At 35.1% G+C, this 144,179-nt stretch overlaps 8 protein-coding genes across 8 annotated transcripts in view; 1 reads left to right on the forward strand and 7 right to left on the reverse strand.

Moving 5' to 3' along the window:
* The window catches only part of LOC117321744 (zinc transporter 2-like), a 34,739-nt gene extending 29,664 nt beyond the window's left edge, over window positions 1-5,075 (reverse strand). The window contains exon 1 of the mRNA XM_033876260.1: window positions 4,137-5,075. Coding sequence (XP_033732151.1) covers window positions 4,137-4,965 — 829 coding nt within the window. The 5' untranslated portion in view covers window positions 4,966-5,075. The remainder of the gene's footprint in view (window positions 1-4,136) is intronic.
* Window positions 5,076-6,730: 1,655 nt separating this feature from the next.
* LOC117321746 (rho-related protein racA-like) lies at window positions 6,731-14,743 on the reverse strand. The gene is made up of 11 exons (XM_033876262.1): window positions 14,405-14,743; window positions 13,484-13,674; window positions 12,904-13,075; window positions 12,199-12,332; window positions 11,804-11,901; window positions 10,538-10,727; window positions 10,246-10,444; window positions 9,555-9,794; window positions 8,828-8,931; window positions 8,443-8,673; window positions 6,731-8,058 (listed from the first exon to the last, which is right to left on the reverse strand). The coding sequence occupies exons 2-11, from the start codon at window positions 13,667-13,669 to the stop codon at window positions 7,834-7,836; spliced, it is 1,779 nt and encodes a 592-aa protein (XP_033732153.1). The 5' UTR covers window positions 13,670-13,674; window positions 14,405-14,743; the 3' UTR covers window positions 6,731-7,833.
* A 1,791-nt stretch (window positions 14,744-16,534) lies between these two features.
* LOC117321747 (rho-related protein racA-like) lies at window positions 16,535-23,891 on the reverse strand. The gene is made up of 11 exons (XM_033876263.1): window positions 23,422-23,891; window positions 22,715-22,905; window positions 22,257-22,425; window positions 21,830-21,963; window positions 20,874-20,982; window positions 20,608-20,786; window positions 20,160-20,358; window positions 19,027-19,266; window positions 18,472-18,575; window positions 18,093-18,332; window positions 16,535-17,861 (listed from the first exon to the last, which is right to left on the reverse strand). The coding sequence occupies exons 2-11, from the start codon at window positions 22,898-22,900 to the stop codon at window positions 17,646-17,648; spliced, it is 1,776 nt and encodes a 591-aa protein (XP_033732154.1). The 5' UTR covers window positions 22,901-22,905; window positions 23,422-23,891; the 3' UTR covers window positions 16,535-17,645.
* A 373-nt stretch (window positions 23,892-24,264) lies between these two features.
* On the reverse strand, window positions 24,265-29,527 carry LOC117321749 (rho-related protein racA-like). Its single transcript, XM_033876264.1, has 11 exons — window positions 29,433-29,527; window positions 28,382-28,569; window positions 27,965-28,136; window positions 27,505-27,638; window positions 26,809-26,920; window positions 26,479-26,657; window positions 26,086-26,254; window positions 25,586-25,825; window positions 25,173-25,276; window positions 24,793-25,032; window positions 24,265-24,551 (listed from the first exon to the last, which is right to left on the reverse strand). The coding sequence occupies exons 2-11, from the start codon at window positions 28,562-28,564 to the stop codon at window positions 24,333-24,335; spliced, it is 1,752 nt and encodes a 583-aa protein (XP_033732155.1). The 5' UTR covers window positions 28,565-28,569; window positions 29,433-29,527; the 3' UTR covers window positions 24,265-24,332.
* A 2,788-nt stretch (window positions 29,528-32,315) lies between these two features.
* On the reverse strand, window positions 32,316-39,454 carry LOC117321745 (rho-related protein racA-like). Its single transcript, XM_033876261.1, has 11 exons — window positions 39,328-39,454; window positions 37,934-38,121; window positions 37,156-37,324; window positions 36,706-36,839; window positions 36,247-36,352; window positions 35,766-35,956; window positions 34,951-35,158; window positions 34,270-34,509; window positions 33,819-33,922; window positions 33,398-33,637; window positions 32,316-33,272 (listed from the first exon to the last, which is right to left on the reverse strand). Exons 2-11 carry the CDS (start codon window positions 38,114-38,116, stop codon window positions 33,060-33,062), a joined length of 1,788 nt encoding a protein of 595 aa, XP_033732152.1. The 5' UTR covers window positions 38,117-38,121; window positions 39,328-39,454; the 3' UTR covers window positions 32,316-33,059.
* Window positions 39,455-45,280: 5,826 nt separating this feature from the next.
* Window positions 45,281-57,344, reverse strand: LOC117321750 (3-hydroxyisobutyrate dehydrogenase, mitochondrial-like). The gene is made up of 9 exons (XM_033876265.1): window positions 57,208-57,344; window positions 55,950-55,966; window positions 55,089-55,218; window positions 53,877-53,994; window positions 51,802-51,923; window positions 48,059-48,192; window positions 47,506-47,582; window positions 46,546-46,702; window positions 45,281-45,474 (listed from the first exon to the last, which is right to left on the reverse strand). Exons 1-9 carry the CDS (start codon window positions 57,299-57,301, stop codon window positions 45,316-45,318), a joined length of 1,008 nt encoding a protein of 335 aa, XP_033732156.1. The 5' UTR covers window positions 57,302-57,344; the 3' UTR covers window positions 45,281-45,315.
* A 20,025-nt stretch (window positions 57,345-77,369) lies between these two features.
* LOC117321751 (homeobox protein Hox-A1-like) lies at window positions 77,370-108,484 on the reverse strand. Its single transcript, XM_033876266.1, has 2 exons — window positions 107,823-108,484; window positions 77,370-79,489 (listed from the first exon to the last, which is right to left on the reverse strand). Exons 1-2 carry the CDS (start codon window positions 108,388-108,390, stop codon window positions 79,143-79,145), a joined length of 915 nt encoding a protein of 304 aa, XP_033732157.1. The 5' UTR covers window positions 108,391-108,484; the 3' UTR covers window positions 77,370-79,142.
* A 29,527-nt stretch (window positions 108,485-138,011) lies between these two features.
* On the forward strand, window positions 138,012-140,245 carry LOC117342376. Its single transcript, XM_033904528.1, has 2 exons — window positions 138,012-138,068; window positions 139,166-140,245. Exons 1-2 carry the CDS (start codon window positions 138,012-138,014, stop codon window positions 140,243-140,245), a joined length of 1,137 nt encoding a protein of 378 aa, XP_033760419.1.
* Window positions 140,246-144,179: the final 3,934 nt, after the last annotated feature.

A 144,179-nucleotide genomic window follows, 5' to 3' on the forward strand; every position in this document is an offset into this window, starting at 1 on the left:
TAAATCAAACAAACACCTGTTAAATATCTCCATATTTCTGTTCAAAGATCAGGATATTCTTAGGACTTTCAATCTAAAAGAGACCAGTTGTCTAATCACAGAAAACGTGTGCTATTTTCAAGGGGATCCTCCCAACCTGGTTTTTGTATACAATCTTATCTCTGACATTTTACTGCCAGTAATATCTATCGTTTCCACTGTATGAACTATATGAATTTGTGCCAAGTAACTGAGTACAAGTTTCATTATTTTGGAATGGTACAAAATAATCAGTGATGCAAAGGAATATAAATATAAATATAACTGTATATATACCTACATGTATATGATGTACACATGTATGTACAGGACCTAGAAAGTCAGCAGCCAGTTATCATTAATATACCAACTTTGAACATTTTTCTATTATTATTTATGCACTTATGAACTTATTCTTCTGACTTTTGAAATTTATTCAAGAAATACCATTTTTTTCCAAAAGCCACAAATTGATTTGTTTATTTACAACGTTACACGTGCACATACAGGTTCAAATTTGCTATCAGACAATTTTAACCTACAATATTTTAGCCAGGCATGGTCATTGTCCTCTGACATCATTAATATTGTACTCATGTAAACATCACCATTAGCTACCGATCAATTAAAATTTCCAAAAGTCTGTAATCAGATAGACCCGAAATCCTTTTAACTCATCAAATGGGTATAGAACAAGTACACACGCTCTGCTTTGGCCTGAAGCTAAATAATGTACATGTATATATTGGTATCAATTTTATCCTACCATCAATATGAACAATCCATTTTAACTTCAATTGTGTGGGATAAAAATTAACCTCAAGGTAATATTTATCATAACATCACAATATCAACAATAAATTCAAAGATTCCATTTTCAGCATTACATGCAAGTCTTTGATTTCATATATCTGTCATTGAGATGAAATTGAAATACTTATATCATAAAAAATGATATCTACAATTTATGTATATCAAACAATCTGACACAAACCTATATTTAGATAATTTTATGGTTTACATATGCATAATGTCTTGGACTAATATTATAAATACAATTGGTGTAATACTAATGTTTGCCCTCAGAAAAAGCTCTGCCAATATTGAACCTTGTGTCAGAAGACAACATAACAATGTTGAAATTCAGAATTAGCCTTTGAAATTAGGTCAAAGGTCACAAACAAGGTCTGCAGGTTTGCAAAATAGAAAGATCTGGAACACACGTCAAATATGAAAATTGTATCCTCAGTGGTATTGACACAACGTAACACTGTTTTAGAAAAACTTTACCTTGATGTTAAGATATAGCTAAGCAACAAGGACGATGACGCCAAGGGGTAAAGCAATTGGCCCCCCTGGCCCTTGTTGTGTGGAAGTTGTTTAAAAGATTTTTACACATTTATGATCACGTAACATTAAAAAAAAATGTTAAAATGTAGATAGCCTGGTAACGAGTCCTACCATAAATTAAACAGTAAGAATGCTGAAAAATGTTATTATCTCGTCCTCAAATTACCCACTTATTCTATATCTGTCCTGCTGTCAAAGTTTACAATTACATCAGGGAGGTAAATATATGTTACTTTGTACTGATCAAATGCAGTAATTTTGGTTAATTTTTTCAGACAAGTTCATGCCAGAACACCATTTCAACAAAATGTTGTTAACTCCCAATTGTACTTAAAAGAGGGACTTCAATTCCCACAAGAAAGGCATGAGTCCCAAGATTGATTCAAATATCTGAGTGGTATAATTACCTTGGTAGGTACGTAGTGATATTGATGATGGCCTTAAGCATTTCTTTCCTTAAAAAGTTCCATAAAAAGTACATGCATGCAGTAATTTATAACTGCACACAGAAATTGTATAGCTATATATTTTTTTTTTTTTTTTTTTTTTTAATTTTTGAAGATTTTTCAGTAGTACATAATACATTTACAATTCAATTTATCCATACATCATTCATACAATACAATCCTTAAATTCCATTCTTCATAATGAGTTAAAATTCAACAGTATATTGAAGATGATTTAAAAAAAAATTGTATGTACTAAGAAAGAAAAAAAGAAAGTCAATGACGTGGAGAAAGAATTGTTGAATAATTTATAAGAGGGAGAAGGGGTATAGCTATATAGGAAACTTCCGAAAGCAGGATACTATATGCAGTAGATCTGTTTACAAAATCTGACTTTTGATTACAGTAATTACTTGTCATCACTTCACTATCTGGTTTTTGTGCCTCGACTAAAATTCATTATAATGAAAATGAAGGAGCTTCTTGGATCTTTTAATCAAAAAATTGAAATTGATCTAAAAATCAATAAGCTGATGTTTCCTGTACATGTATTTATAGCAGCAGGCCAACAGAAGGCTAAATTTTTTGAAGACAGAACCTGGGTAATATAATAGTCAATCGCACATACTCAGAGGTATATTCTTGAATAGCTCATCCAATCAGTGAGTCATACATGCATGTATCCATTCTGCATGTCAATGCAGATGAAAACAGCATTTATTTGTGAAAAATCATGATCATGTAAAATCTTCCTCCATTTTCCTAGAAATAGCTCCTTCACAATGTTTGAACACATTTCTATTGAAGTTTAGTGTATTTATTAATGATTTTATTTCATCTGTTACACTCATTTTCATTGGTTGGAAAATAAAGGTTATTTCTTCATAGCCCGAAAAAATTTACGTCATTTTTAATGACGTAATACACGTAGAACTACTTTTGACGTCGTCTGCTTGCGACTATCACTGTGTCGTTCAACGTCGGATATTTTCGGATTGATTATCGAACAGAATATCTATTATAAAGTCATCAGAGATACGAAAGCTCTATCAGAAGTTACAGTCAAAAATGTTCTGCAAACCAAAAACGTGTAATCAGCAACACTTTCGCTTCAATAATCAATCAAAACTGCAACCATAATCTAAATGGCGTAGGCCCACTTGTGGCCGCGGAAAATACAACTTGCCTCTGATACCGTCCAACTCATACGCCTCCTCTATAAGCAATGTTCTGTCATCGGGGATGTTTTCCAACTCATCTTTCAATAACTGAGTGTTTAAATTTCCTCACAAGGCTCTTAAATATAAACAAACATTCTAGTGTTTCTGATTTGTTAGCCTACAGCACCGTGAGTGACCGTTGACTGCGTCCTCAGACTAGTGCGAACTGGATCAAACCGGTTCGGCATGATCGTTTTCGCCGGAAATTTTAAAAGCGGCACAGTCATTGGCCTCAATGAACCGCAGCTGGTGTAATATCGATGCGTCGCACATCAATCTATTAATTTGTTAAAATAAATTGAATAAATGATGGTTTATGTCTAATAAGCATTGCTTTTAGTTATAACAATAAAATTATAAGCATTATTCTCAATATATTTTTGGTTTATGAAGTCATAGACAAAAAAACGGATGGGCATTCTTTTTCATAGACGCTTCGCATCTATGAAGAATGCCCATCCGTTTTTTTGTCTATGACTTCATAAACCAAAAATATATTGAGAATAATGCTTAACAATTACATTGTCAATATAAAGATGCTTTAAAATCGGATTTAAAGTATCTACATGTATATGATTTACACATTAGTTAAAGCTAGCTGACGTACAGTACAAGTTAAAAGCCTTCCCAATGATCACGAGATTTAAAAAAAATATGCTAAGCTTTAATACTCAGAAATTGTATCTGAGATACTCCCTATAATGACATTAGGATTGTAATAGGAAGAGAGTTAAGTGTGCCTCCACTGGGAATTAATCGAACCAGCGACCCTCGGCTTGTTATCAGTTATCAACAGATACCCATATATATTAACTTTTAAGAAATCAAATTGACATGTTTCCTCCATAATCCTGAGCCATTTTCAGTGTGATTAAAAAAATATAACTATTTACTATTTTTTAATACCAGAAGATTACCTTAGTTATAGTTATCTCCTATTCTCTTATAACTGACTTTACATTTTCACATCCGACTTGGGAAGTAATTCCTCGGCAAGCTTGTGTATTGTGCAACATCTGAACACCATAAAATGGGTTTAAAATGTTAAGAAAATTAAAACATATTCCTAAAAATGATGGATTATATCCATACAATTACCTACCTATTGCTTCCCCGATCATAAACATCGCACACAGAATACAAACAATGATCAGTTGGTTCCTGGCAAGTTTATCATACTCTGGTTTGACCAGGGTATGGCAGTGCCATTCAGATTGTTCTGAATCAGATCTTGTTCCATTTGTAGCACAGGACAGTCCGAAATCTGCCTCCAGATCATCATCACTGCTAAAGGATCGCAATGTTCTGGTGTGTCTTCCATGTGTTCTGGACTGTGACTCATCAGATCTTTCAGTAACACGCGAACAGCATCTATTGTCTACACGTGTATTGTCATTAACTGATGTCAGGTGTCCATTTGGTACATTATTTGGGGTATCGAGTGCACCCTTGAAATTTGTCTGTATCTTTTTACTTGGTGTCATGTCGTTTTCTGATGTCATGTTTATATCCAGATCTTGTATATTTATATCGCTCGAATCAAACTCCTCTAAAATAGCTAGCAGTGATCCCTCAGACATTGATCTGTGGTCCCCGTGGGTGAATTCCTGAACAGAATCCTCGTGAGGGAATTGGTGAATTGAGTTCGTGTGTACTCTATTGTCAATACCCGACACGTTGTTATCATTTTGTGTATAGCTGTCAACCCCGAAATGAAAGTTGTGATTATCACGGTCTATCAAAGTTGTGTCATAGCGATCTCCTTTTCCCTCGTAAGAATCCGCACTGATACCAGAGTCAATCTGGTCACTGGTTGTGGCACTTACGAATGGGCCGATTTCCAACTCGAGCTTGTTTACATCGCCTTGTCGTCCAAGAGCACTATTCTTGGAGTGAACACTCGTCTTGTGTGCTACGCTGGTGTCAGGCATAAGACTATGTTCATTATGCAGACCAATGGTATATCGCTCGCTCGTGCTTCCAGCTGTAAGGCTATTAATATCCGACACATCCCACCCACTGCTTTCATCGACGAGCACATTGGCTGCCATTTTACTTTATGGTGTAACGTCACGTGATCAGTCATGTGATAACGCAGGGGATTCTCCCGTCTGCTAGCATTGATTTTTAGATTACACCGTACATGTTTAAGTGTATATATGTAGTTAAATATGTTAACAATCTGGTATTGTCTTAATATTGTATACACTAGTTATAAGTAAAACATTCTTTTATATGAATTAAGTCACAATTTAATATTTAGATATTTTCCGATAATATTGCCGTGCTAAGGGAGACAACTCTTATGACAATGGATACAGATCTTTTTAAAAATGCGTCATTAGTGTCATTGTATTTCAACTTAGTCGACCTGTACGCGATAAAATTTCAATAGTTTCAGAAAACATCACTGAGTCATCCGCAGCACATTAAAAGAAATAAATTACAATCTTCAAATTCCTAACGAATTATCAAGAGAAAATTGATACTTCGCCATGATATAAATAGTTTTCAAGTTGTTCCATAAGCGTAATGTCACACAGGGCTAGAGGGGATATATATGTGATCATATGCATTTGAAATTGCTAAACAACGCCATTTGAAAAACTTAATCGTATATTGACCTGAGCAGATGTGGGCTTGAATGAAACAATGCTTAATGAATGGGTAGTCAATACAAAGAAGAAGCGATAGAACACTACAAGCAAAGGATTTGTGCTATGCTACGTTATAGAAAAAAATTCAGGGCTGCGGATTTTGACGTTGCCAGTTACAGGCATGCAAGATATATATTGGACCCTACGTTTACTGGGGCAGACCATCTGGAACCCAAGTTGACGGTTTTTTTGAAATCTAGTCAATTACGAACCACTAATGTAACGAAAGAAAAACGTTATGGCCTTAAAAAGTTATGTGCGGACAAATCTATTACAATTTTAACAGTAGACATAGGAAGCGCCTTATATTCCGAATGCCCTATAGTCCGAAGGTCCATTAATTAGCCCCAAGGCCCAATAGTGCGAAGGCCCGATAGTCCGAAAATAGGTAATATTGTAACGTAGATAAATGGTTATATACGCGTTTGAAGGGTGACCCATTGAGTATAACATGTATCACGAGTATGCCAAATGAATATTGATATCAAGCAATATAACCACATTTTCTAATATCGCTCAGATTGGAAGTATCCAATCTCTATCCAATGCATTTGACATTGAATCTGTAATAAACTTATTAGTCTACTGATTTTCAAAAATAAGATTTACAAAAAATAGTATCAACATTACTTCTTCCGGACTTTCGGCCTTCGGACTATTGGATCGTCCGCTGGATTATCGGACCTTCGGACTATTGGACCATCCGCTAGGCTCATGAGCGCAGCCTAGTGAAGAGAAATGGTACTTAGGCAGGTAATCCAGTCTGTTGGACCTTCGGACTAAAGGACATTCGGAATAAGGTTGTCGCTGGAAAGGCAACGGTCGTCATGGACACCACCGGTTACGCAGGAAATCAGATCACCATGTCAAACAGACGAACGATCTGATACAGCCATTGACATTTGTCAACTATAGGAACAGATAGTGATATGTATCACATCGGTAGTTTAATATGGGTTTCGTAAATCACGATGACAACCAATTAGCCTTCTGAAAAGCAGAATTGTTTAAATTGGAACTCCCACAATAACTTGAATAGTTTTTGTTTTAAATTGTTGTTTTTTATTTTCATTTTCATGTATGATATATTTACATAATCAAATTATTACCTAATCTCTTTTTTGCCTCACCCTCACGATAAAACTCACCCTCGCAAAAACCCTCAATAATCTCATTTTCAGACACCATTGGATCTTAAGGACATACAACTTGGCATTCTCTTCATCATTATCATGAAACACCACCTATGTAAATATCGTACTTCCTCTTAGCATACAAATCATCAATCAGCGTCCACATCATCGTCCTCCACATCATCGTCCTCCACATCATCATCATCATCATCATCATCATCATCACCACATCATCGTCCTCCACATCATCATCATCATCATCATCATCATCATCATCATCATCATCATCATCATCATCATCATCGTCCTCCACATCTTCATTATAATTATCTTAATACAGAATAGTGAATATTAAATTGCATAAACAAGTCACTCCTCCTCCTCCTCCTCCTCCTCCTCCTCCTCATCATCATCATACGAAATAATTAATATAAAACTGCATATAAGCAAGTCATCATCATGCAAAGGAATATAGGTCAGTGCACGTTATAATGAATTGTTTGTTTACATTGATTGCATTCACTAGTAACATGCTTGACAATCATTATCATCAACATCAATAACATCCTCCTACATCACCATGCCATTGTCTTATAAGCATGATATACATCACCACTTAACATTACATACTCGCTCTATGTATATGATGTAATCATCCACACTATTTGCAACCCTCTACACTTCACATACTTTTGTATCATCATCCACGACTTTTCCATGCCTTTGAACTCTATAGCAACCAAACACCATGCGCATCTGCTTTACGGAACGGTATCAAAACATTAAAATAAATACAAAATGTAATTAGTAAATAAATAAAAAAAAAAGTATATGATAATATATAATATGTATAAATATTGTATACCGGTAATGACTTATAAAATCATATTTATAATCAATTATTTATGATGTATATTGCACTTTTTTGAGTAGTTTTAATCCCAGACCCATGAATTCGTTTCGTATTGATAGGCGACACCTTATCTATACGCAATAATTATCTACATGTTTACAGTATTGCACATTTCGATGAACAGTTGTCTCCCTTTGTTTTCCATTTCTTCCTGTAGGCTTCCACCTTACGAAGGTACGATACTGGAGGCCACTGGTTGTCCTCAATGTATGTTTTGTTTTCTTCTTTTAATGACGAGAATTCCTTCCGGTTTTTGAACGCTGGATAATTTGTGGAGATGAAATGGAGGCACCAACTGGATAATTGTTCTGCATTGTAATTCTGTAAAAATATACAAAAGTTTTAATTTTAATTTCATTGTTGTAGATTCGTAACGATTTAAAAAAAAATGGTTTAAAGATTGATATTTTATCTTAATGATGCATGATACGCAAAATGGCTTCATACATTACATGCAGTTCAATCTACCCTAATATTGATTTAACAATCTTGAGGCTACGTCATTGCTCGGCATCATCAGCTATAATTACGTGATGTCAAACCTACTGTTCTCGTTATGAAATCCCAACAGTAAGTATTCACCTCATCAATCAGGAATGATATAACGAAAAGTGATGACATCATATTTCCCCAGTAACACCAATACGTTTGTTATAAACAAAATACCTCTCCAATTTGTGTATTACATGCTACTTTTGTGATTACCTGTGATGTTTGTAAAAGTCCAATGACGTCGATATCTGCCTTCTCTATAGTCTGTATAACACTCTTGTTGATTTCTTTGGTGACATATAATTCACATAGATTCACGAGACGTTTTTGTCCGTATTTATCCGCGAGAGCAATTAGTTCCATCCTATCGATATCTTCAACAGGTGCGTGATCACTGTACAGGTATTCCAGAAGAGCGATGAAACCATCAGCCGGAATTTCCAGCTGTTTCAAAAAGAGAATAAAATATACTCAATTTTAAAAAAACATAATGATAAATTGTAATCTATTGATATCTACTTAGTTATTACAAGCACCTAAAATGCGACTTCTCTTAATTACAATCTATTTGAAATACGGAGTTAGATATCAAGCTTACCTCAAGTATGGCTAAATGACTTTCTTTAAAGTGACTTTCAATCGTGTCCGCCAACAATTTACATCTAGCAGCTATGACAGTCTTGTGAGCGTATATTTTTCTTCCTGAAATGGATGGATTTTCTTGCATATACTTCGGCATTTCAATATAATATTAACACCATTGCCTACATTGTTATGCAACAATCCAGTCTAGTAAAGCAAAGAAAGATAGCAACAGATGAAAACATTCTTATGATCTCATAGACTTCTATACAATCCATCATACTCTGATGTCTTTGATAACAAGAAGAAATATATTGTGTGCAAGGAAATCTGGTATAACGTAAATTCACTGTTGAGTTCAGTTGGGTAGTATATGTACGTTGCTGGAAATAAGATAACTTTGAAGACCGTACCCTTTCTAGAGTTTGAATCAATATTTGAATATCAACAGAGGCGACAAATACAGAAAAAATCTTATTTTAGCCATCACTTATCTCTTGTTATTTAAGAGCTTGGAAACGATATTATTGCAGTTATCACGCTAAGCTATATGTATCAGTACAAAAAAATGAAAAATAGTCTAAGATTTTATTTCCAGTTAAGTAATGCTATTACATTGTACATTGTATAAGGTATGACCTTTGGTAGACGATATGTGGCTGACCTTGTATTATGTTGTTGTACTCGTTCTGACCTTATGGCCATTTACTGTTATATACGGCTCTAATAGTGTTAAACCTCACCTCTAACTTTTAATATGACGTCTGCAGTTTCTGGTTTATTGAAATACAGAGATGTCATCGTCCTTATTGTTTCGTCAATCAAGGAGGTACCTACACTTGGATTCAGGAATTCCTGATTGGTAAGGCAGTTTTGGCAAATCTCTGCTAGTCTTGGTAAATTGAATGTGTCAGAAAGTTCCATGACGTCAACGATGTCGTCAATTTCGACCTGGTCTTCGTCGTTGGTCAGGTTAGGAACACCTAGAAATATGATATTTCAAAGGGTCTAGACACACCCCTGGATCACTTATTATCAACCTTGTCAATAATAAGTGATATAGGGGTTGAACACTGAGGCTAATATTTCATTCCCGAACTTGTAAAGACCCTGTGTGATACTTGTGTAGATGGGTTCTAACACTGTTTATTGATGAAAATGTTTTCTACATCTAACGTGAACCTAAATTTTGCCAAAAGTTGATCCCAGAAAATCACTGTTTGTCTGACTGGGATAAAGATATTCTATGTTAAGATCCTGGTTATGTTGATATTTATCAAAATGAAAATGAAATAATACATCAAAGCGTACATTTCATAATGAACGCATCAGCTAGGAGTTTGGTTTGATTGATCATTTAAGAAGAGTTGATATTGTACCGAGATTAATACGAAGATTAAAAAGTACATGGAAACCCCTAGAGTCAGTACGTACCAGAATAAAGGAACTCCAGAACTCTGACAAACGCTTTTGGTTTGATATCATGACTGAGTTCCACCACGGTATGACAGTGACCTTGACCCACGACATCCTCTGCGTTTCTGTCCTGGTCATATACCGCCACAATCCCTTGTACTCTCTCTTGGTTCAGTTCAAACACAGTGAAGTTACCTGTGGACTTCGATGTCTTCGCCTGAAGAATAAAGAAACACGAGTAAAGCTCGAAAGAACTTCAACACAAACTTTCGCACATGTGATTGTACCTCGACTTAAATAATCAGGTTACCTCATTTGAAGACATCATTCCAAACACTCGTCTAAAGTATGTGGAGGCTGAGCATAGGACTATTTTATGCGAGTCCAGTTTGTGTTGTCCACCCAGGACAAACGTGACATCTGCATTGACAGGATTTTCATGCATCGCTATCCAATCTTCTGCAAACCTTGATGTTTCAACTTCAATTCTTGGTGCCTTGCCTGCAAATTGATAAGAGGAAGACTAAAATGTGTTTTATGACGTGTATATTGCAAATAGGGTAAAAAGGAGACAAACAAAGGTATAAATAAAATATATCTTCTCATTCAAATTCCATAACCTATAATAAACGTGTTTGTTTGCATACCACGTAATTATTAACGTATGATATAGCCTCTTTTAACAAAGATCTTTAACATTGTCATACAACTTGTATGTTTTTAACATTGTCAAACAACTTGTATGTTTTTCACATTGTCAGACAATTTGTATGTCTTTAACATTGTTAAACAACTTTTATGTTTTTCACATTGTCAGACAATTTGTATGTCTTTAACATTGTCAAACAACTTGTATGTTTTTAACATTGTCAGACAATTTGTATGTCTTTAACACTGTCAGGGAAGTTGTATGTCTTTAGCATTGCCGACAACTTGTAATACAAACTAAATTTACCATTAGAATCACATGCGTTATGATTTGCGTAGGATAATTTAATAATGCCGGCAACGTAAATGTGGGACTTGTTAAGAAACGAAAACTATCCGGTTAATGATATTTAATTATTTAGGATGAAATTAAAGGGAAGTACAATGTAGTTGCTTACAGACATGTTAATGACCTCATATACCCACAACCAAATTTCATTCCTCTCTCAGTTCGAACATGACAATGGCTCAGACATAAGTTTACTTACTTGATTTGTCAAAACGCATGTCCCTAGATATTTATTTTTGTCTTTTGAATAGAAAGTTAATAAATGCATATCCGGAAATAAATAAATAGAAATAAATCAAAAAGGAGGCAAATAATTCTATATGAAGTGAAATACTACAATTTCCTCACATTTTTTCATGAAGTTAAGATAACTTTCTGACGCGTGGCCAAACGAAAACAAGGTTTTGCATGAATTTCTGTGGGCATGCATTCAACAAATGGCTGATCATAAGAATAATTTAGCAAAGAAATTAGGAAAAATACCATAACTTTGTATTGTTTACTATGTGTGCCTGACATTCGTCCTATCTTCCAAGTTCAAGCTATATCGAAATGACTATGGATACCTATGTAACTCACCCTGCAGGAGGCATGACAGGAGGAGAGAGTGCTCTTTTACCACAGGAGAACCAAGGTTGTATCACAGTCATTTTTGTATCGCGTAACGCTACCATGATCTAAAACACATTATGGCGATGTATTCATTACAAAACGAAAATCGGCATCGCATCATAATGTCAAAATGTCAATTTTCACATAATTTACACATCTCGTTCATGAGAAATTATTATCAATCTAAATCAAAGGAGACCCTAACCACATACGATTGTATCCAGTTGGTGATACATATTCATCAACATGTATCACCAAGAAATACGTATTATTAGAATATATGCAAGTGTGATCGGTTTATAAACAGGTAATTCATTCATTAACACAATCCTCAAAATATTTATTTGCAGAGTAAAGCTTACCGCTGTATTGAAACTATCTTGTACACCTTCTCGTGTTCGCGCACTGGTTTCAACATAACCCAATTCCAAATCTCTGGCAACCTTTGACCCTTCTGCAGACGTCACAAGTTCAGATGAACTTTTCTCTCGCAAATCTATATAACGGGGAAAAACACTTTCGCAGGATTCAAACATTTAGATAAGATTAACACAGAAAAGAAGAAGAGCTGATTACAGTGTAATGCTACGGTTTCCTTTTCGTAATTAACTGTATATACAAGGAAATTAAATCAACTATTGTCAATTTCATTTTTAAGATTTAATTTTCTCAAAAACAAATGAATGATAAATGCATACATGTAAATAAAAAGATATACCTGGTATCTGATCGATATTATTCATACATATACCAAAAACCGAAACGTTTCCTATAAAGCCTATGCTTAATGATGGCGAGAGATGTTGAAAACTACATAGGTTTTTTAGTGTATTGAGAAAATGAAAACACATGTCATGGCAATTAAATATTCGATAAGTTTGCTTGGATATAAGTTTGAAACTTCATTCTATTGCAATGATGTATGATAAAATATTAAAATGTTCTGTATTTTATCATGTGTATACAATCACTCAAACTTGAAATTACAATATCCATTTTAAGATTTTCTTCAAATGAACATTTCCTGAGAATTATCTACGTAAGCTGAAACTTCGGAAGAAACTTACCTATTTTACAAGCAACGAGTACTATTGGTGTATTAGGACAATGGTGCCGAAGTTCTGGAACCCATTTCATTTTGACATTCGTCAGAGATTCTGGTTTGTCTATTGAAAAACATATTAGGAAGACATCTGTCATGAAATAAGATAACGGCCGTAGACGGTCAAGATCCTCCATCTGAAAAAAACACCAAAATAAACAAAAGCAACAACAACAACAAAAACAAACAAAAAACAAAATTCACATTGTCATCAAATAAGAGGGACAGCGAGGACGTATACATCAAATAAAACATTTATATACTTATATTTTCTAAAAGCTATTTAATCAATTAATAATTTATTAATAGCAAAAATGGCTGAATTATTGTGTGTTAATTCAAACAGAATTGATTTCTTTTCCGATGACTGTAATGGTATCAAGAATCGTGTAAAATGACCTCTTTCCGCACATTTAGGTTTTCAATCTAACAACGATATGGACCATATCCTGGTTGCGATCTTTCTATTGTAGTCCTAAGGAATGTTTACATCACTTTGAAACATAAAATATGACGTAGATAAATGACTTAACAAGAAAACCTACTACTCCATGTGTATCCCACAGACCCACACTGACAGGTATTCCGTTTACTATATCATCGGCTACGTAGTTTTCAAACACTGTTGGTATGTATTCTTCTGGGAAAGCGTTCTTTGCATAGGCGATGAATAAGCACGTCTTTCCCGTGGAGTTATCGCCCACTGTTACGAGCTTTATCTGCTGTGCCATTGTACCTAATAGTAATGTAAACGAAATTTCATTACTTGTCATCGGATGTCAGACGTTGCTAAATTATATATGATGAAGTTATGTTATGCTATTCTTATTGTATGATTTGTTCTACATAGTCTATGTTCGATATAATTTATTGTATCTATGTTATTTATGCTTTATCTTCCAATATTCATATTGCATACATTATTCTTTATAGTTTAGCAACGTTTAACAACCATAGTTAACAAATAATCATCATATATATCAACAGCAGCTGTGTTAGGCGACAAAGAGGAATTAGGACTCATTATTGTTATAAATAATATTCCAGATATTTAAATTAAGGTTGTAAAATGATTCAAATGGGAATATTAAGTGATTAATTAACATTCGTTTTCATATATATCTGATTCCAAGAACAATAAGAATACATTTTTTCCCGATAGGATAAAACACAGGCTTTTGCATGTACATGCAATTACGTCATTTACTGTTTTAACATTGTAGTAATAATTAAATTAAGGTTGCAAAAAGATTCAAATGGGAATACTAAGTGATTAATTAACATTAGTTTTCATATATATATGATTCCAAGAACAATAAGAATGCATTTTTTCCTGATAGGATAAAACACAGCCTTTTGCATGTACATGGAATTACGTCATTTACTGTTTTAACATTGTAGTAATAACACTATACATTAATTATTGTGAATGTAGAAAAAAGAACAACATTAATCATATAACTTACCTTAACGATTATCTAAGACATGGAATTTCCGGTTGTTCGCCCAAAGAATACAACGATTCTCCCTGAACTTCGCAGTTTTATCTAATGCTGTTATTGAGTCTATAAATAGCTCAGCTTGCTTTTTCTATATTTGTTAGCCAATCAGATTGCCGTACACATAGCACTGACGTAAGCCTTGATATGTAACACTGGATATAATTTTTACCACTATATGCTTTTCTGAGGTGTTGTAAGCCAGTGGTAAATTATGATTAAGCTCAAAGCGTCTCCCACACTGACGAGCCCATCAAGCTAGATGATTAAGTGCTTCAGTACAACTGTGCTGAGAAAGATTTGATAATAAACCCCTTTATAATTGGTATAATCAGAAACTATAGTTTTTAGAGAGCTTATCTGAAATAGTTTTTGTGAAACAGTTACAATAATATCATTGTATTAGTGTTTTTCTATGTCGTGCCAGACTTGTTTCTGTTCAAATGATCAGAATAGTGTTGCATTGAAAATTTTCATGATAAAAACGGCTAGTGATATCCGGGTAAAACCATATAAACTGTCTCATTGGTGCCTTTTCACACTTTATTTTACGAAAAAGAAGCCTGGCACGACAGAGATAAACACTAATACAATGGTATAATTGCAACTGTTTCACAAATTACATTTTAGCTAAGTTCTCTGAATTCTTTAGTTTTCATTACACACAAAAATACGTGTAAGTTAACCAGACATATGTAAGCGTGTGGCTAACAAGTGTAGACTTATTCCAGGTGTGTCTTGGCACAGACGACCCGGTTACCTGTGCACGTGCGTTGCCATTCAGACCATACGTTCGTCGGCTAGTAAACTTTTCTCAAATTTTCATATTAAAGTTTTTTTTATGCCAATTACTGATTAACACCAGTCATTTATTGATATCAACTAGCTGGCATAAACATAATAGTTATATACTCTTTTAGGAATCCGTTATTATATTTGATGATATTAAATATTTATGCTGGCGTAATATGGGGAGTACAAGAGTCATGATCCACCTTAAGGGGATAAATAACTAAAAGTAGAAAGGACTTTTGATGGATTTGTTGATAAGTAGCCGTTTTCAGTGATGATATGGGTCACTCGAAGGGGCCCTTTAAATGTTACGCCAGATCAAATTATTACATCAAACTCAAAATGTTGAAAGTAGGCTTATAATTTATTATGTAGGCTTATGATTTATTATGTAGGCTTATAATTTATTATGTAGGCTTATTATTTTTTATGTAGGCTTATGATTTATTATTTAAACAGATTTACATTTCAATGGGATATAAATACTGACTAAGTGTATACGGGAGCATATTTCGTGGAACCTTCGACTAGGGCGCGTACAAATATACCGTAGATGAAACCATGTAGAAGGATGGAATTTATGATCGACAACATCTTTGTTGAGTTTTGTGACTAGATCTTCCAACAGATTATAGCATACCCATGGGAACTTTTGACAAACTGTGCCCCTCTGTTGGCTGACTTTGTTTTGTTTTCATACAAAGCATATGAAATTGAAGTGCTTTTCAGAACACGTTACATAGATAACAGGCGTCTGCTTTTGGTTAGTATTTATAGAGAAGAAATACCCTTCTCCTATTATATGAACATATGGCCGATATAGTAGGGGTCAGGGCTATAATAATTTATACTAACCAGCAGAAGACGGCTGTGCAGAGTCCGTGTAAAGTCATTCAATTTCACTTATAGGTATATTGACAATGTGTTTATTGACCATTTCGATCGGATATGCTTCACTGAATATCCTCCGCTTACACTCATCTTTACTTACGATGTACGCAAACGGGACACTTTTTATTGTACTACGGTAAGCTGTATATCAAGCGTACTCATTTCAATTTCCTTGTAATACTCCCACCAATTTCTATATAACAACAACCATGCATTTCCTACCTACGGTATATACATGTCCCAATTGATTCGATATTCAAGGGCTTGATCCCTTTTTCACGATTTCCGTGACAGAAAGAAATGTCAAAATCTGAATGTCACCATTTTCAATATTGGATGTGAAAACCACGTTAAGAACATGTGTGCATTATGAACCGGGTCCCTATTCAAATGAATTAAAATGCGACGAGCAGGTTAAGAACGAATCGAGTACAGTTTATTCATACATTTCAAAAACAATACATTTTAAAGTCGCGGCAAAATTCCGATGATGTCTTGAATGTCATCTTTAAATGAAAAGCTAAATATAGTAAAAAGCACCACATAACATGACATCACAGGAGGATTTTATAGAACGTTATCGATCGTTATATTTAAGGAAGTTTAACAAGAAAGAACTATGAGACGGCTATTCACAGGATGCAGCCTCTATACAAGATCCACAGGACCACAACAACCTAACACAAGTATAACGAAAATGCCTGAAAATACATATGTAAAACACAAAATAATGGCGGATGGTGGCCATCTTGAGTATCAGCATACATTCAGAATAAAGATCCATACTGAACATGCAATAGGTCTTATCAGAAAACTAATTTCAATATGGTTGATAGCGGCCACATTTAAAAATCTAACCAGGAGTTAATCTGATGGACAGACGGACTACAGATGAAAAAGGAATTTTTTTGCACAAAATCTGATGATGGTGGGTTAAAACTACAAAACAAACTTCAGGAAATCGTTTACAAATAAAAGTCGAAGTTTGGCTTTATAGTAAGGGAGATAAATATGACATTCTATTATTAATTATAAACCCTCTTATCTATACAGATGAATATTGTTTTTCGAAGAAAACCAGATAGAAAGAAAGTCATGTGAGATATACCGTGTACATGCTTCTATGTAACGCAAATATAGGAAGCAATTTGTAGAAACAGCATTTCGACTAAACTGTAATAGGAATGTATATAAGATCAGATACAAAGGAAAAATTATAATTTAAAGCATTTCATAAATTTTGGATGTTGTTAACCAAACCAAGTTATAGTCAATAATAATCTAGCGTGATATGTATTTATGTTGTTTATGATGACAAGAAGATAAGACATATTCCGTTAAGACTGATTACTAATTAAAGACTGAATAATCAAATGGATAGCATCATTATCACCTTAGTATCGATACGCCAACTCGTATTTCATATGTACAGTAGTGTGAAGGAATCTTGTAATTACAGAACAGTAGGCTCTCGTAAATGAAGTAAACGTAAATAACTGTCTTCAAAGCCAGGTACCAATTATGGTTATAAGATGGCACATTTAGAATAACAGTCGCTCTTGAAATCCCTCTCGTACTCCTCTACCTCACGGAGGTACGATAATGGAGGCCACTGGTTCTCCTCAATGTATGTTTTGTTTTCTTCTTTTAATGACGATAATTCCTTTCGATTTTTGAATGATGTGTAATTTGCGGAAATGAAGTGAAGGCACCAACTGGACAATTGTTCTGCATTGTAATTCTGAAAAAAATATACACAGAAAAATTACAGTTTCAGCAAAATTTCGTCATTCAAAGGTTTAAGAAGCTTCAGAAAATATTTCCAGATGAATATTTCATCATATTAGCTTAATCTATGGTAATGTTATATTTTAAACACATCTCTAAGCAGAAATAATTTGTCATAGGAAAGAATGGTGTGGTAAGCACAGATATTGACGGGCCTTCATTTATAATTATGCTTATAATTTACCTGTGACGTGTGCAAAAGCCCTAGGACATCCATATCTGCCTTTTCTTGACTATTTTTCACGCGCTTGTTCATTTCGTTAGTAACAAACACTTCACACAGACTCAGGAGACGCTTTAGTCCATACTTATCCGCGACAACAAGAAGTTCCATTACATTAACCTCTTCAATTTGTGCATAGTCTGTGTACAAGTATTCCAACAGAGTCATGAAGCACTCCGCCGAGGTATCCGGGATATTAACCTTAAATAAAATAAATCAGAAGACATATGTATACCAGTGGACCCCGGTGACATTAGTACATCAGTTGATAAAAGACGATTCAGATTTTCAAAAAATATTTCAGATTCTTAAAATTGTGACTTCAAGATGTCAAACCTACCTCGGATACAGTCGATCGTCCTTCTGCGAACTGACCTCCAAACATGGCCGCCATAATTTCACACCTTGCACTAAGGACACTTTTATGAGCGTATGCAGGTCCTCCTGAAACGGATTAGTTCAATTATACATTTACCTTTTTAAAGCACAATAATGATGCCACAAGTATTTTTTCGCGGAAGGAAACCATTACAAGAGAGGTCCTAAGTTTACATGACTTTTTAAAAGTCTACCCATCCTAAATATGTCCCAAGACCCCAGCCGTGTAAACAAGAAAATAATTTTGACAAAAAATGGTATCAACTCATCAACAATACACGGACAAGAACATTTGCAACAATTAATTGTTGTATGATAGGGGTCAAATTGATAAACCTTCTTTCACCAACAAGACGTTAACGATACTGCACTCTAAACGTGTGGTAGAGTGTTGGTTGTTAGCTTACTGTTGACGTCGTATGATCTCATACAAACAAAGTAGTGAGTACCTATGCCACTAAAAGATAGTTACATATTGAAGATACGATACATTGTTCTTTGTGTACTCTAAGATTACCTTCTACAATGAAGGCGACGTCAGCTGTCTCTGGTTTGTTGAAATAGAGTTCCTTCATCTTCCGTCCTGTCTCCTCTATCAAGTAGGTGCCTATACTAGGATTTAGTATTTCCTGTTCGTTGAGACAATTTTGACAAATCTCTGCGAGTCTCGGCAGTTGGAATAATTCAGATAACCTGACGACGTCAGCAATGTCATGTGGGTCAATCTGATTATGATCGTTGGTAAGGTTAGCCATACCTAATGAAACATGGCATGTACGTGTATACTTAATCTAGCAATATTAACAATGTGTTTTTAGTTAAAATCATTAATCAAGGATACACAGAGTTAACCGACTACATTAGAATCACATTGAATATTTACAGATCATATCTTATATTTACATTTACTTGTACTTAGAATTCAGTTACCACCTAATGAATCACGGCATTTATTTCTGATACAAATAAGCAACAACAATAAACCGAACACAGAGAAAATAAATCAACCAGTCATGTTAACAGTCGGCTACAAACCATTAACCAATAACCGTCTATGGTAGTGGATATATGTATACAGAAATAAATGTATTTGTACCTTAACTTATTTTAGTGGGTATGATGTGTGTGAGAGGAATATATCATAAGTTACTTCCCCTATCCATTTATCATGATTTTTTTCCATTTATAATACAAAATGTCTAAAATGGTTTCTCATTGTTCATTCAATAACAACTTTTATATAGGCTTTACCTGTCATTTAATCCAATTGACTGATAACAACTTTGTCATCAATCTACGAGATATGAACAATGGCAAAGAGGATGGACATACTAGTATAGGAAAAAACTGCTATACACACAATTATCTCCCAATGCTAGAGATAAATAAGATAACTAATCCATTGTCAAAGACGTTATTTTTTGTAATCATTTTGGCAACCATGTAGGATTAATGGGTTACATAACAAATCTTATATATCTGCATGTATATATAATATCAAAGCGTTTATTCCTTATTAATACGAGCGTTTTACAATTTTATTATATTTTGAGTATGCACTGGACACTTCTAGTTCTATCCTTTTTGACATGTTATATTATTATAATTTACATGTCTCTAGTTTTGTAATATTTAACCGCATATATTTACCCGAGTAAAGAAATTCCAGGACTTTAACAAATGCGTTCGGTTTGACATCAGACCTAAGCTCCACTACTGTATGACGGTGACCTTGACCGACGACAGCGTCTTTATCCATGTCCTTTTCCTTTATCGCTTTAACCCCCTCGACGTGTTCGGAATTCAGATCATGCGTGGTACAGTTACTCATAGACTCTGTCATCTTCATCTAGGGAATTGAGACAGGCATGTTGTGATTACTGAAGGTGTGCTTAATACAGAATACCAGATGTATTTATCAATTGATATATAATACCAGATATACTTATTAATTAATAAAGAATACCAGATACGTATACCTATTTATTAATATAGAATACCAGATGCATTTATCAATAAAGATAAAATACCAGATATATATTTATTAAGTCAGATATATGCATGAGTGTGGAAATATTCATGCTACGTTATTACGTACTGTTTTTTCAAACATTCGTCTAAAGTAAGTGGAGGCTGAGCATAGAACGAGTTTATGTGCGTCCAGGTTTTGTTGTCCATCCAGTACAAATGTAACATCCGCATGGACAGGATTTTCCAACATCGTCATCCAATCTTTCGCATATCTTGATGGCTCAACTTTTATCAGTGGTGCCTTATCTGTCAATAAAAATACCAATAGTATTAGTAGTTTTATAAGTGATGCATACTTACGAAGACGCATTGAGTCTATTCAATACAACTTACCAACTGGAGGCACCAAAGGTGCTATCGGAATTAGTTTTTTCCTACAACAGCAAAACATATGATGAACTGTGCGTGTTTTTGGTGGTTCGGAATTCAGTGCCTCGCGTACCTAAAATTGAAAAAAACAGATATGCGACATTTTCTTTTATATACCTATATGTGTGATGAAACCATCAGTTTAGATTATTGTCTTTATTACAGGATTTGTTATCATTATTTGATACAAATTAAAAATATATTATAGGAAATGTCATATGATTTATGTTTCTTGTTGTATCATGTAATCATATTATTTGATATATATATATATATTATATATATATACCACACCAATATAGCCTACTCAAAATGGTTCACAAATAATCATATGTAGACATCGTGCCAATAGCAACCAGCCAATGTCTTCTTAGACTGCCTGGAGAGCATAGGCTGGAGCCGATATTTTGCACTAACGGTTTTGTACACGACATTTCTAGATTTGTCCTACCTTGTACTCATTTACACCTGAATCGACTAAAACACAACGGAGTAAAGTATCCCTTCAAGGACACAGCAAACTATCCGTGCCATCCTTCAGTCACATAGTCCCGCGTCTTACGCTTAATCACTTTGTTTCTGTTCATTAGCTATATCAATGTATATTTATTTAAAGATATGATTTAGCGTTATTGTAATATTTCATTATGATGCTGTAATCGTTATACCTTTCGGATATGTCGTGACGCGATTCTGTCATTATGCCATTCACAAACGTCATGATATGAATGCAATGTTTGGCTATATGATTGCAGAACGTATATATATGGGATATGCATAGAACAATTGTTTTGCAATCCGAAATTCTACTGCCATTTAACAGAAGGAAAGTGCTTAAAGTCGCAAAAGTTATGCCACAGTAGCAATATCATGCCAGAAAAATGACCATCAATGATATCTACAGAAAGAACAATACTTACCGCAGTGTCGACAACATCACGTAAACCCTGTTGTGTTATTGCACTGGTTTCTATGTACGGTATTCTCAAGTCATTGGCCAACCTTAACCCTTCTTCATAAGTCACCACATCAGACACACTTTTGTATCGTAAATCTACAAAACTGATACCAATTACTCTGACAGTCTATGGCGATCTCTCAGGATGAATTAGGTCGATTGATCGGTTAAAAAAATAAAACTATTAATGCTAGTTATTATGTATGGTTATTATTATTTAATTCAATGAAATACCAATTTTTACGATTAGAATATTGCGTCTTTGAATGCTTTCCTTTTAATATTAGATATGTACTTATCGAAGTACCAACATTTCACACATTTTGAAACTGAAAGAGGGTACGTAATGTGCTAGATATTTGAAATGAAAAGACAATAGATTGATTTACCTATTTGACAGGCAACGAGTACGAATGGTGTAAAGGTACAAATACGTCTAAGAAATTCAATCCATTTTCCTCTCACATTTGCAAAAGATTCCCTGTTTTCCACAGAAAAACAAATAAGGACTACGTCCGCGTCGCATAATGACCTTAAATGGTATCTGTAATCTTCCCCCTGAAAAGATGACAAGTCAGATATGGAGGACTGCTGAAATAAACTAGTTGCCCTTCGTATAGGGTCGTATGAAGGGGACCCTAGAAAGCCAAACTATGTTACCAATACTATGTAATGGGCGTCACTTAACACTAGTGATAGATAAAAATAAATGTGATGTTTTTGCATTTTGATGTTTTCTATTTGGCTTTATCCCTAATTTATACACTATGTGCATGTGTTTTGTTCCATTGTCCGCTGGACGTAAGATTATCACAAAATGACAAAAACTAAAAAAAACTTTTCTTACGTCAAATCCATGCGTGTCATTCAATTCCACATCGATCCATATTCCACCCACCAAAACAGCTGTGACATAGGTATCAAATAGTGCTGGTATGTTTTCCTCAGGTAATATGTTACTTGTGTAGGAAATGAAAAGACATGTCTTCCCTACCACCTGATCGCCCACCGCCACCAGCTTTATTTTCGTCATTTCCCCTATAACATTCACGGACAACGAATATATTACACGAATTTATTATCATATACTATTTTGACATAAGGATACTTTATTTCGTCCTATCATTTTCAGTAAAAGTAAGCATAATTGTGAGATATGACTACTGTCCTAACACGCTGCCTGGATAGTGACTTAATGACCGATGGTGACCTAGTCTCGGTGAATGTATAGAGCACGTTAATAAGGACCTCCTTTTGAGAGGATGCACTGAATTTTCATTGGGTGGAAAGATGATCAACCTATAATAATTCAGATGAGGGCTATAAATTCATACATTCATATAGTATTTGTTGTCCTCGAGTATATACAAAATCACACAGCATCTCTCTTCTGACAGACCATGTGTTCATACGGGCACCTTGAGAAAATCAACATAGAGCAAATAGGCTTGTGCAAGACTTTGACTAACTTTCCGGTGTTGGAGCACACATGCAATCATTATTCATGAACGGATCAGTGTAGATATAGATTGGATGTAATATCCACAATCTTACCTTCTTTACGGTTTCTTCGCTATGTAAGTCCGCATCTCGTCAGTTGGGTGTGTATGTAAACAGCGATACTTCTTGTACGATCCAACTGTTACATTAATCTAAAAATAGCTTACGCATATTTTCCCATTTTTGACGACCAATCAAATCGCTGTAGTGATAGGGCACATGGGTTGTTGTGTTTCGTTACCGCGTCATTAGATTAATATAAGATGAGGAAGCATTGTGAAGGAAGATAAAATAACGTTTTCATCTTGAATTATATTTCCTTTCATCTTTTGTGTCTTATATGTTTTGCGTCCATACGCACTCCTGGTAAACTTTCATGCCGAGAAGGTTAGGTGCATTATTTCAGATTCCTAAACGCATGCATTAACTTAAACTGAACGTATATATTGTTGGATCTGTTGAGCTATCCTATAATATACGGCCGATTTCCATTAAATGTATAAAAAAAACAGGACGTAAGTTGTACTAGTTTATAAATTTTCATTATCTTATTTTTGACAACGGTTTACTCCATATTTAATCGAATTTCTCGTTATATCATAACGTTAACTAGTGAATGATTATGATACAATTTGTTAAAGGGATATAGTTCGATATATCAGCGTCAATATACAAAGAGCAGTCGTAGCTTAAGTTTCGTGGAAGTCTGAAAGGCTGTTTTAATAATAAAGCTTTACCTTTAAAGTATGTTACAGATTGCTCAGTTTTACAACACCGACAATTCTTAAGTGTTTCTTTTTCTCTTTTCTCTTCATTAATCCACAAAAAGACCTACAAATACGATACAATACAACACAGTTTTATCCTTGCATTCACATATAACAACTATAACGACAATTCAAGTAAAAGTAAATGAGTATATTCAGTTCTTTAATTCTCACATCGGACAAAAGCATAATATTAGCCTATAAGATGGCACATTTAGATAAACATGTATCTTCTATTAAGTTCCTCTCGTACGCCTCCACGTCACGGAGGTACGAAACTGGAGGCCACTGATTCTCATCAATGAATGTTTTGTTTCCTCCTGTTAAAGACGAGAATTCTACCCGTTTTTTGAATGATGTGTAGTTTGTAGAGATATAATGAAGACACCAGCTGGATAGTTGTTCTGCATTGTAATTCTGTAAAAATACATAGAAAAAACATCAGCAATATTCCACATTCAAATTTTAAGCCTAAGAAAATATTTTCAGATTCGTGTATTTCATCATGTTGAGAAAGACATATTTCAATTGACCTGCATGCGACATGTAATTATGACGTACGCTACAATTATAACGCGTATGCAAGAGGGACTTCACTGTCACGAGGAAGAAAGATGTGGTTCATAATTATGCCTCAAGTATTCGTCAATTTATTTACCTGTGACGTGTGTAAAAGTCCGATAACATCAATATCTGCTTTCTCTATATTATCTGTCACATTCTTGTCAATTTCCTTGGTAACATATAATTCACACAGGTTCGTCAGACGCGTAAGTCCGTATTTATCTGCGAGAACAACAAGTCCCATCACATCAACATCTTCAATTGGTGAATGATCAGTGTACAAGTATTCCATCAGAGCCAGGAAGCATTCCGCCGACGTAGCCAGGATATCCACCTAATAGAAATAGCAGAAGACATATATTTGGAAGCCAGTACAATACATTGGAAGCGCAAAGGTTGAGAAATGAGGTCAGAGATTCCCGAAATGGATTAAATGTTAACATTATGACTTAATGAATTTGATTTCAAACCAACCTCAGATAAAGGCGCTTGTCCTTCTGCAAAATGACCTCCAAACATGGCCGCCATAGTTTCACACCTTGCACTAAGGACACTTTTATGAGCGTATATACGTCTTCCTGAAACGGATGGGTTTAAGTCATGTGTTTAAAAGTTTGAAAACAAAATAATAACGTCACGTGTTCAAATGATTCCTCAAATTACACGATTTTGTTTGTCACAGATTGAATCTGGAAATCAACAATTGACTCAAGATGAACTGCCGCTGTGTTACTGAAATACCCAGTTAAACATAAATACATGGTAACATGGTACTGATATAGAAGCTAAAAGTTGTTGAGGATTTCGCTCCATTTTTTATTGTTGGTATAGAGATGAGATATGATATATTGATATTTTCTCGTTCCTAGTGTACTCTGATATTATACCTTCCACAACGAACGCTACGTCAGCCGTCTCTGGTTTGTTGAAATAGAGTTCCTTCATCTTCCGTCCTGTCTCCTCTGTCAAGCAGGTGCCTATACTCGGATTTAGTATTTCCTCTTCGTTGAGACAATTTTGACAAATCTCTGCGAGTCTCGGCAGTTGGAATATTTCGGATAACCTTACGACGTCAGCAATGTCATCTGGGTCAATCTGATTATGATCGTTGGTAAGGTTAGCCATACCTAATGAAACATGGCATGAACATGTATACTTAATGTGATCATGCTATCACTATATACGTTACTGTATGTTAGGATATTGCCGACCTCGTCAAGCATACACATTGATTCCTTTCAATGTAGCCAACAAGTCATTCATAAAATATACTATATATAATCGTAATCAATACAATAACCTATTGAACTATAATGTACTACACGTTAATAGGTATTGTTGATTTGTTGTTTGCTATATTGCACCAAAGTTAACCGTATTTTCATACCCAAGTAAAGAAATTCCATGATTCTGACAAATGTTTGTTGTTTTATATCAGAGCTGAGCTGCACTACAGTTTGACGGCGACCTTGGTCGACGACAGCGTCTTCACTCGTGTCCTTTTCGTCTATTGATATAATCACTTCAGGCATGGCGCTGCTATCTATGGGCTTCATCTGAGGAGTAAGGGTAATAAATATGATGCCAGGATTGCATTGAATAATCACATGTATGCGTATATCTACGTAATTAGAGTCCTCTACGAATATTGACACTCTATGAGTAGGGACAACCTCAGACAAATTGAAATAAGAAATACCAGTACCGAAATTAATGTATATTTTATATAATTTATATTATACATGCATAAATATAATAATGATAATATGTGACTACATACTGACGTTTCAAAGACTCCTCTAAAGTATGCGGAGGCAGAACATAGAACTATTTTATGTGCGTCCACTTGATGTTGTCCACTCAGGACAAATGTAACATCTGTATGGACTGGGTTTTCTAGCATTGCCATCCAATCGTCCACATATCTTGACGGTTCGACTTCAATCAGTGGTGGTTTTACTGTCAATGAAACAATAGAAATAAAACACCACGGTCAATTATTGTTTATACACGCACAAACATGTATGCATATTTGCACATTTTACTGCGAAATGACGGATGTCAGTGTGAGATGATATAATTAGCATACACTTATTACAAATTAACTTACCGACCGGAGGCATCAGTGGAGGAAATGGTATTTGTTTTTTCCTACTACAACAAAGCATACGGTGAACGGTTTGTGTTGTTTTTGTTGTTGCTGAACTCACTGCTACGCGTACCTAAATCAGAAAATTAAGATGCAAAACAATATCAATTTGTCAATCCAAGCACAAAATTTGGGGTTTGAAATTTCTCTCTTCTCTCTCCCACAATCCTTGATCACATTCCCCCGTTAAAGAATTTGATGGAAATACTTCATTGTCGACCTTAAATGTTTGCATGAGAAATATGTCCCCTGACCGACAAAAAGTCCATGAGATAATGCGTTCATACTACAGATCGGTAAAGGCAGTTCAGCCGTTCCCAATTAAATTCACTTAAATGATATTTTACCTATCCAATGACCCTTAATTACCCCGATTATCCCTGGATAACTTTCTTCATATGACTCTAACGGTTACAAGGATATGAACCCAACACAAATGTTTTAAAAATCAACCTACTTAAGTTATAACTTTAATCAAATTTCGTCTCCCCGCAATGTTATTTTTCAGCCAAATTGAGATTAGATGTATAATCAATGTCAACTCTTTGAATTTACAAACTTACAGGGTGCAAATACAGAGAAAACGTATCACAATACATATCGTAAAAAAGGTAAATTGAATCATCAGTTAATGTAGGTAGGCAGTACACTACTTACCGCTACGTCGAAAACAGCATTTAAACCCTGTCGTGTTTTCGCACTGGTTTCTATGTACGGTATTCCCAGGTCGTTGGCGAACTTTAAACCTTCTTCATAAGTCACCACATCAGACACACTTTTGTGTCGTAAATCTACAAAAAACTGATACCAATTACCTTGACTATCAATAGTGATCTTTCAAGAGGAATTTTTTTTTTTTTTATAGATTTGTAAGTTATTTAAACAAGTTCTAAAGCCTGATGTTGTTTATGATTTGTTGGAAAAAAATACTAATACTAATAATAAAATGAGGAAACAGAGAAACTTAATCAGGTATCATCATCGGAATTCATATCCATTGAATACTATTCCGATAAAATCAAACAGGGTAATGTTGTACATGGACAAACAGACGTACTTCAACCAAAAATGGTGATAAAGTGGAGGATTAGAATTAACTTCGGTAAAATTGTTTCACCTATTTGACATGCAACGAGGATGACCGGCGTATGAGGACGGTGTCGCCTGATTTCTGGAATCCATTTTCCTGTCACATTAGACAAAGATTCTCGGTTTTCTATAGAAAAACAAACGATGAACACGTCTGTATCTACGTAACTTAGTGGTCTCAACCGTTCATAATCGTCGCCCTGAAAATATAACAATGCAAGAAGCTCAATCAGACATTAAGATTCTAGTTAACTTGAATATCAAGGGCAAGCTAAGGGTTTCTATTTCATAGGAGTTGATGCAAACCTCTTGAAAGCATTTTCAATATTTCAGTGCCTTTTACAAAGCTAAAAAGTCATCTTCTCTGTTCTAGACTTTTATTAGTTCAAATAAGGCTTACCATACAACCAAAAATGATTTGACGATAGTAAATGTGTAAGCTTACATGATATCCACGTGTGTCATTCAATTCTATATCAATCCATGTTCCTCCTACTAAAACAGCTTTGGAATAGTTGTCAAATATTGTTGGTACGTAATCTCTAGGATATTCAGCTGTATAGGAGATGAAGAGACAAGTTTTCCCTACTGAGGGGTCACCCACCGCCACAGTTTTTATTCTCGTCATTTTACCTAAAACAATGGCATACAGAGGATAATACACAGATGATTATGTTCAGTGAATATATGGGCGATATATTATAAAACGACCAAAATTGTGTTATATAGTCAGTAATTTTACTGAAAACTACGTGCCTAGTACAAAGCATCGTTTAAGCATAAACGAGTTATCTATCTTTACAGTTCACACCAACCCCGATCTGTCAGCTGTCTGGTACGTGTAGCTTCTTTTTGGCGCAAAATGTTTATTGTAAACTGCTTGTCAAGTTTTTATCAATTTGAATAGTGACATATATACATACGTAATTAACGTACAACATTGAAAATACTGAAATTTATTGAATAATGTGTCTTTAGTACCTCCCCATGAAGATTTTGTCTTTCTTCCCTTTTCGACTTTTAGGTTGTTTCCTTTGCTTAACACTTAACTTCCTTAAATTAGTATCACTAACGAGTGCAAGAAGCACGAAACAGCTGTATAATGTCTCTTACATCACTGACGAGTCCGAGAAGGAGGAAACAGGTGTATAATGCAGTTTTCTACCATTTTAGCTCTACTCTATATGAACATCTTAAATGTGTGTATTTTGTACAATCTTCACATAGCAAATAACACTAGGATTCCAATGAACACAATCATGGTTATATTCTATATAATAGCATATATTGTTTGAATATGTTGGACTTGTGTACAAGAACAACTGTACCAGATAGTGTGTTATATGAGTACACGAAACAGATCAACATTGAAAGTAATGGGCTTGTGCAAGACCATGACGTACATATTCACTGTATGAGCAACAATTTCGCAGGCATGAAAAAGATATAAATTATGTTTAATATGCCCATGGTCTCTAATATGTCCATAATCTTACCTTATTTGCAGTTTCTACGTCACAGACGATTAGTTCCATCGCAGTTGTATGTGTGTAAACACTGATACTTCCTGTACGATCCAGCAATAAATCTAAAAATATCTCAAGAATCTTTTATATTTGTTGACCAATCAGATCGCGTTGGCTATACAGTCTCGGATGTTGAATACCAGACAGTAAGCGTTCAAAATATTTACAGTTACAAACAGCAAAAAGAAATACAACACAATGTTGACAACATGCATATAGAATTATGAATTATTGTATGCCTCACCTGTCCCCTATTTGTCAGTAATGAAAGTTTTAGGGGGAAAAAAACCCCAAAAAACAACCGAACTTCCAAGCTATCAAAGTGATAGTATGTGAGCACTTTGTGTACCCTATAGGCATGTGTATATGTTGATTTATTGCTGTTTTCACCTAATTCACGTAGATATAATATTTTACACACAACAAAATCTTTCCGAAAAAATGAGAAGCAAACAGCTATATATCAGAACTTGCCCTAATTTGACTATAACATAATTTGTAAATGAAACTGAGGTGCAATTAATAAAAATGTGCTCAAAATACACACAAATACATGAATTAATTTAATTCACATATTATATAGGCAATGCTGAGATGACCATGATACAATGCAACTATATTCTAGGTTCGGTTGAAATAACGTTGATACTTTTTGAGCTTAAAACAAAAAATTTTAAAGTCTAGATTCCCAGCACCACTAATTTACAGGTCACTAGACCATAATCTAAACGCGAAACTTTACGTGTTGATTGATAATCTAACGAAATACCAGAAGTGCTCTTAAATAGTTTGTAAATCTTAACCAAATTAAAACTGTAACAATGACTGTAAGCAGGAAATGTGATGAACCGATTCACCACTCTTTGTTAACGAAAACAACATTCTATCTAAGGAAAAAAACGAAGTACAAACATCTCGGTATTACTATCTCAGCTAACATAGGTTGGATTGATCTTAATCAATAGATCGTTAGTATATAATATCTTTATTATAATAAAAAAAACTTGACAAATATGATAGAAAGTCATTCAAACAATCTATTTCATTTTCTTGTTAGAATATTCTGATTTAGTATGGAACATCATAATCATAGGCCAAAGTCAATTCGAAAACAAACAGCTCGATGCAGTTGCCCCCCTCCCCGAGGAAACATAGAAAATATCAATTTTCATAAGATTGTTCATATTCGGTACCCACTAAACATTAAAGTTATACTTGCTGAACGTTTTGTTGTGTATTTTATAAGACCAAAAGACTTAACAATTACTGACCTACTAATCTCTGTAAAACTTCTTTCCTACCCTCCTCTGTTGACTTATGGAATGCATTCACGACGACATAAAATATAATCCAGCAGTTTCTAACCTCGAACAGTTTCTAAAATGTCGTTACTTGTTAGGTCTCTTCATAATACTTCATTGCGACTGCAGTCCACGGCAAAGGATAAACTGCAGCTCCTTTAATAGTCACCTGTACATGTGAAACTTAGTTGTTAGTTCGCTGTGCTCCTGCATTTCCTCTTCTAGTGTCTCCCTATGCTCTATACGTTTTAAAGCTGATTCCCTTTATAAAGAGCAGCATGCAATACATAGTTGATTGAGCCTGTTCTGACTGTTGTTCGTCTTTACGTTATCTGTGTTTATTATCGTGATATTTATTGTAGTATATTTGCTACATACATGTAGAACGTCTGGTTAAATACATGTAGGGATCAGACACTCAGGAGTTTTCAGTGTACTTTTTTTTTATTTAGATCCCTTTTGCAAATTTTATTTACAGCTTTGTTTGTAAAATGTACTACTCACCATACCATTACAGCCCTAATTTTCTTTTTGGTTTGGGACTGTAACGCGTATGTTCTAGAAATGCAGTCTTGAATATGCATCCTTTTGCTTAACTGATACATGTAATGTTGTCAGTACTGTTTCATTGCTACCCAATGAATATAAAGATACGGATCTAAATCCTTTTCATTTTCTTACATGATGCATTAGTGCAATATACGATAATAAGATAAAGTTTAAGCTAAACTTTGAAGTTAAACGCTGACGACGACGCCGTCGCCAGAAAAGTATTACCATTACACGTTACAAACATCACATATACACACATTAACTGGTATAACTGTTGGAAGTCTTTTAGAGTAGCAGAGCCTTGTTTTATATATCCAGTTACTTACAAACTTTAACAGCTTATTTCATTGTTAAAACAATCAATTTTAAACTATCTTCATTTAGGACTGATGTGAATATGGGGAAAACGATTTCGTAACTCCGAGTTCTGAAGACTTAATATCGATGAATAGGTTTGAGAATCTCATATGTTTTTCATTACAAAGTATTTTTAATCATCTTGTATAAAACACTTTAACAGGCAACACTGTACAACATTTGTATCATCTTGAACAATTCAATAAAAATTGAAAAATTAAATCCGTCCGTCCCAAAGTAGTGCGTTGTCCTAAACCGATTGCAGCTCACCAGTGAATTTCGTGCCACTACAGGTGTGCCACCCATTGGGCGAACCATCAGAAAAAACTATTTCGCACTAATTCCATGTAAACAACCGATATATATGTATATGATATCTTTTATGCTTATTGTATGCCCTTTGGGCAGGTTAGCTAAAACAAATTAATGAATACCGTGAAGTTACCATAAACTCGCGAAATTGCATATTATTATGTTTTTTTTTTTTTTTTTTTGCTCCAACCGAAAGATTCTTACATCATTGTATATATCAGTCTAGTCTATTAATCTACAAATTATTGAAACTAACTAAATTAATCAGTAATTTATAATGGTAGTTATATCACCTGTTATTTTACTTATTGTATTAAAAAGAACAACATAATGACAATTGCAATACGTTTATTGATTGACAAATTGAGTTCGAATTCTTATCACATCATATCTTATCGTGCTATGCAATAGGCCCATGGGCCTTAACGGTCACATCAAATACATATTTACGTTTTTTTAAATTACGAATTTAACACATTCGACGTCAAGTTATTTAACGATTAATTATATTATCCAAGCATGTAATTTTCCCCAATATGATGACCATGGACCTCTGGTTATTGAGAGGACGTTCAAGGATTTTAACACATTTGATCCCTGTGACCTTGAAAGTAGGCCAAGATCAATCATTTGAATAAACTGTGCAGCCTTTATCCCAGTGTACTATTGGTCAAATATCATGACCCTGGACATCTTGGTTATAGAGAAGTCGCAAACATTAATTATTAACGACGCACAACGCCGAACAGAGGCGATCGTAATAGGCGATTAAAAAATACATAACATATTTTAAAAGTTTGTTGTTCGATTATACATTTATTATAGGTTTCATTCATTCATTCATTCATTCATTCATTCATTCACATCTGTTACATTTAAACGTATTTTGATCACTTCATCTGATAATGTCTCTATTTCGTATACATCGACCAAAGTATTGACCTTCCAACAGGTTTTATGCATCCCATCGATAACTTTAAAATAGATAAGGTGAACGAGATACGGTTGTATACAGATTACACATTGTATAAATATTGCCTATTCCCGAAAATCGTTCATACATAAAGGACATTTTTCACATAATTGAACATTTGTCTCCATTTGTTTTCCATTTCTTTTCGTACGCCTCCACCTCATTAAGGTACGATACTGGAGGCCACTGGTTCTTCTCAATGTATGTTTTGTTTTCTCCTTTTAGCGACTTGAATTCTGCCCGATTTTGAAATGCTGTGTAGTTGGTAGAAATGAAGTGCAAACACCATCCGGACAATTGTTCTGCATTGTAAGTCTGTAAAAAGAAGAAATACACTTAAACGAGTACTTTTATTTTTATATTTCATCTCATTTCTACTTCAAATTATTTCAAAATATTTAAGAGAATGTCATTCCAAAGCTAATTACACATCTTCTTACCTGCGTCGTGTGCAAAAGTCCAATGACATCAATTTCTGCTTTCTCTATATTTTTTGTCACACTTTTATCCACTTCTTTGGTGATATATAATTCACACAAATTCATGAGACGTTTTTGTCCATATTCATCCGCAAGAACAACTAGTCCTACCACCTCAATGTCTTCAATAGGTGAATGATCAGTGTATAGGTATTCCAAAAGAGCAAGGAAGCACTCTGCTGATGTAGCCGGGATTTCCACCTGTATTATAAAAAAAAGACAATTATTGTTGAGGACATGATGCACCAGTATTATCAAACAGGACTTTTGTACTACTTTACAAATACAAAAATACTCACAAGAAAGGAAATTCTGGTTCAAAATAGATTAAAATCAATTCTATTTCAACCATGTGCATTGACTATTCCAATATCCAACCTACCTCAGATAATGCTGATTTTCCTTCTACGAAGTGACCTCCAAACATGGCCGCCATAACTTTACACCTTGCAGTTAGCACAGTTTTATGGGCGTATATCGTTCGACCTGTAATTGATGAATTTACAGTTTACAATGGCGATACTTTTTTATGTAACAAAATAACAACATTGAAATCATGATTTCGATTACATTTCGAAGATTTTTGCAAATATGTAAGTAATGCTCTGTTATAATTTTTGTAATGGAATATGTATGCAGATATTGGATACCATATGTGTGGTGAATCATACAATTTCTGCCATTTTGCAATTTCAAGACTTACCGTATTAAAAAGATCAATTCTAACAAATCATTCAACTATGGCATCGAGTATGATCCTAATAAGTTTGGGGTGTTTACCAGTTGTGAGAGTTTTGCGCATCTGTTTATAACGATTTTAATTAAACAGTTACCTTCCACCCTAAATGCGACGTCAGCCATCTCGGGTTTGTTGAAGTAAAGCTCCTTCATCTTTTGTCCGGTCTCATCATTCAGATAGGTACCTATACTTGGGTTTAGGAATTCCTGCTCGGTGAGACAATTTTGGCAAATCTCTGTCAGCCGGGGCAATTTGAATATGTTGGAAATCTTCATGACGTCCGCAAGTTCGTCTTGGTCAATCTCATCGTCATCGTTGGTCAATTTAGGTACACCTGGAAGATCATGATAAAAAGGCATGAGACACACAATGTATATTTATTTAATTTCAGATATAATAAATCCGTTCGTGGGACATATTATTTGCTTTACATGACCATTATATGTTAAGCCTGGTACTCGTTTCTGTTGAAGTAAGTATAGATGCATTACTACAGCACAAAGAGTAACAGACAGAGCGATTTATTCGCTAAATGTATATCATGTAAAGAACTCAAGTCAAGGTTATCGTTGGACTTGTTGTCAGATTCCCATTCACAATGAATATATTTGTTTGAAAACGATGAAATATGTAACATTTATGTTGCAACCATGCGGTGACAATTACGTCTTGGTAACGTAACAAAGATGCTTAGGCAAAACGTTCAACATTATTGCCACCAAGTTTACGATGCATTATTAAAAATAAAGAAATAAACAATGCTATTATTAATTACCAGAATAGAGAAATTCCAGAACTCTGACAAATGTTTTTGGTTTGATATCGGCACTGAGTTCTACCATTGTATGGCGATGACCTTGACCACCAGTGCCCTCTGGCCCTGTGTCTTTGTCATATACTGCTACAATACCCTCCACAAGTCCAGAGTTTAGATCTTCCATGGTGAAGTTACTCAAGGATTCTATCTGCTTCAATTGGGCGCTCTGCACAAACAAAATCGCAGTGATGACAATATGTTGAGATGGTTTTCATATTTTGCATTTGCTTCCAAATTACCCCTGTAATACGTATGATTGTCAATCTGGTTTGACTACACTGAATGAATGATTGAGTTCCCTTCTATATTTTTACATTTGTTTAATGCTATTTTTTCATTTGGCCACTTACATCACTAACGAGTCGCAAAGGGACGAAGTAGATGTATGGTGCTGTTGCATTAATTTTTTCCGCAAACATTGTATCCAAATTACTTATAAATTAATTTTAAAGGTTAACAATCACTTGTGATTCTTGTGTAGCATCCGTTAGTGATACATATACATATAATTTTGGAAAGTGAAAGTGATTTAAAAAAATCAGCAAAGACACCAGATGACTTAGGGACCATTTCAGTACTGTGACAACTGTCGAGATGAATCCTGTCACATTAAGGAAAACTCCTTACATCCTGTGATAACAGGACTCGATGACGACCATATGTACTATGCTGATAACAATGTTTTGTTTTCTTTATTGGGCTATATTAAGATGTTCTTTGTGGAAAAGTAGAAGAAACACATTATTTCAATTAAGATACAATTCAAATTTTACCTTATTTGAAGACATCATTCCAAAGACTCTTCTGAAATATTTCGAGGCTGAACATAGGACTATTTTATGCGCGTCCAGCTTGTGTTGTCCGCTCAGGACAAACGTAACATCTGCATGGACAGGATTTTCATGCATCGCCATCCAATCTTCTGCAATCCTTGATGTTTCCACTTCAATCCATGGGGCCTTGCCTGTGACAAAAGATAATAGGCAAACTTCATGTTTGTTGCAATGTTAGAAAGAAATGTATGCCCCATTGTCTTCAAAACGAATGTGATTTTATATGACTAATTACTATTTTCCCGGACACACAGCAACGTAAAAAATGCCAAATGAGCATATTGAAAAAAAAACCTTTCTATTTTTTCTATCCTAGTGAACAAAAAATAGAAGTTATCTTGATTATGTCTTATGAAAAGAATATACGTCTAATTAATAAATCAATGGTGGTTTTATTTTAATATAACCAACTTAAACTTACCGGCAGGGGGCATGACTGGAGGAAGAGGTACTTTCTTTTTTCTACCGAAAGAAAATCCAAAGTTCTTTTTTACATTATTAGGTGCTGACCATAATGCCTCCCGGATCTATAACGTAAGAAATGACCTGAGTGTACATTTAAGTTAGTATGATTACTCGCTCTAAAAAGCATGCATTCAATTTACAAAGGAGCTTTATAATAGAGGATAATAATGCATTAGCGTCTGTATCTTAACAAACATTCAAAACAACGCCATAGTCCTTTGGATATAGTTTTTGTAGAAATTTACAAAATTCCAAAGTCCAATCCACCAAGTAGTTTGAATGAAAACAATCATATTTTTTAATAAAATATATTAATTTAAGCCACAGACCTATGGATAGAAATATCAAACATGCATCGGATTGTAGTTTTAGTTGGTATTTTATAATATAATGTAGGATTTAGAAGGAAACCTACCGCATTATCGAAACAATCCTTTAACCCCGCCTGCGTTAATGCACTAGTTTCCTGGTAACGCAAGCCCAGATCCTTGGCGACCTTTGACCCTTCTTCATATGTCACCACGTCACGTAAACTTGTATGGCGCAAATCTAATAAAATTATGATTTAGAAATATTGCCTTGTTACCACTAATAAAATAATCTATTTTGAAAACTAAGCTGGTAAAATTGGTACAGTATTTGTCTACTTAATTACAATGTAGTTGTTCATGGTAAAAGAGTGTTAATGTGAGTAGACAATATCACTTCATAATTCTTATCAAAAGAGTGTGCTAATTGGTATTTGTAAAATATCAAGATCATTCTCGAGACGTAGCCTTCACAGTATTGGTTCATCAGCCAACCGTGACTTCGTAGGTAATAATACACTACAAAAAGGAATTATGAAAGACTTTAAGGATCTTACCTATTTTACAGGCAACGACTACGATAGGCGTATCAGAACAGAAGTGTCTTATTTCTGGAACCCATTTGTCTGTCACATTCATTAGTGATGCTCGGCTTTCTACTGAAAAACAGAGGAAAAACACGTCTGTTTGTGGATAGGATAACGGCCGCAGACGATCATAATCCTCCTGTAAATGATAACAAAGAAAATATATATGTCATAACTCTTCAATACTATACATGTACACCTATCAACTTCTTCATACTGTAAGCTAAATATAATTCAACAATGGTACATCTTTATCTAAATTGTTCAATACATACTTTATTTCTTATAGCCATTAAACATTGTTTCAAGATATATACATGTGCGCATTTTCTAAAATGTTACTATTATGTATACCAACTCATTGTCACCCTTGATGCTCTTCTCAAAATGATATTGTGCTGCTGTAAAACTGTATCTATTATTGATGTTTTTTTTCTATGTATTCCGTGTACTTATAATATGCAAAAGGATAAATAAAAAGATTTTAAAACTGAAAAAAAAAATAAAAATAATATAATGATGATGAAAACAAAAACAAAACATAGAATACCGACAAAATTACCAAATCGTACTTCAACCAAAATATTAGCAAATATCTAGAATTGCATTTAGTACAGAGATAATAAGATCAGGTAGAATTATTTCGAAACACGACATTTCGCAAATGCTTATATGAGAACAATTGTAATGCAATGACAATATGCGATTGTCTATTGACACATTGATTTGTAGTCAATGTTCCGCCTACCTGTCCCGCTGTATCCCACAGTGCTACATTGACAGCTTTTCCATCCACCATAACGTTTGCTGAATAGTTGTCGAACACTGTTGGTACGTATTCGCTGGGGAAGGCATTGGTTGCGTAAGAGATAAGAAGACAGCTCTTCCCCACAGCACCATCTCCTACCGTCACTAACTTAAGGTTCTGCATTGTGCCTTTAAATAACAAAAAAACCACCTACCATTAGAGAAGCAATGAATACAACAATGTAGAATGTCGCACTGTAATCAAATTGATAATTTATAACTGATTACTTCGTTTAAAGTTACATAATATGAAATAACTATAGTTATAAAACACATTGGTATGCAAAACTCAGCTAGAAGAGCTAAATAGTGTAGGACCAATCTGCGCCCTTCATGTACCATCTTGAATACATTCTGTAAAGAATAAGCGACTTTTTGGTATGTTGATTGTAAACTAACTAATTAATACTTTGATTGATGCAATGCATGCTTAATTAATATCACTGTTATAAATTGCTTGTAACATGACATTTTGTTCTTTCATCAAATTGTAATTGTATGTTACAAGGAGTTGATGAAATAAGACAAGTATATAGTTCGTGGCAATTAAGATTATTTTCATAATATCACTTTTAAGCAGGAGGTTCTTTAAATGACTCGTTCATTGCTTTGACTTACAAATCGATGAGCATACTGAGCTACAGATCACTGTCCAGGTCGACAGGGATAAACTGATTTACAGTAAATAGTTATCACTTTTAATTTATGTCAGCATATAAACTGTGTATGTCATCCTTCCCTATAATCAGTAAAGTTCGTACAAAACAGAAATATATACTTGTTTCGCTTTCAGCAGTATATATTTTCTACAAATACATGGTAGTTCTTTTATCTGAATAATCCCGCTATAAAAAGACCAATTTGTACAAATGAAAGTAAATTATAGTATGAATACATGCATTTGTGTTTCTTCTGGGACATGCGCATTCATATGACATTTACTAAATATACATTATCAAACACTCAATCGTATGTATTATCAGAGACATATAGTCTCTGGTATTATCTACTACATCATACATGTATATAAATCTGCATTGACAAACTTTACTGCATCAATATTTAAATATAACAAAAAATCTGACAAAAATATCTCAATAATTTTCATTCTCGTTTAATGTACAATATTAAAGTATAATAATGTACTTACTATAATCGTAGTAATGGAACGCATATTATAATCATAGTAATATGGAACGAACTGCGTTCTCTGTTTTACCAGTACAGCTGCACTACAGGCGATCTTGTGGTTTTATAAAGTCTACAAGTTGACGCCATACTGTATAAAAATACAGATTCAGTTAAAACATTACCAATCTGAATGATCATACGTACCTCTCGGTCTGACCCTCTGATACGACACAGTTGTCCAGGTGTACTATCAAATGTTTACACCACTCCCGGACAACCCTGCATTATGTACTGTTTATGCTGTCTAAATATAGCTCAGGGACTGCTTCTATATATGTGGACCAATCAGATCGTCCTCTAATAAATATCGCTAAAATTAGAAATGATGTTTAAGCTTGTAATGGACGACAGAAAAATAACTATAGTACAATACAACTTTCTATTATGTAGAATATGATTTACTAATTAAATGGTACAGACCTGTTCTTTGTACAATACACATGACTAAGTATATCTAGCCCAATAAATCATCAATACTATATCTGATGTCTTGTGGCGAGAATGAGCGATTATCCTGCACCGAAAATTTCCCTCTTGACAGCATAGCACGGCGGCATTCCTTAAAATAACACAAGATCATATAGGGATCACTTGAAATAAATTAGAGTAAAATCTATAGGGCAAAATCATAACTCTGTCCTTTAATAGGAAGTACCATGTGTACCAATACTTCAGAGAAGTTTTAATTAGATCTTCGTTAAAGGACATCTAAACAGCAAATCAAATAAAAATAGTGATATTTTACAAGCCTATGAATTCCTACTATGGTGCAATTCAACTGTATCATTATAAACCATGGGCCTTGCTGTTGACATGTTATTTCTTAAGGTGTTTGTAAATTTCAACAAAACATTCGAAAAATGCATGTTTCAGGGGGACATAAGCTCATTGTATCGCGTATATTACACATAACAACCATGTCGTTTTGCTCACAATTGTCTAAAATACTAAATAGGACTATTAATTTGACCAGGTTTGTCTTTATGATATGTATAAACACTTTGTATTTTGACCTTGAAATGCAAATGGCGGTTATGAATGATATCACACAAATATATGGCATATAATATAAGGACGGGCGTGTGTGTGGTGCAATGGAATCGTCTTTATTCTGCTTATCTCTGAATTATGTAAATGTGCCTTTTACATCAAATTATCGTTTACTGGTATCAAGAAAAGTACCAAAATTAATTAATCAAGACAATTCTTTCAGATGGAATAAGATGTCAATACTGGATTTGTTTCTGAAACTTACTGTATCATTATCATGGTATTCATATGTTAGGCGAAAATTCGGGGATATGCATAACAAATGAAAGGTAGAACAATATTGACGTCAACTATTGACAAAAAATAATGTTTTGAGAGATGCAGATTATGAAGACCAGATAAGTATTCAAGGCGATATTACGTTTTCTCATCTAGAAAATATTCTATTTCCTCGTGTGATATGAAGTAAGACGCTTTAGATGCTAGTTAATATGCCATTATATTTCGGTTATAACCTAGCAGCGATAACGTATACAACGTACTACTGCGAGACATTAATACATTGTACATGTAGTACTATTTATCACTCGGATTTGACCTAGATTTGTAAGGCGGGTGTCGTAGTGACCTAGATTGGTATGGCGGGTGTCGTCAATGAAGCAGAAGACGCTCGTCCTTCTGGATTATCTGGTCTTCTTATCCTGGTACTTTTTAAGACTCTCAATCCGGGCAAATCTAAATTTTTGTTCGCATTTCGAACTTTATCAATTTTGATTTACAATAATGATTTCGTTATTATGCCGATATTCTCTATTGTTTTTTCCTCTACAGGAGATGCATCAATTCAATGACTAGAACGACTATTCATACCCTGCCTACACTGCTTTCCATTTGTCAGAAATTGTCCGTCCGTCGTCCAAAGCTACGTTATCGCAGCTATTCAATGACCAGTCACAGAAAGTAGCTATATGATTTAGTTTAATATCCACTTTTCGGTAAGTACTACACCAATTATTGAATTAATATCATTGTGTTCCGGTATCGTGCATACATACATTTCAGCAACTTCTTTTATCGTTATCAGGCATGTCAAGTATTTATGATGATTCATGTCTTAAATTTGGATACCTGATTAGTATTCTTTCGAGTGAAAGGCAAGGTATAATTTATCCATGTTGAATTATACAATTATATATATCCATCACCAAAGTCAGACATTTTCTATAAACAATATTACTGTAATCTACTGTACGTCTGGAATAGAACAGCTTTTGCATGCAAACAATTAAGTTATTACCGGTGATAACTTTGATAGAGGGCTAATAGGCTAGTGGTGATAACCAGTGCTCTCTACTGGTACCAAATAAACCGACACCAGGAACACTGGGCTTCCTAGTCAATGCAGTAAGGTAGAACGTATTAAAATCAATAATAATAATGACGAAATATATTCTAATCTTAAGTGACAAAATCAATACATAAACCCCTTTCCAAAATTGCTTCAGGCCCATTTTGTATTTCCTGATTTTTCCTCTTGGTTTCTATAATCTTTCATTATTCGGTATTTATAGACAGTATTTACAGTTGCAACGTGTACATTATCTTTCATATTGTTTCATTCTCACGAAAAATTAAGTAAGTCATCAAATCAATATTATTCAACGTCAAAATACCAACACATGTACGTCATACAATAAATCTATTCCTCAAGAATGATCTGATTATCAGCTATATCTAAGAATGAATTGTTCTCTAAACCAGACATTTAGTTTATATAGGTCTCTATAAATAAAGATTATTTAATAGATATTTCAATTATTATTGAATTGCAACAACACCTGCCCAAATGCAATTGATAGAAGCAGGCACACAGCATAAGTTTTAATATTAGATATCATAACTCGATCATTGTACGGCTGCAATGAAAATCAAACACTTGGAGGTCTACTTTATGTATTTTACAGTGGAGTTATATGAGTCTGGTATACAGGTCTTAAACAATCCTGAACCAGATACATGTTAGTAAACCGTGATACTATATCATATCAGATACCGGCAGTTGAAGGGAGAGAACTGCGGACAGGAATTATCAAGAGAATTTTTTCAATATGTACACTGTACATTGTCGAGTGTTTAAATCCATCAGGTATTTATTTAATGTAAATATCTGTTGGATTCAACGTTACTTATTAATGTCTGTTTTGTGGAATAAGTCTAATTAAATAACTACATAAATTTTGAGTTCAAGATTTGTTTTGCCATTTATGTATATCGAAATTAAAACAGCAAAATAATTTTAAAATCTCTCATTTGTAGAAAATGTTGGTTTTTGACAAGACATTTAAAAAAAAAAGAGAGAAAAAAGTTTATCTGGAATACATCATCAGATAGACATTTTTACATAACAGTAATATTAGGAATGTTCATTTTCAAAACTAAGACCATCAGTGAACCTTGGTGATCCTCATACCTGTAGACCACACAAAACAATAATGACAATTCTTATGAACAAATTAATATATTGGTAAAGCATTTTTGATTTACTACGACTGATGCAATGAAACATTTCATGATATATTCAATTATTGCTCATAATATCTACTTACCAATCTACACCCCCAGGGTTTTTCTGTTACTAAGAAACACAGGGGGCTAACTCAATGAAAATGGAATTTACCATACATATTTCGTATTTACTGGATGGACTGGTCAATATACTTAACGACCATATGATATTATTTAGAATCATAAAATAATGATAATAAACAAGGATTTATTCATGTCAGTAATTTAAGGATATTATCTGCGGGACGGTACCAATTTAACTATCCATGTGTGTTCAATAAGGGTGTAAAGATATCATATTGAACACTCTTTGCAAGAAAAGTTGGGACAATACTTACTGAAAGGATTTAAGCGTCCAAGTCATTCAAATGATTAATTCAAGGTATTCATATTATTTTGGGGTAAAAATGACAAAATGGGTTGGTCTGGTTAATTTTATTTCATGTCCTAGTTAGTCAATGTCTTCATTATATTGAAGAAGCATATAAATAAGCAATGAAATAATAATATCATTAAGCATTTATTTCGTCTTTTTCCAAATATATTTTGACACATACTAATAAATCTCATTGTGAAAAATCGTGATTTTCCTTCCCTAGTGAATACACAAACACACATACACACACAGTGGAAAAAAATTGCATATCATCTGGTACTGTTCCAAGTTAAAAAAACATACAATGTAATTGGTTTTTAGGAACAGAATTATTTGATACACAAGTAATATATAGAGGATATCTCACAGTGTCTTCAGTAATACCAAATATATTTCACGAGTGGGGCTAATATTTTGGTATTTTTCACGAGTGCGCAGCACGAGTGAAAAATATCAAAATATTAGCCTCACGAGTGAAATATATTTGGTATTACTGAAGACACTGTTAGATATTCTGTTTATTACATTTTTTATCAAAGAAAACCCTACCCCGTATGCTAACTAGGACTACAGCGATAATTTGTAAACAAAAAAAGTAGTTTCCCCTGTCCAGGTGTCGGGCTTTCTGATTGGTCAATTATTTTGGTATTTTCTAATCATTGATTTGATTGGTCAAATCAGCAAAAGTGATATTTTTCACTAGTGAAAAATATGATATTTGTCACTAGTGAAAAATATCACTTTTATAGAATGAATAATTTTTGATATTTCACTGGTAAAAATGTAATAAAATACTTTATATAAACTAATATAGAATTAAATGGTATCAAAAAGCTTAGTTTGTCAAAATACTACAGTAATATCGCAACAAGGTTGTTTCAAAGCTAGAGAGACAATATTGTTATATATGCAACAAATAGGGGTTGGAATGTACATGGAGATATAATCACTGTGGTGGTGAAATGTTACAGAATCAATAGAAAATTTAAAGGGTGATCTCACTGAAATTACTGGTATACAGAATCCAGGGACAATTTAAAGGGTTTTATTATTTTCTGAATCTTGAAAACCTATGTTATTCATAAAATACCTTTTATATCAAACCACAAACATTGAAACACCTTATAGCTATCAAGGTCCAGAAATATCCCAGAGTAACGTAAAAATGCATGTGGAAAGAAAACTTAACAAAGGAGACATGTATTTTACCTATAAGAATAAAGCTCTCTTAAAACCAAATACAAGTTTAATAAATGAAGATTATATATTGAGCAAAACTACAACAATATTTGGGTCTGATATGTTAACTTTTCAATAAATATCATACACAATATAATAGAATTCAGATGCACATATCAAATATTAAGACATTATAAACTTAACTAGTTCAACATTTCTAAATACAGTATTTTTCAACTACTCTTCACAAATTAAAGAGACCGATGTATAGAAACAATTTTAGTTTGAAAATTGTGTTAAATATACTAAAGCAAATGTCAGATAATTTTTTTACCTGAAAGTTATTGCAATAAAGATTTGATTGAAGAAGAATAAAACCTAAAAAAAATTTGTTTTGGAAAACCTAATTAAATGCACTCAAATCAAGGTGACCATTACATTTCAAATGTATATCACAAGTTCATCACAGTCGTATTTCTAAAACACACCCTATAAAAACAATATGTCACATGTATACAGTCACACAAGTATAAAATTGCACATACAAACTTGTATCCTACAAATTGTTATCCCACTGCACAAACCTTCCTCAGCTGGGAACACCTCATGCTTTCAACATGTACATGTATCAGTAAAAAGTTATATTTACAATAGGCTTGTTTTTGCAGATTAATTATGGAAATAAGGAACAGGCCCAGAGAATTTTCATTGTAAACATGATCCAAAGCAGATTTTTGTCAAAATAACAAATACTAATGTACTATTGTCAACATTTCATGGAATTCAAATTAGTATTTTAATCTGAATAAGAAGGCTATTAATCGACCTTAAACTAAACAAAAGCAAAAAAATGTTGGAAACAATTATCCTTGATTTTGCATTTCCAAATGACAGATTTAAGCCTCAAGTCACAAAGATTCACTAGATCATCCATTTCCTGAAATCATTTTGTTCAACAATTACCACATTGTCCACATAAAACATGTTCCCATTATACTCAACAGATTTGTCAATGTCTGTTATCAACTCTGCTCCTCGCCTTGAAGAAACTTGAGTGCAGAGGAAAAATCTTTTGTAGCAAAGCCATTGTTGGTCATGGTCCTGTATATCTGATGAGCAAGACCTCCTAAAGGAATCGCAGATTTGGTCACTGTTGCTGCACTCTGGGCTAATCCTAAATCCTAATACGAAAGGATGAATTTTTTTATGATGAGTTCAAAATATGATTAAAAACACGATAGGGTGTAATACATGCTTTCTGCAACACACACAATCTCTCTTAATCCTTATTGCAAGTTGTAACAAATTTTCCAAACAAGGAATTTCTAACCTTGAAATCTCACTCGGTGTATTAAATAGAGGTCTGGTTGGGGAGAAAAAGCACTACTTTATGACATTTACCATATCAGTAAATGAAATTTCTTAATGGAGATAAAAGGATTATAAATTTTTTATCTTAAGCATTGTTGATTTATCTAAAACTTTTGCTTGTTTAATGTTTTCATTTATGTTAATTAAGACTTTAAGAGTAACAAAATAAATGATAATTGGTAAGATTTAGTCAACTACTCTATAATTAAAACAATCTTCAAAGTGACCTTAAGTACAATATTTAAATGCAAGAAAGCCTTAGACAGTACAAACCAAATGCAACAGCATACATTTTGGTTTCAATATAACAATAGACATTTTTGTCATTGACAATGGTGTCCGATAATTAGACATGCATATGGTGTAGTTTATACACAGAGATCTTAAATGACATTTGAAATTTAGCAATTTTAAAGTCAAATCACAAACAAAAACATGTCAAGCAGACATTATTGCTGACACAAAGAGTCAAAGATAATTTTTGGGAGTAAAAATAGGTGTCTATGGGTAATACACAAAATAACAATTGTTGTAGTTCTATTAAAAGAAACAAATATCAATCAATGGCAGCATAACTTTTGTCCAAAATTCAGGATGAACTTTCAAACTTTTGGTTCTAATAAAACTAAAGTGAGCCTTAAACCTAAGACTGGCCTTCTGTCTCTAGAATATTAACATCATAAATGAAACTGAGCTTCATGATTTTGGTCCCAAGGATATATTTGATTCTAGAGTTTCAAACTAGGAACAGATAATCTAGTATAAGAAGTTAGTGGAGCAATTCTTAACAACAAGAACTTATGGTCTGGTGGCCAGTCTACTTGAACCAATGCAACTTATTTATCACATGGATAGGTGCCAAGGTCTACTGAAATAAATACCTTTGTCATGAGTGCAGTACCAAAACCCCCTTGATAGTTGTTACTGGAGGGCACACCTTCCAGTACACCTGGATAGGGATTGTATACCTCACTGGACCAGCAGCGACCGGAACTCATGTTCAGGATCTTAGCCAACATCTTAGGTTCCAAACCAAGTCTAAAAAAATGAAAATATATTGATAGAAATCCTGTGGATTGTTGATAATTTTTTTTCTCTCACAGAAGCATTAAAGTTTGGAAATAGCAGAAGTTTGGTCTAAGTAGAAAATATGCATGAGATTTAAAATTGGTAGGAAATAACATTTCATTTTGATATACCATAGTATAACATTTCACTGATAAAAAGAGAAGTGCAAGGTTTATTGTTACATTTTGTCTGACATTAATAATTTGATATTAAAGTTCAAAAGCTTTCAAATCAATTAAGTATCCAAAAAGACAGCACAGTTATGTTTTTTTCCGCCGAATGTTTTTATGGTAAGCTGAAGACAAGTTACCAGAAAACTGGTATGGTTAATAAAGGCTTCATCAACTGGTATAGGGGAGGTAACTCTCATTACCTTATGACATTGCACTGTAAACTAACTGACTTTTGGACATTTTTTTCAAAATTATTTTAACTGCAGAGTATTGGTACAAAGGTGTGATTCTTTGTGTGAAACAATCCCTCATTCATGACATTATATTCTTGTAAGCTCTTTAGAAAGTAATCTAACCCATAAAAAACTTGTTGTGAAGCCCTTATTTCATGTCTATTGGGTTACTATTAAAATAAATAAATATGAAAGACAAAAAGTGAATGGATATATGAAATTGTAGCAATGTAACCTTTTGAATCTGAAAATGCAGAAATAACAACAGGTGGGTATAACTCTCAGGCCCCAGCAGAAGTGATACCCTATTAAAGATACTGTGATGAAGTCCAGGCATAGAAAGATTATAAGTTATAGATGTACACACCGGGTTCCCAGATTCATGGCCTCAGAGGTCCCAATCATAGACACTGCCAACAACATGTTGTTACATATTTTTGCAGCCTGCAAATTAAACACAAAAAAAATCAGAAAAAAAAAGAAAAAAGATTAGTATACTTTATGTTTTCAGTTGAACCAATTTCTAAACATTAACACAGATTTCTTATTATTTAAAAACAAACAAGACCTTTCCTTTGGCCCTAGGACCTTGGACTTTTCCCTCATATTCTTCTATTAAATGTATCGTATGCACATGTAACGTCTCATTAAAATCTCTTCTTTAAGTGTATTTAGCTGAACCAGAAAAGAACATATAAAGTAAAGATATATTCCTAAATTATACAAGTCAATCAAACATACATTATGTATGCCCGATACTTACGTGTTTTTTTTTTATTAAAATGGATAACAAATTGGTTGTTCTTTTTATAGTCTACTGCAGAAGTGATAACAGATCTTTTAAAATTAATGTTAAGTATTAGATATTCTGAACTGCCATCTTTTCACTGGTAGTATAAAATTTTACATTTATTGCCTACCTGGCCTGTTCCAACTGCTCCACAATGGACAACATTTTTGCCCATGCAGTCAAGCAGTGCTTTAACATTTTCAAACGATTCCTCAGGACTTCCAACCATGAAGGTCAAAACCGAATCTCTGGCAGCATTGACACCTTTTTAATGGAATTGAGAAAAAAGTAATTTTACATATAACAGATTCCTAGAAGATACTCGAACTACAAATCACATCTGATCTATTGGCCAATGGTGCTACATGAAATGTCTAAGGATATCAAAGAAGAGGCGTAACTCTCAAAGAAAATCATCAAAATGTATTGCAAGCACAGAGAAAGTTTAACAACCTAAGAGAACCCAGAGGGATCTTGGAACCCATCATTGAATTATCTTTTGGGATCAATCAAGACTGATCTTTCCTTTAAGAATGAAATCTGAGAAAGATTGAAGTAGAACTTTCTGAGAAATAAAGATAAACTTTCCCTTTCAAATTCAAATGATCAATAACAAATTCAACTGTCAAAATCACCATGGCTGCCAATTGGTCATTCTTATTTCAGATCAGTCTTATATATAGAAATAGAAACCAAGTGGTTTGTTTTGTTTAACGTCCTATTAACAGCCAGGGTAATTCAAGGACCTGCCTGGTTTTGGAGGTGGAGGAAAGCGGGAGTGCCGGGAGAAAAACCACCAGCCTACGGCCAGTACCAAGCAACTGCCCCCTAGGTTTTCAAACTTGCAACCCAGAGGTGGAGGGCTAGTGATAAAGTGTCATCACACCTTAACCAGCCGCCAAGCCATTTTGCTTTCCAATCAGTCTTTAGACTGATCATGCACAACAAGGGACCAAAAGGAAATTAAATATGAAATATGAGAAAAAAATGTTCTAAGAAATAGCAATAACAAACTTAGAAATTTAGGCCTTCTGTTGGCCACTTTGTTTTCCTGGTCAGACTCAAAATGTGATGGGAACAACTAGAAGCCAAGGGGAACTAAACAATGAAACTTGAGAAATATATTCCAGTTCTTCTCAAGAAATAGTGATAATGAGGATTGTTTATGAATGTACGGTTGGCAATTTGAATAACCAACCATCATCAAAACACTTGTCTTCATGTGTACCAAACCATTAACCTATTGCATAAGGAAGAATCAGCAAGAAATAAGATAAATTTTCTTAAAATTGTAACAACATACATGTGCATTGCAGTCTTAGATTATTAGCATTCAGATATTGATTTTTTTCAGTTTTGAAATCTTTATATTCATCCTTTTGCATACATAAAATACATAGAAAAAGCATCAATTATAGATAGTTTTACAGCAACACAATATCGTTTATTTTTGTTGTGAAAAGCATCAAGGGTGTCAGTGATAAGGCATATAACATTTTAGAAAGTGTGTACATGTATATACGGTAAACCTCCGGTTAGTTAGAACAAAATTAAATAAATATTGACGAATCTGTTCGAATTATTAGAAATTATGCTTCAGAAAACAAGCTTGAGTTTGAACTATCCGAGTCGATATCGGCGAAAATCTCGGCAGAGTAAAATCATTAGACACAAACACATCCATCGTAAATCTGATCCGTAACAACGGCGGCCTGAACAATGGCACATTTATAAGTAAGTAAAATGATAGTATTTTATATAATTTTATTCAATGCGTAGCTACAGTAAGCCCCAAAACAGTACAGTTCAAGTTTCATTTGTGACACAAAAGTTAAACATTTGTACAGTATAATCTTTGCATGGTTATATTTTTATCTGAATCAGAAACTTTCGCTATATTATTGTAATAAATGGTCTCTTTAATACATCAAAAGCATAGTCTACATAACCTGTTGCGTTTACGAAAGCACTACTGTAACAAGGAGCCGCAAAGCTTGGCATTATCCCCTGCGCCCTGCAGTTGGTATGAAAACCCAAATACATATATATCAAGCTCAAAGTAAGAGTTATTAAAGTATAACTTTAAATGTATGTATTTGAGTTCGGCATCGTCCTTGAATGAAATAAAAACAATAAAATAACACAGAATTGATGCAATATATAATAAAATAATGATGATATTTATGTAGCAAAACAGGAAATTTAATAATCACTTTTTATGATCAAAGATAGTCCATGTATAATGTTGATATACAATAGTTATCTGAATTTTTTTAGAGGTATATAATCAATTCTGAATTCTGATAGGCAGTTGTTGACACAACAAAACAAAAGCTCTAATACCTAAATATGTACATTGTATAACTTGTATCTCATATGTTGATAAGTCAACATCAACGCAGTTGTCCAAATTGTTGTTTTTGACAAATTTTTCATTATAACAGAAAAAATACCGAAAAAGGAAGGTCTCGATAGCGAAAGGAACGACTAGAGTACTAGTCTGATCCATACAGAAAGTTTCAAGGAGCTGCGCTGAACGGTTTTGGAGTTATAGCCCGGAAACAAAAGGAAACAGTAATTTGGTATTTTTGATTAAGTCTCCATGGTGACAGAAAAAATACCGAAAATGGAAGGTCTTCAATAGCAAAAGGCTCAACTAGGGCACTAGTCTGATATATACAGAAAGTTTCAAGGAGCTGCGTTGAACGGTTATGGAGTTATAGCCCGGAAAAGAATCTCGGATGGACACACGGACGGAGCCCAATTTAATATCCCCCGAAAACGCGTTTCGGGGGGGGGGGGGGGGGGGGATAAAAATAGGCGATATATGTTGATAAAATTAGGTCAGAACATCAACATGTCTGCTATGCCCAGTCGTATTATCTACCAAACATATTTGATACCTGCAAAATAATCCATTACTAATTTGGACACCTGTGGATTGTTTTGACTGGATATGAATGCTTTTCACGTCACTCAGCAAGATCGGGCAGCCGATCCTTTCAACTTTACCGCAAGCGACACCTCGCGTGGCCTGCTTACCTAGCGTGAGGTCGCAGGTTTTCAGGTAATGCCTTGATTGGCAATACTTAAGAGATGTCCAGTCACAATTAAATAATCATAATGCTAAGTTAACATTAGTTATATGTGAAAATACACGGACTATTTCTTAGTTTGCCATACAGTGCGAATACAAATATCGCATGTTATTTATACATAGTCGGGGCCTAAATTTGCAATCAGCTGTCTCGTGCGTGGTGTATTTTGCCATTTAAAAAAAATGAATTAACATTAAAATATGTGGCATATATTAAATCACAGACGCAGTCTAATGATCACGCATACAATCTAATAACCTAAACGTGCTTGTTGATCAAATTTAAGTCTTAATTGGCATTTTTTCTGGACCGTTCATCGGGGCCCGGTCGTCGCAACTTTCAATGGAGTTTACCAAAAAACAATCTTACTTTACGTTCTTTATTTGACAAGTTCGAACTATCCAAAATAGTGTCAGTTATAAACAGCCAGAGTTCAAACTATTACTAACTAAAAATTGTTGTTTTTCTAGAAAAAAATGTGTGTTCAAACTATCCGCGTGTTCGAACTAATCAGAGGTTTACCGTATATTGAACAATGTTTAATGGCAATAAATATACAGTATTGAACAATAAGATATTGATTATTTTATCTATTTCTTGGGGAAAACACCATAACAACAGATGATGCTTTCTGTACTGTTTGTTCTCCAGTTACAGTATAAAGAGAAAATAGCTGGATATAAGTTACCTTTTTATAAAGCTTCAAAAACAGGAAACATTTTTTGTTTGTTTTACTTCCAATATCAATCAGGCTTGACAAGTGTACTCAACATACCTCCTGACACAGGGGCGTCCACATACACAGAGTTATGTCCCTTGGCAGTGATTGCCATGGCCTGGGAAGTGGCTGGATCTATGGTACTGCTATCAATCAGCAAGCTCCCATCCTGCACCTGACTAAAATTATCACAAAAACATGCGGATCACACAGGAAACTTCACCAAAAACGTCACACAAATTCCCCACATCAAACAATCTCTCAATTAGACGGACAAGTTTGAACGGAATGACTGTCCATGTTCTTCCTAACATACATGAAATAAGTGTATAGTTAGTACAACATACACTCTGTGACATATCTTCATAATAAATATTTAAAACAGACTGCGTCACATTCCCAACATAAGACAAAGTATCAAAACTAATCCACTGCATAACTGTCAATTCTGGAAAATGTTTTTCTTTATTGTGACTCACAAATATGCAAAAGACAAGAACAATCATCATTTCACTAGATAATAATTAATGTAATAATTCTTTTGTATTTTAGAAATAATTTGTACTGCTTTGCAACAAAATATATATTAAAAGATAGGATTTACAGTTGTATATAAAATTCTTTAAATAGGACATTTAAAAAGAGTTATAAGACGACAGCATAGCTCACCAAGTGGGTTGAATTCAGAATTACTCAATTAGCTTTTTAAAGTAGGTCAAAGGTCACAGTTAAGTCCAACAGGTCACAAACCTAGTACCAATGGAAAGGTCTTGTGACAAGGAACAAGATTTCATAAGATTTTGTTAAACTTATATATTGCGACTGCATGCACCCAGCTAAATTGCTCCTATATGGACGCAGGCATCACACAAATGTGTGTGACTAGTGTGGTGCTGGTCGCCAGAGAATCTATCAATACGAATTAATGGCAAGTTGCTTACAAACTTAAAGTATTCATTGTTTATTTTGGATGTTTATACGATCAGTGATTAAGAGCTGGTCAGAACATCAAATCACATTTCATATAAAGCATGTGTATCATGGATCTGAAATAGCGTAATGAAATCAGATTCCCAGCTCTTTTTTGGAGAGTTCATTCATAATCTTTACACTGACTGTACATGTACTCTCCCCGACAGACAATATAAAGAATCTGGAATTTTGTGATAAGATTTAGAACAGTGGATAAAAAGACTCCTATCACATTCATTCAGTTCTCACGACAACATACACGATACACTTGGAAATATTTTTATACCTTTATGGTCCATCATTAGGAACCCCACTGAAAAGGCATTTCATGGCAAATTTTAAAACTGATGTGTTGCTCCCGAGAACTTTTTTCTCTATTTTATTATTTATCCTAACACAGAAACAATCCTCCAGTTCTTTTCAAGAAATAGTGATAACATACTTTGATTCTCAAAATCTAAGAAGGTAGGCTGCCTGTTGGCCATTTTGTTTTCCTGATCAAAATCAATATTGGACTGGCACAACTAGTTATCAAGGGGAATCTACACATGAAGTTTGAGGAATATCCTTCCAGCACTTTTCAAGAAATGATGATAAACTTCAATTCTCAAAATAAAAGATGTCCGCATGTCACAATTTTGATTTTCTCATTAAAAATCTAAATTGAATTGGCACAACTAGGTACCAAGGGGAACCTACACATGAAGCTTGAGGAATGTCCCTCCAGTACTTTTCAAGAAATAAGGATAACAAGGATTGTTTATGGATGGATGGACAACAGATGCACACAGAGCAATTTGAATAGCCCACCATCTGATGATTGTTGGCTTAAAATTTAACTTGATGCCGTGGGTATAACACTAGCTCCTTTGGTCTTTGAACTCGTGAGCTAAAAATAAGCTGTGTGGTGATTGATGTACTACATATTTAGATAAGGGTTTTAAACTAAGTGAAGTACTGTATAAAACAATGAAAATGCAAGCTCAACATTTTTATAGCTTCCTAGGCTATTTTAGGGACCCAATCTGTAAATATTGTGACAATCCATTTTCTTCCTTGTTTCTAGTGTCTTTGACATCATCAATACCTAAAGATAAGGGGACTGCCAAGACATGTGTTTTTTGTTTGGGTTGTGTAGACATCTTATATATCTATTGTACCTGAAAATGCCTTTTTCTCCTGAATAAACAGCATCTACATGTTGTGTCTCGGGTAACATAGTGACGATTTTCTTGGCACCAGCTGCCACCTCTGCTGGACAACTTGCTACATCAGCACCTGTCACAAAACTTATGAAATTCAGACATCAATACAGTTAAACGTTGTCAATTAAGATGATTGTTTCTGTCATAAAAAGGAAAGAATTGTTAAAGTGCCCTTTTTAAAATATTACTGCTAATGATAGTTATTACTAGGCATAGGAACAAACAATTTTTTGATGAATTTCTTGTAGCATTTTTGAAAATAATATTATATGAAATACTAGCTAATTTCTTACTGAATCAGCTTGGGAGAGAATTTCCTTTTATCTCAATCAATTTGGTAAAGCTAGTAAAGCAAAAGTCCCGGGTTTAATTCTCAGTGGAAAACATTACCGCTGTTACATACAGCTGTATAAGAGGATAGTGACTTTTATCAGTGGCTGCTTGAACAGAAGAGCAATAGGAAACAAACATCATCTTTTTAACAAAGAAGTAATTTTTTGATGGAATGCAAAATTTACCTGCAGCACGTAATGAGGGAAACTTTACACATAGAAGGGCTGATTGATAAGTGGTGAGTCTCGTTTAAAGGAGGTGCTGAAGGATGTTCTTTTTAAGCCCTACTATTCTCTCATTATGTAGGGCTGTGTACCCAAGGACTGCATGGTCTCATTTGGTGAGTTTATATCGACAAGGTAGCACTCTAAAGTAAACAAGACAAGTAGCTTTTGCAAAATGGACAAAATCGGTAGGGTGAAAGAGTCTGTCATTGCCATGGCTGCCATTTACGATTGTGGCTTTAAATTGATTGAGCATTCGCCTTATTCACCTGATCTTGCTCCATCAGACTTTCATATATTTCCAAAACTGAAAACAGCTGTTTCAGACACCCTAACCCTACCCCTAACATGCAGTGGATGACTATCTGAACAGCCAAGAAAAGGAGTTCTATAAAAGTGGCATTGAGGCCCTTAAACACTGCTGGCAAAAGTGTATAGATACTGAAGGGGATTACGTTGAAAAACAATACAATTATGTCTGGCAAAATTTTAATCCTTCAATACGAGACTCACAACTTATCAATGAGGCCTATTTACAGACCATTGAATATGTTTATTACATATTGTATGAACAAGTCATGGAGACCATTTCCCCTTATCATCTGTTTACCTGCCGCCCGGAGTCCATCAGTAGCAGTCTGGGACACATCGAACACCAACAGCTTGTGGCCTTTGTTGATAAGATTTCTGGCCATGTGGTTCCCCATGTTTCCGAGACCAATGAATCCCACAGTGTCATTCTTAAGATTAGAAATATGACAAACCTTTTATCAACTGAACACAATTGAAGCTTATTGAATTGATGCTGCAAAAAAAAAGTCTATAAATAACTTTGATATATCATATCATACAACAGTCACACCTGTCACATGTGACCCTTCCAAGGGAGACAATAAAAGAAAAGGTAACAAATGACAGGTGGCCTGTTAAAACAGATTCTGGTTACTAGTAAAGTAAATAACATTTGAATGAAAAATACAGTCACATGTGAGAGTGAGTTGTTTAATTCGGGTGGTCACAGAGACAGGCTAGACAGTATTTCATTATAACATGCTGACATTCCTATATCATGTATTATATTGGTACCGATTTAAAATTGAGATTTTTTTTTTCATTATTTAGTTTGCTTCTTTATATCTATCTATTGTAATTTACAGTAGTAAATCAAAGCTTTTCTGGTCACTTCAATACAATAACAGTACATGAAAAGAAATTCTTAACTATCACTATGGGCTTTTACATTTGATTTGGCTAGTTACTTTTTATCAACAGATCCTTTGGACAAGGTGATCTAAAATTTGGAATCAACATATATATTGATATAAAGTACATGTAATATTGTCAAATTTGTATGCAAACTATCTGTATTCATTATTGTAATTCAACAAACAAAATAACGGAGTTAGATTCATCTGGTGTTTTTTTTTTGTCTTTCATACATACCACAAATTAGGATTAATCTGAAACTTACCAAACATCTTGTACTGACTATTTCAACAGCATGTTTCCAAAGGGAAGATCATACAAAATAAAATCAGAAAATGATATCAAAATCTATATTATAGCACACATGTCAATTTCTTCAATAATGTTATCTTATTCATTTGTCAAATTAATATTCTTGCAGCTGCATTCATATATATATATGTCTAAATTAAAACTGATTATACTTCAGACATGTATCTGTTTTAGCATTAAAGTAATCATAAAATTCCTCTGCTGATATAGACAAGTTCTTTTATGCATGCCTAGGCAGGGCTGCTATGTTGGCTGTCAAATTCGAGACAAGGTGGAATACAATTAAATAGAAAGATTATTTGAAATGATTTACGACATATGTACATGTATATGTAGAAAATGATTTGCATTTGGGATTTGTCGAGAAGATGTTGCTGTCTTATAGTGACAGTACTAAATCATAAATAATTTCTCTTTGATTTACAAAATAAAGGTGATTTTGAGGAAAATGTTACACCTACATAATGTACTCTAATGGCACCAGAGGCCTCTGTTTGGCCGATTTAAAATCTGACATTATTGTGACAGTGCCTGTGTTGAACCTCTCAGAGTAATTAAAGTTATACCTAAAATTATCCTCAAACTTATTACTGTCACAGTACAGACTCCCAAAAATAACGTGGCACATGGTCATGAAGGCAACAGGTGAGAGGTTTTCAGTCTGTGATTCTGATTATGGTTACCTCAGGTAGCTAAATGTCTCCAACTAATTATTTGTAACCAGTGGTAACTCAAAGTTTCTCGAAGTATAAATCCAACAAATGCTCAAACATTGTTTGATTAAAATCATGGTCAGTTTTAGCACAGACTTAAGATATCAAAATCCATCGTTTGAGGCTATAAAGATGCAGTTACAGCATAATCCTTTGTCAAAGGTCGATTATGACACAATAGGAGATCTATTATATTACATCTACTGTGTGTCATAATCTATCTTTGACCAAGGTGCGTGCTGAACACATTAAGTACATAAGCAGGGGATTCATGTCATTCACTAATAATGAAGGATACCGTACCACATTGCCATTAGAATAAATATGCTGCAGCGCATTTGTAGCCAGGATAGAGTATACGTGTAAAATGTGTACTTTTACTACTGTCACTACTGAGTACTGTACAGCACAGGTGCTGCACGGTAACGTAACGACCGTCATTTTCAAACTACACATGGCACTCGAAACAAGATATAATGTGCATATACGCAATATCACCTGAGAAATCTCTTTTTACGGTCGCAACACTCTGTTGAGACCAAACCTTTGCAGCTTTCGCTGTAAATCTACGTAAATGATGTCCACACAGCATTTTCGTTTTGACTCTAGTGTATTGTCTTCCTCAAGGTCAAGGTAGGTGGTTACGCAGTCGCAACAACAACATCCGGTATGAATGTTTGGCGGGGAAATATCCATTTTGAAAGTCAAATTTCTCAGCATTGTCATAAAAGGATCCACTTTACATAATGGAATTCGTATTTTTTCTCTCTCTTTTTTTATAAGTAGATAAGATAACTTAAACATTTGTTTGTAATTGATTTTAAATTACGATTTCATTAACAAACATAGATCTAGATCTAGATGTACATCATGTATAGAGTCTAGAATCTATCTATACTAATTTAGTCTATCTCTTATTGTTTAATTTTTGACATGGGTGTTTAATATTCACGTAGATATATCTATCTGTATTAAAAAAAGAGATACAGGTATCTAGAGACGTGTATATCAGATATACACGTCTCTGATGTATCTACGGATATCTCGATATATTTATTAATTTATATCAATCAGAGACTTGTATATCTGGTATATACGTCTCTGTATAAATCTAGTCTATATAATCTGTATTTCAGATAGAGATATTTGTAATTAATAGAAAATAGAGATCTCTGTAATATGCATACATTTTATACAGATTTATATATATATATATATATATATGTGTGTGTGTGAAAATCAAAATACAGATATAGACTATGCATTTTGTCAGAGACCTATATACTAGTATATAGGTCTCTGATTTTGCCAATAAATAAGTATATATACATGCAGTTTACCATACACTCAGGGTCTAATAATGACAATGTGGATTTAATTTTCTGGAAATGATTAATCTATTATATATATATTGTAACACAATGATGAAGGAAGACAATCTTATGACTCTTGCACTGACCGGGCCTCGAACTCACGATCTACGACCCCAACCGCCTAGCCAGAAATACTCCCAGCTTACCGCTGGGCCACATCGGCGTTCTTAAAAAATAACGTTTCAATGGCGCAATGATGGTTGGCCCGATATAATATTACCCATTTGAGACTTAATTGTTTTTGGACAATCTTGTATTTTGGCCAAGTCTTTACAATGCTCTAATAAAAAAAGAATACAGAGGCTGGATTTGTCATACGTTTTCCATTCCCATGAACTGGGTCAGACAAGCGTATTGTGTATCCTTATATGGTGTAATACTAGTAAATTCGCAATCTTTACAGCAGCAAACGTCATGGATATGAAGACGAATGTATCATAATTCTAAGGGAATGACTGCTGTTACACTTGACGTTTAAACTACATGTATCACGTCATTTCTTCCTTTAAAGTTTTAGATGTAGAAAATGCATTCTTTAGAGGTGACATATGCTTTTTCTCACAACAAAAAATGAAAGGTTTGTTGGTATTTAAAGCAGAGACTTGTATATCACATGTGATATACAAGTCTCTGTTTAAAGTGAGTGAAATAAAGCCTAAGTACTAAATACAAATCAAGTTAAAACCATCCATGCTTTTCATCGGATGGAACAAAATGATTACATGCTGTACCCCATTTTAAATCTACTTTAAGGCATGCATTCGTTCTCTTTTATAATGATTTTCCTTTCCATGAGCGGCGACACATACAGAATAGTATTCATTGATGTGAGTTACATGGCCGTTTATACGTAAACTAATAGTTTATCGAGGATTATTTTATTGTCGACATATTTATCTACCATTGGGAACAAACTATGTCCGTCTCATGTCATACAGATATTTTCATATGCCATTGAGAGCATTTCAGAACCAAAGTCCTCCAACCTCGCCTTTAGATACGGTGATGTGTTCTTCATAACCAACATAAAATAACTATATCGATCATTGGATATCCTCCAAAGAACCACAACAGACTTGTCCGCGTCATCGACTCACCTCGCTATTTACTTACAACGTAACCACAGCTTACCAATGTCATACATTGTATGTGACAATTCTATTTATGGAAAGGGAATCCCTAACCTGTGGCGTTTATATAGCACATTCAATGGACAGTTTCCATTATCATTTCTTCCGTGACATCTGACGTAAAATAACAACATAAGATTTCGAGAAATACACATGGACGGATATCTTTGTATTGTTTTTGTTTGTTTTGTTTAACGTCCTATTAACAGCCAGGGTCATTTAAGGACGTGCCAGGTTTTGGAGGTGGAGGAAAGCCAGAGTACCCGGAGAAAAAAACCACCGGCCTACGGTCAGTACCTGGCAACTGCCCCACGTAGGTTTCGAACTCGCAACCCAGAGGTGGAGGGCCTGGTTGAGTTTTTACCACCCCAGTTTCATTTTGAGGACATGATATGGGTCTTTATCTAGTTAAATCAGGAGGCAGCTACCCTTCCGGAACACCTGGCACGATTCAATAATCTCCTTGTGAATCTTTCTGTCCATACACTTTTCTCTTTGTACACCTTTTGAATATTTTTTATACAGAATTGCAAGGGCAGTTATGATTTTGAGGAACCCAGTTTATTGCTAATGAGCTGATTATTTAGCATTATCCACTGCGACTGTGGAATGTCACCAAGATATGCTAGATAAAGAAAATGATTTTACGATATTGAATCCAGAAGTAAATGTTGAAAACCCCGCTCTTTACAGACATCGTAATCAGCAGGACAACTGTATCATAAGCGTGATGGTTTCAATTTTTCCATTTGATAATTTCCCATTTCCAGATAGTAACATTCCTGCTTCACCTTCCTATGGTTTTTTAAATGCCCCAGTTGATTTGATATTCAATTGTTTTTCCTCATTATCACATTTTCCCGGAAAAGTGTCCAATACTGACAGAAAAAAATAACGACATATGGTTTCGAAAGATGCAGGTTGAGGATGCACTGGAGAAAGGTTTATAGCCGATACCATAAATTCATTTGGAAATATTTACAATGTTGTTATGGTCTTAATGTTCAAAACGAAAAAATCACTAAACAAATCTTACAGAATATCTAAGTGTTGTAGTTGGAACTACATTTTGTTTGTGTTATTGTTATGAAGGTTGCTAGGCCGTGCAAAGGACTGTCCGACACTTTCCCGCGAGAATGACTGTTATCTTTCCGACGTAACTCCCAGGTCAAAAGGTGAACACGCGATTTATGGAAAATGTCCAGAAGCCAATGTTAATATGACCTCATGAATGTTGAAAAAATAAAGTTAATTCCTTAAATATTCTATTTCCTTGTGTGATAATAAGTCAGATATGTTCGATGTTTGTTGAAATACCTAGTCAGAAGTGGTTCCATTTTCACCAAACCAGTTCTCATTTTGAGACTATGCCTTTACCCGGATTTGACCAAGGTTTATATTGCGAGTGTTGCCGATAACGCAGGAGACGCTCACTCTTCTAGAGCACTTGGTCTTAATCTCCTACTACTATTTAAGGAACTCTTTTGCAAATCTAGATTTTTTGATCATTTCTTGGCATAGTTTCATCAATTTCAAATTTGAATTTTGTTGTCATTATTATGTTTGAGATTTTCTGTTGTATTTTCTATCCAAAAATAATTAGCTATTAGAACTGGAAAACCTCCCAAATGCCTATTGTATAAAAACGCATCATCGATTTTGAAAAAAAAATATTGCGTATACATTGTATGTTTAACTTGATTTCATACATCTATACATACTTTGGAAATACAATAAATAGAAAATGTAGATATTGTAAATAGTGTAACCAATTCTGAAGGAGAGGACCAAATTCACTTTTATTGATTTGCTCTAAATGCAAAACCTCAGGACCACTTTTATCAAACGACATTGGAGGAAGACCTATTTGAGTTCAGTTATTGTGTGAATATATTGTTAAAGAGTAGTACAATGAAATAACACTGTCTTCGCTCTCAGTACATTATATAGATTTTCATATATATATATGGATTGCATATTGATGGGTAAATAGCCTGGAATTTGAATAAACAATGAATATATTTTGTCCTCTTATAATAGGTTTGTTAACATGGTCGTTTTGACTTGTTTTTGAATATCATGATGCATGACCAAAGTTACATTAAAAATCATTGAGGGAATGTAATTCCAAAGTACAGTGTAGCAATTTATTTTCTTATAACGGAATGGATGTCAACAACGGGCTTTTGTATTTAAAAAATGCATAATAATCTATACTGTGAAGATATTTACTAAGCATTATACCAGGTAGCTATAATGTCTGTGATGCTATATGCATATATATAAGAACCAAAACACATATGAAACCAATCAATTTCCTGCCAGTACTTCTCGAGAAGGAGGTAAATAAACTCGACAATTAGCACTTGCGATTTGTATCATGACATGCCGTAATGGTCTTAACATATCTTCCGTTTTCGTGTGGACGTTGTTTTATCTACAGGAAACAATGATTAGCATTGAGTTTACTTTGATGTCTGTCGATCAGGCATATCGCCTGTAATGTGTTGTTACTGTCAGCAGGTTTACGTGCCCATGTGGTAGTGTTTGACGCCTGACAATGAGCGTTCGAACAGTTACTTACAATCACAGGTGATACAGGGCAACCTATAATTTATTTGTGACCCGCTCACATTTTTTTGCCCCACCCATCACGTTTATTGTCTAGTCAGGATTTCTATTCACTGTACATTAACACATCACGTGAGAAAATGTGTTCTTCTTATAGATATACATGTATATATGTATTGTTTCATGGTCACATAGTCGCACGAAAAAGGGGCAATGAACCTATAAGTTGTGACTAATGTATAAAGAACTTATTGACGTCACGTCACTAGATGATAGTTAATTTTAAGAAAAAAAGTTCTAGATAATTTTCTAAATATAAACGTTATTGATATGAACGATTAAAGGTAAAGGTGTTTAAAACAAGCTTAGTTCTGTATTTATATTCATTTCCGCAACGTGCAACGACCAATTGTTAAAAGATAAAGTGCATATCACGAAGTTCATAATGTATGTTGTGTAAATATGATAAATTCCACCACCCCCCCCCCCCCCCTCATCTAGTGTGTCACCAGCATCCCCCTATCAGTGTTATGTTGTCTAGTATTGTTTTGTTTTCTGTTCATACTGGCTTACAAAAAGTTAGATTCAGAAATTACACACACATATATATATATCGGAGCTTTATTATTAAATATTTTCTTCATAAAGAAATCTATTTATGATGTTATTGTGGAATAAAGCCTATATCCGATTATTATTCAAGCAGTACATGGAAAACGTTGTCTCTCTTTTTGTTTGTTTGTGCGTCCAATAAATGTACATTTTGAAATGCAATTCTTTTGATATGTCGTTTCGATCTAAGTAATTGTTTAATGACGATCTCTATAAAACTTAACGACAACTGAAATGCAAATATTAACGCTTAGAAATCCTATAATAGTCTCCCTACCACTATCGTGATTTATCTAAGGACTACATTTCACCACCGTCAAACTGACGTTATTGGTAATTATATTTGTAACCCCCTGCGTATGTAGTCTTATGGAAAGCCAAGGTGACATTTATTAGAAAAAAAAATCTGTTTTGAATTTTATAATATTAAATAAGATATCAAGATATAATAAGATGCCACAGAAACATACAGGATCGACATTGCTACCTGTTTACGCGGGAACTAGGTTTACCGAACTCGTGCAAGTTGAGTCGTTGCTCCAGAAAATATAGTTTACCGGTTTTTCATGCATTTTCCAGTTGACCAATGACTTACTTTGTCAGATTTTCTATCAGAGAACTTGAGAAACTTTTCAATTCATTTACTACCATAATGAAAGGCGACTGACATATTTGGTGTGATTGGATACCTTGTGATAGGTTTGAGACATCAATAAACCTTTACCCTCCTAGATAACCTCTTTTTGTACTGGTTCATAAAGATCCCCCTTTTACATAGGTTCTCTTACTGTTTTTTTTTTCATGCGAGTTTCAGGCTTAACATAACGATACATCATCGGAAAGCAAAATACAGAATAGCTCAAAAGTTATATCGTACCACTGCTACATCGTAAATGGATTTCATTAGTTGCTAATACTATTTATTTCCAAACATAATTAATTGAAATAGATACACGTAAACTTTCTTAAGACAAACAGACTTGACGCGAATTTCTGATGATTATGCTGAAGTAAATCTCAATCCCTGATTTAGTCTATCCTTATCTATTTTAAAACCCTATAATAAATTTTTGATATAACGAAATATCTGGTCCGTGGGGATTCGCGTGTAGTTAACCATATTTTGAATGATATTTCTGATGATTTATCATCATTTTTACACGGATGAGTTGTATTCAAGTATTCTTTACAACCATCAATTATATGACGTATTGGCGGATATAATATACATTGTTTTTTTTGTACATAATAAATACGAAACTATAACCAACATTTTCGATATAGAAAATGATTATTTTCATTTTTTTTCTAAGCATGAAAATCTAAATGTATAAATAAGAACTAACAAGAACTACGCGCAATTGTATGTGTCGCCTATCCCACTTTGTCAATTTATTAAGCATTTTACATGGGTACTCAAGGATATATTTGAAGAGACGAATGTAATTCATTGACATCTATAACCCAAACCTTAATGTTTAATGTTTGAGAATGCAGAAATCTATGAAATATTTTTAGTGAAGTAGGCTCAACTACTCATTCTACATTTATGATTGAGGTTGTGTTGGTCTAGCTTTGTCAGAGATAAAACTAAACACAAAACCTTAAACAACATTGTCGCTGCCATCGTCGTCTATGTGCTGCTTTTCCGACATCCGTCGAAGGCGACAAAAAACTATGTTATCATCCAAAAATGTTTGTACATTATATAACGTACATACATTTATTAATACAGACACGTATCAATGTATATTGTAATAGCTTACACATATATTCATAGACAATCAAAAGATATAGAGGTCTAGTGGAAACATAAGAAATAGAGACTAAACGACTACACGTACTTGTAAACGTGTAAAATGTCTTTATCAAATTATACAACTTGCTACGAAGTCGTAAATCTTTGTAACGAATTTATTCAATTAGGTTTTTGGCATTACTGACACAGAAGAAGGTTTCATGGCTGGCGAGGTATGTTGTCTCTGTGCCGAGAGGTGTGCGCTGCCGTTATTGAATTGCTTCCCGCTGATAAATTAAGACTTCAGAAACGTTCACAAGTCCATGTGATAATTGTATCTCATTTTTTCTTTCTCCGTCCAGAATTCGTAGCCGCTGGGATGAGAATCCAGCAGCACATAAATTGATAGCTAAATTTAGATAGAGAAATAATGAATCAAAGTTTGCTGTTAATGTAAAAGTCTCAAAAGAAAATAAAACGTAAATCCTGGCTGCTGACTACGACTGTCAGACATATTCTAATTCACAAGATTTATCCAAATACACTTACATGTATTTTTCTGCTCTGAAGATTATATGATTTATTTATGTATCCAACCTTTATCTTAATTCCAAATCCCTTTTGTTATCTAACAAAAACAGAGGACATGTATTACTAGTAATAAACGTCTATAGCGACTAAGCCCGTTATATACATTAGGAAAGGGCTCTCTCATAAAACATGCAGGTCTTTGCATCAGATCATATCAGTGCATACCCGTAACTCGTCTGAATAGTTTGTAGTTTACTGAAATTAATACTTTAACGTTAAAAGATAAATTAACTCACTTAATTTGAATAATTTCACCTAAATGATAAGAAAGGCGTTATAATGCCTTTAATCCACATTACAACATACTGCAAAGCTGTACTATCATTTGTCAGTTTTGTTTTTCGTGTCCTTGCCATATTTGATAAAATAATTTTACATGGGGATCTCATGGTGCATGTTATTCTTAGCCTTAACCCGTTTCATCCCACTTTTGGTTTAATGTTATCTATTATCTTCTAATGTCCATTTTTTTCTCTTGTAGTTCCCCTTTCTGAAATTGCTTAAAATGTCGATGGTGTGGTATAATCTGCTGTATAGCACATTACGAATAAAAAAAAAATAAGTTGCAAAATGGTAGGTTGTAACAAACATTTACTGTAATATGAAAATTTTCTTATCATTTAAGGTTGCGAAAGAAATAATCTTGTTTGATATTATTTAAAAAAAAAAACACGCCCAATATTATTATACGAGACTGTATGTGGTAGATTAAAAACACATATACACCGATAGCTATTTTTTATGTAACACTCCAATTTTTTGGCCCAATGACGTATTCATGTTGATTGCCATATGCACCGATAGCTATTTTTTATGTAACACTCCAATTTTTTGGCCAAAGGACGTATTCATGTTGATTGCAGAGCATTTTTTTTCTACCGCTGTAAAGCTTTATAGAAATGAAATATAATTCATATCATGGCGCTAATGATTCGATACCAGCGATCAAATCAATTCATGTGATCTTTAAAAACTGGAGTCTTTCAAAAAGCTGATATTTATGGAAACATACTTAACCTCTGACACTGTTTTTATGATGTATTTTCTATTAATATATATCTATATGTGTGTATTTATGTTATATCTCGGTTTATTTTAGTTTCGTGTTCCCACGTCCTGAAATTGTATTGCCGTGGGCAACTTAGAATCCCCATAAAGAAATTATATAAGATTTTAAAGTGCATCGAAATTTAATCGAAATACCATAATAGAATTCTTTATACAGTTTTTTATTTATTCATTTTGAATAAAATAGCGAGATTATGGACAAAATATAACTACATTATTGTATATCGATACATGTTCATCTTCTTCCTAATAAACCAACCTTTTTTTGAAATTATCATCGTAATTTATTTAGCAAAAATGTTATGTTTTGTTCAGTTATATATCTTATATTTATCTTAATGTACAAATTATTATTTATTTATTAATGAACTCTATTTATTGTCATTATTCACAAACACACACATTATCAAATATAACGTGAAGAGAAGCCACTGCTTTATGGTAATTTATTTACATTTTATTAGAAATTGCCCTCCTTTATCTACTGGAAGTATATCGTTGGTATTCTCTGTTGTTTTGATACAAGTAATTTGTTATGATTTGGATATTGTATACTATATTTTCTATTTTCTGCACTAGGAATCAACTTTTAATCAAATAATGTACACATAGATACAGGACTTCACAAAATGGCCTGTCAGAGTTCGCGATGTATTGGAAAAGGAATGTATTTTGTCTTTGTACAAAATGTTTGTTTTAGAAAATGACGTTTTTAAACGTTGTAAAATTTGATGTGTCTATAATGCCAGATTTGAGAAAATTTGTCATTTCTTGAATTCAGAATTGATGGAAAACAACATATTTTAGCATTTCTATCCGCTTATTTATCTATTATGAAAGCAACATTTTATGTAAATAAACTGCATATATTTACTTTTGAAATAACTATATATATCATGCTCGTAAGAATAAGTGATCGAATGAAAAATGCAGACAGTTTATAACAAAAATAACAAAATGTGCAAGAAATTTACGTAGAATTCAACAGAAGTAGATAAATGCTATAAAGTTGTACATGTTTTTTTTCAATAACAGATAGTAATAATCGGCACTCACTCATGCAGTTCTTATGAAATATCCAAAAATACGAAATCGTTTAAAGAAAGTGTTGTTGTATCCCGCTCCTTTATCTTAACGTTTATTTCGACTCTTTTTTTTCATTATAGGTTTCCACACGTTTCGTCCCTAGCAGAGAAGTCTTAGTAGGACAGCTGTGTGACACAATTTTATAATTCCTTATTCATTGTATACTGTATCTATTATTTACTTTGATGTCGTTTGTACTCTCCGTAGAAAGAGTAAGTCCCAATGATAGTTAAACTGGATATGGTATATGCTACTCTGTTCATTGAAAAAAACTATGTTATATACTACCTACAGTGTATATATCACAGCAATCGTCTCCATACCTAATGTATCAAATAACAACTTAAAATGGCGGACAGGTTGACGCGCATTTCCTTTTCATGGTATGGATGAACGATACTGAATATAAAAGCATACTTAAGAACATAACGGAAATGTAAACATGAGCACACTATATGCTTCACTGAATGTACATACATTGTACAAAATATACTTGACGTTTTTCATATTAGAATGTAATAAAAAATGTTCTAAAAGTATTTTTTATATTGGAATCTAATTTAATGTGAACAAAAATTCTTTTTTCCCCCTTAGAATTTAATACAGAATGTACTAAAAGTATTTTATATTTGAATCCTATACAAAATGGGCTAAAAGTTTTTCATATAAGAATCTATTACAAAATGTACTAAAATTCTTTTATATTGGAATCTAATACAAAATGAAAACGTGTTGTAACGTTTTTGTTTAAGGAAATAAATTAAATTGATTTTTAACTAACTTTGCAAAATCATCATATACTCTAGAATTCATATCATGCCTTGTAATTACTTGTTTTTTGATACTCCTCTAACTTTTTATCTAAGCTGCGTAGCGATACACTAATTCTATTCATTTTAAATACACGAATATTGATAAAGTCGATTAATCTTGCTCAGTTTTCATCATAATTGAATCATTAACTATTTTAAAAGGTTGCATTAAATTACCTTTATTATCAAACTAAATGTCTTCAAATTCTTCAAACACTGGCTTTTGTTGGAACCCAATACGTTTCTATAAAAATCACTTTTATTAATAGGGACATTTATTTATTTACGTGTTGACAATTCGTTTTATCTGAATATGAAGTTTAAAAACTTAACTTTCAATTATATTCACTTCACTTAGAATATAACAAGCTTTGAAACGAATGTTGAACAGACGGTTAACCGATTGGTATGAAATAAGTTGTTAAAATCAAGGTAAAGATATCGTCTAAAACGAAATAATTTTGAATAAAAATGAACATCCTGTAACCCATACTTTGTGTGACCATGTATGTAATATCTAGGTCCTTGCTCTAATTGAACGATCCATTTGACGTTAGTCGAGATTGTCAGAAAGTAGTTTTGACTGACATTCACAGCCTCTAGTTAGCGATAGCCTAACATACAATATCAAAGTGTTTCCGTTTTTTTTGCTTATATTGTCGTATGATTTGTTTTCTTTAATTTCAAATTTTGATGAATGTCATGCAAAACTTTCACATGGTTGAAGGGTTTTGCGTGTATGCAGCTGTGGTGTGGATTAATTAACTTTAACAGTGAGTCAATAATTTCTCCGTTTGCGACATTATACGCAGTTTTCCTGAGTTTTTGCCTACCTAACTGCCAATTTGACATAGTAGTTTGACCGTAATTCCTCTTATGTCGCTTTTAGTGCGTTGTATCTCATGGTGTTACTGAGTAGGATTAGAGATTTATCGGAAACAAAGATGTGTCGTACGTTTAACCACAATTTAAAGGGAATCTTAGTATTATCTGATTAATTTATAAACAAAAGAATAGGATGCGTACCGTGGAAATAGCTAAAGAGTGTTAGTTTAATATTGCGGAGAGAATCAAATGATACAAAGAAGAAACGTTTGAATTTTTGAAAAGACAATTAAGGGGAACAAGTTTTTGTAACTATGTTTTTGTAACTATGTAACTATGTTTTTGTAACTATGTTTTTTGTAACTATGTTTTTGTAACTATGTTTTTGAAATATGAACTTATATCTTGTGGTATAATGGTATTTATATCTGAAATATATATCAAATATTGGAATTTGAAGTTAGTTTTTTATCATTTTTGAATGCAATAATGCATAAATATCAAATATGAATATGTGAAGATAACTTTGAAATAAAATATTACTGCTGCCATTCGACGGTAGATTAAAATTCTGCTGATTCAAAGGTTTTTACAATGGACATCACACACACACTTAAAATAAATATTCCTTGCTAATAAAGACATCAGACGCCAATTGGATATTTCATCGATCACCATCGCTACTACTTATCCGATGTTTTGATAGCGACGTATTACGTCCGATAAGGGTAAAACCGATTACCTCGACGTCTACGTCTCTGATGACTACACACACGTTAATTCCCAGACCGCGTTAACTAAATTATCAATGTAAGGGCATATGCTATTTTGTACTCTTAATTTAATCTAACTTTGGTTGAAGTACAGGTGAACTTTGTTGTACGATCGATACTCAATTCGGGATTTTAATATATATATATATATACAGCACCATGTAATTTGTTTAGAGCTGAATATATAGAAAATATTAGAAATATAATAAGATATAATACGAATAATAAGAAATATGAGCTTATATAGATATGTTACTTACATCCTAGAAGCCATACTCTCATAATTGCAAATATCGAAACATAATAATCATGTTATTAATTTTCAAGAAACAAGTATCTGTTTAGAATATATACATGTTGATACCATAGATATCACAATTTCATATTTTCATAACAATTGGTTAATTTTCAAGTCACAGTTTCTGTTTATTTAATAATATAATGAATGTTTATATAGTAGAATACTTTGACTAACTTCCAAATATTTAGGCTGCATTTCATGCTATTGTCATTTATTTAAAGGAAAAAATTGGTAAATTCTGAGACAATTTGCAAAGACCGCAGATTTTTATATTGATATATTTTGATAATGCGATAAGCTTTTACATTATTTATTTCATTGTGTTTTTGACAAATGCGTCTAATATATATTACGTAGATACTTCTCATATAAATTCTCGGAAAAAGCAGAAATGATACAATTTTTTTAAAATATAAAAGATACAATAAAGTCACTAGGATCTTGAGATGGATCGTGATCATAAACCTTAATGACAGTTACTCATGGACGTTTATCACAACGGATTTGTCAGTTATACATATTACATAGACGTGCCTCATTGTTTTTATCTCAGTTTCAAGACAGTGAACATTGTCTTTATATATGAATATCTTAAACATGCAAGGCTGTTGTCTATCATACAGGCAATTACGTCAGAAATAATTTCAAAACTGTTATCAAATTTACATGCATTTGTTTCGACATATGTGGTTATTCATTTTCCCGTTTTATTGTTATTAAGTAGATATGTATTCCCTTTGTTTGCCTACGTAAACAACGCATTTTCATTTTATATACCTCATACGATTCTAATTATTTGACAATATATTTTGCATCACTGAACGTCTAGATAGTACTAAGATGTAGACGTTTATTTTCTGGCTTCCTAATGGCCAGTTGTACATGTATATATGCCTTCAAAGAATACTTCAAATTTGAATATGAAATCAATATGTTTCGATAAGTTACAAATAAGGCCGCTGTACACTTACAACATTTTCAATTTTACAAATGAGTAAAATTTCAGGATAATCTGTCAAAATAGGCTGCAATAGTTTGTTCTATATCTTTTAAATTAGATATATAGGGCGTGGCAAAGACTTACAGTTCACAAACAGCAAACTAAGACAGATATAAGAAGTGTTTTAAGTCAAATTCATGAGGATGAGATAGGACACAGGAGACCTTGCTCATTTCGGGAGCTCGTTGATTTGTTTTGGTATATGTACACTGTATACTTCCTTTTATTTTCAGATCTTTTCGAATTCCTTTTGATTTCAGATCTATGTTTGTTAGCAAGCCTTCTTTTCCTGTCGCTGTTGAGTTCGGTTTTCCTTCTGTTACGACGATGTGACATTTTCCTCATAATATTATCTAACTTGATAATATGATCAATATTTGAGGCCCCTAGCATCACAGATTATTCCTAGAAGGACAAACAGCTGTATGATACAGTTTAATTCACATCTAATGATAAAGCAGAAAAAATAAATAAATAAAATCTCAAAACAATGAAAATGGTAATTGGTATACAATTCTCATCTCTGTTGTTAACACATGTGACGTTTATGCTGTTAATGTAGATAGGCACACCAAACACATGTTGATGTAATAAAAATAATATATACACGTACTAAATTTGTGTGTAAATCTCGTATATATACGTATCATTAAACATGTTAGACGCTCACGTGCATGACGTGGGCGAGGTCGTGTGAAGTCTAAGGTTATCAGCCGTAAATCACCTTCACATAGAAGTGTCGGCCACATCAATAGCGGACCAGGCACGGTGAAGAATTTGTAACGACTTTGGAAACGATCATTTGTCATTTGTACGAAGCGCCAGATTTCTGAATTCTTAGACAATGATCTTCAGTGGTTTTAACTAATAGCTAGCTAGTATTAATTACTTGTACTCCTCCGAGAGAACAGGCAACTGTACCAGAAGATGGTTGGACATTCGAACATATGCCCAGGATAATGTAATAAATGTGTGGTCATTTATTGCAATTTGTTTTCTTGAAAACTAAAACATTACATATGATATTTCGTCCTGTCAGTTGATGTGTCACATTAGCTCACACGTGCTTTAGGTTTTGAGGAATGCTATTTTGCATGTTTCCCTATTTTGTATGCTTTGAAGATGCATTTGGATCGCTCTGTTGTTTTTGCTGCTACATGAAAAGTAATCTAAAAATCCCTTTGTTGGTAATTATAAGATTTTACAGCCATTTAAACACTTAAACGGATTTTTAATAAGAAGACATATGCTACTATTGTTATATGTTCGAGATGAAACATATTGCTATCGAAGTACATGTAAACAGATTAAGTTGTGAAATAGAGAGAAAAAGCCGTTAACATATCTGTTTTTCATATTCCGATAAATGTCTTTATAAATCATCCACGAGGCCAGGCGTTAATGCAACAACTTCTCCAGGGGAATAGTTTTCTACTCAATCAACACACACAACAACAAAGATATTTGATGTTGATGTTCTACTATATGGTGTTTTATTTATGATTTGACGAATTAAGAAATCGTGTGTAGAAAAACACATTAAACAGTTGTTGAACAGATGATACGTATGTTTTCCCTACAGTAACAGAACGAATTGAGTCAATGAAGGCCAATCTAAGAGAAAAAAAACATCAATTGTCAATTTTATTTTGTTATGTTACAGTCCTAAAATGATGAATTCAACATTTTCCTTTTGAATGCAGCACCACATACCTTCATATTCTTTCGACAAACATCGCTTTCCAACTTTATGAAATATATCAGAAAGATGTGTCTTGCCTATCATCAAATAAGTAATTGCAGTATGCGTTTAGTATGTGACATCTGCTGATGTGTAATTCATTAATGCCATAATAGTCATAATGAATACTATCGCTTTTCTATTAATTTGATTGTTCTTACGGATGAAACAATTGAGGTACTGAGTTATAAAGTTGAATTTAAACTAATGTAAAAAACAGGAAATGGCCAAACATTTATTATCAAACAAATAAGTAAATACGACATAGCGAAGGAAATAAAAAATAGAGCGAAAGATTAATGTATGGCGTAAAAACAGAGCGAAAGAGTAATGAGTGGAGCAAATATAACAGAACGAATGAGCAGTGGATGGAGCAAATATAACAAAGCGAATGAGCAGTGAATGGAGCAAATATACCAGAGCTAATGAGTAGTGAATGGAGCAATATAACAGCGTTAATGAGCAGTGAATGGAGGAATATAACAGAGCTAATGGGTAGTGAATGGAGCAATATAACAGCGCTAATGAGTAGTGAATGGAGGAATATAACAGAGCGAATGAGTAGTGAATGGAGCAATATAACAGAGCTAATGAGAAGTGAATGGAGCAAATATAACAGAGCTAATGAGAAGTGAATGGAGCAAATATAACACAGCTAATGAGTTGTGAATGGAGCAATATAACACAGCTAATGAGTAGTGAATGGAGCAATATAACAGAGCTAATGAGTTGTGAATGGAGCAATATAACAGAGCGAATGAGTAGTGGATGGAGCAAATATAACAGAGCTAATGAGTAGTTGATGGAACAAATATAACAGAGCTAATGAGTAGTGAATGGAGCAAATATAACAGAGCTAATGAGAAGTGAATGGAGCAAATATAACAGAGCTAATGAGAAGTGAATGGAGCAAATATAACAGAGCTAATGAGTAGTGTATGGAGCAAATGTAACAGAGCTAATGAGTAGTGTATGGAGCAAATGTAACAGAGCTAATGAGTAGTTGATGGAGCAAATATAACAGAGCTAATGAGAAGTGAATGGAGCAAATATAACAGAGCTTATGAGTAATGGATGGAGCAAATATAACAGAGCTAATGAGTAATGGATGGAGCAAATATAACAGAGCTAATGAGTGGGGAATGGAGCAAATGTAACAGAGCTAATGAGTAGTGTATGGAGCAAATATAACAGAGCGAATAAATATTGAATGGAGCAAATATAACAGAGCTAATGAGTGGGGAATGGAGCAAATATAACAGAGCTAATGGTATTGGATGGAGAAAATATAACAGAGCGAATAAATATTGAATGGAGCAAATGTAACAGAGCTAATGAATAGTGGATAGAGCAAATATAACAGAGCGAATAAATAGTGAATGGAGCAAATATAACAGAGCTAATGAGTGGGGAATCGAGCGAAATTGAAGGAGCAAATATACGCTAGCAATGACATAATTTAGAAACATCTTAATCTGGAACTAAATGATATTTGAATGCCGCCTTAAAGCTAAAATAACATTTTCACGTAAATAATTGACAATTTTAAAAGTCGATCTTGGTATCAATTCTGTTAGAATGACCATTTCCGGGAGTTGACTGTATCTACTATCAACTGATGAGAATGACCTATCGCATTGGGACCTTTTCGTGGAATATGCAAAATAGGCCATTTCATATGTGCGCAGGCATGTCAATTTGTTCATTGATGTATCAAGTACATATCGTAGGCGCACACGGTCTAATGGTTTGTTTACAAATGATTAAGAAAATACAAGTATTTTTGGGATCAGTTTACTAAGCTGGCCCCTGTATCACACGTTTAACGCCTATATATCTAGTCATTGAATAAGCCAACTACTTCTTGCATATACACATGCATTGTACCTATTTCCCCTATTATAGAAATTGACTCGTCTGCAATCAAGATGCAAATCAAACTTCAACGCGACAGTTGAATCTGCTAGGACTACACCTTTTCATCTATAGTATAAATTTAAAATAATGTGTAATGTACTACGCTAGATAAATAAGACCTTACTTTGTAAATCAGATGTTGAGTTCTGATGGATTTTATTATGTTTTGGTGAGACTGAAGACGCTCGCCCTTCCATAACATCGGGCTTTATTTTATACTTTTTTAGGTCTCTCCATGCATTTTTGTTTTTTCCCTTCGTTTTCTCGATCTAGAAATACTGTTTTGTTTGCTTGTTAGTATTCTGTTGAGTTTTTGTTTTTGTTTATTGTATTATTATGCGACTAGATTTTAAGTGCTTCCGATTACTTGTATATATCAGAATAGCATTTCGATTGTGGTAATTTTATATATGTTGATATGTATATTTTGTCTTTCTATTGCCTGTTCTCATTTTGAGCTTTGTCGTCCTCTCGTAGTAATTGATTATGAAATCTGTTGTATTTCCTTGCTCTGTTTCTTTCTAAACAATGTTGGTGCCGTTTATTTGTGGTAGGGTGGTATTAAAGGCTATTGTTTCGTAGACAATACACACTAATTGGCCTTCTGTTAGCTGCCTTTTCATCCACTAAGTATTACAATGGGTCGACTTTCTGAAGTTGATTGATATGATCCTAACTTCAAGTGTTAAGGAATCTGTATTGTATAATACATGTTACTTGTCATCGAGCTCTACTGTTAGGCTTGGGAGCCTCTCTGGGCCATTTGGTTGAATACGTTTATGTGTTGTAATTTAATAATGTAATTATCGATGTGAATGAGACATCCGATTCGTTATTATAATAATATACATAAATCCGTTGGTATGAATAAAAGTTTACATCTTTTTATCCATTAATGCTGTGATTTGCTTTAGTTTGATTTAATCAACGATAGTGCATTGAACCACACTACCTGATATGATTCAGTGATTCAATCAGGCAGAATAAGTAGAATGTACTATTAGTTGTCAAATTTCTGTTAATGTTTAATTGTTATGTCATGCCTTAGCAACTTAATCATTCCGAATTAAACTTTCGATGAATTATTTTGTGGATTGAAGCTGATAATTAATATGGAGACATGCTCTTATATTTATTTAAACGCTATTTATATATGAAAGTAATCGTTATTGTAATTAATGCTCACTACTATTAATTAGTTACAGATATATTACTTTATTCACTTAATTATCTAAATTATTGGTTGTAATGCAATTGATAAATTGATCACGTCTGATAACCCCTATATATGATACATATCATTATCGTCTGTAGAACGCCACAATCAAAGACATGTATATCGAATAATTGTATTGTAGGATATTTATTGTATAATACATCTATGCATAAATGTAGTATTTTGTAGTACAAGTATTTTGTAACAGTCGTATCGAATAAAAATTGTGCTGCATAAAAGTATTGTTATATAAAAGTTTTGATATAATATTTGTATAAAAGTTGTATTGTATATCAATAGTATTGTATAATAGTTGCATTGTATAGTAGTTGTTTTGTGTAACAGCTGTATTGTATAATGCTTGTGCTGTATAATGGTTATGATGTATCATAGCTGTTTTAATATAATCGTTTTATTGTTTAAAAGATGTATTATTTATAAGTTGCATTGTGTATTATTTGTTTTACGTCATGTTGTATCAATAAATTGTTGTTTTCGTATAACAATTGTATAGTAAGATAGCTGTATTGTATACTGGATGTGTTGTATGATGGTTATAAGATTGCAGAAATACTTCGAAACTGTTTCAGTATTACAAAATGGTGCATTATTTTCAGTTGTTTTATGGATATTAATATATAGAGGATATTGAATTGTTTTCCGTTTAATATAACATATATTTCACGAGTATGACAGAATATCGATATTTTCATGAGTGCGAAGCACGAGTGAAAAATATCGAAATATTCTGTCATACGAGTGAAATATATGTTATATTTGACGGGAAACCATTCAATTTTCTTTTCATTGCATTTCACAAATTTAAAAACAAAATAAAAAAAAACATTGATAAAAATTGATAGTCAAAAAGTGCGGGAATCAGTAATGACTCCACGTCAACTTGACGGCGCCATTTTGAAAGGTCTGATCAACGCAAAGTGAAAAATATCGAAATATTCTGTCATACGAGTGAAAATATAAGATTTTGCAGTGAAAATATAAGTTTTGCAGTGAAAATATAAGTTTTCCGTTTTTGACCAATCAGAGCGGACCTTTGTATTCACCTCGTTGAAACTTGCCGATTTTTTCAACCGAAGCGGAGATAGATAAATTGGTTATTTTGCTGTATTTCTGAAATATTCAGACTAGTTTTTGACAAAATACTCACTTGACGTTAGCTATTCATGCACAGATTCTCCTATAACAGCAGAAAACGCTTACAATGCGTTGATCAGCCCTTTCAATATGGCGCCGTCAAGTTGACGTGGAGTAACATAACAAATAGATGACGTCATTACTGATTCCCGCACTTTTGACGCTATTAATTTTTCTATATTTTTAATTTTATTATTAAGTTTATGAAATGCAATAAAAAGAAAATTGAATGGTTTCCCGTTAAATATAACATATATTTCACTCTCTTCGCACTCGTGAAAATATCGATATTCTGTCATACTCGTGAAATATATGTTATATTAAACGGAAAACAATTCAATATCCTCTATATATTTCACTGGTAAAAATGCAATAAAACGTGTTTTTATCTTTGAGAAAGACATGCGGTAACTAACAAAACATGTTAACATTTTTTAATATTTCCAATAAGATGTGTGGTTTTACATTATAATCGAACCTGTTTGAGTTTTATCAAACTATGATACATTTTTCTTCAGCCATTATTTAAGAGTATTGTCTAAAGTATTTTTGAAACCAAATATTTAACCAATTAAACCTGAATTCATCGCACATTGAAAATTTTACAGCAGTATCTAATTTGTAAGTTATACATCCGATCGTGTGGTTATAAGATATTGGATTGTATAAAATGATGCACAGCATTGCCTGTTGAAAATATATTATCAATTAAATAAAGACACACACATATATATAACACTAACAATACATGTGTATTGCACCAAAATATGTCACTTTATTCGTCTCGCACGACAGCTGTACAAAACAATGCCTGAAATATTGCAAATCGGGACCTACTAGTACATGTCTTAAGTAATAAGTTTGATGGTAAAAATGACCACATGTGCGAACATTTCAATGTACAAATAAACATGATTCAAAATGATATTTCTGCCTAGAGTTTTGAAATTTGCAGTATTTCATTTACATCACATAAATAATAAAAAATAGTCGGTACCTACGTTCAATAAATATGACACTAGTTTGAGCAGTTACATTCACAACTTACTTGCATTTAAATTCTAAATTTGGGACAAAACACATAGAAAACTAATACGCACTTTCAGCGCGTGACTAAAAACATCTTATATTGGAACGAATCAATAATGGGTTACCTCCCTTCCTATATGGCTTACAATATGTGTGGCGAAAGGCACATGGCGTATTGCTAAGTTCAAATGGAAAGATTTGTATCTTTGCGATCAATTGTATTTCTCTTGTAAAATCATTAACATTGTTCTGTGTATAGATAGTTTAATCATTCCAATCGGGAAACATCATTTTGATTTTGATTCCAGTTTGATATTTAAATCGAGAGAAAATTCTTCAGAGAGGAGGTATTGTGTAATAGAATGGTCGAAATTATGATATGCCGCCCTTTGATACAGCAACGTTTTCTATTTGAATAAAAATGAACTATTCATATCATAACTTATTTCATAATGATGACGTCAATTTGTTTAAAAGCCAAGAAAGGGAGGTTTCCATTTGTTCCTCTAGAAGGGAAATTTACCATTGACGTTGATTATCAGACGTCGTCACAGCCTGAGCACCATCTTTACATATCTGTGTTATCACGCACCAGGATATAGTTCTTAAATCACTGATTCAGTGGAATGTAGTCTTATAACACACAGACAAACATCAATGGATGACGAAAAGTAATTAAGATATTAGTAAAAATGGATACTTTAACTTTCCTACGCAAGGAAAACATGACTTATAAAAAAGTACGCATTTTCCTAGTAGTAAACATTATGCAAATTATTCACGGGTTACAAATTACATATTCATATCACCTTCAAAGGATTTAGATAAAAGCAAAATATACGCTGTATAATAATAAAATGACTAGGTCAATAGTTAACATCGCCTGAATATGATTTAAGAACATCACAGAGTGTTCAGATAAATAAATGATATTTGGCTTCCCAATTCCTCAATGTAATTCATTAGAGTTTTAAACTCGCAAAATTCAATGACATTGCTCACTGCCCAGTTTATTTAATGCACTGCAAATTCACAGTGCACAAACGACATAAAATGTCATGGCGATAACAGCCACTGTAACATGTTGCTCATTTTGTACGAAAACTTCATAACATTTTCATAGTATGTGAGAAGCTACTTTCAATAACACAGGAACGATAAATGATAACAATATAATAACACCAGAGTTCGAAGGTCAAGGTTTGAGCCTAAGTTGAAATTCAGGAAGCATGCATTGCGTCAAGGGGACTTTTCCAACGTTATTTCCATTATACCCTGTATTTAGAGGATATCACTTATGTTCACTTGAAATGAGGGAGAAACGCAATTCGGTTTTCTTGACAACAATTTGGTTTCAAGCACTAATCATCGACAGCATACCAGCTTTATAATATTTGTCCTTAGGACAAGAAAACAAAATGAATTCTGACGAGTGGAGAAACAGAAATAAAAATTTCACAACGAGGTATTTCACAGGCCACCTGTGGCTATCGTCCTACCGCCCTTCCTGACATAATGTCATGGCGCTCATTCCAAGTCCGTCTATGTTCAATTGGCAATTGTCTCGCATTGAATTTTCAAACTGAGCTTCACGCATGCGTTTTTTCTGTTTCATTCTTCTGTTTTGAAACCATATTTTCACTTGAGTTTCGTTGAGCCCTAACGATGCAGCTATTTCTATCCGCCGAGCACGTGTTAAATATTTATTAAAATGGAATTCCTTCTCCAATTCTGTTAATTGTTTGTTTGTGAAGTTGGTACGCCCCATGTTTGGCTGCTGTGGTGTTGCTGTGGTAACCGCTGTTGTGAATCCAAAATCTCCTTGTTTGGTAGTCGTCGGCACTGTAACACATAAGAAAATACGGTAAGAATAAGGATGTATATGATTTGTGAAGAAATGGAAACTATAAAACTAATAAATTTAAATTTATACAAAATCTTTTTAAGCTATTTTGATTTCCAAGACTAACCCGTTTGCGACATCATTAATTGAAAGTTTACAATGGTCTAACCACATACTTAGCAATGGCGACATAGCATGACGTATTCTTTGCATTACCTACTTTCACAGAATACGTAATATCTGTTTTAACATAATTGAAATAAGAATGGTAGCTTTGTTGAATGATGGCCTGTTTGTGTAAGGGCACTTAATAATATATCATTTACATATTCGTAATACAATGATACGTGTTTTTGACAGAAAACAAAAATATCATATAAATCATTCATATCAATTGAGGAATTTCCATGTATATTGTTTGGTAATTGGTAGTCAAAGACATATTTCTGAAGTTTCTTTGTAACTGATTCCGTCCTCATATAACCGTGCCATGGCTGTTGCGAGAACATAAAACCCCTTAAAGGGGAAAAAACCAACAATAACTTATCTGATATTTTTTTCTGAAGGGATACAAGTTGAGTTTTTATTTGCGTATGTGATATAAGTAAACAAATACTTGTTTTGTTTCGGATTTCGTTGCAATTTTATTTTTGTAATACAAACGGAATGGACAACAGGCAAGCCTATATAAATCCTCCTCGCTGGATTTCTCTTTATCTCTTTTATAGTTATTCTAAAATCATACACAAATAACAGTTGTTTATTATCATGAGATAAGAAAGTGGATGTTTGTATGAAAAATTAAATAAAAAACTGTTTAGAATGGTATTAATATGTTTTGGCGTAAAACTTGCTATAAAACAATAAAAACATACGTCACAAGTCACATATTTCAGAATATATTGCAATAAAGCTAGGTAAAATACCATGCGCTCTCATTTATGTGCATATAAGGAGTTGTCATCAGGTACTATCACATGCATTAGAACAACAACTTGTGGTTTTTATGACATAACAACCTGGTTTAAGTCGGAAGAGATGAACGAATTAACATTAAATAATATCACTGAGTTCAATAAATAAACTCCTCCGCCCAAAAGGTTTCAAATATGTGTGGCTTTCATTCATGTTTGAAGTAAATCAGTCTCCCTTTAAGTGTAGTGAATGTTTCAATAAGGTTTGTTTAGTAAAACCGATTTGTATTCCAACACTTGACATTTATTCGATAACTTGCGGATCCTATATGTTTGATCTCTGAATAGCCTCGGGGACATTAAACCTCAAAACGTAGTCTGCCCAATCAAATCTACCTCAATGATTGTTTTTAAACACTGCATTACGTTATATATATTTAAGATTAGAGTTTACTAAGACCCTGTTCAATAAACCAATTTGCTGTTTTAAGTCCCTCGGGGACAATAAGACTATTATGTTATTTGATTTTGAAGATTCACCAATTATTACAGAAGGCTTTAGCCTCAAGATACATCCAGTTTTTCATATTTCGCTATATCATCACAGCCTCGCCCTGATCGTTGACAAAGCTATCGACCATGGTAGTTTTACTTTATTACACACATAATTTACACTTTGACATCAAAGCTCTTGTTTCTATTGATATATCGTTGTTAGAATTCAAATTCAGCATTGACTGGCATATTTGACATAAACCATCTATATAATTATAAATATATGATCTAGCCCCACCTTATACGTATAAAGTATACGTATACATGTCTATGAATAATCATTGCATATCTTACTGAAACAGGAAAAGAACATTTTTGCGTTTTAGAGTTTAAAACAGCCACATATTTCACAGATTATCAATATTATAAGGTTAGGCAATATTATATAACACCTGACAAATTTTCCATATTGATTTCAATACTAAAACGTCTTTTACATAAATCTACATACCTGGTGAAACGTATACAATTTAACATCGTGATATGTAGGCTATCTTGTTCATTTCAATTTCAAGAGAGAGAGAGAGAGAAAAGAAGGAAATACTAACTTTTCAGACGTAAGTTGTATTTGGCATATTAGACTGTGCCAGTGTTGTTCTATGAGTATTGCTTGTAAATGTCGTATGTCAATAGATGGATTCTATCATATGAACCTCTAACACAGACATTTCCTCATTTGCAGTTGAATGCTATTTAAAATATGAATTATCTTACAGCCAACTTATTTGTATACCACAATTGATATAAATATAAGGAAAGCTATAAAAACCGTCATAGGTATCCATTTTTAAATATCTATGAAAATAGCCGCTAATTTTATACTTAAACACTGCATAGCTAAAGACAGTAAGATATAAATGTTAAATGAAACACAAACATCCAAACACGAATGATAGGATTTCGAGACTTCCTTACCGGATTTGTATTGACTGCTGTTCGGAAATATTGAGAGAAAAATAAATAAAAAAACCCAAACCAATTGAAGTAATAATAATAATAAATAATAATAATCAAATAAATAAATACATTTAGACAAATAAATAAATCAAATAAAAATCAACAAATAAAAATGTCGCAAAAAATCAAAGTCAGTATTGACATTTATAGCTGAATGTCTTTTAAGCTTTAAAAAAGGTTTATAAAGTGACTGTGGACATGCAACAGAATCGCGTACACCAAAACAATAATATCAGTAGCAACAAATGATCAGGCTTTGAATTAGCCACTCACGCTAACTAGATGGTGTTTTGCCCCTATTTGTCGTGTTTTAAACCATATCATATTAACGGTGACATTTTACCAGCTGCTACATCGTCCCCTATGCGTATGACCTCTAACAATTTGACTCCAAATGTTACACTCATTACCGGATATTTTTCAAAATAGTACATCGTGGCGTTAATTATCTGAGATCCATCAGTGCCAACAGGGTGATTGGAATGGACACCGATCTCTAAGACTGCACACGAAGGGAAATGTGTCTTATAACAATACCTATGTAATGAAGGGAACACATGCATGCGATCTGTAATGCTATATTTATATAAATAAATATTAAATATAACGGGGAAAACGCGAAAAGGGACACATGATTCATTGATATACATATAAATACATATTTGCATTTCATATTGGAAAGAAGTAAATGCATTGCTCTTTCAAAGGAAATGTCCCTTTAGACTTATATGATATATGTCTGAACAACACAGGAAACACATTAAGTAATATAGCATGACATTGAAGACAAAATCATAGTTTACAAGCTACCATTTTACGCATATAGCAATGCAGATTTGACAATTTTGAATCAGTCTAGAAATAATCATATCTCTATTGCGTTGCAAATGTCTGAAAACTTGAAGTTAAAATTACGCTTCCAAGGTTTCATGTGTTTATTTTGCAGAATTATTTGGACTTATTTGTCTCTCAGATTGACATTGGAGACAGAAAGGAGAGAACCAAGATGGACAGGTGAAGTTTGTTGTCGGGGAATTCTTGTGTGATTTGGTCTTTTGGGTGAGAAAGAAGGCGCCTTTTTGAGAGACATATGCCAAAAAATGAACAAAATCAAATTAGTATAATCAAGAATGGAATATTCCTTAAAGACCCAAAATGTCAAAATTGCGGAGGCAGTTCCCGAACTGGCACTGGTAATGAACCCAATATAGCTCCACTCAAATATCGCAGGGTCTCCATAGCAGGAGCGTAGAGACTCCCGGGAGTTCCACTGTCGATGTTTTTGCGACTCCGATACCAATTGGCCCTGACATGCCGAGATTTTGTGACAGGGGCCGAGGAAGTGGGCTGGAGACTAACAAGGCTATCCTTTCAAACCTCACCTGCTGTTAGGCCAGTCTGATCTCAGTCAGACCAATTAGGTACGGAGGTTGACAAGGGGGATGCACAAGATGGCAGAGGGCAAACAGTCAGAATGGTTAACACAATATTCACAAAAATTTCGTTTGAAAATTGGAAGAAGTTGATTTAAATGTAGCCCGTCCAATACTGATTACAAATGACAAACCCACTGATTGTCAGTATTACGTGTAAAATAACAATATTTTCACAAAAATCTTTCTGAATAATATATACATATATAATATATATACTTTGCAACATACTGAATTATTGTTTACATATGCGTCTTTAAACCGGACAAGACTGGGTTTGTTTAGGGCATACATGTCCATGCCTATGACTTTATTTCTATTTTCATAACAGATGTATCCTCCCGATCATCTCTGTATTTTATCACAGTGTGAGCGACAGGGGTCACACAAGGTCATTATCATTATAGTAACCATCTGAAGCTTTTAGAGAATTTAAAAATCTCTTTGACCGGAAACTACTAATTTTGCTCTTCATGAAATATTAAAATCGGGTCCGGTATTCGAAAGGGGATCACGGTCTGACAGCACGTGATTAATGTGATTTTCATATACAGTTGAATGTCGGACGGATCAGCACGCATAAAAGATACCGAATGAGATATTCTGATTATATTCGTGAATAATGAACCTTCTAAAAGGACACAATTACACTGCACGTTCATCATCGAGTTGCAAAGGAGGACACCGGACACTAGTTAAAATAATAGGGAAAAATAATCCATAATAACCGTACAATGTATATCATGATAAACCGCAAATGTTACCACAATGTTTACATTTTACGTACTATATACACGTATCGGCATCTATGTATTACTCTCTATTCATTCTTTCATTTTATAATGTCAATAATTTTGACCACGAAACAAAAACTGGTTACATCATATTTTGTCGTGTGTAAGTGATTATAAAAAATACCCTAATAACAAGAAATCGTTCATCATACAGGTATATAAATCGTTAACACAAAATTTTACACATATACAAACTATACCAACAATGATACATTTTTTTTGTTGGTGCACTTACATAGTTTGCTTTTTACAAGTAAAAGTTAAGATACATAATAACTTGTTACAACAGTCGAACAAGTGACCAATCCAACATTGCTTAAAGAATCTATGTAAGTAGTATATGAATCGGTGTTTAATATCAACAATTCTATAGAAAATAAAGTCTGCATTAGTCAAAATACTAAACGGTGGGAACCTGTTTCTACGTGTATAACGATGAACATTATTCAGTTTATAAAGATTAAAACTCTTTCATTATAGATATACCAACGTTTAAGTCGAGTGAATGATATTAATCTCTGGAATATATAACCTTATACTTTCATAATCATATCGTGTATGCATTAAGAGTCCACACGACAGGAAGGTATTCTTAGTTATCAGTAGGGTAAAAACATCACAAACGCGAGCTCAACTGTATACATCTTTCTATTATTGCATTTTAAAAAGCACCACATACAAGTGGAGACAGTATCAGATGATAATTATGATAGCAATGTTTGTATTCCATAATACATGTATGTTGAATATTCAGACATTTGACACTTTTTCCACATGACAAGCTATAACACTTACGCATGTTTCATTTTTTTCGATATCGTTTTCATTTGACATATTTTTACAATTATTGCAAGGCAATGTCTTCTCTACTCTATTAATTCCTGCTGGCCGTCCGAGTATTCTGGCGTTCTCGTTCAAATGCGGTCTCAGCATGGCTGGCAATTGTAATTGATTTTATACACAATTAGTATTCTAAGTATTATATATACAGTCCGAGTCGATGGTGAAAATATATAGCCTAGTTGCACGCTCCACGCGCTAGGCAGGTGGAGCATACCTTATACGGATGAGTGAAACTGTGGTTGATTACTTATCGGTATGATCCTGGACGAAATATGATATTTAAAGTATGACAGTGAATATATAGGAATAAAATTTACAAAATCGGGTCGTAAAAGCTATATCTTGAATGTAGATTTTACAGATAAAGTCGACCCGACGCATATATTTGATAATGTAAAATAAAATCTAGTTTGCCTGATATAGACGCCGAAATAGACATGTTATTGAGTGGAAGGGAGACATACCCATCACCGCGACAACAGTTTATTAAAAGTTATATTATCAAAATTTCAGAAAGTGAAGATTATAAATTCATATATGACGGGAGAAACCTTTGAGGCCATAAATCAAAAAAGTTGATGAAAGAGCAGAGCAGACGTTGATAATGTTTTGAACGATCCATGTGCTATCTCAGAGATATGGCACACTTTGTAATCGTACATGATAATTACGTTTTTCATAAAATTTGCTCAAACAGAAAATGCAAGGATCTGACTTCAAAGTAAACAAAAAGTTTAGTGATAACTAGTATATATTTTTACCCGTTCCACACAAAACTATACATTTATATTTTCTCTGCCTATTACACAAACCAGCATTTTATCTCCGTATCTGTCTGTGGCTGGTACGAGAAGATATTTATTCGAGGGAAAATAATATTATCAATTTGCATCAGCTGATTCAAAACGGCTTCACGAGTAGTTGCGTTAGTATGTATCTTTGTAACTTGATTCTATTAAAGGAAGGCTTATTGGATCATGCACGAAGTTATTTATTTGCCTAGATTACTACAAGATGGATATGCGAAAAAACACCTTTTACAATATGACCTATGAACAACTTAAAACGAAATTGCTTGTACAAGTAAAAACTAGGCGTATAAGATAAAATATGTAAACTTATTCTACAATAGATAACAAACATTTCATTGTATTTAAAATGCTCAATAATAACATAATATAGTCTGTTGGCTAAAAAACGTTATATGTATTTTAACGTTTCTTCATTTGTTCTTTTTTATTCATTTTTCCTAATATTTGTATCAATATAGTAAATGTAAAGGAATTTCTGTTAATGTTTTAGTTAAGATTATATAAACAAATATCTTTAGTTTTGTTTAAAAGTTAAAGCCTTTTAATGTCAAGTCAAAATTAAGTAAAACTATGTATTTATACTTAAACTGTTACAGATTATCATTCTTTCAAAAGAAGATCCAATCAAGCATACAATGTGTAACGACAAACTCATTCCGGTAATATTATAAAAAACGTTAAACCAAATCAGTTATCTATATCACATAGATCGGATTACCAGAGCATGAGAACTGTCGGAAACGTCAGCTTGGAAGATTTATGGTTCAAATACGGACTGTTCCGAAAACAGATTAACAACGGCTAAAGTGATTTTAAATGTGACGAGCGAAGCAGTTTTCCTGTAAAGATGATATTACAAAATCGGCCAGAGGATACTTTCTCTGGAGATAGTTGAAAGTTGTGTATATTGATAGATGAACACCCTGCTGACTTGTAAGATAAGTAACGAAATATGAGGAAAATAATTCAAATACTAAGTAGGGCATCATGTCAGACAGATACAGAAATATCATATTCAGACAGAACTCACTATTGTCCGAGATGATCTCAAGACAAATTACCCACTCGCGTCCACGTACAGGCCGTACAAACCACCAACTAGTGACACCCTGTCTTCCAACAGGAAAAACAGCGCCATACAGAAATCTTATACGGCCTCTATTATTTTTCTTACAACTTTTCAAAAGCGTGTACATGGTTAGTGGTTTTAATTTCACGTTAATTGCAAATGTTGAATTTTATCCGGTGAATTTTAATTTTAGGCTGTCGGTGTCACTCCTAACAGGATAATACACACGTACCACGGCCGTGCAAAGACCGGCGTAGGTGTGATGTCCGAAAATCATTAATCAAAATACAGTTTTTTTGACAACAGTATTTTTTAAAACCAGGTTTTCAAATGTTCGAATTATTCATCCCAGGAAGTTTCGACCTTATTGACACTTTCATCAGGGGTGGGTGCCTTTTGCAAATACGTGTTAAAATTCTGCAGCGCTAAATAATGAATCAAAATTTCTAATATCAAAGAATTATTTATTTAACTTGACCTTTTCACTGATTGAAAGCAGTCTGATGTCAAAAATGTGAGAATGGATGAAGTGATTTGGAGACCCGTTTCTTTATGGATCCCATATTTACCCTCACATCGCGAGGGTGTCGGTGACAGTTTTCATGTCCCTAAGCGACCTTTTGTTACGTTGGATATCCCGCGAGGACCGCTTGAGACATGATAAATAGATGATGGGGTAGAGGTGAAAATGAACGATTTACGAGATTAGAAAAATAAATGGCAATTCTCACAGGAGACTTAAAACGACAAGAATAATTCAATATTTGCAATTAGAAAACCACACCTCTGAAATCAGGTTGTATCGTTTATCGAAGGATTACATCAATGTTCTGACATTGGGATTTCTATCTGAAGGAAATTAAACCTCTTTGTTTGAATCTGGATTTGGAGACAGCGGTTTCTTCCTTAGTACGTTTAGTAAAATATGTTTTGTCACAGTATCCTAACATATACCTTTCATTCACATATATAACATAATGTTTCAACAAAATATTTCAACAAAATATCTATAAAGATTTGGAAATAACACTTAATTGTGAGAGGGTTTTAAATGATTTATTATTGTTATGTTCCTTAAGTCTCGCTCTAACTAGAAAATATCCTTTAAAATAAAGCCTGATGCTGCAACAAATCCTATCACTCATTAAAACTAATGTGGCAGGATATTGCATATCGTAATTAAATAAAATGTAGAATGTGGGACAACATTAATGCCGGTTTAAACTAAGGTAATTCTATATGTTTGTATGCCGATAATAAATGTCCCAATATCATGGATACTTCCACGCACTTCCCATTTATCTGTTAATATTCGGGAGCAAAGTGACAAGTGACAAATTATTTGCTTTGTTTTAAGATACATAGAATTTTGAAAACAAAATTCAAATTTTCTGTAATATTCTTTAAAGTTTGACACGACACAATAATACAAAATAAACTTTATGTTTTCAATTCTGATCATTTCAGTACTTTTGTTTTATTATTTATGAATAACAATCGCATTGCAAGTGTTTTTATGATTGAATTTGTAGAAATTTTGTTAGAATAATTGAAGCTAAATATTTTGATATCTTTGTAAAGTATATTTGCAACACTATGACATATATGTGTTCGTTGTGGTATCCCAGTTTATTATTTCAAGCTAAATATATCAGTTGTACATCGATTCTATTTCGAAAACAACACAAGTCTGTGTACATATACGGCACATTAATTACATGAACAAAACCAATATTTGTTTTGTGACTTGGTAGTAAATAGTACGTCTGGTGTTGAAGCCCAGATACACAGTACAAGCTGGCAATTAAGGACCGAGTTATCCGGCTAGCGGGCTACTAATAGTAATATTAAGTCGGATTTAATTAATATAATTGAAAAATATCCTGTTTTCTCCTGTGAAATCTAAAAAAATATGCCACGAAAATCCTCTGAATGGGTGATATCTCTGGCAAGGCTACGTGGAAATCTAACCGGCGAGATTCATGATTAAGGGGACAAAAAAGAATTTTCTCCACGCAAATGAAATCATGGTCATTCATCATAGTTACTGTCACGAAACGACCACATCCCTGCCATGTCCTGAGTACAAGGCTTTCTCGTCACATTGTCTCCCAAACAACATCAGGACCAAGCATTCTATGATACCAGTATCCTCAAAATCTGATCGTGTTGTACAAAACCAAAGATGTCGTTGTTGGCTAGAAGATGTGAAGGCCTTAACCGCAGACACACAGCAAGAGAAACGGGCTAGAATCAAGAGTATTTATCAGTATTGCTAGCCTGGTTGATCGCTTGGAATCGAAAAAACCTTACAACTATACACTTGCTGAAATTATATCATTTAATAACTGTTATTTTGTTTCTTTACGAAGCGTAGCCCACGCATCAAACTAAACAGTACGCGTTAAAAAGAAATGAACATTGCAAGAAAAAGTATGTTATGATATATTGACAGAAACGATCGTAAAACAGTAATGCACCATTTAAAATATTTTAAACACTCAAAGATATTTGCAACACAAAAAAAAATCAAAAAAAATCCCCAAATATTTGTGACGTTCTTAATGACGAGAATAAATAGATAATGTTGGCCACGTGTAACTGAAGCTCAAAATACGCTATACTATATTCTAGTAAACCGTAAGGAAATAACAACACAATTTTGATATTGGAGAGGGCAGTTTTGGCAACAGAGGTTTCCAACGTAGCCGATATATATAATAGCTATTACGTGACTTAGCCCAAAGGGCATGTATGTGTTGTAACTGCCAGTATTAATGCCAACATTAGTTGTAATGGGTGTTTTAGCTCCTTGGCTGTGGTGAACATTGGGATCATGACAGGTCCGTCACAACAGGTGAGAGGAGAGACAGGTAAACAATGCTGTGATTAGTATGACAGGTACATAAGAACAATGGCGACAGTTAACACTCTCGGTATGCTTCATTAGTTACCCACTGTCAAACTTATCCTAATTTCGCTGGAAGAGAAACAACGTAAGACGAATGTTTTTTACTTGAACTTTTGTTGTTGAATAAGTATTACAAAGGTGGTTCTTCTCATGTATATGTCTTTTGTGTAAATATATGATTAGTACAAAAATGGGCTAAATAAACAAAAATAACAAAAGTTCCTTACTATCTGACCACAGGCGTACTGACCCAACAGTGTTTTTTCCTGGTTATATCATGTTTATTTTATTTCAATCGATTTATACGTATATTTTATTAACAAAATAAATATTTCCTTGTGATGGTCCCACACGATATTTTACGCCTAAAGAAAACATTACTTTAACCTATATCCGATTGCTAGATGTTAACTACTACAACATTATTTACTATACAACATCCAGAGGGCTATCCAGCGACGAACAGAAAAAATGGCCAATAGATTACATATAATCAAAACACTCCTCTTTTGTCAATCAAACGTTTGTTGCAAATGATAATTATATTTGATTAAGCAATACGTTAAGGACTCCCTTCCCGATGTAACAGCATTGACAGTGTTACAATGACTTTTCTATCATTAAGTATATTCATACAGTATACCGAATAACTCACAGCCTCCTATAGCATCACGTTTTACCGAAACGCTTGCAAGAAGAACACGAAATGTATTATCCACAACGCATTATCATCGAATAGAAATGTATAGAATGTACATCGTTTCATATTCAAAGGTAGCAAATTCCAGAATAAGGAATACCTTGTTTACTCTAGCACTATTTCTACCATCTAGTTCAAAGGCTCCATCCAACAGGATTGAGCTGGGGGCTAATTTTTAGATTCCCTCTTTGAGTGACATTTCAAAACATCTGCATTTATAAGTGTACCTATCACGGAACTATCCCATCCCTCCAGCTAAAGAATTTGCCGCAAGAATAGCATTTTACCCTCTTTTAGTTGAAATTAAATCGTGTAATAGAACAAAACCCTCAAAATGGCTGGACAGAAAGAGGAGAAACATTTCTTTACATCCCACATTGTGTGGAGATTGACACTCGTCTCTGTGTCTTTGAATGCTCACAAAATTACGGCGTGTGAACTGACAGCTCATAGATGCGCGCCTCGGAAGACCATCCATCATGCGGACAAGCGCGTACGGGAACCATAATCATCGTCTTCTCACTTAGCGGGAATCAGAACTATATCTTCCTGTCGTAACAACTTTGTCTGCGGAAACGGTAAAAGGGCGGAAGTAGCATGCCGGTTTGCGTGTTGGGGAGGTCTTTCCACTTGGAATTTCTTGCAAAATGATTTCAGTTACTAAGGAATGACTTTAAAAATATCTGTATTCGAGGATGAATCATGTTCATAGATTTGACATTTCGTGAATTAGCGTTGACATGAAACACTGTTTCGGGGACAGAATATTTTGAGTGTATTCACAATTACAAATACGCTTTATTAATAGAGTCTAATTCAAGTATTTAAACATATGTTCTAAAACATCAAATCAAGAACTATAATTATCACAGATCTAAAAGTAAATCATCTTAACTTTGTACGATTGTATATAAATGAAACTGAATTGCCTATTTGCCATTTTCTTATAAAGACTAATTCGAAATATTGTTACAGAATAGGAAGGAGGTGATTAGAAGGTGATTAACTTGGATCAGCGGGACGTAAATAATTGTATTTCTCCCGTGCGTGTTTTAATTAACTCGTTAGCTAATCCACCTGTAAACTCATCGCGGGACATACCTCACCTTCCTCCTATAACAATATGTGCTTTTGAAATACACTGTATAGGCTAATAACAAGTATTTTCTTAAGAAACATTGTCTGACAGCGATACTATAGCGGACATGATTACAACGGCGTGAAATGATATCGATTTCAATGTAAATTGTGTTTACTTTGTATAATATCAGTGGCCTTAATTTTATTGCACGTGTTCATGAGCGCTAATGATTTCGGTGAACGTGCGAGCCTTGTTAATTCACATATGTCAAAGCCATTGAACATTTGATGGTTTAGACTGTGCAGAAAGCATAATACATGCCATATGCAATATTCAGTATATGCCGCTTGAGATATTTCGCTAACAATACTGAAAATGTCGGGTATCTTGTTGCCTTAAGGAAACGCTGCTCCTGTCGGTCTCTGATACGCTCACGTTCTTTAACAAGTATATTCATTTGAGAAAATCTGGTATATAAATTGGTGATGTTTTATTATCAAATTATTTCACTTGGCTTGTAACGTATTCTTTTCTTTCTTTGGTCGAACCCGTATGTTGTAGTGCTGGTATTTGAAAACTACGAAGCATTATGATTGAAGACTAGTTTGCTGGATTCTTCTACACGCAATCTGCGAAACGTACCAGGGGTTGGTCTTGTATAGAAGGTGACATGCCGTGTCACATTTTCAGCGTTTAAGATAACAATATGCAGAATACAAGAACTCCGCCATGGATAGAAAGCGCGCAAATAAAATTACGTTTGTAAATTAAACACAATATTAGTAAATCTTCAAAAAATTGGCAAAATTGGCACTGACAATTTTCCCGCGGTTACGGGCTTGTAAAGCACGTCTGTTCGAGTAAATAGCGCCATCTATCACTCCCCATGACAAAGACGATTACTATCAACGCAAGGCAGACCACTACTGCCTATCTACTGGTTGTCGTGGTTGAAACAATTATCAATCGAAATTGTATTGGAAATGTGTATCGCGCTACTTATTTGACCGAAGTACCTTAAGTCGACCTTATGTAATGTTATGCCAAGGTTTGAACAAAGAAGAACATGGTACTGATGTTAATAAAAGTAGGAAGTAGATTTAAGCTTATTATGTTTTTGATGTGAAATGATATATGTGTTTCTATTTGATTTATTATTTTGATAAGTTCTCTTCATGCAATATTTCACGATAGATTTACGTTTTTCTTTGGCGAGTTACTTTCACGCCATTGCGATAATAGAACTCCTCTTATCAACTTATTTTATATTCTTGTCTATTTAATGCTAGCATTGATATAACAAAATCATCGCATATCAAATCAACATTAAAGGTGCATATACATTTCATTTGAGAGGGGAAATGCCTATCTGATTATGATCATCCAACTTGCACGCTCATAGCATATACTAATGATAATTTGTAAAACTATCAGAGTTAGCTAATTGAATGAATAGACAGTGTGTAGTTGAAATATATTTATAACCACGTTTAAGTGTGGGAATAATCTATCGGCGAAAAGCAGGATAAATTATGAACCTCGACCCATATCTTGGTGTACGTCTTAGACGTGGGGAGTAGAACATAAAACTGTAGTCAACCTATCAAAGTACCCGTAGTGCGCGTATATAGCACGATGATAAATAAGTGATGCACGTGTAACTCGTGTTTTAGGGAGACACTTTAATTCATTGTTTATACATTGCTAGTGCCGAGGCGCTTTTACCTACTGTGTGTCTACATATATCATCTACTCCATGTTGTAGCATACACCGCCATAAACTGTTGCCGCTAATCACAAGTCTACTGATGTACAGGAGGAGAAAAGTTTTAAGTTGAAATCCTCATGTTACTATCCATGTTCTCTTGTTTAAAAGGTCATAGGAAGTACATAAAACCCGTATATCGTAGACAAGAAACATTAATACACAGAAAAAGGCGCATTCTGGGTTATGCAATAAACACGTCATTTCCTTAGTACGTCACTTGAGAGAAGACATGTTTAAACAAGTGTATGGTTTGTAAGAAGACTTCCACGTGTGCTGGTACCTGAAGAACATGTGTGTTATGTTCCTTGTCATACCGGTGTTCCTTACAGATCACACGAACTGATTTGGGTATGCATTTTGCTCCATAAAATATAATTGATATCTATCTAATTTCGGGCTATGACATGAGTTTTTATCAAATGTCAATGACAGATATATAGGAGAAAAAGGTGATTATAAATGTCAATCAAACATCATCGCCTGCATTGGCAATGAATTTGTGAAAACCTTTAAGTTGATGCGTATTTTATCCTTTTTGTACTATAAACCAACATCAAAGCCGGTTTTACATAACAAAATGACATTTTATCTATCATTCCATAAACTAGAAGAAAAAATTAAAAACAAAATGCGACAATAGAGCAATGAAATGAAATCAAATTAAATATGTCTCGAAAGATACCATTAAAGAAATGCATCATCAAATGCTGCTAGGAATCTTCTGTATTGTTTTTTGTGTTTGTTTTTGTTTTCTATTGAAGCGCTATATTTATTGAACTTATACACTATCATAATATTCTGACCACATGATTGTTGTTTCGAGTATAGAACGAGGGAGTTCAATAAACTGGACTGAACTGACCCTTGTCGAGGATTAGGAGAGGCGGCACACCTGTCACTTCAAGTAGCAACAAACACTCCGTCATACCACCGACCAAATATTTCCGGGTTCTCCGATTGACAGGTGAGATGTCCGTCGTCTGCTATCTTCCGAAGCGCGAGCTATGACGTCAGACATTGATATAGGTATAGGCGATATGTAAGATAGATATAGTGATATTATACTAGCTTAAGAAAATGATCGGTATGCAGTTTAGAGTTGTGAATCACATCTCACCAGATCAAACAAATTATTAGAAGCCATCGACCTCTGTGACCTCCACCCAGTGGTTACCTGTACATCATTTGTATATCATTGATTTACTGGTTATATACAGGCTTGACACTTATCATATCAAAATATATTGAAGACATTTCTTTTAAGATGGTAATCAAGTTTTTTCTTATAACTATTCATAACTAACTTGAGGAAAAAAAATTGTGGCATAAGTTACCTCATTTACTTTTCGACGGTTACTCTTTTTAGTCAGCAACTGCAGTATATTTAGGAATTACAGCAATATGCGCATATCACTACCAGACGTGTTTTTCAATATGACATTTATGTACTTATATCAATGCATTTGATTTGACACATTTAATAAATTAAGAAGATTCGTGCTATATCAAATATGCATAACTACCTGACATGGATCGATGAAATTAACATGAAGGATCTCAAAGACATCCATCGCTTCCTTTGTTTTAATAGTTATAGTTGTATGAGTTAGTGTAGTGATAATGTCAGTTGAATGCTGCCTCAGCGTATAGAAATTCTGGAATACTGCCTTTATATAACTTAAATCTGTGAAATACTGTACTGTACCGTGAAAAATTGCATTCGTGTAAATTTTATCAATTGCATATAGCTTAAGAAAAGGAAAATATAGTAGGTCGAATAAGATGTTACAAAACTGTGAAGAAATATGTAATACCCTTCGGTGCCTCAGCGCAGTTTTTTGTTTGTTTTTTGCTTTGTTTTGTTTTTTATTGTTCCAATATACCAACATTTTCTCCTCTGTCTTTTTTTAATTTTATACATAATCTAAACATTCTGTATATATATTTCCGTACGCCATTTTAATGAACATTGCCCCCAACAAGCCAAATTTTCACGAACCTACTAAATGTTGATGGACGTTTTCCCCTCTGAAAGGGCGTAATGCACGGGGAACGAGATAATGTTATATCCGTAATAAGTTGTGTATATTGTTATATTAAGTGTTACCGTTACATAAGCATTTTCAGAGACACCTCGCCACTGACATAAACACGATAGATACAGAGAGTATGTGATAATTGTCATAAATATATTATCTTGTCAATACTAACAACACAGAATAGAGTATAACTGTCGTCTATCTACTCCTGTTTTTATTATTGTACCTAGTCGAATACACAATCTGTTGGACCTGATATTTGACCAAGGTCAATGATCAAGCTCAACACGAACGCTACCAACCTTACTTGTATATGGTGGTATTTTTATAGGTATATACACAAATCAAGTGAAGCTGTAGTCATTATATCAACATAAGTGTTATAAGTTTGCCTTGATCTTATTCTGTTTCATTGATGAAGGATTTAACTTCAAACGTAAACAGCCTGATTAGCAGTTTTATTTTCTTCGGTATTTGGTTCTGGATAACAAAGAATCACAGTGACTGTATTACACAGAACACCTGAGACTAGATAGACAAGGATCAGAAGTAAGAACACTAGTTTTTTACCTACTGCCAGGTAATAAAAATAACATCAACATAATAGGCATGATCTGCGTTCTCGTGAAACAATAGTATAAAGGATAAAGGTGGATCATAAAAGTATTCTGAGTCATCCCAAACCAGATAACGTTGTAGAACAAGGAGGGGAGTATAAGCATGTGTTGTAAGGCAATGTTCAGGTGTGGGGAGAGGTGGGTGGTGTAGCCCTCTCATGTACAGCCGTGAGTGAAAACCTATGTTAACACCATGTAGTACTTGTATGACGAGGCAAATCACTGCTCGAACGACGCATTAGGAATGTTCTATTTGTCAATGATTTAAGCGTTTACCTTACATAGGCTTATTGCATATTATTGTAATGCAACGTAAGATAATTGACATATGATGAAATGAATGTAATCAACATTGAAGGCATTCTTGATAAAATTTTTAAAGGCTGTATGTTGAGAATGTTATATAATATACATGCATATATACATTGTACATGCAGTGATGTTGTGAAAACAAAGGCAAACTGCAACATTGCGTCAAACCAAATCACGCTCAACTTTGATTAAAAATGATCCGTTTGAAGATGACATTGCTGAATGTATGACTATCAAAATATTTATAGTGTAATGTATATCATGCTGTCAGAACACTCAAGCAGTAAACAATTATCATTTTATTTCTATTTCATAGACGATTATTGATACACTAGTACACCATATGTATTGACGTTATTGATGATATAGACATCGTACATAAAGACAGGAATTTGATTGTTCGCCTTTTGAACATAAAATATTTAAGATATAATAGGTAGATAGTTGATTTGATAGAATAATATACCATGCACTCCATTGAGTGAAACTTTGCATTCGTGTACTAGTAAATGAAACATATTAATATTGTATATGACCCATTTCTTATTTAAAATGCTCGAGGTCATGTTTAAGTAAGATAAAGGGATGGTTGAATAAACAGAGTTCAGGTATATTAAGCGTTCCATTCATAATAGACTGCAGCATTGTGCGACGAACACATAACAGCAGTCACTGTTATTTCTCAATAGAGTAAATAGTATTGTAATCCTTATGCATATTAAGTTTAGGATAAGATGTTTATTTAATATGTTTTGTTGAATACCACTAAAATACTATGCTATTTTGATCGATCATACAACACCTTGCATGAATACAAGATATCGTCTTCCTTAACCACGCATTACTGCTAACGGGACGTAATTAGTATCTACCAAAATATATGATATATTCATAATATGAAATATTTCAAATTAAGCTTGAACATCATCGTTACTTATTCATATCTCGAATTCAGTATAGCTAATGATATGGAACTAGATCGAACTAGAATATTTGAAGAGAATTGTTTCATGAATTGACAGCATGAATCAAAACAAATGGTAGGTTTTTGAACTAAAGATAATTATCTGTTGTTTATTTGCTTGAAATGAAGATCTAGTAATACAATATTGCGTTGTATTGTTTGTTTGAAATTACATTACAATGTTGTGTTGCAAAGTTGTATGAAGTACAGACTACAATGTTGTGTTGTAAAGTTGCATGAAGTGCGCCATCAAAATGTTGTGTTGTATAGTTGTATGAAGTACCGACATTAAAAGTTGCGTTGTAGAGTTGTATGAAGTACATACATTTCAATGTTGTGTTGTATAGTTGTGTGAGGTACAGACATGGAAATGTTGTGTTGTATAGTTGTATGAGGTACAGACATGAAAATGTTGTGCATGTTACGATTGTTCTCTATTTGCATTTGAATAATTTAGTTTTCATATGATCGTGTTAAATTTTAACACCAGTTTCGATTTATGAGTCGCGATCTAATAGAAGTGATGGCATATTGGCGTTCCAATTGTAATCTAATGAAATTGGTTATGATATGTTGGAATTCTAGCTGTAATCTAATGGTATCGATTGTAATATTCTAGTTTTGATATGTGGTGAATTCGTTGAATGTTCGAATATAAGAGTATTGTAGTTTGAAGCACGCATGCTTGCTGTTTATAATACGTTATCTATTATTTCCTATTTTTCATTTACAGATTTTCATGTCATACATACAGTTCTCAGAATTGTAATTGATAAGCGAATGAATATTGTTTAACGTCCTATCAACAGCTTTGGTAATTTATTTTCAATTAACAAAAATTCAATAATGAGTAATTTAAATTATCAGTTTAAACATGTATATATTAGTTTCTGTACATTTCATTGATTATTTGATAGCAATACATACAATAGATGTTGGACTTTGAATGTCTAAAACATACTTTAAAAAACAATATATCCTCATACATTTAACTCACTGCAGAAAGCTACTTCTTCTTCTTTTTTATCACAATATGTATTTTCTAACTGAAATAAATCATTTCTTTACTATGAAAAACAACCTATGGAATCCTTATCCGACAAAAAGAGATGTGACGAAGTTAATAATAAGTTATAAAAGGTAAAAAAAATAAATAAAATTGGAAAGTGCGGGTGTTATGTAAATATAATAATTTGAATACTGAAAATGTAATTAACACATTTTATTGCGTATACAATATAATTCAACGCTGCATTTCTGCTATTCTGCTACATTTCCAACACCATGTGACATTAACTATAATGCATTACATAGCTTTTTATGTATGTCTAGTAGCTTGTGTTACCTGCCATTAAACGAGAATATGTTTAACGGAGTTTCAAGTGGTCGCATCTGTTTGGTAGTTATGAAATATGATTAACTTCACAGTAAAGCTAGTAGTATTTCCCTCTATTAGTGGGCACTGAAAGGAAAGTCATAAACTGAGCGATACGATGGTAAGTTGTACATATGTCCTGATTGAAATATGTCACAAAAGTCTTTTTCATAAATTTCACAGTTGTTGATTACTGTTAAAACTTTTTCTTAAGTGATAGATTTTGTATATAGAAAACCCCATAAATCATACTTAATGGAACTGGAGCGTACTCCAGAATAATTCTATGGATTAGAGCATAAGAGGCTTGAAAGGAAATAGATGATAGAGAGGTGGTTACGTATAGTTTACAACGCTAGCTTCACACGGAGAGGAAAATTAGCCACAGACCCAGCGCCGCTTTGTACATTGCTCGCAATTCCTATTGCATAATTTTCATATGCAAATTGTATAACAGATCACGTGTCATGTAATGATAAGAACATGACCAACCCGTATATCTTAATATTTTCGCAATTCCACAAACAAAACAGTTATGGTTGGTATTCTACATTGCAATGTTTCGTACAGATTTAATCATGATATCTATGCAATAAATCTGTGAGCAACAAAGCTGCAACACTATTAAATGATATGATGCTTTATGGAATAAATCAAGTTTCGAAAAATATTTAATGAAATATGTATAATTAAATAAAGGATGAAAATCATGCATGTTATTTATAAATAAATACTACATTCAACACAAAAAATTGTTTCACCTCCAGTTTCTTTGAATAATGAATAAAATATCAAGCGTTTCATTACAAACATAATAATACTAAAAAATGATAATATATCGTAATAATTTTAAAATACTTTACCGAGATATTACACGACATAAACACAGAAAACAAAATTTGCATTTCGATTTTCCAAGAAGCGAACGTTAATTCAGAAGGAAACCATATAAACTAGTACTTTTCAATACTTTAACCATCGGCAATTTTATTTGGTTTAACAAAATGAAAATATATCGCAGATATAATTACATTACCGAATATAACTGTTCTGGTAAAATATTTAATAAGTATGGTACATTGAAATATAATATAAACAAATTACGGACATTTCCTTTTCTCGATCATTAGTCATTATGGTCAAAAGGTTAAAATGAAAATGATTTGTATACCTCACAAAAACACTTGAACAATAAATCCGCTTCCAGTTAAAGAGACTTTCTTAGTTTAAGCTGTGTTTTTTTGTCAATTCCTATTTAACGATCGATATACAACATGTTAATTATAAAAAAAAGAAACGAGTAACTTATATAAATCTGACATCTATATTATATAGATTCTTATTTCCTTGCTATAGCTGTTAAGTTGGATATTTCAATAACTTTTATAATGTTCTTCGTTTTTGCTAACTGAAATATTATGAATGAAAACAAATGTACCAATTTAAAAATAAATAGTATTACAACATTTAAAACATATTCTTATAAAATCAATTCGCAAGTTTGTTAATTTTATCTCTAAAGTACATTAGTCTGCATCATTCATATAAAGTTATTCACTTCAGGCTGTAGAGTGACCAGGCCTAGTCAAGACTGTGATGGATGACCTGAGTCCGAGGCCAGAGATCCAAGCATACTTCAAGTCTTGGAAAAGTCGTAATGACATGGGGAATCACTTGTAGTAAACACATGTTAGCCCTCTATCCCCTGTATAAAGACGTTGTGGATATGATGGAATATGCATATCCAAATATTAGACACTAGTTACATGGAATGCTTTGATGGTTCATATTGAGATATTTCGTATTTGATTGATAAGGAAATCAATTTATTAGGTCTGTGTAAACATACGATATTCTAAACGAACCGAAGAGTTCTTTATTCTCACAAATTCATCATCATTAGCAAAAAGAGCATTCCTTGTTTGAGTGTTAATATATCGTTAATCAATAGCTTGGTATCACTTTAATTCCTATTAAACAATAACTATTTATCAATGAAATTATACCATAATTGCAATAAAGATATCCGTTGTTACAGTAAATGATCTTACTATTTAAGATTTATCTTCACGTTTCCATATATTATGTACGAGTGGGTTTTGGTATTTATATTACATCTAGAACTGTGTGGTTATAGCGAGAGGTTGCGTATCCAGTGCGAGGCACGTCGCCAAAAGTAACAGAATCAATATAAACAATATCTTATTGAAAACAGAAAGAAAATTGAAAGGCTGTGCAAGTGGTTTATCTTGATAAATGTTGATTACGTGTATTTCAACCAAATGTTTCATACAAATGTAATACTTATCCTAAATCATTAATCCTGTTTTAGGAAACAAAAACCATAATTTGTTAATATAGGTAATATAATTTACAACAGATAAAACATAATTTATTAATAAAGTAACATAGTTTACAACAGATAGAAATAAAAAAATATCATCGCAATTCTTTCATTATTCCCGCAAAATAAAATCGAGGAAGGTAAACGTACATAAGGTTTCATTATTCTTCAAACTATTTACTAGAAAATGAATTAATGCAGAGTTATCAGTACCAAAAAGAAATTGTATTTTAATATATCAGAGCAACATACACGTATGTTTATTAGGTCAATCACTTAAATGTATTGCTAATAACTCCAATTTTATGGATATCGATCTACACTCACCATTTGAGGAAGGCGCAGAAAGTTATGTTTAATTTACATATTATTTTCTCTTGAATGTGAATGAATGTGGATAAAGATAATTGGCCATGGCTATTTTAAATTAGTTACGTATGTAGAAATCGATAATGTTGTATGATACAGATGTAATTATCTAATATATAGATCATGAATTAAAAGATAACGGAACTTATTTATCTTAAAACGAAATTGTGAGAAAGACATAATATATATTATATTATTTCCATCTTGTTCTTGTTTAGCCGCCAAATTACACTTGTAAAATGAAAAACTTAATAGAAAGTGAAATGAATTGTTTAAACATATTTCACAATCAAATGATTATGAAGAAACAAACATATTATAATCATATTGATACTTTTTTAATTCTAGATTTTAAAATGAAATAAAATATTGATATGATAAACTATATTTGATTTGATATTTAAGAGATGTCATATTTTTCACTAACAAAGTAAATACAATATGATACCGTTGTCGTTTAATCGAAAATTGAATATTTGAAACGAGCGAAAATTAAGGGAAAAGAGTAAAACTGGCGTGTGTGACCCTAACACTAAATTATGCAAAATTGTGCAACAGTTTAGCAGTATGACAGGTTAAACCATGATACAATGGTACAATTGTATACCGGGTTCCGTTAGCGATTAGCCGACGTCATATATGTTATATATACCCCTTCATATACAGCCCGAGGCATAGATATTGAGATAATATCGAGACGATCATCGCCGATTAGGCGGAGATGATAGTTTTATAACATAACGACACATTTACAACAACATCCTCTGGCAAACACATACAGAAGGAAGTTGAGATATAATTACGGTTCAGTATATATACAATTTATCACCGCCTTTGGTTAAATAATAAAAACTTCCCAAAGGTTTCAACAAATATATACAACAATCTATAAATATTGTTTTAATTTTCGCGGAAATGCTTTCTAACTTAAAACGTAAACGTTGATGTAATATCATACACACGATCGTAATATTTTTTTAAAACATATTCAGATCAAAGAACTCGTTTTATTGCATAACATATCTGATTTTGAAATAATTATAACTTTAAATTTCAATTACTCAAACAGTATTTGATTACTTTTATATCAAATGTAAATCGAAAAAATCAGTTGCTTTTCAAATATATTTCCAAAATCAATTTAAATATAACTGAATTGGAAGTTTGTAAATGTAAATTGAATGTAATTGAATATTTAGCAAATATGATACCCTGCAATAGATTTCAATGTTTTTCTAATCAATTTCCATTATTTAGAAATAACCAGCTGTTCTTTTGTCCTTCTTTATTTTCTCATTAACTGTGGTAATGAGAAGCCGACGGCACATAATTGTAAAACGACACCATCCGAGATTCTTCCAGCATCACATCTTCCCATTAGCCCACTGTCATTCAAGAAAAATATCGATAAAAAGAAACATACCGAAATAGCGATCGGCATATTTCTCAGATAGCTTTTTTCTACTTTGTTTACGTTTCCGGTTAGTTCACTAACAAATTTTTATCTGTCATATTTTCTTTTTACACAGATTTTATCGATGTTTTATGTGGAATTGGGATTGTTGCGGTTTCCCGTGGTCCCACATAGAAATCACGCTACGGACGCTTGGTGTTGTATTTTCACGGGAATCTCGGAAAACATAAATATTGCCACGCTCGTCCTCTGACAATTGGAATCCTGGTTGATTAATGACCCATCTATTGCAAGAATTCTCAAGACGGCAGTTCTGTTGGCAAAGTCAAAATATTTCCCTGGGATCGAAGTGCTAACTAACTTTGAATTGTTAGTGCCAATAGATTCAGGTCTGAATGTTTATGTTTATGAGGTATGACAGGAAATTACCTCATGTTTGGATAGGGCACAAGTGATTGACAGGAAAATTTCTTGATGAACACTAAAAGGTCTTATTATAACTTCTTTATGTTAAGAATAGGCAATGTATGTCATTGTAAATAATCTACTGGCCCTACATATATTTGTTTTTGTTTATTAAAACATACTTACTCTTTCGAATCATATAGCGAATTAGTCAATTTTCAAGGGAAGTTAAATTGTCAGGCCAATTAAGCATATCAAAGAATTATGATTTATAATTTATTAATTGTATTACAATCTATGATTTTTCTGCTCAAAGCAACATGTACTTACACTGCACAGTGCTAAAAGATTGTGAAATATACTGTATAAGCATTCTATAAGATATTCGGCCAATATGTATGTAAAGATAAAATACTATTATAAATATAAAAATGATTGTTGTCAAAACATGTATCACAATTCCCTTTAAATACAATCGGAAACAGTGGTGGCTGCATCATACAAATACACGTGCAAGTGAAATGAACATCTCACGGTCTTTTGTGTGGGGACATTGAGACGTTCTGGAGTGTTTTTGCTGGGACTGTTCAACTTGTTCAGATTGATAGGAGGCTAACAATGGAGGTTTAAGGGGGGATTTTGTATCTGGTGTCACTCTCCTCCTCACTTAGCCCCGTACAGACGTTGGGAAAGGGGATTTAGGGGTCGTTAAACAGGGCCTAAATTGATTTTACGTCTTCTGTTATTTCAAAGTACGACGGGTGTTTCTAGTGAAACGACATGTTGCATACACCGAGAATAAAATACGATATATAAATCGAAAGGTTATCAGAACTCATTTCAAATGAATACATGTATTTAATATGTTGATGTCAATGGTATTAGATAGAGCATTGATAAGCAGCAGCTTGGATGAGTAAGAATAATTGAAATGTTATTTAACAAAACCACACATGCACTTAAAACACACGGAAACATTGATATAAATATATCGATACAATTTGTATAGATATGTATGTGGTATCAGATGGTGAATACAGCGATCGGGTTAGGATCCAGAACTCGGTGATAATATTAATTCACTAGGAATACAATGGACGACTTTTTCTGACGTAATATTAATAATGCATTTATTTCTTATTTACAGAACAATATGCATATTGGAGATTGTGGACAGTCAGCGCTGAGTCAATAGGCAGTGGTGTCCACTACACCTCAAGTATGTTTATTTTTCTAATTTACAAAAGATCCCCAATTCACATCGATAATGGCAAGGTAAATTTTAAAATAAACCTAATCAGGTTTGCAGGCTGTTTAACAGGATTAGAAGCACAGGTCTGTAATGGTGCGAGAGAGGACAAACAGATCCACCCGTCTGCGTGTCAACACCGACCCCCTGTTCCAGTGACGCGGGGTTGGGTTGGTGTGGGGTAGGCACGTGTGTTGGGGGTACAAGCTATTCCGGTACCAAACACACTCGGGTCGACCCTAACATCTTAGTACAGTTGACAAAAAAGATTGCCTGTCTCTGGCTCATAGCGAATGTCTCCTGGGTGAAGTAGGGAAGTAAACACACTATCCTCTGTCGTAGTTTGTGTTTTATCAGTTCACCTAATGGGATAGACAATACCCAGACTTCTGCACTCCACACACATACATTGCCAAACGTTTGAACAAATATTATTCTAAGAGTAAAAGTATGGACGGTCGCCCGGTTACTGTTCCATACCTGTCCTAATACATGTACTTAGACAGTTGTACAAAGTCTGGGGTTTATAAACGTGTGGTAATAATTCCTTTTGGGTACGAGACCAGGACAAAGTTATCCAAGAACAAGCACGATGTTCATGCATAACTCTTGGCACAAATTGAGGTCGCGACGGTTATTTGTGTTAGACAAAGCAACAAACATTTAAAGACAAATAAATTATTATTCATTATGTCAACTCTACTTTATTTTAATTGCTCCAGTGACGATTTTCCCTGCAGATATTTATATTTTTTAATAATATCTATAGACTTGAAAAATATTTAACTGTAAACTGGCTTTAATCTATTTATGTAATGGATTTATTTGGGGTAATAAGATTAATATTATCAGTGCCAACAGAGGAAGCTCACTTTCTAGTTAATTTACATGCATGTTGTGATGGTGAAATATCGTATTAACAGATCTAGCAGTAAATATGGTATACTATCATTAATAGTGTTTACTATATACGTATATAGAAAAGAAATCATGATAATTTCTTGTGATTTTACCTACATACTTAAATATTTACATTTTCACTTCACCAGTCCATGCAAGCAACAAAATTGACAATCAATCCTTAAATGTTTTGGTATAACAACTAATACATTCAGTGTTTATTACATGTTCAGTATGTTCGTATTATGTTACACTATTCTCGATAGTATAAAATGATTCGACATTTTGTTATCTCAGTATACGTGACCTAAATGATATTCAGTATTATTATGAACACACACCATGCTTATGGAGACAACGTCAGCATTCCAATGTTGCCTATTAAACATATTTAGGAGTGTTAGATTGATAAGCGAGGGAGTAATCTTGTAAAATTGTTATCAACTGCATCATGAAAAATTCTAAACGCTGAACAATGATATGTAACTATGTATTATATATGTGTGTGTGTGTTATGCAATCTAAGAACCATAAACATCTCGACAAATAGTCATGCTGGCAGAAAGCATCTTTTGGATATAACTTTGTTCGTAAATCATTGATATAATGTAGATATTATTAACAGTTATATTAAACAGGCAAATTTATGTATACTTTGTTTTAAAATGTTTCCTTTCTATATAATATGTAAACAATATATTTAGAATATTTATACAGTATCTTATATTGATTTTATAAAAAGTAGAAGAATACATTTAGATTTTATTATGAACCATGAATAAATTAAGTAAGATAATATTTTGGAAAAGCTGTTTAAATCTCCTATACTGTCTGATAAAGTATTTCCGTCATAAATCACATCATTGCCGTGGAATTCCCTATATATTCATTTGCAAAATTAATGTTAACATCGAGCGATAAGTTACAAACGTTATTTCTATTGATATAAACTGTGGAAACTGGAAATTTTATATCTCAGAATAATTCATAAAATGCCATATAACTCGTTTACGTTAAGTAAAATGACTTGAACATTCCAATATGTAATAGACATCTTAACACTCACAACAAATTATACTCTCACCCTTTTAATAATGCTGTGAAAGCCAGTGGTATATACCTAACCCAGAGCTATACAAAAATTGCGACAAGTGTTTTTAAGATGAATATGAAACTCTATTTAAAAATTGATCTTATTTGAGATTAAATTGAGATTTTTTTACCCACAGGCAGAAGCTGTCTCGTTCTTTAGACAGACATGTTTAGATACCTGAGAAGTTTTCGTTTCTCTAGCTTTTGAAACACGCCGACCATATTGTGGACTTCTGTCAACAAAGCGCAAATCGGTGTCCGGCATCTTAAACCCGTCAAATTATACAGGCCGTACCACGTGCTGAAGTGTCCCATTCAGTGTTATAGAAAATCCCAACAGCAGTTAATTTAAAGACGTTTCAATCAATTTTTAGCAATTATTACAAGCATATACCGTTAGATTGCCTATTTCACCACTTGGATTCACACGTATTAAATGAATAAAAAGTACGCGGATTAAAGCTAATTAGATTCCCGGTTTAGAATTGTTACTAGCGATCAAACAAGATTTGTGTATTGTTGAAGTATTGGTGGACATAGCGCTCCCGTGATTGTAGATATATTGACACAATTATGAAAGGAATTGTCAGAGATCACTATTATGACGGTTACTAATTATCGGGTTTTAGATTCTCAGCATTGTAAAGGAAATACTCAATATTGATATATAAATTACTTCCCGATTATCAATTTACACACACAATGTTTTATCAAGTCCCAAAAGCTAAGTATACATTATAAGCTGATATTATCTTTATTGACATATCTGTCAATACTGGATTGTAATCACCACACTATCTGAATCGATTTTTGTTATATTAAATATATATATTGTATATTGTTTAATTATTAATCTAAAGGAAATACGTTGTGTTTTTTATGTTTACATATCATGTGAGGGAGTATTTTGATGAGTACAGAATACCACCACGGACAGGGAAAATAGTAATTTAACGTGTAATAACTGTGTATGTAAGAAATACAAAAATAGATAAATAAATATCCCGGTTTATTCTTATATTTAATTTAAACAAGGACCTTTTATCAACTGTATGATGATAATGTGTTGCCGATAGAATTAATAACAGAAATTAATTTTTATTTCAGCTCGAGAAAAAACAATTCAAACAGGAAATACATATCGATATATATTTAGATATTGTAAACAATATTTTCTTTAAGACGGAAGAAATTACCTCCTGAGTAATCTTTTTTCAATAACGACATATTTTAAATCCCTGGATGAAGTATATATATAGGTGATTGTGTACATAAAACCTCGACCTTTATAAACACGTGTGTAATGTTATTGTCTGACGAACACATGGAGTTCACAACGCGGCGGTATCGCAGTAAACAATATATATGTGTTAGAGGGTTAGAAACTGATACAATATGTATTGTTAGATATTTACCTGTTTTTCCGGGGTTCCGTTTAATCTGCATCCACCTGAATGGTTTATTGGTAAGGCTCTGGGCGGCCGTCGGCTCCGTCTTAATGTGTCCGGAGTTTGGCTGTGACATTGTGGCCCCGTACATGTTCGACAAAGAACAAGACCCTAAAGTGTCAACACATGATCCCACGTAACTTGTCCGCCCGGGGGAGAGGCTAAGGCCCCCACCCCCTCCTAAATGAGCATCACCGTTCAATGTCAACCCATGATGTCCAGCCATGTAGGGATCCACAGTCCCCGGATGGGGCTGGGGGTCGGGAAGTTCGTACCCATGTCTCGGTCCCCTGGGGATCACCGGTGTGTTGACTGGGTAGGACAAACCTTGACTTGTCCCCAGAGACAGATCAACCCCCGAGATCCCCGGTGGAACGAGGTTTTCCGCTCCGTAGTAGTGTTGTCCCGTGTCTATAGACCTGTTATTGATAGAATTATAGCCATATAGTGTGCCAGGTATTTCAGAATTTGTATATCCATTCCCATACGAATGTGAATCGAGGTTGCATATAGTATAGTCGTTATCGGAATTCATAATTCAACAACTGTGTTGCTTTGTCAATGGGGCACACAAATTAGCTGTCGATCGGCAGATAAATCTAAAATAAATGAACCTAAATTACGACTGGAGAATGACAAGATTAGAAAGGCCATGAATAATCACGTGACTACATTCATCCAATCAGGACCAATTTATGTGAGATCAAGAGAAGTCGCTGTGTTGATGGATGGGACAGCGATGCTTCAGGGTTTACTCAAGCGAGACCGAGGCTCCATGGCTGGAGGGTTGGAGCGGCGGTGTGTGCACACTACCTGTATGATGTGACGTAACTGTGTGTATACTGTTTATATTATTTACCCACACGTGTCCGGATCCCCGTGTGTTCCTATGCCAATACGTGGAAATTACTGACAACCATACCGAATACAAAAGATTACTTCAAAGGTATTTATATTCTTGTGTTATGATTTACAACTGATGTAGCCAGCCATGAAGGTAAATACTCGCAGCTCGAGGTGACGGAGAGAAAACTGGATAAGCTATGTAATATCTTGTTTTACATTACTAGATTATTAAAGTATTCACAGTAGGTAATGAAGTCGAGTCAGGCCCAGCCTACATAATACAGAAACGTGAATATGTTTTCCATATTTTCAAAACAGCAGGGAAGAATTCTGCAAAAAAATGATAATGCGAAACACTAGCCAGCGTAAATCAGAGTTACAGCGTGACAGGCAGAGAGATGCTGTGTTGTGGTAACACTAGTAATAGAGTCGAAGCGGGACCGGGGCGGCCTGTTCAGAACTCAGACTCTCGAGTATTTACGACCAAATTTATTACCTTTTCATGGAGTCTATGAAAACCTTGAGAAACATAGCTATACATTTATCTTAAACTTTTTATTAGTTGACAAGAGAAATCAAATGGAATGTCAATTTCCTCTAAAACTCACAAAACTCGTTATCACTCTACATGAAAAGTCATGTTTTATTTTAATACCGGGACTTGGAAATAAGACATTTTTTTCTTTTTTTTTCTTTCTCTCTCTCAACGTTTTATCATTTATTACTTGTATTCTATAAAATGCTAACCTCTTGAGATTTGTAGGGTTTGAAATGGAATGTCGACGCTAGTCAAAGGCATCTGTTTAAACACGTCACCGTAATCATTACATATTTATGACAGAAGTTTTACAAAATACACTGAATTAATTTTCGTTTTGAAACTGTCAAGATTGTATTAATGTTAAAATGAATTTAATGTTCAGTTTTAGAAATAAGTATTTATCAAATATCTGTCACTCACATGTACTATTCTACGTGATTATAAATCCGTGTTTTGTGTCAGTTCTTTCATAAGCGAAACTGTAAAACACATGCGTTGCTATGTGATATGGTACAACTATGTCTCTATTGCGAAAGGCCACTGTGACAAAAGTAGAATGAAAACATTATTCGGTGTTTACGATTTGGTCTGTTAAAAGTGCAATTAGGAATAAATTTCGAAAAAAATGTACAGTATATTTTTCTATTTTTGTTGTTGTTTCAGAACTTAATATTTATTCAAAAATTGATAATTGCTTGGCACGTGTTAGGTTGTTTATCGTTTATATGAAAACGTACATGAATTAACATACGGTATATTATACATAATTAATTATCAAAATCTTATCATCGCTGACTTAGAATTATTACATGTAAACAAACATAATATCAGTTTTATCATTATTGAATTAAAAGATTTTAATTAAATCATTTGTGTTTGTTATCTTTCATTTTCAGACAAAGAAATTTGCATTTTAAAATTCATGTTAATAAGTATATAACATCAAGATTAATTTCGGAATAAAAACATCTTCTTATTGATGTAATATTTTGTTGACGAAGATTTAATCAGACGGTGATAAAAATATGCCATGTCTCGAGCTTTATATTTGGTGATGAAAACCTACATTCATATACACTCACGACAAATGTAGTTGGTTTTAACGACATGGTACAGAAGACATCTATTCAAAAATATACCTTCACAAAGTGAGAATAAAACATCTTTAGAACTGATCAGGGCACGCGTGCTGATTTGTTTTCGATATCATTTAAACGTATTTAAGGTGACATATGTTATTTATACAACGCAACTTAAATCAATAAATGTGTCTAAATTTAACTCGTGTCATTATCAATGGCTATGCAATCCCCCTTTAGCAAATTCCATATACTTAAACTGTGCAGGCCTGAATTCTAATCTGTACATATCGCTTGCAGCATGCTATAAAATATTCCCTAAAGGAGAATGTATCACAGAGTCAATGTAGATACCATACAGTTAATATTCTATCGATGAATAATCAATTATATTTTAAACTTAGATTACATTAAATTTATTAGATTTAATATTACCTATTTGACTTATATCAATAACGCCTTTATGTTTTATATGCAAAATGCAGACAATTGTTCCGGCGGGAGATGGGAAGGGGGGAATCATAAGTCTTTAGTGCTATACACAATTGGACAATTCAAGAATTTCAATATCCTAAATAACCTCATAGAACATCGTAAACGTCAAAAGTTCCTATTACACACGAAAAACCGATCAGGATATCACATTTTTAGATATAGTGTATTTATTTTCTTATAACTTTATGTATCAAAAGAGGATTACATGTACATCTAAAACTGATAAATAAAGTTTGGATACTATGATTTGTTTTACAATATATATCTGCAGATATAAATTCAATAACTTGTTCCAATCTGTCCCTTTTGTTTTAAGACAATAGAATATATTTAAACAAAAAATATCACATGCCGAACTCCTTTTAAAAGGTGACACCTGCTGTCTAAAGGCGGAAGTAAATCGTACATGAAACACAAACACAAAATGGTTCTGTTATCCCGAGACGGTGACAAAGCGCTGTTGACAGTAACTGAGATATTCATATTTACGACTTTTATTTATTTCTATCATACATCTGACCACTGGCCGTAGTAAGACAATAGAACATCATTACATACGATCTCTATAGGTCACTACGCAGACATAAGCAACCGACATTGGATTATACTTTCCTGACGTCAAAACCAAACCCAGTCAAAACATATGGAAGATTTCCTCAAGGAAAGGTAGGAGTCCAAAAATCGATCACGTCAAATGACCACAAACATAATATATAAGACAGAGTACTAAGCCACGTGCAATATCTATTTACGCATAACAAAATACGGACACGTGGCCAACTTTCTACTTTCTCTTCATACTAAAACTTCGTTTTTAGAACTGAAATGAACGTCAAAATGCTAAATATGAATTCGCAGGTACATATATTAATAGGTTTATACTGGTTTATACAACTATCCAATACATAAGACAAACATACTGAGATGGGAATGGTCATGATATAAAGTGTATGAGGTCCTGACGCTAAATCTAAGATAAAGATGTAACTGTGATGATCAAAACGAGACGCTGACAGAATAAAAAAGAAAAAAAGTTAAAACATTCTTAAAGGGATTTTATGTGAAAGACAGTTCATTGATTCTTTCAGCCTGAACCTAGAGGAATACGTGACATATGGTAAATATGGGGAAAACATCACGCAATTACGAGCAGAAAAAGTGTAATAGCAGTAGATTTGTGTGAGGTATCCTGTATGATTATTATACAAAGCGGGAAGGTTTGCAATGAGAGCTGTCACTTTAAATTGTTTATAACATACTCCGGGAAAGGTTTGGTTTGAGAATGGTATCATGAGACTGTTTGTCGAGTTACTGTGTATAACATACCGGGGGAGGTCTGGGATGAGAATGGTATCGAGTGACTGTATATAACACCGGGATGGTTTGGGATGAGAGCAGTATCGAGTGACTGTATATAACACCGGGAAGGTTTGGGTTGAGAGCGGTATCGAGTGACTGTATATAACACCGGGAAGGTTTGGGATGAGAGGCTTGAGAGCGGTATCAAGTGACTGTATATAACATACAGGGAAGGTTTGGGATGAGAATGGTATCGAGTGACTGTATAACACACCGGGAAGGTTTGGGTTGAGAGCGGTATCGAGTGACTGTATATAACACAGGGGAGGTTTGGGATGAGAGCGGTATCGAGTGACTGTCTATAACACCGGGAATGTTTGGGATGAGAGCGGTATCGAGTGTCTGTATATAATAACACCGTGAAGGTTTGGGATGAGAGCGGTATTGAGTGACTGTATATAACACACAGGGGAGGTTTGGGATGAGAGCGGTATCGAGTGACTGTATATAATATACATGTACCGGGAATGTTTGGGATGAGAGCGGTATCGAGTGACTGTCTATAACATACCGGGAATGTTTAGGATGAGAGCGGAATGTATATAACATACCGCGAAAGTTTGGGATGAGAGTGGTATCAAGTGACTGTGTTTAACACCGGGAAGGTTTGGGATGAGAATGGTTTCGAGTGACTGTATATAACACACCGGGAAGGTTTGGATGAGAGTGGTATCAAATGACTGTATATAACACCGAGAAGGTTCGGGATGAGAGTGGTACCAAATGACTGTATATAACACCGTGAAGGTTTGGGATGAGAGCGGTATCGAGTGACTGTATATAACACCGGGAAGGTTTGGGGATGAGAGCGGTAACGAGTGACTGTATATAACACCGTGAAGGTTTGGGATGAGAGTGGTATCGAGTGACTATATAACACGGAAGGTTTGGGATGAGAGCGGTATCGAGTGACTGTATATAACACTGGGAAAGTTTGGGGTGAGAGCGGTAACGAGTGACTGTATATAACACCGGGAAGGTTTGGGATGAGAGCGGTATCGAGTGACTGTATATAACACACCGGGAAGGTTTGGGATGAGAGTGGTATCGAGTGACTGTATATAACACACCGGGAGGGTTTGGGATGAGAGCGGTATCGAGTGACTGTATATAACGCCGTGAAGGTTTGGGTTGAGAGCGGTATCGAGTGACTGTATATAACACACGGGGAAGGTTTGGGATGAGAGCGGTAACGAGTGACTGTATATAACACCGGGAAGGTTTGGGATGAGAGTGGTATCGAGTGACTGTATATAACACCGGGAAGGTTTGTGATGAGAGCGGTATCGAGTGACTGTATATAACACCGGGAAGGTTTGGGATGAGAGTGGTATCGAGTGACTGTGTATAACACACCGGGATGGTTTGGGATGAGAGCGGTATCGAGTAACTGTATATAACACACCGGGAAGGTTTGGGATGAGAGCGGTATCGAGTAACTGTATAAAACACCGGGAAGGTTTGGGATGAGAGCGGTATCGAGTGACTGTATATAACACGCCGGGAAGGTTTGGGATGAGAGTGGTATCGTGTGACTGTATATAACACCGGGAAGGTTTTGGATGAGAGCGGTATCGAGTAACTGTATAAAACACCGGGAAGGTTTGGGATGAGAGCGGAATGTATATAACACCCCGGGAAGGTTTGGGATGAGAGCGGTATCGTGTGACTGTATATAACACACCGGGAAGGTTTGGGATGAGAGTGGTATCGTGTGACTGTATATAACACCGTGAAGGTTTGGGATGAGAGCGGTATCAAGTGACTGTATATAACACACCGGGAAGTTTTGGGATGAGAGCGGAATCGTGTGACTGTATATAACGCCAGGAAGGTTTGGGATGAGAGTGGTATCGCGTGACTGTATAAAACACCGGGAATGTTTGGGATGAGAGCGGAATCGTGTGACTGTATATAACGCCAGGAAGGTTTGGGATGGGAGTGGTATCAAGTGACTGTATATAACACCGTGAAGGTTTTGGTTGAGTGCGGTATCGAGTGACTGTATATAACACACTATGGTAAGGTTTGGGATGAGAGTGGTATCAAGTGACTGTATATAACACCGGGAAGGTTTGGGTTGAGAGCGGTATCGAGTGACTGTATATAACACATCGGGAAAGTTTGGGATGAGAGTGGTATCGAGTGACTTTATATAACATACAGGGAAGGTTTGGGATGAGAATGATATCGAGTGACTGTATATAACATACAGGGAATGTTTGGGATGAGTGTGGTGTCGTGTGACTTTGTATAACACACCATGGGCAGGTTTGGGATGAATTTGTATCGTGTGACAGTATATAACATCCTCTGGGCAGGTTTGGGATGAGATGGATGATATTTAAGTTGATCATATACTTAATACGACGAAATTCACTTAACTCTATATCAGACGCCTGTCAGAAAATGCATATCACAGCTCTCGGAATTCCTCGTGGTGTTCCGTTAAATGAGGAAATTGTCCGAGATGTTCCGATTGATAACTCAGCAGACGACCATTTCTTTTGTAAACACCGACCAGAATGTCAGAGGCGAAGATGTGTTGAACTCGTTGGCGGACAGGATTATGGAGCTTGATTACCTCAACTCAAGAAGAAACAGACAAACAATTTGACAGAGTTAATCCACAAATGCAGGAAAATTCCAATGGTTAAGTCACAGTCTGATGTGTCAACTCGACAATTTGTTGAAAAACTTAAAAACCAGAATATGGTAAGAAACATGGAGTCAAATTCTCTACTTGTTAAAGACCAGAAACGAGGAAGGGACACTGAAGAACATTAAAGAGGAGTTAACATTTTATTATTCTAATTGCAATTTTATTCAAATTTTGAATCAAACATTCAACGTCTAAGTATATGATAAACAGAATAAAACATGGTAAAATCCATAACACATGCCATATCATCCCTCGACCAATATCAGATCTCGGGTTAAAGCCCTTGGTCTGATATAAGGTTTTCGGGCTTATAGTGCATGTGATATGGGTATTCCCATGTAATATTCTCCATGGAATGACACTAAACTTGCCCTTAATATGTAGGAATCGCCCTTAAATGGTTCTATTGATTTGACATAGCGTTAAACAATAACAATATAAATTGACATGTAAAAATGGCAATGCACCCAAACCATCTTTTCAGGTAATGTCACAGCTTCCACGTTTACACACGCCAGTATGTTACACTACAGCAATAGGCCCAGAGGGCCTTTATGGCTCACCTGATATGGAGTGAAAATGGAAAAGAAGGAAAACATCTAATTTTCTATGCAAAGTTAATGCTGATCTTCAGGATTGCATAATTTCTACTTACTAGAAGACGACATCCACCCTGTATAATTATTGACAATGAAGTGGACCTATTGATTAGAGTATGAGATTGATAATCTTGATCTCTGAGCTATTGAAACAGGAATTACCAGAGTATATTAACCTCAGCCGATCGAAAAGATGAGTTTAACAATACAAGCGAACGAGAATCGTTTGGCAGCCCTAACGAGGAAATGCGAGTGTTATCCAACCCAGAATTATTCCTATCATAGTGGACTGAAAAAATCACTCTCTAGCACACCCTCATGTGAAAGGCGAGGTTTAGAACGCCTACCCAGGAGCAAATTGGAAAGTTCCTCAATCAAACCTCTTGGTGTATGAAGGAAAAGAAAATGTGAAGGTTTCATCGTGCCTTCTGAACGATTAGCAGATCGGTATCATCTGAGAGATAGTGAGAAGTTGACAGGTTCTATTTCCTGCCAAAAGAGATGAGAACGGAATATACTGACTTGAGGGATAGTCCTGCTACATAGAATTAATATTTACTGCATTCTCTTGAATAACTATAATATTTTCAACAATAATTGATCCAGCTAAGAGGTTTCGGCGAAGGGGTTTTCTAACAACAGCGAGACCAAATTGCGTTCTAGGTGGTAGGTTCTCTTGCTCACCGATGAAGATCAAGAAGGACATTTCAAATCTCAAATCAAATTTGAATAAACCCCTATCATCCTTCCTTAAACGGCAAGGTTGAGCTATTCCATCGCACACTACTACAGGTAACCAGGTACTTTCCAAACCATGGGAAGGCACATTGGGGCGGGAACATACCTCTTCTCTTATCTGCACACAGAAATACACCATACCCTTTTGGTTTACAGCGAATCTCCTGATGCTAGATAGTGAGGTAATACCCTTTCCGACCTGAAAATTCTGCATGATGCTGATGATCTTCTCACCTAAACTGATAGGTTGTTAGAGGGAAAACGTCTTACTGAACGGTTAGCAAGTCAGTGACCGCAAGAAAGTGTCTTGACCGCCATGACTATTTTGAGCTTTACTTATCTAATGTCGTCCCAGCCGAGGTTACCAAGCTAAACATTCTCTTGAAACTTATGTTCTTTCAAGAATTGTTCAGAAATGCCACACTTCCTGTGCTAAAAAGGAACTGATGACTATAAGAACTAATAACTGTTGAGGTGCAGCTCAATCAGTCATCCCATCCATCCATTTGAGATGACGAATTAAATCCAGATCTGAGGACATTCCTGACACCTAGAAAATCCTCACAGCAGTCCATTCCAGATGGACGATCAGAACCTTCTCTGTACGGACGAAATTACTTAAAAGTTTAAGTTCTCGATTTGACCTTTAGCAGGAGATGAAGGAACCTGAAGAGGAATGATGTGATGCGGCAGCGATTCCAGATCTCAGAACTGGTCTCCGTTTTGTGTTATAGACTGCTTTCCACGTTTTCCGTTGTTCAAGTTTCACCGCCATTAAAGGTTGTACCTAAAAATCTGATGGGTTTTCTTGCTTCATTTATTGAATTAAGCTAGAATAACAATACCATTTAGCTTTAACCAAGGTAAAACACGCGATGAAAAATGTGCCTATCCCAAAGTATAATCACTTAAAAAATCTTTGGGGATGCGTAATAAAGTATTGCAAAACTTGTATTTCTAAAGAAACATTTACAATACTGTTACATTTGTACAATAGAAAGTATGCAAGATACCCAAGTTTGCATATTTATAAACAAACGACGTTGGTCCACACTATAGCAGTTAAAACTTCCATCAGATACACATGTTCCACGCAGCCGAAAAGATCATATAATACACAAATAAAGATAGTTATTGTTGAAAAAATTATAGTTATTCAAGAGAATGCAGTATATTGTAGTAATTATATGTAAAGTTTAAAGAGGGTACTGTAGAAATGTATTAAGGAATATGGCTAGATCTAATTGAAGACGCACATAATGTATGACATGAATTAGGCATTTCTGTCATTAATTTATATTTAAAAATAAAAATCTACCCGACTACCAATGATGCTTTTCTTTAGTACAAGATAAAAAGTGCTAGTTAGCTGTGAAATGGAAAATCGCATTTGCTCGTAATATTTTTATGTTTATTCTAGAAATTTAATGTAAGTACATCAAAAGACTTTTCATGAAAGTGCAACTTTAGCTGGTTATGTTGAGCAATACTGTAGAACGTTCTCTCATTATCTCTGATCAGAGAACATAACTCTATGCATTATTTTCTCCTTTCAAGAACAAACAATCTTAAGCATTACGTACCTTTTGCACTTTTAGGAATTCTCAGACTCCGATAAATTACTCTCTCCCATAGTTCGTATTTCGTCACTGTTGCATAGTATTCTCGGCCTTATCAAGTTCATGCCGACTCTTGAAATAATAATTTATGTCAAGCATTAGACGAACGTTAATTCTATGGATTATGAATAAGGATAGTTAGTTTCTGGACTAGACAATTTCAAGCTTTTATTCACGAAATGATTAATACATTGATTGCGAATATGATAACCTCATGCAGTTGTTAGTTGCTAGTCCTGATCGTCACCCATTGGAATCTGAACATCAAGGATATGACTTTTATGGATTTTGGTTCGTTTCGGCCACAAAGACCATCAACACCAATGCCAAAAGATGTGCTGCGTTTGGAAACAAACATGTTTTTGCAATAAATTTATATTTGTAACTGACAGCACGACAAAAAAAAAAAAAAATTCAAGTGAGTTCACACAGGTGTCGCTTTTCATGACATGCAATGCAAATATAAACAATATATGCATTGTTTCTTTTCCCGACTTGCTTGAATCAATACGATGCATGGCTCCATTCACAGGCATTTGTCGTATATTTATGTTTTCTAGTCGGAATATAGTGACTGAATAGCATGGCATCAGATTTCATATTTACTTGAAATTCCCGAATAGACAAGAATGACGTTTTACGTGGTAAACATAGAAAGGTTTCTATAAGATAATTAATCAGCTTTTCAATAAAATTTTTAATGTCGGTGTGGTATGCGTACAGAACAGATACATTGTCATTGTCGGCCTCCGTCGCCATCGAAGCTTTCTCTGTACCGACAGAGTTAAACGAAGAGAAATTACTCTGGGAGATATTAAAATACAAAACATTTTGCACGCAAAGTGTTCATCACATATTGTTAAAGGCAATATTTTTATCTAGTTTTGGAATACCATGCCATTAAAGACACAGTTTATTTTCAAGTATAGTCATTTGTCAAGGTAAATATTACCTAATATCTGGCCGTTTACAGTTGGAGGGTTTCTTTTCTTCGAGTTGCGAGTTGGAAAATGCAAGCTGCGAGTTGGAAAATGCGAGTTGCGAGTTGCAAAATGCGAGTTGCGAGTTGCGTGTTGCAAAATGCGAGTTGCAAAATGCGAGTTACAAAATGCCATTATTTATGTTTTCATTACAAAAATGTTAGTCTTACAACTCCTGAATATCAAAACAAATGGGCGGATTCAGGCGGGCGTGCCCCCCCCCTCCCCTAAAATTTGCCAAGTGACCATTTTCTCGCAAGAAATATAACAAAGAATTCCATCATCAGATAGCACTGCAAATCATATATTGGGTAAAAATATTTATAAAAATGAAAAAAGATGAAAATTCGGAGCTTCGCCCTAAATCAGACTATACAGTTTTGATACTTTACCATAACACATTATATGTACATGTATATATAACAATATATAGAGGGAGTATGGAATAGGTCTCATTTTTAAGACAATGGCTATAGTTTGTCGATTTCAGCAGGAAGTGTGTAGAAGAGTATCTCCTAGCAATGACATCTAAAGGTCATGTTTATGTAAATTACAATAGCATTAAGAATTGTTTCCGTTTTTCATATGGGGGTAATATTTCACTCATTTCCATTGTCATTTTCTCTCTGTAAAGAATGTACACTTTATACCCGTAGTAAGACACCTAGAAAACTTACGATCGAAACAATATCCTGTTGCCTTAGCATTTGCAAATCTAAAACAAGGAATGCACGACAACGAATTAAAAGAGAAAACGATCTTATGTGTTCTATGTAATCTGAAAACTCTACATTTTTGGAAGTTTGTATGAACATAGACACTTTTAAAGACAATCACAAGAGATAGTATCGTTTTATTAACTGCATTTTAAAACTAAATGGTCGTGGGCTGCTCTGAGATACCCGCTTCATTTTCTTTAATGTCCCACGCCCGCTAAACAGTTAACCCTGAAATTTTAGTAAGAAAATCGCGAAAAATAAAGTAGGAAAAATGTGATCATGAACCTTCAGCAATATGATGAAATAATACACCATTTTATCAAGAGCTTCTGGGGCGTCCGCCAGATTCCTGCACTGTTTTCTTTTTAGTACACATTGAAGAGTAAATCCTGAAAACATAATTCAGAAAAAAATAAGTATTTCCCCCCGACCTCCGCCTTATTTTCTTGACCCTAGGACGATTAATTATGGAAATAATATCCTGAAAATAAAAAAAATAAAAAATAGAAAATAAAATGAAAAACTTGAAAAATATGTTTAGTTTAAATCAATTTTATTGCAGATAAAAGCAAATGGATTGGACCAAAGTTGTACAACTTACAGTTGCCCTTACTTTTTTTCGGAGTTTTCATTCGTTGAAATAAATGACAATTATCAGGAGAACACTTGAAAAAAAAAGTTTTTTTATATATACTTTTTGTTTGTTTTAATGAACCTATTACATTCAACGTCTTAACAGTAATCGTCGGCCATAAACCCAGCTACTATATATCTCTGCGAACAAATTTCTGCAACACTGTTATACTTAACTTTTCCTTGCAACAAGAGGAATAAGGGCAGCATATCAAACTCATTCCATACCAAATGTTGTCATTGAAAGCTTCAAAGGAAAAGACAATTGTAGAAGTGCATTCCTGTCTATAACCAGACAGTTTGTTCTCCTTATAATACCACGTGCAGTGGTGTTATGAGTCAGTGACATCAGACCCGGAGCGGACACGTGCAAACTAATGTATTAGTGAACCTTGTCTAACGAGTGTCAACATGCCCGACGCACAATTAGAGGACCCGGAGTGAGGCACATAACCAGTTTAATCTGTAAATTGGGGCGTTCGCTGTTATTCAAGACTTGGCTAACGACTGGCAATGTCTAGTCCTAGTAATTGGCAGGGAAGGTCAAGGTCAAATTCCAAAGTATACCTTGAGAGCGTTAATGTTTGTAGTGTTTTAGTTACCTGTATATTGTTTCTTGCTGAAGTAAGGTACATTTATTTGCCAAGTGTTAAATCTTTATGTGTTTACGGGAAGCAATGTTGGATGCGTTTTGCTTACATGTACTTTCAAGGGAGTCCGTGCAAATCTCCTTTTTTTTTGTTTTAAATATTTTGTCCGCATTTTATCAATATTCCGTTAGACTTACGATTTTCTCTTATGAACTTATGCATTTTTTAAAAATCTTGCTTAATGATGCATTCACACCTGCATCTAATCTGCAAAAAAAAAAAAAAAAAAAAAACAACGGTACGCCCCGATTTGATTAAATGACATTTACAACATTGCATTCATAGGTTCATGGTGATCGGTTTCCTGTCCAGTGAACTCTACTTTTCATTCGATGATTTTTGTCGCTACGTGTATCCCGTACGAACATGTAATACAACAGAACAGAGCCGCACATACATTTCATAATCGATACGATAAGACCTGAACAATTTAGGCACTGTTGTATTGTATCAACTCCAGATCAATAACATCATTTAGAATTCCAACACGAAAGTTGAGGTGAATCTTAAAAAAACCAACCCGAAAACATAAGCAAAACACGCGCCTTTCACTCTCCCACTGCGTTTTACATACAACGTGAACATAATGCAGAGCTGCGCAGTACATCTTTCGGATAACTGTTTTCAGGTGTGTCAGTTGATTGAGCAATCATGACCAGGTGGGCCAGGTGTTTCAACATCAAAATAAGATTAAGCGATGAGAAGGGTGTTTCAGAGAAAGCCCGTGTACTGAACATTCATCCTATAGAGAGTAGTACCGATGGACCACTCACCCTATAGAGATTAGTATAGATGGACCACTCATCCTATAGAGAGTAGTACAGATGAACAACTCACTCTATAGAGAGTAGTACAGATGGACGACTCACTCTATAGAGATTAGTATAGATGGACCACTCACCCTATAGAGATTAGTACAGATGGACCACTCACCCTATAGAGAGTAGAACAAGATGGACCACTCACCCTATAGAGAGTAGTACAGATGGACCACTCACCCTATAGAGAGTAGTACAGATGGACCACTCACTCTATAGAGATTAGTACAGATGGACCACTCACCCTATAGAGAGTAGTACAGATGGACCACTCACCCTATAGAGAGTAGTACAGATGGACCACTCACTCTACAGAGATTAGTACATATGGACCACTCACCCTATAGAGAGTAGTACAGATGGACCACTCATCCTATAGAGAGTAGTACAGATGGACCACTCACCCTATAGAGAGTAGTACAGATGGACCACTCACCCTATAGAGAATAGTACAGATGGACCACTCACCCTATAGAGATTAGTACAGATGGACCACTCACTCTATAGAGAGTAGTACAGATGGACCACTCACTCTACAGAGATTAGTACATATGGACCACTCACCCTATAGAGAGTAGTACAGATGGACCACTCATCCTATAGAGAGTAGTACAGATGGACCACTCACCCTATAGAGAGTAGTACAGATGGACCACTCACCCTATAGAGAATAGTACAGATGGACCACTCACCCTATAGAGATTAGTACATATGGACCACTCACTCTATAGAGAGTAGTACAGATGGACCACTCGCTCTATAGAGATTAGTACAGATGGACCACTCACCCTATAGAGAGTAGTACAGCTGGACCACTCACCCTATAGAAAGTAGTACAGATGGACCACTCACCCTATAGAGAGTAGTATAGATGGACACCTCACCCTATAGAGAGTAGTACAGATGGACCACTCACTCTATAGAGATTAGTACAGATGGACCACTCACCCTATAGAGAGTAGTATAGATGGACACCTCACCCTATAGAGAGTAGTACAGATGGACCACTCACTCTATAGAGATTAGTACAGATGGACCACTCACCCTATAGAGAGTAGTACAGATGGACCACTCACCCTATAGAGAGTAGTATAGATGGACACCTCACCCTATAGAGAGTAGTACAGATGGACCACTCACTCTATAGAGATTAGTACAGATGGACCACTCACCCTATAGAGAGTAGTACAGATGGACCACTCACTCTATAGAGAGTAGTACAGATGGACCACTCACCCTATAGAGATTAGTACAGATGGACCTCTCACTCTATAGAGATTATTACAGATAGACCACTCACCCTATAGAGAGTAGTACAGATGGACCACTCACCCTATAGAGAGTAGTATAGATGGACCACTCACTCTACAGAGATTAGTACATATGGAACAGATGGACCACTCACTCTATAGAGATTAGTACAGATGGACCACTCACCCTATAGAGAGTAGTACAGATGGACCACTCACCCTATAGAGAGTAGTACAGATGGACCACTCACCCTATAGAGAGTAGTACAGATGGACCACTCACCCTATAGAGATTAGTACAGATGGACCACTCACCCTATAGAGAGTAGTACAGATGGACCACTCACCATAGAGAGTAGTACAGATGGACCACTCACCTATAGAGAGTAGTACAGATGGACCACTCACTCTATAGAGAGTAGTACAGATGGACCACTCACTCTATAGAGAGTAGTACAGATGGACCACTCACCCTATAGAGAGTAGTACAGATGGACCACTCACCCTATAGAGAGTAGTACAGATGGACCACTCACCCTATAGAGAGTAGTACAGATGGACCACTCACCTATAGAGAGTAGTACAGATGGACCACTCACCTATAGAGAGTAGTACAGATGGACCACTCACCCTATAGAGAGTAGTACAGATGGACCACTCACCCTATAGAGATTAGTACAGATGGACCACTCACCCTATAGAGAGTAGTACAGATGGACCACTCACCCTATAGAGAGTAGTACAGATGGACCACTCACCCTATAGAGAGTAGTACAGATGGACACCTCACCCTATAGAGAGTAGTACAGATGGACCACTCACTCTATAGAGATTAGTACAGATGGACCACTCACCCTATAGAGAGTAGTACAGATGGACCACTCACCCTATAGAGAGTAGTATAGATGGACCACTCACCCTATAGAGAGTAGTACAGATGGACCACTCACTCTATAGAGATTAGTACAGATGGACCACTCACCCTATAGAGAGTAGTACAGATGGACCACTCACTCTATAGAGAGTAGTACAGATGGACCACTCACCCTATAGAGATTAGTACAGATGGACCATCTCACTCTATAGAGATTAGTACAGATGGACCACTCACCCTATAGAGAGTAGTACAGATGGACCACTCACCCTATAGAGAGTAGTATAGATGGACCACTCACTCTACAGAGATTAGAACATATGGACCAATGGACCACTCACTCTATAGAGATTAGTACAGATGTACCACTCACCCTATAGAGATTATTACAGATAGACCACTCACCCTATAGAGATTAGTACAGATGGACCACTCACCCTATAGAGAATAGTACAGACGGAACACTCACCCTATAGAGATTAGTACAGATGGACCACTCACTCTATGGAGAGTAGTACAGATGGACGACTTACTCTATAGAGATTAGTACAGATGGACCACTCACCCTATAGAGAGTAGCACAGATGGACCACTCACCATATAGAGAGCAATACAGATGGACCACTCACCATATAGAGAGTAGTACAGATGGACAACTCACTCTATAGAGAGTAGTACAGATGGACCACTCACCATATAGAGAGTAATACAGATGGACCACTCACCATATAGAGAGTAGTACAGATGGACCACTCACCCTATAGAGAGTAGTACAGATGGACCACTCACCATATAGAGAGTAGTACAGATGGACCACTCACCCTATAGAGAGTAGTACAGATGTACCACTCACCCTATAGAGATTAGTACAGATGGACCACTCACCCTATAGAGATTAGTACATATGGACCACTCACCATATAGAGAGTAGTACAGATGGACCACTCACCATATAGAGAGTAGTACAGATGGACCACTCACCCTATAGAGATTAGTACAGATGGACCACTCACTCTATAGAGATTAGTACAGATGGACCACTCACCTATAGAGAGTAGTACAGATGGACCACTCACCCTATAGAGAGTAGTACAGATGGACCACTCACCATATAGAGAGTAGTACAGATGGACCACTCACCCTATAGAGATTAGTACAGATGGACCACTCACCCTATAGAGAGTAGTACAGATGGACCACTCACCATATAGAGAGTAGTACAGATGGACCACTCACCCTATAGAGAGTAGTACAGATGGACCACTCACTCTATAGAGATTAGTACAGATGGACCACTCACCCTATAGAGAGTAATACAGATGGACCACTCACCCTATAGAGAGTAGTACAGATGGACCACTCACCACATAGAGAGTAGCGAAGATGGACGACTCACTCTATAGAGATTAGTACAGATGGACCACTCACTCTATAGGGAGTAGCGCAGATGGACCACTCATCCTATAGAGAGTAGTACAGATGGACCACTCACCACATAGAGAGTAGCGCAGATGGACCACTCACCCTATAGAGAGTAGTACAGATGGGCCACTCACCATATAGAGAGTAGTACAGATGGACCACTCACTCTATAGAGAGTAGTACAGATGGGCCACTCACTCTATAGAGAGTAGTACAGATGGACCACTCACCATATAGAGAGTAGTACAGATGGGCCACTCACCCTATAGAGAGTATTACAGATGGGCCACTCATCCTATAGAGAGTAGTACAGATTGACCACTCACTCTATAGAGATTAGTACAGACGGACCACTCACTCTATAGAGATTAGTACAGATGGACCAGTCACTCTATAGAGATTAGTACAGATGGACCAGTCACTCTATAGCGATTAGTACAGATGGGCCACTCACTCTATAGAGAGTAGTACAGATGGACCACTCACCCTATAGAGAGTATTACAGATATATCACTCACCCTATAGAGAGTAGTACAGATGGACCACTCACTCTATAGAGATTAGTATAGATGGACGACTCACCCTATAGAGAGTATTACAGATGGGCCACTCACCCTATAGAGAGTAGTACAGACGGACCACTCACTCTATAGAGAGTAGTACAGATGGACCACTCACCATATAGAGAGTAGTACATATGGACCACTCACTCTATAGAGATTAGTACAGATGTACCACTCACCCTATAGAGATTAGTACATATGGACCACTCACCATATAGAGAGTAATACAGATGGACCACTCACCATATAGAGAGTAGTACAGATGGACCACTCACCCTATAGAGATTAGTACAGATGGACCACTCACTCTACAGAGATTAGTACAGATGGACCACTCACCCTATAGAGAGTAGTACAGATGGACCACTCACCCTATAGAGAGTAGTACAGATGGACCACTCACCCTATAGAGATTAGTACATATGGACCACTCACTCTATAGAGATTAGTACATATGGACCACTCACCCTATAGAGAGTAGTACATATGGACCACTCACCCTATAGAGAGTAGTACATATGGACCACTCACTCTATAGAGATTAGTACATATGGACCACTCACCCTATAGAGAGTAGTACAGATGGACCACTCACTCTATAGAGATTAGTACAGATGGACCACTCACCCTATAGAGATTAGTACAGATGGACCACTCACCCTATAGAGATTAGTACAGATGGACCACTCACCCTATAGAGATTAGTACAGATGGACCACTCACTCTATAGAGAGTAGTACAGATGGACCACTCACCCTATAGAGAGTAGTACAGATGGACCACTCACCCTATAGAGATTAGTACAGATGGACCACTCACTCTACAGAGATTAGTACAGATGGACCACTCACCCTATAGAGAGTAGTACAGATGGATCACTTATTCTACAGAGATTAGTACAGATGGACCACTCACCCTATAGAGAGTAGTACAGATGGACCACTCACCCTATAGAGATTAGTACAGATGGACCACTCACTCTACAGAGATTAGTACAGATGGACCACTCACCCTATAGAGATTAGTACAGATGGACCACTCACTCTACAGAGATTAGTACAGATGGACCACTCACCCTATAGAGATTAGTACAGATGGACCACTCACCATATAGAGAGTAGTACAGACGGAACACTCACCCTATAGAGAGTAGTACAGATGGACCACTCACAATATAGAGAGTAGTACAGATGGACCACTCACCCTATAGAGAGTAGTACAGATGGACCACTCACTCTACAGAGATTAGTACAGATGGACCACTCACCCTATAGAGAGTAGTACAGATGGACCACTCACCCTATAGAGATTAGTACAGATGGACCACTCACTCTACAGAGATTAGTAAAGATGGACCACTCACCTTATAGAGAGTAGTACAGATGGACCACTCACCCTATAGAGGGTAGTACAGATCGACCACTCACCCTATAGAGATTAGTACAGATGGACCACTCACTCTATAGAGATTAGTACAGATGGACCACTCACCCTATAGAGAGTAGTACAGACGGAACACTCACTCTATAGAGAGTAGTACAGATGGACCACTCACTCTATAGAGATTAGTACATATGGACCACTCACCCTATAGAGAGTAGTACATATGGACCACTCACTCTATAGAGATTAGTACAGATGTACCACTCACCCTATAGAGATTAGTACATATGGACCACTCACCCTATAGAGATTAGTACAGATGTACCACTCACCCTATATAGATTAGTACAGATGGACCACTCACTCTACAGAGATTAATACAGATGGACCACTCACCCTATAGAGAGTAGTACAGATGGACCACTCACCCTATAGAGAGTAGTACAGATGGACCACTCACTCTACAGAGATTAGTACAGATGGACCACTCACCCTATAGAGAGTAGTACAGATGGATCACTTATTCTACAGAGATTAGTACAGATGGACCACTCACCCTATAGAGAGTAGTACAGATGGACCACTCACCCTATAGAGATTAGTACAGATGGATCACTCACTCTACAGAGATTAGTACAGATGGACCACTCACCCTATAGAGATTAGTACAGATGGACCACTCACTCTACAGAGATTAGTACAGATGGACCACTCACCCTATAGAGATTAGTACAGATGGACCACTCACCATATAGAGAGTAGTACAGACGGAACACTCACCCTATAGAGAGTAGTACAGATGGACCACTCACAATATAGAGAGTAGTACAGATGGACCACTCACCCTATAGAGAGTAGTACAGATGGACCACTCACTCTACAGAGATTAGTACAGATGGACCACTCACCCTATAGAGAGTAGTACAGATGGACCACTCACCATATAGAGAGTAATACAGATGGACCACTCACCCTATAGAGAGTAGTACAGATGTACCACTCACCCTATAGAGATTAGTACAGATGTACCACTCACCCTATAGAGATTAGTACATATGGACCACTCACCATATAGAGAGTAATACAGATGGACCACTCACCATATAGAGAGTAGTACAGATGGACCACTCACCCTATAGAGATTAGTACAGATGGACCACTCACTCTACAGAGATTAGTACAGATGGACCACTCACCTTATAGAGAGTAGTACAGATGGACCACTCACCCTATAGAGAGTAATACAGATGGACCACTCACCATATAGAGAGTAATACAGATGGACCACAAACCCTATAGAGATTAGTACAGATGGACCACTCACCCTATAGAGAGTAATAAAGATGGACCACTCACCATATAGATAGTAATACAGATGGACCACAAACCCTATAGAGAGTAGTACAGATGGACCACTCACTCTATACAGATTAGTACAGATGGACCACTCACCCTATAGAGAGTAATACAGATGGACCACTCACCCTATAGAGAGTAGTACAGATGGACCACTCACCACATAGAGAGTAGCGAAGATGGACGACTCACTCTATAGAGATTAGTACAGATGGACCACTCACTCTATAGGGAGTAGCGCAGATGGACCACTCATCCTATAGAGAGTAGTACAGATGGACCACTCACCACATAGAGAGTAGCGCAGATGGACCACTCACCCTATAGAGAGTAGTACAGATGGGCCACTCACCATATAGAGAGTAGTACAGATGGACCACTCACTCTATAGAGAGTAGTACAGATGGGCCACTCACTCTATAGAGAGTAGTACAGATGGACCACTCACCATATAGAGAGTAGTACAGATGGGCCACTCACCCTATAGAGAGTATTACAGACGGGCCACTCATCCTATAGAGAGTAGTACAGATTGACTACTCACTCTATACAGATTAGTACAGACGGACCACTCACTCTATAGAGATTAGTACAGATGGACCACTCACTCTATAGAGATTAGTACAGATGGACCAGTCACTCTATAGAGAGTAGTACAGATGGGCCACTCACTCTATAGAGAGTAGTACAGATGGACCACTCACCCTATAGAGAGTATTACAGATATATCACTCACCCTATAGAGAGTAGTACAGATGGACCACTCACTCTATAGAGATTAGTATAGATGGACCACTCACCCTATAGAGAGTATTACAGATATATCACTCACCCTATAGAGAGTAGTACAGATGGACCACTCACTCTATAGAGAGTAGTACAGATGGACCACTCACCATATAGAGAGTAGTACATATGGACCACTCACTCTATAGAGATTAGTACAGATGTACCACTCACCCTATAGAGATTAGTACATATGGACCACTCACCATATAGAGAGTAGTACAGATGGACCACTCACCCTATAGAGAGTAGTACAGATGGACCACTCACCCTATAGAGATTAGTACAGATGGACCACTCACTCTATAGAGATTAGTACAGATGGACCACTCACCCTATAGAGAGTAGTACAGATGGACCACTCACCATATAGAGAGTAGTACAGATGGACCACTCACCCTATAGAGAGTAGTACAGATGGACCACTCACTCTATAGAGATTAGTACAGATGGACCACTCACCCTATAGAGAGTAGTACAGATGGACCACTCACCCTATAGAGAGTAGTACAGATGGACCACTCACCCTATAGAGAGTAGTACAGATGTACCACTCACCCTATAGAGATTAGTACAGATGGACCACTCACCCTATAGAGATTAGTACAGATGGACCACTCACCCTATAGAGAGTAATACAGATGGACCACTCACCATATAGAGAGTAGTACAGATGGACCACTCACCCTATAGAGATTAGTACAGATGGACCACTCACTCTATAGAGATTAGTACAGATGGACCACTCACCTATAGAGAGTAGTACAGATGGACCACTCACCCTATAGAGAGTAGTACAGATGGACCACTCACCCTATAGAGAGTAGTACAGATGGACCACTCACCCTATAGAGATTAGTACAGATGGACCACTCACCCTATAGAGAGTAGTACAGATGGACCACTCACTCTATAGAGAGTAGTACAGATGGACCACTCACCCTATAGAGAGTAGTACAGATGGACCACTCACCCTATAGAGAGTAGTACAGATGGACCACTCACCCTATAGAGAGTAGTACAGATGGACCACTCACCCTATAGAGAGTAGTACAGATGGACCACTCACCCTATAGAGAGTAGTACAGATGGACCACTCACCCTATAGAGATTAGTACAGATGGACCACTCACCCTATAGAGAGTAGTACAGATGGACCACTCACCTATAGAGAGTAGTACAGATGGACCACTCACCCTATAGAGAGTAGTACAGATGGACCACTCACCCTATAGAGAGTAGTACAGATGGACCACTCACCCTATAGAGAGTAGTACAGATGGACCACTCACTCTATAGAGATTAGTACAGATGGACCACTCACCCTATAGAGAGTAGTACAGATGGACCACTCACCATATAGAGAGTAGTACAGATGGACCACTCACCCTATAGAGAGTAGTACAGATGGACCACTCACCATATAGAGAGTAGTACAGATGGACCACTCACTCTATAGAGATTAGTACAGATGGACCACTCACTCTATAGAGATTAGTACAGATGGACCACTCACTCTATAGAGATTAGTACAGATGGACCAGTCACTCTATAGCGATTAGTACAGATGGACCACTCACCCTATAGAGAGTAGTACAGATGGACCACTCACCCTATAGAGAGTAGTACAGATGGATCACTCACCCTATAGAGAGTAGTACAGATGGACCACTCACTCTATAGAGAGTAGTATAGATGGACCACTCACCCTATAGAGAGTAGTACAGATGGACCACTCACCCTATAGAGAGTAGTACAGATGGACCACTCACTCTATAGAGAGTAGTACAGATGGACCACTCACCTATAGAGAGTAGTACAGATGGACCACTCACTCTATAGAGAGTAGTACAGATGGACCACTCACCCTATAGAGATTAGTACAGATGGACCACTCACTCTATAGAGAGTAGTACAGATGGACCACTCACTCTATAGAGAGTAGTACAGATGGACCACTCACCCTATAGAGATTAGTACAGATGGACCACTCACCTATAGAGATTAGTACAGATGGACCACTCACCTATAGAGAGTAGTACAGATGGACCACTCACCCTATAGAGAGTAGTACAGATGGACCACTCACCCTATAGAGATTAGTACAGATGGACCACTCACTCTATAGAGATTAGTACATATGGACCACTCACCCTATAGAGAGTAGTACATATGTACCACTCACCCTATAGAGAGTAGTACATATGGACCACTCACTCTATAGAGAGTAGTACATATGGACCACTCACCCTATAGAGAGTAGTACATATGGACCACTCACTCTATAGAGATTAGTACAGATGTACCACTCACCCTATAGAGATTAGTACATATGGACCACTCACCCTATAGAGATTAGTACAGATGGACCACTCACCCTATAGAGAGTAGTACAGATGGACCACTCACCCTATAGAGAGTAGTACAGATGGACCACTCACTCTATAGAGAGTAGTACAGATGGACCACTCACCCTATAGAGAGTAGTACAGATGGACCACTCACCCTATAGAGATTAGTACAGATGGACCACTCACCCTATAGAGAGTAGTACAGATGGACCACTCACCCTATAGAGAGTAGTACAGATGGACCACTCACCCTATAGAGAGTAGTACAGATGGACCACTCACCCTATAGAGAGTAGTACAGATGGACCACTCACCATATAGAGAGTAGTACAGATGGACCACTCACCCTATAGAGATTAGTACAGATGGACCACTCACCTATAGAGAGTAGTACAGATGGACCACTCACCCTATAGAGAGTAGTACAGATGGACCACTCACCCTATAGAGAGTAGTACAGATGGACCACTCACCCTATAGAGAGTAGTACAGATGGACCACTCACCCTATAGAGAGTAGTACAGATGGACCACTCACCCTATAGAGAGTAGTACAGATGGACCACTCACCCTATAGAGAGTAGTACAGATGGACCACTCGACCTATAGAGAGTAATACAGATGGACCACTCACCCTATAGAGAGTAGTACAGATGGACCACTCACTCTATAGAGAGTAGTACAGATGGACCACTCACCCTATAGAGAGTAGTACAGATGGACCACTCACTCTATAGAGAGTAGTACAGATGGACCACTCACTCTATAGAGAGTAGTACAGATGGACCACTCACTCTATAGAGAGTAGTACAGATGGACCACTCACCCTATAGAGAGTAGTACAGATGGACCACTCACCCTATAGAGAGTAGTACAGATGGACCACTCACCCTATAGAGAGTAGTACAGATGGACCACTCACCCTATAGAGAGTAGTACAGATGGACCACTCACCTATAGAGAGTAGTAAAGATGGACCACTCACCCTATAGAGAGTAGTACAGATGGACCACTCGACCTATAGAGAGTAATACAGATGGACCACTCACCCTATAGAGAGTAGTACAGATGGACCACTCACCCTATAGAGAGTAGTACAGATGGACCACTCACCCTATAGAGAGTAGTACAGATGGACCACTCACCCTATAGAGATTAGTACAGATGGACCACTCACCCTATAGAGAGTAGTACAGATGGACCACTCACCTATAGAGAGTAGTACAGATGGACCACTCACCCTATAGAGAGTAGTACAGATGGACCACTCACCCTATAGAGAGTAGTACAGATGGACCACTCACCCTATAGAGAGTAGTACAGATGGACCACTCACTCTATAGAGAGTAGTACAGATGGACCACTCACCCTATAGAGATTAGTACAGATGGACCACTCACCCTATAGAGAGTAGTACAGATGGACCACTCACCCTATAGAGAGTAGTACAGATGGACCACTCACCCTATAGAGAGTAGTACAGATGGACCACTCACCCTATAGAGAGTAGTATAGATGGACCACTCACCCTATAGAGATTAGTACAGATGGACCACTCACCCTATAGAGAGTAGTACAGATGGACCACTCACCCTATAGAGAGTAGTACAGATGGACCACTCACCCTATAGAGAGTAGTACAGATGGACCACTCACCTATAGAGAGTAGTACAGATGGACCACTCACCCTATAGAGAGTAGTACAGATGGACCACTCACTCTATAGAGAGTAGTACAGATGGACCACTCACCCTATAGAGAGTAGTACAGATGGACCACTCACCCTATAGAGAGTAGTACAGATGGACCACTCACCCTATAGAGAGTAGTACAGATGGACCACTCGACCTATAGAGAGTAATACAGATGGACCACTCACCATATAGAGAGTAGTACAGATGGACCACTCACCCTATAGAGAGTAGTACAGATGGACCACTCACCCTATAGAGAGTAGTACAGATGGACCACTCACCCTATAGAGAGTAGTACAGATGGACCACTCACCCTATAGAGAGTAGTACAGATGGACCACTCACCCTATAGAGAGTAGTACAGATGGACCACTCACCCTATAGAGATTAGTATAGATGGACCACTCACTCTATAGAGATTAGTACAGATGGACCACTCACCATATAGAGAGTAATACAGATGGACCACTCACCCTATAGAGATTAGTACAGATGGACCACTCACCCTATAGAGATTAGTACAGATGGACCACTCACCCTATAGAGATTAGTATAGATGGACCACTCACCCTATAGAGAGTAATACAGATGGACCATTCACCCTATAGAGAGTAGTACAGATGGACCACTCACCATATAGAGAGTAATACAGATGGACCACTCACCCTATAGAGAGTAGTACAGATGGACCACTCACTCTATAGATATTAGTACAGATGGACCACTCACCCTATAGAGAGTAATACAGATGGACCATTCACCCTATAGAGAGTAGTACAGATGGACCACTCATCCTATAGAGAGTAGTACAGATGGACCACTCACCCTATATAGGTTAGTACAGATGGACCACTCACTCTATAGAGATTAGTACAGATGGACCACTCACCCTATAGAGAGTAATACAGATGGACCACTCACCCTATAGAGATTAGTACAGATGGACCACTCACCCTATAGAGAGTAATACAGATGGACCACTCACTCTATAGAGATTAGTACAGATGGACCACTCACTTTATAGAGAGTAGTACAGATGGACCACTCACCCTATAGAGAGTATTACAGAAAGGCCACTCACCCTATAGAGAGTAATACAGCCACTCATCCTATAGAGAGTAGTAAAGATGGACTACTCACACTCTAGAAATTAGTACAGATGGACTAATCATCCATTTCAGCCAAAGTTAGTACCTTTGACTTATCCTTTGCTACAGAAAGTCTTCCATTGAGGAAAAAATCGTTCGCAATAATAATGTAATACTCATGTGTCACGCCCGTATACCAAAGGGAGATTACCGCACAACGGTTACATTATGATAGTGAAATTCAGGGATTGTTACAGAAAAATCGATAACACAAACCATAGGTGAGAAGACGTTGGTATATCACAACAAATATTAGATCTTATTCATCAGTTTTTTTTTTTACTTTTCTCTGTCACTTTTCTTCTGACAAAGTGGTTTCCCTGAAGTTTGCCTGGTGAAGATCACAGTGTAAATGACCGAAACGTCACGAATGATATCCAATACTGGTTGTGATATACGATTCAGGTAAGTACGTACCAACCCGAGGATGCCTCAACATATACATTTCATCACACTTTTGATTTATGACACTTTTGGCACAATTTATTGAATGACTCTCGATCAACTGTCTTTGATTTCTTGATTTATTTTTTATACAATTTTTGTCCGCTTTACAGTTTGTAGAATGCGCCGAACGCGATTTCTGGTGGTCGTGATTGTACACAGTGAAATTTTTAAGTTTAGTTTAGATATTTACACTATATAATCCTACTGCGATAAGTCCGCACTTTATCAACTTTATGACTCGCACACGTTTTCTATCTACTGTATACTTGTTCAATGATCCCCGTGATAATATATATTGTGTTCGTTTTTTGCCCTACTTTTCTCGATATTTGAACCATGATTACATTAAATTAAATGTCGATATTCTCTAGTGATCTTGGATTCAAATGATCGTCTGTTTGTCTGACTTATGCGTCTGTGTAGATGTAGGGATGAGTCATTTGTGTATCAGTCTTTACAATTTTGAAAACATGGATTATTCGTAGAAATTTTAATGCCTGTGTCTGTTATCGATGAGAGAATATTGATGTTAAGTTTTGGTATCATTTTCTCGAGCGATGATCGATGACGTAGTCACGTGATTGCTGGAAGGTCAGTTGACACCTAAGGCGTTTTGTTCAATAAGTCATTCACACCTTTGATTGTGATGTTGGTCAAGCGTCTCCGGACACAAATGATAAACACCACACGTTCGGGAGGTTCTCGTCTCCCTTAGTTTAAACCAGGGACAGTGTCCGTTACAATGAAAAATGATAACGTTACGACTGTTGCATGTCCTTCATGGATCAAAGGTCAGAGAAGAGAGTCTAAAGTACAATACACGTACGTACGACGACACCTGGCGTCTTACTCATAGACATACTGATGCTACTATCCTGTTGACAATTCAATGTCATAACATCGGTTAAGTTATTTGCACTATGAAATCACGTTTAAAAAACATTCAACGAATCAACGATTCATTTTCGGCGCCCCTACTTTTAAGTATGGTGTCTGAGTGTCAAAGACTTTAAATTGTATTTTGACGTTAATCTTATTTATTTATTCATTTACCTATTTAAACGAATTTCAAGTTTCAAGAACTTGAAATTGTAGAATGTTATATCAACCATCAACTATAGTAATGAGTTCAAATAGTTTTTTTTATGGAAAATCAAGTTATTAATTGATTTTCAGTTTTAGCCAAATGAAAATACACATTTATATCTACGATTTCTCCTGGTAGACGCTTCACGGGTGGGCGTGCTGTGTTGTCGGAGTACTATGGATGTTTAGAAACGGACGATAAATGACTCTTAAAAATATCTACCTCACATATCGCTTCTTAGGTGAGGTAGGCATAAGCTAATATACCGTGTGTCGGAATAATCTTGCTTTTAACCTAAATGCTTGTCTCTGCCCACCCGATTCATATCTCCGTGTCATTAAAATGACATTAGAAAAATACGTGAATGCGTCTGTTTTCGAAAGTACAAAGATACTGCGTCAGACACACGCTTGCTTGCTGCCTAGCTGCAATGCCAAATATGACAACACATTCGAAACACATATCGTATCTGCATTTGGATCTAAGCGCCGCTTGAATGGATATTTGAGTACTTCCGGTTTTGTAAGCATTAGGTTGGATGTGAACTATATATACATAACCTGTTCAAGGCTTGTGTTGGCAGATTCCTCTATTAAGTTAATGCATATTGAATGCTTTCAGGATAAGAAAACTTGCAGGAACGCATCCTAGATTCGCAGATATGCTGTTCCACTATGTCGCCGACAAGAACCTACAGCTGTTTTTGATTACAAACTAATTCCACGTAATCATTGATTACTTCGTGTTTGAAAAATGTATTTTGATAATTACATGGAAAGCTTTATTTCATCTCCTCCTCCGTACCATGTTTACGTAATATAACTAAGTATTACATGGTTTTAACATAACAAAGCAAATCGTGATGAAAGTATAATTTTCAGGACATAGATAGTTTACAAGGTACATCTTTCTCTTATCACTCCTATAATAGAAAACACAAGGCCGTCAGCACATTCTTAAGAAATATGCATTATGCATTATTGAATTAATTATGATAATGGAATATTGATCAGAGTAAAAGGGATTGATCGTTAAAATTTCGGGAAAAGACGATTGCGATAAAGATACTGAATAAACAGTTACACCGTTAGACTCCCGGGATCGTATAACATAGACGCTGTTCACGAACTGATGACGCGTTGCCGCATCATTAACATACTCTGTCCATATCCCGAGACGTACATCATGTTTATAATTAAAAAGCCTTTGATGTTTCCCTTTTGTCGTACCTGTTAAATGTTTAAATTTGATTTCGTCGCCAGTTCCTGTCTACAGCCTATAAATAAGTATTTCAATGATAGGCGTTGTTCGGGACGTCATAGCTGTGCGTTATATACATCAACATACACCACATATGTATCCTCTTACCCCGAGCGTAGACACCCGGATGTATGGTTGATACTAATGTATGTAATTTGCAAGCAAGACAATGCTATATGACTCATTTCTGTATTGGTTGTTTTGGTCGTTCTTAGAAATATTGTCTTTCTAGTCCTCTCGAAATATCGCTATATTTTGTCCGACCATCCTGTTACACTGTATTGTCTTACGGTCCATCGATGTGCATATAGAAAGAATCTTTGATCCTTGAATTGAATTTGAATAAATAGAATACTTTCTTTCAGTTTTGACATGCTCTTGAAACAATCGCCACGTGATACCAGGAATTCCCGTAAATGAAAAAAAAAAAAAAAAAACTCCACGAAAAGAATTCGTTTTTTGGGTGCTCACCCCGAAATAGTACCAAAATCGCTTTCATTATTTTTGTGTATTCTATACAGCGCAAATTATATTGATGATAAACATGTACTTAAGTAACGCCGAAACTTTTCTGTCACAAGCATTCGCGACAGTTTGTCAAAAGTAGTTGTGACGCGGCCTTAAGCTTAAATCGTCTAGAAGAAAGCATATGTGTTATTCAACTCCAAGTGCTTGACTTGACGATCTGATTCGACAAGTTAAACCTAAATGGGACAGTTCGAAAACGTGGAGTTTTTAAGCGTTTCAGAGAAAAATGTTACATTATGGTCAACTGTGAAAGAGTTTATTTAGCCGAAGATGGCATCCAACAGCAGTGCATGTGCGAAGAACACGGGAAACGACAGCATAGGCTGTGTCAGTTTGTCTCTTAGCTTTCGTCTTTTATTAATGTAAACGTTAAAAGGGAGGGACTTTACTACGGTAGGGAATCACGTGGTCTGGAGATACGAACTCAAAATCGAATTCGTCAGTTTACTATTCGCAGAGAATCGCTCTGACTTGGTCTGAATGTTACGGAAAACTAAGGATTGTTCCAGAACAAATGAGGTATGGATATGTCTAGATTATAGTACAGCATATGCCCGTAACTTTTAAAAGCCTATATGTTATGAGTATTTTCACTGTCTAACCTCATTTTATGCTTTCGCACCGGTGGCCGCCATTTTGAGTTCAAATTGCACGTGACCTAGTGAGTATATCGAAATAATATTTGGCTAAAATCAGTACTGTTCAAGAACATATATAAAAGCGTCAACACAACAGGAAAACATACCACAGCGACATCCCATCAGGGGGAATTTAACACGGCGACAACACAACAGTTAAAATAAACAACAGCGTTAACGAAAAAGGTAACATTTACCACAGCTTCAACAAAAAAGGCCACGTTCAACACAGCGTTAACACAACAGTCAGCATTTACCACAGCGTTAACACAACGGGCGGTATCTACCACAGCGTTAACACAACAGGCAGCATTTACCACAGCGTTAACACAACGGGCAGTATTTACCACAGCGTTTACACATCAGTCAGTATTTACCACAGCGTTAACACATCAGTCAGTATTTACCACATCGTTAACACAACAGGCAGCATTTACCACAGCGTTAACACATCAGTCAGCATTTACCACATCGTTAACACAACGGGCAGCATTTACCACAGCGTTAACTCAACAGTCAGCATTTACCACAGCGTTAACACATCAGTCAGCATTTACCACAGCGTTAACACATCAGTCAGTATTTACCACATCGTTAACACATCAGGCAGCATTTACCACAGCGTTAACACAACGGGCAGCATTTACCACAGCGTTAACACAACAGTCAGCATTTACCACAGCGTTAACACAACAGGCAGCATTTACCACAGCGTTAACTCAACAGTCAGCATTTACCACAGCGTGAACACAACGGGCAGCATTTACCACAGCGTTAACACAACAGGCAGCATTTACCACAGCGTTAACACAACGGGCAGCATTTACCACAGCGTTAACACAACAGGCAGCATTTACCACAGCGTTAACACATCAGTCAGCATTTACCACAGCGTTAACACATCAGTCAGCATTTACCACAGCGTTAACACAACAGGCGGTATTTACCACATCGTTAACACAACAGGCAGCATTTACCACAGCGTTAATTCAACAGTCAGCATTTACCACAGCGTTAACACAACGGGCGGTATCTACCACAGCGTTAACACAAGGGGTGGTATCTACCACAGCGTTAACACAACAGGCATCATTTACCACATCGTTAACACAACAGTCAGCATTTACCACAGCGTTAACACATCAGTCAGCATTTACCACAGCGTTAACACATCAGTCAGCATTTACCACAGCGTTAACACAACAGGCGGTATTTACCACATCGTTAACACAACAGTCAGCATTTACCACAGCGTTAACACATCAGTCAGCATTTACCACAGCGTTAACACAACAGGCGGTATTTACCACATCGTTAACACAACAGTCAGCATTTACCACAGCGTTAACACATCAGTCAGCATTTACCACAGCGTTAACACATCAGTCAGCATTTACCACATCGTTAACACAACAGTCAGCATTTACCACAGCGTTAACACAACAGTCAGCATTTACCACAGCGTTAACACAACAGTCAGCAATTACCACAGCGTTAACACAACAGTTAGCATTTACCACAGCGTTAACTCAACAGTCAGCATTTACCACAGCGTTAACACAACAGTCAGCATTTACCACAGCGTTAACTCAACAGTCAGCATTTACCACATCGTTAACTCAACGGGCGGTATTTACCACAGCGTTAACTCAACAGTCAGCATTTACCACAGCGTTAACTCAACGGGCGGTATTTACCACAGCGTTAACTCAACAGTCAGCATTTACCACAGCGTTAACACAACAGGCAGCATTTACCACAGCGTTAACACATCAGTCAGCATTTACCACAGCGTTAACTCAACAGTCAGCATTTACCACAGCGTTAACTCAACAGTCAGCATTTACCACAGCGTTAACACAATAGTCAGCATTTACCACAGCGTTAACACAACGGGCAGTATTTACCACAGCGTTAACTCAACAGTCAGTATTTACCACAGCGTTAACACAATAGTCAGCATTTACCACAGCGTTAACACAATAGTCAGCATTTACCACAGCGTTAACACAACGGGCAGCATTTACCACAGCGTTAACTCAACAGTCAGCATTTACCACAGCGTTAACACAATAGTCAGCATTTACCACAGCGTTAACACAACAGTCAGCATTTACCACATCGTTAACATAAAAAATATATAATAACACCAAACAAAGGGAAAATATTCCACAATGTTGACAAAACAGCTTAACATTATCATACCAGAACAAAGGAATAAAATAGACCACAGTGTCAAAATGGGAAAAAACACAATCCCAACATGAAAGGGAAATATAACACAGCGTCAACTCAAAAAATAATATTCAAATGGAAAGTTTCAGATTATGAATTCCACAGTGATTTTATAATTGAAGAATTTACAAAATGGTATGCGTATCTTCTGAAAAAATCATCAGAAATATGCATCCGTACTGAGATGTGTAATACATATATAAACATATGTTTCCAATAGTGAGATAAAGACATCGGATCAGATGATATGCTTCATCACAATGTGTCTTTAGTTCTGTAATTCTTTATATAAATATGTCCATTTTCTGTTTTTTACATATATTCTCAGTTTTGAGAAATAAATAATGATGAAGATATCGTACATGTTGAGGAAATACAAACTGTACAGAATATTCGATAAAATAAGCATCATATGCAGTGATACTGCTGTTCGTTTAGAATAACTATAAGATATTCATATTTTTTGTTTTATTTGTGAGACATGTCTGCACGTTCCAATTGTTCTAACGACACAAAGCAGATTTGATATTGAGCAGGTTGTTGCTAACAGTCGTAAGTAGAGAGTATATTCCGTGGTAACAGGTAGGATAGCCCTGGGCTGTGTTTACATGTCACTACATAAATTGATGAGGCTTTGAATATTTTACTTTCATACGACAGAGTACAGTTCAGTTCGTTTATTGGTAGGCTTTAAACACATTGCGGATATGAAGTAGTTACTGTGTTTGGAAGACAGGTATTGATCATAAAAACAAAAGAATATATGCCAATAAAAATACCAGCATTTCATTAACATGCTCTTTGACCAACAGAAGTATATGAAAGCGTTGAATTCCTGTACATATACATGTTTTTATGCCAAATCTGCATATGGATGTTGTTGTTGTTTTGTTGTTGTTTTGTTGCGTTACTATAGTAAATGCTTGTCTGGAATGAAATACTCAAGCCTCTTATTGATCCAGATCAATATAAACCAAAGTATTGCCTTGAATCAGACACGATAGATGTAGAGTTTTTATAATAGACACAAAATGTCCACCACTTCATCAATATTGCAACTGAAGTTAATATTAAACTCTATCACACAGATGATTAACCTTGCTAAAGCTAATGATTCCCTGGAAACTACATCGTCGGTACAGTCTCGGTTTCATGAATTATTCATTAACCAAATCAAGAAATCTGATTGGTTTCGTGAAGAATTGCTACAGAAGACCTGACCAGTCAGAAACGTCGTTTTAAATGCTCTTTGCCTTGTATAACAAGGTATCGGATAACAAATGGTCGCAAGCATTTTGGCATACCTTTTCTATTTTCAAGACGAAGAAGAGAATAATCATTAAGAAGTGTTTTGATTGGTCGATAAAAATATGAATATGCATGTCAAACCCAAGGCTGCAAGCCAGTGCTCCCAGGGTCAAACGAGAGAAACGTAGAGAAGACTCTGTGGAGGCCAGGTCAACGATATTACAAATAATGAGTGATTAAAAACCGAGGTCAATTATCGATTTCACGAAAACGCTTCAACTTTGACGACAGGCAGGAAGAGGTTCACCGTTTCGATCTATCGAATCATCCAGACAGTTTATCATTTACACAGTGATGTGACTAGAGTTGATGTGGACCTATACCTAAAGTCAATAATGCGGTACTTGCTTTATAGCTGAAAAAATTTGGACCTCTTTTTCTACATTATTGTAACACATGTGGTCTGGGTTTAGCTGTGATGTAGGTTCGAAGTACTTTATTCCCCTCTAAGTAAGCAACAGGCGTTATCACGGTCCCCGGCCGTAAACCTGCCAGGCCGAGAGTGGGGCAATACCATAAATATTCCAGTAACATATTCCCGCGGTGGGGCAGAACGCTCGCCGGGGTGGGCAAACACTGGGTAGTCTACGGCACCAGTGAAATAGTTCTGGGGCTAAATTATAAATTATTTATATGTACGAAGTCCTTGCTCTGTTGGAGAAGGTGGTGAAGAGTTACCGTATGTTAAGATTCGTGAACGCAATGTAGATCATACTTAAAGGTAATTCCAACTTAGCAAATTGCCATGAAGAAACATCTGCCTTTTGATCATATTTTTGATACTGGGCTAAAACAGTGTGGATCCACAATATATACTTCTTAAAAGTACATTTGGCACAAAAATATATTTTCCTCATGAAACCCTGAAACAAGACCGACATAGTACATTTATTAGAAGTAAAAATAGAGTATATACCAGCATACGTAATATGGCATACTTACTATATATACATAGCGTTATTATACATCTTAAATCACATGTAAAAGTAAGCACTGTCTGTTGTTGCAGTACATACACCAACCCAGTATTGTAATTCTCAATGGTAGTATATCTAACAGTGTCTTCAGTAATACCAATTATATTTCACTCGTGTGGCTAATATTTTGATGTTTTTCACTCGTGCGCAATTCTGTTTATTACATTTTTTATCAACGAAAAACCTACCCCTTATGCTACATATAACTAGATCTACAGCAATATTTGTAAACAAAAAAAGTAGATCCCCCTGTCCAGGTGCTGACAAATATGTCAGGCTTTCTGATTGGTCAATTATTTTGGTATTTTCTAATCATTAATTTGATTGGTCAAATCAGCAAAAGTTATTCATTCTATAAAAGTGATATTTTTCACTAGTGAAAAATATCACTTTTATAGAATGAATAATTTTTGATATTTCACTGGTAAAAATGTAATAAAATCATTTTCTCTGATACATGTAGATATGGCTTATGATGTCGGTAACTTGTGATATCTATCATAACAGTGTACTGAAAAGATGTCATCATATGCATGTGATGACCGTAGCATGTGATGACCGTAGCATGTGATGACCGTAGCATGTGATGACGGTGACATGTGATGGTGACGATCACGTTGAATATCAGTGTCCATAGATGTCTCTGATGGCGGTATCTTGTGATGTCATCTTGTGATATTAGTATCAATTGTTGTCGGTATCTGTCAATGATGTCATCCTCTGACGACATAATTCTTTGATATCTGTGATGACTGCATCCTATGGTGACGTCATCCTGAGATGTCACGATATTGTATGATGTCGTGAGATAACTGTAATAGCGGTAGTCTGTGATGTCTTTGTTGACCGCTTCCTATGATAAAGTCATCATCAGATATCCGTTATGGCGTTGTGCTGTATTGTATGATGAAAAAATCCTATGATGACGTCATCCTGAGATGTCTGTGATGATGATATTATAATGACGTCATCCTGAGATGTCTCTGATGACGGTATCTTGTGATGTCTGTTATAAAGGCTTCATATGATGACGTCATCCTGAGATTCTATGAAGACAATATTGTATGATGACGTCATCGCGGGAAGTATCTGATAACTTTATCCTGTGATGTCTTTGATGAATGCATCATATGATGACGCCATCTTGTAATGTATGTTATGATGATATTATATAATGACGTCATTGTGAGATGACTGTGATGACGGTCTCCTGTGTTGTTTGTGATGAAGGCATCTTTTATAACTTCGTTCTGCGATTCAGTGATGGCAGTAACGGTATC

The sequence above is a fragment of the Pecten maximus genome, chromosome 2, assembly GCF_902652985.1.
Source record: "Pecten maximus chromosome 2, xPecMax1.1, whole genome shotgun sequence".
Lineage (NCBI taxonomy): Eukaryota > Metazoa > Mollusca > Bivalvia > Pectinida > Pectinidae > Pecten > Pecten maximus.

What these genes read in the sequence shown, in the direction of transcription:
- LOC117321746 (XM_033876262.1), bottom strand. Translation starts at nt 13,669, where the DNA reads ATGGCACAGCAGATAAAGCTCGTAACAGTGGGCGATAACTCCACGGGA. An exon ending in CCTGTCATGCCTCCTGCAGG is followed by an intron (nt 10,728 to 11,803) that starts GTGAGTTACATA and finishes TCAATTTGCAGG; the next exon opens with CAAGGCACCAAGAATTGAAG. An exon ending in TCTGGAGTTCCTTTATTCTG is followed by an intron (nt 9,795 to 10,245) that starts GTACGTACTGAC and finishes TCATATTTCTAG; the next exon opens with GTGTTCCTAACCTGACCAAC.
- LOC117321747 (XM_033876263.1), bottom strand. Translation starts at nt 22,900, where the DNA reads ATGACGAAAATAAAGCTGGTGGCGGTGGGCGATCAGGTGGTAGGGAAG. An exon ending in GTGATGTTGTCGACACTGCG is followed by an intron (nt 20,983 to 21,829) that starts GTAAGTATTGTT and finishes TTTCAATTTTAG; the next exon opens with GTACGCGAGGCACTGAATTC. An exon ending in ACCTTTGGTGCCTCCAGTTG is followed by an intron (nt 20,787 to 20,873) that starts GTAAGTTGTATT and finishes TTTTATTGACAG; the next exon opens with ATAAGGCACCACTGATAAAA.
- LOC117321749 (XM_033876264.1), bottom strand. Translation starts at nt 28,564, where the DNA reads ATGACGAGAATAAAAACTGTGGCGGTGGGTGACCCCTCAGTAGGGAAA. An exon ending in TCCACTGATGCCTCCGGTCG is followed by an intron (nt 26,658 to 26,808) that starts GTAAGTTAATTT and finishes TTTCATTGACAG; the next exon opens with TAAAACCACCACTGATTGAA. An exon ending in GAGGAGTCTTTGAAACGTCA is followed by an intron (nt 26,255 to 26,478) that starts GTATGTAGTCAC and finishes CTTACTCCTCAG; the next exon opens with ATGAAGCCCATAGATAGCAG.
- LOC117321745 (XM_033876261.1), bottom strand. Translation starts at nt 38,116, where the DNA reads ATGCAGAACCTTAAGTTAGTGACGGTAGGAGATGGTGCTGTGGGGAAG. An exon ending in AGTCGTTGCCTGTAAAATAG is followed by an intron (nt 36,840 to 37,155) that starts GTAAGATCCTTA and finishes TAATTTTATTAG; the next exon opens with ATTTGCGCCATACAAGTTTA. An exon ending in TCTGGAATTTCTCTATTCTG is followed by an intron (nt 34,510 to 34,950) that starts GTAATTAATAAT and finishes ATGATCTTCCAG; the next exon opens with GTGTACCTAAATTGACCAAC.
- LOC117321750 (XM_033876265.1), bottom strand. Translation starts at nt 57,301, where the DNA reads ATGCTGTGTGGACATCATTTACGTAGATTTACAGCGAAAGCTGCAAAG. An exon ending in GAGCAGTTGGAACAGGCCAG is followed by an intron (nt 47,583 to 48,058) that starts GTAGGCAATAAA and finishes TTTAATTTGCAG; the next exon opens with GCTGCAAAAATATGTAACAA. An exon ending in GTACTGCACTCATGACAAAG is followed by an intron (nt 45,475 to 46,545) that starts GTATTTATTTCA and finishes CTTTCGTATTAG; the next exon opens with GATTTAGGATTAGCCCAGAG.
- LOC117321751 (XM_033876266.1), bottom strand. Translation starts at nt 108,390, where the DNA reads ATGAATTCCGATAACGACTATACTATATGCAACCTCGATTCACATTCG. An exon ending in ACGGAACCCCGGAAAAACAG is followed by an intron (nt 79,490 to 107,822) that starts GTAAATATCTAA and finishes TATGTGTTACAG; the next exon opens with TGCCGACGACTACCAAACAA.
- LOC117342376 (XM_033904528.1), top strand. Translation starts at nt 138,012, where the DNA reads ATGGCATCCAACAGCAGTGCATGTGCGAAGAACACGGGAAACGACAGC. An exon ending in GAAACGACAGCATAGGCTGT is followed by an intron (nt 138,069 to 139,165) that starts GTCAGTTTGTCT and finishes TTAACACAACAG; the next exon opens with GCAGCATTTACCACAGCGTT.